The sequence below is a fragment of the Chlorocebus sabaeus genome, chromosome 8 (genome assembly GCF_047675955.1).
Source record: "Chlorocebus sabaeus isolate Y175 chromosome 8, mChlSab1.0.hap1, whole genome shotgun sequence".
NCBI classification, from domain to species: Eukaryota; Metazoa; Chordata; class Mammalia; order Primates; family Cercopithecidae; genus Chlorocebus; species Chlorocebus sabaeus.
Genome location: NC_132911.1, coordinates 147116601 through 147239166, shown reverse-complemented (window position 1 = coordinate 147239166; position 122566 = coordinate 147116601). Strand labels below are relative to the sequence as shown.

The 122566-nt window shown below is 57.8% G+C and overlaps 1 protein-coding gene across 2 annotated transcripts; it reads left to right on the top strand.

Moving 5' to 3' along the window:
* The first annotated feature begins 13052 nt into the window (after positions 1-13052).
* Positions 13053-117524, top strand: ZC3H3 (zinc finger CCCH-type containing 3). 2 transcript variants are annotated; one of them, XM_008001768.3, is made up of 12 exons: positions 13055-13193; positions 15345-16662; positions 18202-18398; positions 48104-48257; positions 78513-78700; positions 85669-85711; positions 85789-85947; positions 86044-86113; positions 88463-88594; positions 114283-114467; positions 115033-115361; positions 117090-117522. In XM_008001768.3, exons 1-12 carry the CDS (start codon positions 13106-13108, stop codon positions 117119-117121), a joined length of 2895 nt encoding a protein of 964 aa, XP_007999959.3. In that variant the 5' UTR covers positions 13055-13105; the 3' UTR covers positions 117122-117522. The 2 variants fall into 2 exon arrangements, with proteins under 2 accessions (XP_007999958.3, XP_007999959.3); XM_008001767.3 differs by having other exon boundaries at positions 13053-13193; positions 115033-117524.
* The last annotated feature ends 5042 nt before the right edge of the window (positions 117525-122566 follow it).

The window sequence follows — 122566 nt, the reverse complement described above, 5'->3', positions numbered from 1 at the left end:
CTGGGGCTCTGCACCCTCCACTCTTCACCACCACATTCTGCCTCTTGGCCTTTACCTCCAAGACCTCTAGGGCCACAGCAGCCCCCCACCCTGCCTGGCTGGCCTGGCCTGAGCCTCACCCCGAAGGCTCTGTCACGCTCCCTCATTCATCCAACAAATGTGTATTAGCACCTGCTGCTAGGTGATCTTCCGGCAAACAAGACAGGGCCCCTGCCCTGGTAGGTCTGAGGCCGGTACACTGAAGGGGATTTCTGATGGTGTGTGCATTGGGATCTGCAGCCACAGATAACTGGAAATTCAGATGCCAACAGAAGGAAACGTTATCTTGTGTAATCAGAAACCCAGAACTGCTGTGTACCCCAGGCTGGACACAGGCAGGCCTGAGAGCTTTGGCTGGTGGTGGGCACCTAAAGCAGGGGGTACCCAACTCTGCCTGGTGGGCTTCTAGCTCTGGTCCAGCTGGAGCCCATTAGCTGGGTATGGGCCCAGAATCCTTGCTCATAGTGGCAGGAGACTCCAGGAGCCTGAGTAGCGACTAATGAACGCGTTTGTGCGCGTTTGCATGCACGTGCGTGTTGTGTGGGCATTGTGCACGTGTATGCAGTGCGTGTTTGTGTGTGTGTGTATGCACGTGTGTGTTGTGTGCGTGCTTGTGTGCTTGTGCATGCATGTGTGTTTGTGCACACGTGTATGCATGTGCGTGTTGTGTGCGTTTGTGCGTATGTGCATGCACGTGCGTGTTGTGCGCATGTTGTGCATGTGTGCATGCACATGCGTGTTGTTTGCGTGTTTGTGCGCCTGTGCATGCAGTTGCATGTTGTGCACGTTTGTGTGTGTGGACGCACGTTCGCGTTGTGCGCGTTGTGCGCGTGTGCATGCGCGTACGTGTGCGCGTGTTTGTGCATGTGTGCACACACGTGCGTGTTGTGTCCATGGGGTTGTGCTCACGTAGTGCACGTACACGTGCATTCGCTCGTGTGCTCCAGTTCGTTGATGCAGGCACGCATCTGCATTTAGAAGCATGTAAGTGGGACTTTGTGTTCCTGTGTGTGACATGTTGCTGTGTGTGTTCATGTGCAGGTCAGGGTGCGCAGCAGGTTTCACGCCCGTGGCTGTCTGCTGCCGGAAGATGAGCCCCTCTGGGCCTCCTCCCTCCTCCCTTCTCCCCTCCTCCTGCTTTTCTCCTTTCCTTTGCAGCAAAATTCCTGGAAAGCCTGTGCTGCCTCTAGGTCTGTGGTGCGTCAGGCCCCTCCCAGACACCAGCGGGAGGTGGCGGCCTCCTGAGTGCAGGGCGGGCCTTGCCTCCAGCAGGGTTGTGAAGAGCCCAGGCTTATTTTCCGGGAAGGCCTCGCTGCCTTGTGGGGGAATGGGGTGGAGGCGGCAGACACGGCAGCCCCTGTGGGACTTGGTCTGAGGCCAAGCAGGCGCCGTCTGTGGGCAGGAGGGGCAGGTGAGGGCCCGGACGGCTGAGGGGGGTGTGGCCCACTGTGCCTGCAGGTCAACAGGCAGTGAAGTCACCTCAGCTTCCAGCTGGGCGCTGGCGAGGACAGGTGCAATGACAGCTCTGTCCACACTCAGTTCTTTAATAATGACCCTGAATAGGAAGTGCTCGAAGGAGGGCAGAGGTCAGCCTGGGAGGAATGAGGGAGGCCGGCCCTGCCCCATCGCTCCCAGCCACCATTCACCAGCGGGGCCAGAAGTCTTGAGGGCAGGAACTCTGCAGGGAGAGGGCAGCGCCTCCGTCGCCTGTGTCGGGGTTCATCTGTCCTCCCAGTTTACGGAAGTGGGCGAGGTGCCCTGAGCCAGGTCCACGCAGGTCCTGGGGGGCCAGAGCCTGGGGGACACCACGTCCCTTCTGCTGTGTGTGCAGAGTGAGCTCGGGCGGCGGGGAAAGGTGACCCTGGAGGTGGCTATCTCGGAGTGTGGCTGAGGGGCCAGCTCCTCAGAGGGGGCGCCTCTGCCCTGAGCAGCGTCCAGGCCCCTGGTCCTAGGAGCCGAGACAAGCGCTGGGGTGGAGGTGCGCAGAGCACAGAGGAGGGGACCAGCGAGAGAGGTGATCTCGGGGCAGGGAGGGGCACGAGGACCCCATGCCTGACGGCAACCCGGACAACCGGCCTCTGGAACCAGCCCCGTGCAGGGCAGGACTTCGGGTGCCTGCCAGACCTTGTCCTGGCCTGGCAGCACCTCCCGAGGGGGTCTGAGGTGCCAGGGAAGTCCCCACCATGTCCTGGCAGCCTCACCCCTCGCTGGCTTCTCTGCCCTGCCCTGACCCTCTCCCACCCTCTCCCTCCTCCCCCCTGCACCCGTCCCCCTGCCCCCTCCCCGTCCCCGCCTTTCCCACTCTGCCCCACCCTGCCTCTTCACGGCTTCACCTTTCCTGGTCCTCTTACCCCCTGCGCTACACACAACCCACCCCCCAGCCCCCACCTCCGCCTCTGGGGCTTTGGGCGTCTGAGCCCACGTGGGGCAGATTGTGGTGATGGGGCCTGGTGGGAGAGGGTGTTGGGTTCAGAGGCACCCCAAGAGTGAGGAGAGGCAGGTGGCAGGAGAGCCCTGCTAAGGCCAGCAGCTCCTGGGCACCCCACGGCTTACACCCTCCCCTGGGGCAGAGGGCGATGGGGTTAGGGGCCAGCCACTGCCTGCAGAGAACCCAGGCCTTGCCTCCCAGTGCTCTTCCCTGGCACGCACCCCCCATCCTGTCTCCTTCTGGGGTCCCTGCCCTGAGGCCTGTCCTTTCCTCCCCAGCTCCGGGAGGAGTGTCGCTGCCTGGGCAGGTTTGGGGTAGGCTTGAGGGAGGGTGACAGAAACGTGCCCCACCTGGCTTCTGGCTTTCTGGGCCTCTGCCTCTCTTCACTTTGCTAGAAGAAGCCGTGACTGCCGGGATCCAGGCGTTACTTTGGGGGTGGGGAGTGTTTTCCGTGCAGGCGGGGACCCCGCGCTTTGGCCAGTGCTTAATGCCCATGGAAGCCTGGCACAAAGAGATTCACACCCTCCACCCACCATGGTCCCAGAGAGCCTGATGGCAACACCTGACCTCAGGAATAGGAGACCAGCAAAATACACTTTCTTGGCTCGGTGCAGTGTCTCACGCCTGTCATCCCAGCACTTTGGGAGGCCGAGGCAGGCGGATCACATGAGGTCAGGAGTTGGAGACCAGCCTGGACAACGTGGTGATACCCCGTCTCTACTAAAAATACAAAAATTAGCTGGGCGTGGTGGCATGCACCTGTAATCTCAGCTACTTAGGAGGCTGAGGCAGGAGAATAGCTTGAACCTGGGAAGCAGAGGTTGCAGTGAGCCAAGATCATGACACTGCACTCCAGCTTGGGGGACAGAGCAAGAATCCATCTAAAATAAATTTTAAAAAATACACTTTCTCCCAAGGGTGCCAGCCCAGAGGGCCTGAGGGCCTTGCAGTGGAAGGTGGGTGTCACGCGCGTCTGTGACAGTGGAGAGAGTGGGATGCGGGGGACCCACCGGACCTCTAGGGCAGTTTTCTCCCACCATCACTTTCTCCCTCCACAATAGAGGGCACAGGGGGCATCATGGGGCACTGGCTGTGGCCGGCCAGACACCCGTTCCCACCTGAGTGATGCATGACGTTCCTCAATCACTTTTGCCAGCGGGAGCCACCCAGCCAGCGACACCCTTGCCCTGCCTCAGTCCTTGACTTCAGGGCTGGCTCAGGCCCAGCGCCGTTTCTGCCACAGAGGGCAGAGGGCCACAGTGTCGCAGCCTTCTCTGTATCACATTCGGTGGGCCCCATGCTCTTGTACTGCATCCAAGAAGAATGAGGATCTGTTGACAATCAGATAGTGAGGAGGGGCTGGGTGCAGTGGCTCAGGCCTGGGAGGCTGAGGTGGGAGGATCACTTGAGGTCAAGAGTTTGAGACCAGCCAGACCAACATGGTGAAACTCTGTCTCTACTAAAAAAAAAAAAAAAAAAAGCCAGATGTGGTGGCATGTACCTGTAATTCCAGCTACTCAGGAGGCTGAGGCAAGAGAATCACTTGAACCTGTGACATGGAGGTTGCAGTGAGCTGAGATCATGCTACTGCACTCCAACCTGGGTGACAGAGTGAGACTCCATCTCAAAAAATAAAATAAATTAAAATACAAATTAAAAAATAGCCAGGGGTGGCAGGCGCCTGTAGTCTCAGCTACTCGGAAGGCTGAAGTAGAATTGGTCGAACCCAGGAGGTGGTTATGGTGAGTCGAAATTGCGCCACTGCACTCCAGCCTCTGTGACAGAGTTAGACTCTGTCTCCAGACAAACAAGCCCAGAACACCCCAAAAAAGAGTGAGGAGGGTGGAGAACAATTTTATCGAGCAATGGAATAGCTGTCAGTGGAGGGGATGATGCTGAGGCAGTTTCTCTCCCAATGTGGCTGAGTCCTGGGCTTTCACGGACTCAGAACAGGGGAGGGCGTGCTGGTGGGTTTGTGGGCATGCAGAGAGAGGCTAAAGCAAAGGCACCACTGAAAGGCGGGCATAACGGTGTAGAAAGCCAATTATGTCAGGTAGGCATATGTAAAATAGGTGAAGGGTGGGGACAAATCAGAGGAAAGCGCGCCAGACAGGAAGACAGGTTCTCAAGCTGGACTGAGATTTAACTTGTAGCTTGGCTTTCAGGCTGTCTTTGGCTTGGAGGTGGGGCTCCACCAGGGACCCACTCCTATCTGCATAGGCGTTTGTCTGTCTCCTGCCGCTGTCGCGCTGTCACGAGGGCCTGGGGCCTGGCTGCTGGCAGAATCCCCACCTGGCAAGGAAGGCGGCTGGAGGGGTCAGGGCTCCAGGGCCACACCCCTGAGGTGGGAGTGGCTGGGTCACCGGATGGGAGAGGCAGGGACTTCTGCAGGGCAATGAGATGGGGTTGGGGCTGGGGTGGAGGGGTGGTGGGGTCCGGGGAGTGGTGTTGGGGGGTGTGGGGTGCATAACTAGCCCACAAAAGGCCTCACATTCTGCGCATGTCCCCTGATAAAAGTGCGTTTAGCATGGCTACCCTGCGTCTCATTAGTCCTCTCTCCCCCAACAGAGGCTAGTGCTCGCGGCAGCCTTCTGAGGTTGGGCTGGAGAGAAGTGGGGTGCTTTGGGGCCCAGGGCACACCTGGGGGAGTGCTGGGCAGGCGGAGAGCTGCCTGCGGATCCAGAGGGAAGAAGGCTGCTTAGGCTCTGGTGCAGAGAAAGCCTCTGCATAAGAAAAGAGCTGGAAGCTGGGTGTTGGGGAGGGGAGGAGAGCAGAGGGAGGTGGGATGGGGACGGAGAAAAATCTCCCATGGGGAAGGAGAGGGAGAGGTCCACCGCAACGGACCACAGGGATGGCTCACTCTCGGGGTTCATCTGTTTACTGGAGTCTGTGATGGGAATCCCACCCCACTCATGGGCAGCACTATGGGAAGAGAAGGAAGGAGATGCCGAGGGAGAGTGGGCGGCCAACACCTGCAGACGCCGGTGGGAGAGACAGCCACGAAGCAGCCGGCCCAGGATGTGCAGTGCACTGCCCTTCGGAACACCAGTGTGCACAGCAGGTGGTGTAGGTGACTCTGCTTCCCGCCAAGGTGCATTGTTTGCACGTTTGCTGGTTTCACACGTGCCAGAGCTTTCAGTGTAACTGCAGGGACCAGTTTCAGCAAGTTAACTCTGACAGTGCTCATATCCCATTTGCAGTTTCACAACCCCAGAAAAAAAAAACACACACCTTGCCCTGTCTCAGCAAGTGGCTGGGCCTCTCCCACCACCCTAGTACCCAAGAATACATCAGTTGTCGCTGTGTCACAAATCACCCTAAAATGCAGTGGCTTGAGACCATATCCACTGATTTGCTGATAATTATGGGAGTTGGTAATTTAGGCTGTGTTCAGCTGCGATGGCTCAACTCTGGTCCCTGTGGTGCCATCTGGGTTCACTGGCTGGCAAGAGACAGTCAGCTGGCTGACATGTTGGGCAGATAACTGTTGGCAGGAGGGTCAGTGGTAGGAAACTGGAGTCTCACTCAGCTTGAGCTGCTAAGCAAATCACCACAGAATCGGTGGCTTATGGCCGGGCACAGTGGCTCACGCCTGTACTACCAGCACTTGGGGAGGTCGAGGCAGGTGAATCACCTGAGGTCTGGAGTTCGAGACCAGCCTGGCCAACATGGTGAAACCCCATCTCTACTAAAAGTACAAAAATTAGCCAGGCATGGTGGCAGGTGCCTGTAGTCCCAGCTACTCAAGAGGCTGAGGCACGAGAATTGCTTGAACCGGAGGCAGAGGTTGAGTGAGCTGAGATCATGCCATTGCACTCCAGTCTCAATGATGAGAGCAAAACTCCATCTCAAAAAAAAAAAAAAAAAAAAAAAAAAAAAAAAAAAAATCAGTGCCTTAGATAGTGACTATTTCTCACAATTCTAAAGGCTGAAAGTCTGAGGCTGGGGTGTTGGTGAGAGTCCACTTCCTGGTTTCAATGGGATGGGAATTCAGCACAGCTTGTTTCTCAAGATACAGGTCACAAAGGGCCCACTGAGACAGCAGGCTGCGGGAAAGCAGCCAGCCCAAACCCACCAACACCGAGATGGTGATGAAAGTGACCTCTATTTGTCCTCACAGCTCACTGTGCCCTACTTGCAACACATTAGCATACTACAGGAGAGTCCCAGCAGCACCGTGATGGTTTACAAACGTCAGGGATCTTCTGCAAGTTACTGTATATGGTCTGAAAGCGGGAGGACAATCCGTTCCAGGAATTCCCCACCCCTTTCCTGGAAAACTCATGAGTAATCCACTGCTGGTTTGGCACATAATCAAGAAATAATCATAACAAAAGTCAGTCAAGCAGCCCAGGCTGCTACTCTGCAATGGATAGTCACCCATTTATTCCTTTTACTGTTTTTTGAGATGGAGTCTCACTCTGTTGCCAGGCTGTAGTGCAATGGCGTGATCTCGGCTCACTGCAACCTGTGCCTCCTGGGTTCAAGTGATTCTCCTGCCTCAGCCTCGGAAGTAACTAGGCCTACAGGCACCTGCCACCAAGCCCGGCTAATTTTTGTATGCTTAGTAGAGACGGTGTTTCACCATGTTGGCCAGGCTGGTCTCGATCTCTTGACCTTGTGATCTGCCCATTTTGGCCTCCCAAAGTGCTGGAATTACAGGTGTGAGCCACCTCACCTGGCCTTCCTTTACTTTCTTAATAAACTTGCTTTCATTTTCCTTTACAGGCTTGCTCTTAAATTCTTTCCTGTGGCCGGGTGCTGTGGCTCATGCCTGTAATCCCAGCACTTTGCGAGGCCAAGGCAGGCAGATCATAAGGTCAGGAGTTTGAAACCAGCCTGACCAACATGGTGAAACCCCATCTCTACTAAAAATACACAAACTAGCCAGGTGTGGTAGTGGGTGCCTGTAGTCCCAGCTACTCTGGAGGCTGAGGCAGGAGAATCACTTGAACCCAGGAAGCGGAGGTTGCAGTGAGCCAAGATTGTGCCACTGCGCTCCAGCCTGGGCAAAAAGGGCAAAACTCTGTCTCAAAAAAAAAGAAAATTCTTTCCTGTGTGAAGCCAAGAACCCGTGTGGCCTCCCGGGCTGAGCCCCGATTTGGGGATTTGCCCTGTGACATGCAGACACACAGTCAGCTGTCTTCTTTTCTTTTCTTTCTTTCTCTTTCTCTCTTGCTTTCTTTTTTTGCGACAGGATCTTGCTTGGTTACCCAGGCTGGAGTGCAGTGGTGCGATCATAGCTCATTGCAGCCTTAACCTCCTGAGCTCAACCAATCCCCCCACCTCTGCCTCACTAGTAGCTGGGACTAGAGGCACGCACCGCCATGCCCAGCTGACTTTTGGTATTTTTTTGTAGAGACGGGGTTTCACTAGGTTACCCAGGCTGGTCTTGAACTCCTGGGCTCAAGTGATCTGCCTGTCTGGATCTCCCAAAGTGCTGGGATTCCAGGCAGGAGCCACCGTTCCTGGCCCAGCTGTCATCTTGCTGTGTCATCACATGGTGGATGTTACATATAAAGTTTCGGTGATACAAAAGAAATAGCACTCGACGCAGTGGCTCAAGCCTGTAATCCCAGCACTTTGGGAGGCTGAGACGGGCAGATCATGAGGTCAGGAGATCGAGACCATCCTGGCTAACCCAGTGAAACCCCATCTCTACTAAAAAATAACAAAAAACTAGCTGGGCGAGGTGGTGGGCGCCTGTAGTCCCAGCTACTCGGGAGGCTGAGGCAGGAGAATGGCATGAACCCAGGAGGTGGAGCTTGCAGTGAGCTGAGATCCGGCCACTGCACTCCAGGCTGGGCCACAGAGCGAGACTCCGTCTCAAAAAAAAAAAAAGAAATAGCACTCAAATATAAAATTTTCTTTTTTAATTCTCAGCAAGGCAAGGTACTTCTATAGAAGGGCGCGCCCTTACAGATGGAGCAATGGTGAGCATACACCTAGACAAGGGAGGGGAAGGGGTTCTTATCCCTGAGGCATGTGGCCCCTGCTGCTGTGTCATTCCCCTGTTGGCTACAGTTAGACCACACAGGCTAAACTAATTCCAATGGGCTAATTTAAAGAGAGTGATGAGGTGAGTGGTTTGGCTGGAAAAACGGTTATGACAGAGCAGGTAATCGGAATGAGTCAGGGTGGAGCAGGTAATTAAAAAATGTTGCTTTATGAGGAAGTTAAGTTTAAAAGTAGAAGGCAAACAATTGAACACACTGACATATTGATTCTTTGAAAAGAAATTTAGCACCCATATCTAACAGCGGAGAAAAGAGAGAGGTAGTCTCTGGCTGCTTCTTTTTTGTTTGAGATAAAGATCAGCTCTGTCACCAGGCTGGAGTACAGTGGTATGATCTCGGCTCACTACAATCTTTGCCTCCCTGGTTCAAGCGATTCTCCTGCCTCAGCCTCATGAGTAGCTGGGATTACAGGTACCCGCCACCATGCCCAGCAATTTTTTTTTTTTTTTTTTGAGATGGAGTCTTGCTCTGTCACCCAGGCTGGAGTGCAATGGTGTGATCTCAGCTCACTGCAAGCTCCACTTCCTGGATTCAAGTGATTCTCTTGCCTCAGTCTCCCAAATAGCTGGGACTACAGGCATGTGCCACTATGCCTGGCTAATTTTTGTATTTTGAATAGAGATGGGGTTTCACCATGTTGGCCAGGCTGGTCTTGAACTCCTGACCTTAGGTGATCCACCTGCCTCTGGCCTCCCAAAGTGCTGAGATTACATACAGGCGTGAGCCACTGCGCCCGGCCACGCTGTCCGCTTTCTTTTCTTTTCTTTTTTTTTTGAAAGAGAGTCTTGCTCTGTCACCCAGGCTGGAGTGCAGTGACGCCATCTCAGCTCACTGCAACCTCCGCCTCCTGGGTCCAAGCGAGTCTCCTGCCTCAGTCTCTCGAGTAGCTGGGACTAAAGGTGCGTGCCACCATACTCGGCTAATTTTTGTATTTTTAGTAGAGAAAGGGTTTCACTATGTTGGCCAGGCTAGTCTCAAACTCCTGACCTTGACCTTGTGATCTGCCCACCTCGGCCTCCCAAAGTCCTGGGATTACAGGTGTGAGCCACTGTGCCCAGCCTTTGTAATTTTTTTTTTTTTTTTTTTTTGAGATGGAGTTTCGCTCCTGTTGCCCAGGCTGGAGTGCAATGACGTGATCTCGGCTCACTGCAACCTCTGCCTCCTGGGTTCAAGCGATTCTCCTGCCTCAGCCTCCTGAGTAGCTGGGATTACAGGTGTGTGCCACCACGCCCAGCTAATTTTTTTGTATTTTTAGTAGAGATGGGGTTTCACCATGTTGGTCAGGCCGGTCTTGAACTCCTGACCTCACGATCCACCTGCTTCGGCCTCCCAAAGTGCTGGGATTACAGGTGTGAGTCACTGCGCCCGTCCTATCTGCTTCTTATAGGGCACTAGTCCCATTCACGAGGGCTCCACTCTCATGACCTAACCACCTTCTAGAGGCCCCACTTCCTGATACTATCACACTGACAGTTTGGATTTCAACAGATGAAATTAGCATGTGGGGGCGCAAACATTTCATTCTCAATGCTCTGCATGTGCTGGGCACGGTCCGGCAGGCCACCCCCGGCTATCACAAGGTAGTGGTCACAAGAGTCTCAAGGGAGACAAGACAGGGCTAGTCCACTGCACAAGTGCTCATCAAGCCTCCTGGTGGGCAATTTCATCCCATTCATTCTCAGAGTCCTCTCATGGTCACCCATGTCCTCGCACACAGGTCACTCCAGAGTCACCCACGGGCTTGTCTCCAGGCCACTCGCAGTCTGCCTGGAGGGATAGAGGCAGAGACTCTAGCGAAATGATCAGCTGGGAGAGTTGCAGTGGGAGCGAAGGAAGAGGAGGGAGGAGGGAGGATAGACAGGACTGGGTGGTGCTCGGATGGAGTCTGCAAGGCAGCAGGAAGCAAAGACGGTTTCACATGGGTTCCGCCTCTCCTAGATCCATCTGGGCTAGGTGGGACTCCTGGCTGGGGCTCCCATGGCCTGAGTCGGCCTGTTCTACTGCCTTGACTTCCCAGCCTCCATTCATTTGCCCTTCTGCTTGGGGAGCCAGCCCTCTCCAGCCAGCAAGCTGCCTTTGCCACTGCCACTGCAGAAGCCCTCACAGTGCCCATCACTGTATGGGGGGTGGAGTCACACTAGCCTGGCTAGTGCTGGCCTTAGGAGCAGGACAGAGGCAGGCTGGGTGGAGGCCATGGATTGCGTCCTTACCTATGTGCACAGGTGTCTCTTCAGAGGCACCATGCACGGGAGTCCTCCGCATCACTGTTGCCCTGTGTTTCATGTCTACATATGTTAGAAACCTCAATATCTTATTTTTGCTGCAGCTCCTTGTGTTTTACAGAAAACAAAGAGAAAAAATTTTCATTTTCTAACACACTTCTCATTTCCTACACTCTTTCTTCTTATAGATCTGAGTCTCCATATTGTATCCTCTTCAGCCTGAAGAAATTTCTTCTTCTATTTTTATATTTTTGAGATAGAGTTTCACTCTTGTCGCCCAGGCTGGAGTGCAGTGGTGCCATCTTGGCTCACTGCAACCTCAGCTTCCCGGGTTCAAGTGATTCTCCTGCCTCAGCCTCCTGAGTAGCTGGGATTACAGGCGTCCCCCACCGCATCCAGCTAATTTTTGTATTTTTAATAGAGAAAGGGTTTCACCATGTTGGTCCGGCTCGTCTCAAACTCCTGACCTCAGGTGATCCACCCACCTCAGCCTCCCAAAGTGGTGGGATTACAGGTGTGAGCCACTGCAACCGGCCTGAAGAACTTTGTTTCTTTTCTTTTTCTGTTTTTTTTTTGGAGACGGCGTCTCACTCTGTTGCCCAGGCTGGAGTGCAGTGGCGCAATCTTGGCTCACTGCAACCTTCGCCTCCCGGGTTCAAGCGATTCTCCTGTCTCAGCCTCCCGAATGGCTGGGACTACAGGAATGTGCCACCACACCCAGCTAATTTTTTTGTATTTTTAGTAGATGGGGGTGTCACCATGTTGGTCAGGCTGGTCTTGAACTCCTTACCTCGTGATCCACCCGCCTTGGCCTCCCAAAGTGCTGGGATTACAGGTGTGAGCCACTGCGCCTGGTCCTGAAGAACTTTAACATTGCTTATTCCTTATTCATTGTTGTAAAATACATACAGCATAGAAGTTGTCATTTTAGCCTTTTTTTTTTTTTTTTTTTTTTTTGAGACGGAGTCTTGCTCTGTCTCCCAGGCTGGAGTGCAGTGGCAGGATCTTGGCTCACTGCAACCTCCGCCTGCTGGGTTCAAGTGATTCTTCTGCCTCAGCCTCCTGAGTAGCTGGGACTACAGGTGCGCACCACCATCCCCGGCTAATTTTTTGTATTTTTAGCAGAGACGCGGTTTCATCATGTTGACCACACTGGTCTCCAACTCCTGACCTCGTGATCCGCCCGCCTCAGCCTCCCAAAGTGCTAGGATTACAGGCGTGAGCCACCGCACCCGGCCGAATTTCCTTCCTTTTTAAGGCTGAAAAATATTTCATTGTTTGTATGGACCACATTTTGTTTATCATTTCATCCACCCATGGACACTTGAGTTGTTTCTGTCTTTTGGCTATTGCGAAAAATGCTGCAGTGAACATGGGGGCACAAATATGTTTGAGTCTCTGATTTACATTCTTTTGGGAATATAGCCAGAAGTAGGGTTGCTGAATCATACGGTAGTTCCGTTTTTGTTTTCTCCTAGAAAGGCAGATTGCCACATGCAGCGCCTCATTTGGATGTGTCTGGAATCTTGGAAGCTTGACTACCCCACATTCTCCTACAAATGGACCTTGAGAGCTTGTTTGGAGGTTCTAGCAGGGGAGCCCAACTCCTCTCTTGGGTACAGTCGTCCCCTTCGATTGAGCCGCAGCTTTGGGAGGGACGCACATGAAACAGTGAGGAAGGAAGGGGACACTGGCCTAGCCAGCCAGATCAGCCGAATCAACCCTGGCGATCAGTGGGATGGCAGGTGTCGCAGCCAGATCGCCCTCATATCCGGTAGTTCTACTTTTAACCTTTTGTGGAATCTCCATAGTTTTCTGCGGTGCTGCGCCATTTACATTCCCACCAACAGCGCACTTGTACATGTTTCCACTGACGAACCAAAAACTTTCATGTTTTCAGAGGTTCAACATGTCTATCCAGGGAAACTTGCTCTCCGATGTCTTCTCCTCTGGCCACAGTAAGAGGTTTCACAGACCCTCCTGGGTCAAGAGTAACTGTTAACTGGCCCTTCTCCCATGGGGTCCCCCCGTAGACCCCCAACTCTCAACTGGGGCGAAATGAAACGCAGGGACTGTGGGAAGGAACTGCGGTATGGGCTGGGAGGGCCCCAGGTCTCGCCCCACGCCCACTCTCCCAAGGGGACCCGATCCCGGACTGCACAAGCTGGGCCGCGCGGCCTCCCAGCACCCGAACGGCCCCTTCCCAGCGGCAACCAGGCTACTTCCCGTCGCTCACTAGTGACGTCCCCGCCTCGCTCTGCGCGTGCGCGGCTCCGCCTCCTCGCTGCCGTTGCCAGGGCGACGGCGGGTCGTCTGCGGCCGGCAGACATCCGGGCCTGCTCCCCGCGGCTCTGCCGCGGCCCGCTCCGCCCCGCCAGCGGCAAAAAGGTCGCGTAGCGATGACGTCGCGGGGGCTTGGCCGGGCGTCGCGGACTTGGGAGATGGAGGAAAAGGAGATATTACGGCGGCAGATCCGTCTCCTGCAGGGTAGGTCCGGCCGGGGCCGGGACGCGAGTCCCCTTCTTTCCCCCTCACCTCGCGGCCGGTCTCCGCCTCGTCGAAGGGGTCGCTCACCGCCCGCGTGTTCCTGGTGGCGGCTGGGGTGGGGAACGGTAGGGTCCGCCAGGACTTGTGGGCCGGCTCAGGGCCCGGGTCAGTCCCCGGCTCCAGCTTTGTGGAGGGAGCGGTGCCGGCCCTGCGTGGGCTGCAGAGGGTGGAGGCAGGGCCGTCGCTTAGTAACCCGTGGGAGGCGGCGGCCCTCCCCACCACCATGGTCTGTCGAGTCCCTCGGCGCCCACCCTCGCTCCCCGCGCCCCACTGCGGGACTGGGACTGGTTCATGGCTCATTTCGGCAGAGCAGGCTCCGGGCGCACGCGGGTTCCTTCCTTGACGCCCATTTTTTGTTTTTTGTTTTTTGTTTTTTTTGTTTTTTTGAGACAGAGTCTTGCTCTGTTACCCAGGCCGGGGTGCAGTGACGCTATCTAGGCTCACTGCAACCTCTGCATCCCGGGTTCAAGCGATTCTCCTGCCTCAGCCTCCCGAGTCGGTGGGACTACAGATATGCGCCACAACGCCCGGCTGATTTTTGTATTTTGAGTAGAGACGGGGTTTCACCATGTTGGCCAGGTTGGTCTCTAACTCGCGACCTCAAGTAATCCACCCACGTGGGCTTCCCAAACTGCTGGGATTACAGGCATGAGCCACCGCTCCCAGCCTCGACGCCCGGTTTTGATGCCCCTTTTCTCCAAACAGTCACACTTCCCTTGCATTTCAGGCGCAGACTCAACAGGCTTCAGCTTCCACACTTAAACATTAAAAAACCCAAATTGGTGTTTCTAAACTTAAAAAAAAAAAAATCCATGTACGGACTCAATGGCCTACGCCTGTAATCCCAGCACTTTGGAAGGCCATGGCAGGAGGATGGCTTGAACCCGGGAGTTTGAGACCATCCTGGGCAACGTGACGAGACCCCGTCTCTACAGAAAAATCTTTAAAAATGAAATGGGCGTGGTGGCTTGCGCCTGTAGTCCCAGCTACTCAGAGGTGGAAGTTTCGCTTGTGCCCAGGAGGTCCCGGCTGCACTGAGCTGTGATTGGGCCACTGCACTCCAGCCTGGGCAGCAGAGAAAAGCCAAATAAAATAAATAAATAAAAAAAGCCAAATAACATCTCAAATAAAAAGCCAAAACCAACCAAACAAAAAAAACTAACAAAAATTAAAACTCCTTTTTGCTTTTACTCTCACAAAGGGAAGACTTAAGGATTGGGAAAGTGTGTATGGATAAGAGGCCAGGCGGACTGCCTCCCACTTGGGGACACTTCTTGGGCTCCCATCACACCTGCTCTGGGGTGTCACCACGTCTGGACATGGCTTTCTGTGTCCCCAGGGGCAGGGCCTCTGGTGGGGGAATGCTGATGACTGGAGGCTGGCTGCTGCTCGTTTGCTGGTTGAGTCGGAGCACCCCTGGCTGCTGCTGCCCTTGCCTGTGTTCCTGGCCCTCCTGCACCGGGATAGCTATCCAGGGACTTATTTAGAAAGTCCTGTGATTGTGTCAGTTTACTGCAGTAGGACTCTAGCCCATTGCTCTCTCGTCTTCTGCAGGGAAGACTATGACGCCTGTCAGGGCAGTGGCCTCTGCTCCTAGTATTCTTTTTTCCTGTTGTCAGGCATGGCGTCCTCAGGAGTGTCAGTTCTGTTACCCTTAGTGGAGTGACTCCTTTCCATCTGTAGGCAAGCCAGAGGGCCTGTGCGGCCGACTTGTCCCCTCTGATTCAAACAGTGCAGAGGGGATCGTTGCGATTCTCTTGAGACTGAGTGATACTTCTCATCAAAGGACTGTGGACTCAGTAGACCAGCAAGTAAGGGTTGAACCACATGGTTCATTTTTGTGTTAAGCAGGTGGAAGTAGGATTGAAGTGGAGCTGTTGGAGAAAAGGCTCATAGAAGTGACAGGCCCATGTGACTCAGACTGAGTTGTCAGTGAGTCCCAGGTGCTGGGGGCTGTGCCTCCTGAAACCGGCAGGGGCTCAGAAGTGAGATGAGATCTGGGGGTATCTTGCCAGCTGATACCCTTCCAGGGTAGTCATGATTGTTAGGGTTACCCTCTGGCTAACTGAGCCTGTGGTTCTGTCTTCTCAGGTCTAATTGATGACTACAAAACCCTCCATGGCAATGCCCCAGACCCTGGTACCCCAACAGTTTCTGGGTGGCAGCCACCCACTTACCACAGTGGCAGGGCCTTCAGTGCTCGCTACCCTCGTCCAAGCCGGAGGGGCTACTCCTCACACCATGGGCCTTCGTGGCGCAAGAAATACTCCCTCGTGAATCGGCCCCCGGGACCCTCAGACCCACCTGCCGACCCTGCTGTGCGGCCGTTGCACGGGGCCCGGGGTGGCCAGGCTCCTGTCCCACAGCAGCACATCCTTGGGAGACAGGTCCAGCTCAGTCAAGGTCAGAACGTGGTCATCAAAGTTAAACCACCATCAAAGTCTGGCTCTGCCAGTGCTTCAGGGGCCCAGCGGGGCTCTTTGGAAGAATATGAGGACACCCCCTGGAGTGACCAAAGGCCCCGGGAAGGTGAAGGTGAGCCCCCTCGGGGACAGCTGCAGCCCTCGAGACCAGCAAGAATCAGGGGTACCTGCAGTGTGGAAGATCCTCTTCTGGTCTGCCAGAAGGAGGCCGGTAAGCCCAGGGTGGTGAAATCAGTGGGCAGTGTGGGCGACAGCCCCCGGGAGCCCCGCCGGACAGTCAATGAGAGCATGATTGCCATCAAGGCGAGCTTCCCATCCTCTGCTCTGCCCCCACGCACTGGCGTGGCCCCGGGCCGGAAGCTGGGTTCTCATTCCGTGGCCAGCTGTGCTCCACAGCTCCTTGGGGACAGGAGAGTAGATGCTGGCCACGCAGATCAGCCAGTTCCGTCGGGCTCAGTGGTGGGCCCAGCCAGACTGGCCTCAGGACCCAGGCAGGCCCGGGAGGCCTCACTGGTTGTGACCTGTCGAACTAACAAGTTCCGGAAAAACAACTACAAATGGGTGGCTGCCTCCGCAAAGAGTCCCCGGGCTGCTCGGAGGGCCCTCAGTCCCAGAGTGGCTGCAGAGAATGTGTGCAAGGTCCCTGCTGGCACGACAAACAAGGTGGAGAAGCCGCAGCTCATAGCTGACCCAGAGCCCAAGCCCAGGAAGCCAGCCATGTCCTCCAAGCCAGGATCTGCCCCCAGCAAGTACAAGTGGAAGGCCTCCAGCCCCTCGGCCTCCTCCTCTTCCTCCTTCCGTTGGCGGTCAGAGGCCGGCAGCAAGGACCATGCCTCCCAGCTCTCCCCAGTCCTGTCTAGGTCCCCGCCGGGGGACAGACCAGCCGTAGGACTCAGTGGCTTGAAGCCCGTCTCTGGGGAGACCCCGCTTTCGGCTTACAAAGTGAAGAGCCGCACCAAGATCATCCGGAGGCGGGGCAGTACAAGGTGGGCATCTTGGCCGGCTGCGGTGGAGTGTGAGGGGCTGTAAGGAGGGTTTGTTTGGCACCCCGATGGATCTGCTGAGCTCGGAGCTTTGCCTGCAGTTGGGTTCACATTTCCAGCAAGAAATGAGGCAGGAAGTGCTGCTGTGGTGGTTTGGGCTAGCCTGGGGCGCAGAGTTAGGGGGCAGGTTTCCCGCCCCTCATGCTGCTGGCAAGCCCATGTTTTCTCCTGCTGGTGAGAGACAGCAGCTTCCATTCCAGTTGCACAGGGTTCCCAGAGGGAAGGCTTTGTGCCAGGCCAGGCGCAGGGAGAGTAGCTCCCAGGGACCAGCCCAGGGTCCATGTGTCCCCAGGGGGATGGTGAGACAGAGCAGGTGTCTGCCCCTGGCCTGGAGCTGCCAGCCACAGGTGTGTGCTGGGAGGTGGACCAGGGCTCTGGGCCCTGCCAGGGGTGTCTGGTCTTTCCTTCCTGCCCTGTGTCTAGGGCTTGGGCTCCAGGAGACCTGGCCTTTGCTGGCCCCCAGGCTGAGGACTGCTCCAGCTGGGCTGATGGGCGGGGGCCAGGGGCTGCTGGTAGGCGGGAGCCTCCTTGGGCATTCCTGGCTTTGGGCTCTGTGGCCTGCCTTGCGGAGTGCTGAGGCTGCGGTTGGCCTCTGGTCCCAGGGCGAGCAGATTGGTGTTAGGTCCCAGCCCCCTTGGCCAGGCAGCCAGGCAGAGTCACTCACTTGCTTGGCACACTTCTCTCCCGGCCTCCACCCTTGCGGACTTGTGATGAGACTGAGAGATGGTGTCATGGCGCAGTGCTTGGTCTAGGCTCAGGGACTCCATCAGGTTGGCAGCTAAGGTGGCGGCTGCACCTGCTGGGCAGAGGGTGGAGGTCCTGCCTTCGTCATCAGACACAGCGGCGCGCACTGTCTGGGAAGGCACCTCCTTGCTGTGCACCCCTGCTGTCTGGTCCAGGTCGCTGGCTCGTGTAGCTCATTCTCTCTGGCCCTGCTTCCCGAGACAGGTGCTGTCTTGAGGCACATGGGCACCTGGCTCCCACTCCTGGCTGTTTCTCGGTGGCAGCTCTGCTCTAAACCATGCTGGCAGCTCCCTCTGTCCAGGAAGTGTGGAGAGGGAGTGTGGAGAAGCTGCCCCCTTACTGAGGGGCTCGGAAGGCCATGTGGACGCTCTCCTCAGGGCTGTTGGCCCTTCCCTTTGCCCCACGCAGGGACTCCTCTGGCCTGGGTAGATGGGGAAGGGGTGGACCTGTGTGTGGGGACAGAGTGCTGAGGCCCCTCTGTTCTCCCTGGGAGCATGGTAGCCTGCCCTAGTTCTGGGGTCATCTGGGATTGTGGATCCAAGCCTGCCGCCTCAGCCTGGCTGTGGAGGGTGGGCAGAGCTGCCATGGGTTGAGGGAGGCACGGTCCAGAAAGGACCCGATGTGGCCGGGTCCTGGCCTTCAGGAGCTGCTCCCATGCTCCTCGGGTCCTGGTGAGGAAGGGTAGGTGGGCAGAACCCCCAGGGCTTGTTGAGAGCTGCCTGTATTTTGTCTCCACAGCCTTCCTGGAGACAAGAAAAGCAGCCCCTCACCTGCCACCACCGCCAAGAGCCACCTCAGCCTCCGGCGGAGACTGGCCCTCCGGGGGAAGAGCAGCCCTGTCCTGAAGAAGACCCCCAACAAGGGCCTGGTACAGGTCACCACGCACCAACTGTGCCGCCTGCCACCGAGCCGGGCCCACCTCACCACCAAGGAAGGTATGCTGGGAGCAGGGGCGCTGGGTACTGGGGCTGGGCATGCCTGCACTGGATCTGCTGGCCTGTTAGGAGCCATGGGCACCTTCCCTGCCTTATGCTGTTAGAGGCCCTGGCTGGGTGGGCACTGCCTGGCAGACGGTGGTGGTGGGCTGGCGGGTAGAGAGGGCCCGGGTGCTGCGCCCTGCAATCTGGGTGTGGGATGTGCTGCTAGGCAGGCGCTGTGGCCTCTTCTGTGTGTCTCTTGGTATGGACCCAGCTGCATCACTCCTGAGGGAGGAGAGGGCGGCGGCTGCTGAGCCCTTAGGCAGGGGTAAAGCCCTCACTTGTGCTGTGCTGGGCACCCCCAGGCCTCTGCCCCCTCCAGGGCCCTTCTGTGCTCGGCTGGCTGGGGCTGCAAGTCTACCTGCCCTGCCCTTTCTGAGTGTCACATGGTGCTATGTGAGTGTCTCGTGGTGCTGTGTGAGTGTCTCGTGGTGCTATGTGTCGCGTGGTGCTGTGTGTCGCGTGGTGCTGTGTGTCGCGTGGTACTGTGTGTCGCGTGGTACTGTGTGTCGCGTGGTGCTGTGTGTCGCGTGGTACTGTGTGTCGCGTGGTGCTGTGTGTCACGTGGTACTGTGTGAGTGTTTTGAGTGGCCTGAAAGAATTGGTCTGGTCTCCCGCCGTACCACTCTGAGTGCACCCGGTCCCGCCTGGAGAGAAGTGGTCTGAGCTCCTGAGAGCCCCTGTGGTGGCCGGGGAAGGTCCCGACCTGCAGAGAAGTGGTCTGAGCCCCTATGGCGGCTGGGGAAGGCCCCGGCCTGGAGATTGTGGGGTGTAGCCCCTTTGAAGTTGACTCCCACTGTGGTGATGGTGCCGACACACTGGGGGAGCAGCCTCTAGGCGGGCACGTGGTTGGGGGTATGTGGTGAGAGTCTAGCCCTTGGGTGTGGCACCCCCCAGACACTGTGGGGGTCAGCGTGGAGCCACGTTTGTCTGTGTGCACCTGGTCCCGTGTGACTCTGTGGCTCCCCTGGGCGCCTTAGGGCAATGGCTTCCTGAGCTTGTGTCTGTGACATCTGGAGAAGGTGGGGTGTTGGGGATTGAGCAGGCTTGGACCTGGGCACTCCGACTGGGAACTGGTGCTTAGAAATCTAGCCAAGGCTGGCGTGGTTGCTCACGCCTGTAATCCCAGCTCCTTGGGAGGCCAAGGTAGGAGGATCACTTGAGGCCAGGAGTTTAAGACCAGCCTGGCCAACATGGCAAAACCCTGTCTCTACCAAAAATACAAAAATTAGCTGGGCGTGGTGGCACATGCCTGTAATTCCAGCTACTCGAGAGGCTGAGGCAGGAGAATTGCTCAAGCCTGGGAGGTTGCAGTGAGCTGAGATCGCGCCACTGCACTCCAGCCTGCAGCCTGGGCGACAGAACAAGACTCTCTCTAAAAAAAAAAAAAAGAAACCCATTCAGGCATACTGTCATCTAGGGAGGCTTCAGAAGACTGTGGAAGGAGCTGGGCCTGGGTAGAGCCAAGAGTCGTGTGGGGGCTGCCCGGGAGGGCAGGGCATGCGGTCCCAGGTGGAGGACTGAATGGGGCGATACAGCCGGGTGGTGCAGCACGGGGAAGGGGGGGCAGGCGAAAGTGAGGCTGGGGGCGCTGGTCGGCTGTCCCCTATTAGCAGACACCTGCTGCATGCCAGAACACGTGGATTTCATCCTGGTGACAGGGAGCAAGCAGAGACCCATGTGGTCCCTGGTGGCCACAGTGAGGTGGCCGGATGGGGGTTGGGTCATGGGCTTGTCTGGGAGTGGATAGTAGGGTTGGCTTGGACAGTTGGCAGTGTCCCCTGGTCACCTGGGGAGGAGGGGTTGAGGAGGCGTCCAGCTCTGGGAGGCCAGGAGGGGCTGCTGAGCCCTAGGACGCCGAGGCTTGCAGATGGCGTGGTGGTTGGGGTGAGAGGCTCCCCACTGGGTGCAGGGTCAGCCCTGTTCACCTGGCCTGCTCCCTCTTCGGGCCTCTAGTAGAGTGGGGCATAGGCAGGGGATGGGGGAGGCTGCTTCCGGCTGCTGGGGCCTTGCTTGGTGCCCCCTGGACTCCTGCCGGGAGGGGTGTGGGCTTGGGAGGCCCCCAGCTTCACCGGCTGACCACTGCGGAGTGCACAGCTGTGGGGCTGCTGCGGTCCTGCCGCACTAGGGGGAAGGGTGTAATTAATCTCATCTGTTTTTTTTAATGTTTTTAGAAACAGGGCCCTGCTTGCCTCCCAGGCTGGAGTACGGTGGTGCAGTCACAGCTCACTGCAGCCTCAACCTCCTGGGCTCAAGTGACCCTGCTGAATAGCTGGGACTGCAGGTACAGGTCACTGTGTCTGGCTGATTTTTACTTTTTTTGTAGGGACAGGGTCTTGCTTTATTGCCTAGGCTGGTCTTGAACTCCTGGGCTCATGGGATCCTCCTGCCTTAGTCTCTTAAAGTGCTGGGATTACAGGTGTGAGCCACTGTGCCCAGCCAAACTCATAAAGACCAATGTGAAGCTGGGTGTGGTGGCTCACACCTGTAATCCCAGCACATTGGGAGGCTGAGGTGGGCAGATCACCTGAGGTCAGGAGTTCAAGACCAGCCTTGGCAACATGGCAAAACCCATCTGTACTAAAAATACAAAAATTAGCTGGGCATGGTGGCAAGCGCCTTAATCCCAGCTACTTGGGAGGCTGAGGCAGGAGAATCACTTGAACCCAGGAGGCAGAGGTTGCAGTGAGCAGAGATCTCCAGCCTGGGTGACAGAGTGACATTTTATCTCAAAAAAAAAAAAAAAAAAAAAAGACCAGTGTGACAACTGCATGGAGTGAGAGGAGAGGGTCCTGTGTGAGGAAGGGGTGGGGGTGGGGAAGGCATCCCCCTGACTTGCCCACCACTGGCCCATCTGGCAAGCACGGTTGAGTCACTGTGCCTGGCAGCCTGCAGGCTCCTGGGGATCCTGCAGTGAAGGTGAAGAGATGATGAGGCTGGAGCCGCCTTCCAGTGGTGGAGACAGGCAGCCACCGGAGTGCTTGTACATCAGCCAGAAAGGTGCTTCTGGGTGGAAAATGCCTCTGAGGAACAGGCAGGGGGATAGCACAGGACCAGCTGCAGAGAGGTGGTCGGCGAGTGGGAGGGCTTCTCTGAGGAGGTGATCTGAGCAGAGAGGAGCAAATAGGGCTCAACTCTGTAGGCTGAGATGGAGGTGGGAATGAGCTTACTGCATTCTGGAGCACAAGGAGGCTGTGGGGCCGGTTCACCTTCTGGGAGTGTGACTTGGAGGGGGTGGAGCCAACGGAGCAGAGGAACCAGGTCCTGGGAAAGGGTCTTGTAGGCCACAGGAGGGAAAGGGGGTTGGTTCTGGTTACGTTGGGAAGCCAGGGAGGGACAGGGGAGGACCCTGGGAGGGGAAGGTCCAGGGCCCCAGGGTGTCTGGCAGGCCTGAGCAGGCAGTGAGTCAGGAGGGCCTGTGTGCGAGGCTGTGGACGCCAGGCCAAGGAGCAGAGTCCACACGCTCTCAAGCGGGCAAGGAGCCCATGAAGATGTGTGCAGAGGTGAGAGGCCGAGCCTGCATCTTGGCCTGGTCACTCAGGCAGCTGATCCCAGAGACAACCACTGCAAGACTCCAAGCTGGCTGCAGGGGAGATGGGCATGGCCGGGGCATCTGCTGAGGTGGGAGGCTGGGGCCCGGGAAGCTGGTGAGTGGCTCCCCAAGGCGCCCTCCCACAGGGCCCACCATCTCCCTCCCTGCCTGCCTAAGAACTGAGGCTTGCCTGTCCTCAGTCCTGGTCACGTGGGCTTCTGGGCAGGGCCCAGCTTTGTTTCGTTTAACACTGCAGTGCCCTGGTGAGCCAGTGAGCCCTCCCGCGTGGCCAAGGCCTCCATCGGCTGGGGCGTCCGTTCCTGGATGCCGGGGTTGTGTGGGCTGTGGATGGGGCCGCCAGGTGGGGCTGCTCCTTCGTTTGGCTGTTTGGAGTTTTCTTTCCCCATTTTCTGCCCAGCAAAAGCTTAGTTCCAGCTCCACCTCTCTTCAAGGAGAGGGCAGTGTCCCAGTGTCCAGATGGGGACGACTGCCCTGTGGGCTCCTGCACTAGGGACGGGCTTCTGAAAGCTGCCAGGCAACCCTGCTGCCCCTCCCTCCCCCGCCACACTTCAGCCTTGCCGTGTGGCCCAGTGGCCAGCAGAGGGCGTGCTTGCCCCTCCTATCCCCTCTGTCCGCCCTTTTTTGGTAATTGATGGCCTAATTTCCTCTTTATGTGAAAGAAAGCAGATATCAAGTAATTTGCAGCAATAACCTGCTAATGCTGGGCCAGTATCGAAACTCCCCTGTTCATTTCAAGTGGCAGATAAAACGCTAATACATAATTATCCTTGCAAATTGGATTATTTTAAATAACCAAAAGGCTACGGCCAGGAGAAAGCGATCCCATCTCCCCTGAGTTACTATTGCAGCGTAATTGCCGCGTTCAATCAATTTCCCTGGCATTAGAAATTCCATCACAATCAACATTAAGCTTTATTCATTGTGATGGCTAAGAGCCGGGCCATTTCTCCTCTTTTTCTTAACTGGCAAAATTAATCAGGGAAAAGATTTTAAACATTTACCCGTGCGAAAGAGGTCAGCCCTGCCACTATATTGCTCAGCAGATAAGGGGGCTAATAAAAAGAAAATTGAATTACTAATGATCACCAAGAACAGAGTATATAAAACCTGGCCATCGCCAGTTCAGGAAAAGGGAGAATCAATTTTCTTGGGACAAGGTGCGTTCATTTTTTATTTTGGCGCATATTATCAGCAATTTAATTTGAGAGGCATAAACAGGAGGAAACAGTTAGGGAATAATGAGCCTGGAGGTGTAAAGTGCCGCAGGATATATGCTGTACACAATTTATTTGGCACAACAGATAATCGCTTTAATTGAATTCAAAAGTGCATTGTTCAGCAGCAGCGTGGCGGCTCACGCCTCACGCCTGGGGACTGAGACTGTTAGGAAGGCTCCAGTCTGACTCCTCGGTGCCTTTTCTCCCCTCCCCTCTCCTGGCCCTGCGAAGTCCTCGGGGCCTGGAGTCAGACCTCGGCTGGGGTGGGGCAGGGGATTCCTGGGGGTCTCTCCCTCTGCCGTCAGTGTGCCCCTTGCCTTCCATTTCTTCCTTTCCTTTTCTCCTGGGGATGGGTCTGTTGGCAGCTGGGGGATGAGAATGTGAGACACTGGCCGGGCGCCGAGGCTCATGCCTGGAATCCCAACACTTCGGGAGGCTGAGGCGGCTGATTACTTGGACCCAGGAGCTCAAGACCCGCCTGGGCAAAGTGGCAAAACCCCATCTCTACAAAAAACGCAAGAATTACCTGGGCGTGGTGGCACATGCCTGGAGTCCTAGCTACTCGGGAGGCTGAGGTGAGAGGATCACTTAGGTCTGGGAGGTTGAGGCTCTAGTGAGCCATGATCGCACCACTGCACACTGCAGCCTGGGTGACAGAATGAGACCTTGTCTCAAAAAAAAAAAAAAAAGAAGCTATAAGACAGCCCCAGAAGGGCGGCCTGGGCGAGTAGCCTTTGCTGGAGGCTGCAGTAGAGACCTGCCTGGGTTGATCTGTCTCTGGTGGACCGGTGTTAGAGAGGGCATTTGGGCAGAAGAGATGAAAACCTTTTCAGAGTCTGAAAATGGTGTCCTGCTTGCCACTCATGTAACTGTGGCAATTAGTGCTCTTGGTGTGCAGTGTTTACAGAACACACAGCTGAGCCGTGTGGCCAGGCCCTCACTCTGGTGCGGGGGATGGGGGTCCAGCTTTGTGGTACGTCCTCCTGGGGCCCGTTGCTGTGCTCGGCCACTCTGGGATGACAGGCATGACTCCCTAAGCCTAGCTGGCCTGTGCAGAGGAACGCTGTCCAGGCTGTACACTCCAGGCCAGGCCAGAGTGAGGGCCAGCTCTCCCACCCACCCCAATGTGCCCAGGCTGAGGAGCTTCTTGGTGGCGGGAGGTGATGGAACTCCTACCAGCCACATGGAAGCATCTGCTCTATTATGCCAAGGAAAAGTCATGGTAGGTGGGTAGGCAGTGGTGTCGTCATCTGTTGGGGTGGGAGGGCCCCCTCTGCTTCACCCACCCAGGATGGTGGATGCATGCCATTGGCCTGCCCCCTTACCCCATGGCCTGGAATGAGCCCAAGGCCCTGCCTGGGAAGCAGCCACCTTCCCAGACTTGTTGCCAGTGTGCTGGGTGAGGGTGTGGGCCTGGCAGGTCCTGGGCACACCTGAGGTGGACAGAAAGGGCCTGGCTTACATGGTGGTGTCGTGTGGACAACCAGGCTGGGTCGAGGCCTGCTGGCTGCCCAGGCTTTGACAGGTGCCAGGCCAGGCATCTGCCTCTGGCCCAGAGCTTGCTGCACAAAAGGCGATTCCTACCCGTCCCTCAGTCCGCCGTGCCGGCCCCAGGGTGTGGAGGAACTGCTGTCAGCATTCGCAGACGAGAAGTGGAGTCTCCACTCACCCCAGGTCACTGGCAGAAAGGGCAGGCGTGGGTCTTGGACCCTCCTCTGGTGTCACCAGGTGCCAGGGCTGCCCCACCCGGGTGAGTCTTTAGGGGCCTGGATGCCTATTCCCTGAGTCCGAGTTTCTCTGAGGAAGTGCTTAGGGATACGCCGTGTGAGCTGTTGGCCCTCAGCCCCTCCCTGCCACCAGGTGGTTGTCGTGGCTTCCCTCAGCCCCAGAGCGGGACCCAGAGTGGGACCTGAGGAGCTGGGGTCCCTCAGGCACATGGGCTAGAGGGTGAGGATACTGGGTCTCACCCTCTAGCCCTGGCAAAGCCAAAGGCAGCCTCCCAGGAGCCCTGGCCGTCCGCCTAGTCCTTTGTGGGGTCTCCCCTGACTGTGGTGCGACATTTCCACGAGCACTGCCTCCTGACTGCTGGGTCTCGGAAGGGCCTGCCTTGGCGGCTGTTCATGGGACCCCTCTGAGTCCTGGGGCCCTCTTGTGTCCTTGGGTCCTCCCTGTGCACGTGGTCATTTCTGTGTTGCCTCCCGGTACCTTGGAGAGGGGGTGGTTTGCCAGGCAGCCCTGGCATCAGAGGCCCGGGTAGATTCTGCACCCAGCCCGTGCTATAGCTTTGCACTGTTTGGCCACAGATGCTTACGGGGATGTCACTGAGCGGGCACCAGCTTGGGAATGTGGTGGCCCCTCTGCTCCTCTGTCCCCAGCGGCTTCTCCCAGTGACCCCCGCAGCCTGTGGATTCCAGTGCATGGGAAAAACCCAACTGCTTTCTCTCGACTGGCCCTGCCCCCACCGAAGACCCTCTGTAGCTCCAACCAGGCCCAACCTCTGGCCAGACTCCTCCCCCACCCTTAGGGGTGCACAGTTTGCTCCCCTCATTCGGGAGTCTGTGAGGTGGGCCATGGTCCACCCTGCCAGGCCAGCTCCTCTAAGATTGCGTCCCAGCCGCCCCGCCACCGTGGGCATTCCTTCCTCCTGCCTCATGTTTTGTATTGCAGGAATTGCCGGATTATTGTCCGTCCTGTCCGTAGGAAGGTGCTGTGGGCAGCACCCTGGCTGCCCTGTGTGCACTTGAGCCTCAGGCTGTGGCAGCTCCTGGTGTGGGTGAGGCGCCCCCTCCCAGAGGACTGGGCCTGGGCAGAAGGGAGGGCCTCACTCCCTCAGGAGACCCCATGGGCAGGCCTTGAGCAGGAAGGCGGGGCAGTCACCATGCTTAGTGGGCAACCGAGGGGTGAGGGCCTGGCAAGAGGGCTGCCCACCAGGAGGAAAAGCCACAGGGCTCCCTACCCTGACACTGTCCTGCCCCCTTTGAGATGCACCGGGTGGTGGAAGTTGGCAGCAGCACTCGGAGGCTCAGTAAGCAAGTGGGCAGGGTGCCACCAGCCTCGAGCCCCGGCCTCCAGCGGAGGGGCTGGTTTCTGTGCCATCCGAGCTGTAACCTCCTGTGCCAGGCTGCTGGGAGGCCTTTCGGAGCCTGGCGGTCTCCCCAGGAGGCTGGCCGTGGATGGGACGTGAGGCATGGGTGGAGCCCTGACCTGCTGCACAGAACCTGAGAACAGAAGCTTGACCGTGGAGGGTGTCTGTCACTGCCTGGCCCAGGCGTGGGCGCTGGCCCCACAGCCCCTCGGCAGTGCCACCTGGCTTCTGTGGTGAGCTGGCTGGGTCTGGGTCCCAGCCTTGTGGGGAGCTGGAGCGCTGTGGTCAGGAACAAGATGACTCCCCTGCCCTGCGCAGAGATGAGTGGCGGCCCCTGAGGAGGCAGGAGTGCCCAGGGCCCGAGGCGCACCACAGGGTGGGTGCCAGGGTGGGCTTACTGTGTCTTGGCAGTGGGGGAGGGTGCCAGGGCAGAGGGGCCAGAGACTCTCCCATGGCCCCAGCGAGAGTGAGGGGCAGGCACCCTGCCCCATGCTGCTAGGTACGGGGGAGCAGCCCTGTGTCCGGTGCTGGAGGCTTGGATCTTTGCTGGATGCCAGGAGGCAGGGTTATGAGCCGCCAGGCGTGATGCGGGCATGGCCTGGCGGGAGACTTTGGCCCTGTCTGTCCGTTCTCCTTGCTGGTGCTCGGTTCCGTATCTGTGAATGGGGTTGAGAGTGTTTGCAGTGGGGCTGGGCATTTACCGTGGGGCTGGGCGTTTGCCGTGGGGCTGGGCGTTTGCCGTGGGGCTGGGCGTTTGTTGTGGGGCTGGGCGTTTGCCGTGGGGCTGGGCGTTTGCCGTGGGGCTGGGTGTTTGTTGTGGGGCTGGGCGTTTGCCGTGGGGCTGGGCGTTTGCCGTGGGGTTGGGTGTTTGCTGTGGGGCTGGGTGTTTGCCGTGGGGCTGGGCGGTGCTTTCGGGTGCTGTGGCCTGGTGTGGTGTTCCAGCTGGGCTGTGCTGGCAGCCAGCATTGCCCACCTGGGAGGCTCTGCCTGGCGCCTCTGGGGTATGTGATCCAGCATTGCTTGCTGTGTGCAGCGGGGCTGTTCGATTTTACTGTGGTGAACCCCGTGAAAGGGCATGAGAGCAGTTAGATCTGGAGTCCTGCTTTCATAAGGGAAAAAGAAAATGCTGAATTAGGCTTCAGGAAAGGCAGCCACAGCGATCCTTGAATCTTGCATAAATTATCAGGCATGCCGGAGGCCTCCAGTTTTGCGTGTGTTGTGGCTGTGCTAATTAATTACTCCACAGAACTGGCATGGGGTTGTGTGTGTGCCGTGGTGGTGCTGCACTGCACTGTGGGCGCAAAGCTGAAGATCTGGGCTGCCTGGGCAGGGTGGCGTTCTCAGGAGAGCCAGAACTCACACTGCCGTAGGACGCTGGGTCCCCAGACTGGGGACAGCTTGGGCTGGTCCTTTTGTTGAATGGATTGAGATAGTCCTCTTGTCCCTCTCCTCCCAGCCCAGGGCTGCCACGTCCCCCTAATCACATGTCTTGTCAGACTTTGAATCAAGTGCAGGACACCCCGGGTGGGTCCCTCACCCTGGTGGCCTCTCTCAGGAGTCCACCAGGCAGTGGGTGTTGGGGTGCAGGACACAGGCTCTCTCATCACCTGCCAACCCCCACCACGCAGCCAGGGACACGTTGCCGAGTGCTCGGGTGACTGGTGGGCATGGCACAGGGCTGTCCCAGTGGCCACCCCTGCTGGCCTGGTCCTCTTCCCATTCTGCCGGCGTGTACCCTTCCTGTGACCGGCCTCTGGGGTCTGTCTCCAGGCACAGCCAGCAGGGCTTATGCTGCTTGCCTCCTGCTTGCCTCCTGGCGGTGTCTTTTCACCAGCTCTTGGTTCTCCCACTGGAGTAACGGGGGCATGGCTCTGCCAGCCTCAGCTGGCCTCCTGTTGAGGGGCTGGGGAGTGGGTGTGGCTCTGGGCACTGAGGCAGCTTTCCAGCTGGGGACGAGTGTGGCCTGCGCCTTCTGGGATTTGGCCCCTTCTCTGCATGGGGTCAGGATGTTGCTGGGCCCCCGTGTAGGCCCCTGCTGGGGCTGCAGCCTTCTGCGCCCCATCTGCTGCCCATAAGTGGCCCCTGCCAGCCTCCTCTGTCTCTCCACCTTGACCCTTGCCTGAGGGCACCTGCTGTGGTCCCACAGGTGGGTCGTGGCAAAGCTGGGTGTGGTCAGAGTCCATGTGGACTTGGGCATCGTCTGGGAACCCTGTGATCCCACTGGTTGTTTCCCCCTGCACCAAGTCTGATCATGTTCTGGGCGGGGTCCTGTTGGGCCGGAAGTCCTGGTTCCCCAAGGGGTCTCCTGTTCGGCACCAGCAGCAGTACTGGGAGAGGAAGTAGCCCCAGCCCAGTGTTTCCTGCCCACAGGCACCTGGTCTTCCTGCCACTCATCCTCCAGAGTTGGCCCTGCCCTTGCTCACTGGGCCTCTGCTGAGCTCTGGGGCTATGTTGGGACCGTGACTGGTGGGCCAGCCCAGCGAGGCCCTGATGGCATGGGTGTGACTCTTGGTAGGAGGTGCTGGGCTTTTGGCTGATGGCAGACAGAGAATGTCCAGCCAGGGTCTCTCCAGGGCCTCTCCCACTGGACCCCCACTGAAGTCAGTGCCTTCTGTGGCCCCATTGGGGCAGCAGCCTGCATCCTAGCATGGGTTTCAGTGTGGCCCTCGGTGGACTTGAACTATAGTGGCTGTGAGGGTTCTCCAGGTCCCCCACATCTTCGGCACCAGTGCCAGCACCCTGGGCTCTGGGCCAGCTGCAGGCTGATGCCACTGAAGTGGGGACAGTGCCAGGCCCAGGCAGAACGTCAGGCTTGGGGTTGTGTGGCAGGCATGGCATCCAGATGGGTGGGGAGGCCTCCTGGGAGAGTGGTGCACAGGCACTGCCTGCCCCCGTGGCCTGGCCCATTTCCTGTCCTCCTGTCCCATCCTGTCCCTTGGTACAGATCTGCTGCAACCATTGGCCAGCTCTGGTCACTGCGTGTGTGCTGAGTGCTGAGTGGTGGAATCCCAGCTGGCCAAGCTGTGCTTCCCGTAGAGAGGTGCATGGGAAGGCATAGCAGGAAGACCAGGGCTGTCTGTGGCACCCTTGATTGGAGCCCCCTCTTTCCAGGGCTGAGTCCAGTGACCGCAGTCTCTGGTCTGTGTCCTCGTGGGAGCAGGGCGACATGCAAGGAGCCCGCTCAGGATGGGCCCCAGGGATGCTCCTTCCCGGCTCCCAGCTGAGACCTCTTCTCTCCGTGCTCTGGGGTCCCTTGGGTGGCTCTGTCTTGGGAGGGACACGGAGTCTCTGGACCCGGCTGTTCTGGAAAGGGCTGGGCCACGTGTCTCTCTTCAGGGCTTCTAGATGGCCACGGGAATCCTGAAGAGGAGACCGCGCCCATGCCCGTGCCTGCGCCACCTGCCACCCCTCAGGGCCCTCCTTTCTGGTCCGCCTGCCCGTGGCTGTCCAAGGCTGTGCCGACCCTGCTGTCAGGAGCTTTCACTCGGCAGGAGGCTGGCACTGTCACCAGCTCCTGGGGTAGCCTCAGGCCAGGCCAAGCGCTGCTGGGAGGTGCCACCCAGGCCAGAAGAAGCCAAGCACTTGCCACGGCTGCATCTGGCCCGGCTGGACGGCGAAGTGCGACTGTGCGTGGCCTGGGCCTCAGGGCTCGCAGAGAGAGCAGATGGAATTTCAGAGGATTCTGTAGCTGGGTATGATGACCGTAAACTTAGCAGCTTCTAGACGTTAAGTGTCAAGTTGTCTGTTGGTTTGCTTGAGTGTGTGTTATGGATCCCTGGTCTTGGAGATCAGCTCAGGGGCCCCAAGCTCCCTCTGGTGCCTTTGATCCGGGGGCTGGCAATGGTCTACACCCAGGCCAGGGACTGGCGTGGCACTTGGCGTGGCACATGTGTGGCTTCTGCCGCTGGCTGGTCTGCGCAGCATGGGCATGGAGCTTGGGCTCGGGGCAGAGTGTGGCCGGCAGGTCCCCTGCTGTGGGGTTTTGTGTGCAGAAGCATCAGCTGCCCTCCCTATTCCTCTCGTTCCCCCAGGGAGCTGAAGCCCAGGGCCAGGCAGCCACCAGTGCAGCACAGCGCAGCTCACTCCCCTTTGCCTCGAAGGTGCTGCCCAGTGCAGGTGTCAGGCGTGCGCCTGGAGCTCACAGGGGCCAGTCTCCTCCCCCAGGGCCAGGGACCAGCTGCTGTTGGCCCCTTCCTTGACCCACCTTTGTGTGGCTTGCCCGCTGCTAGTGTGATGGGTTGGGGGCCCGGCTCTGAGGCCGCGGCCTCATGGCCCAGCTGGGGTTTCTTTGAGGCAGACCGGCTGGTGGTGAGCTCTGGGCCCTTCAGCCAGGTGTGTCTGACCAGCGCAGTCAGGCATGAAGTACCTAGGCTGCCCTGCGCTTGCAGAGGCATGGCTCCTTGCAGAGCATGGCACATGTCAGGGGCTCTGGGAACCTTAGCCCAGACCCCCAGGGAGCTCTCCCCTAGGGCCTGGTGTCATAGACTGTTTGGTCTCAGTAACTGTGGACTCCGGGACTGTGTCCCCACCTGCTGGAGTTGTGGGAAGGGCTGAGAGAGAGTGGGGCTCAGAGCCCACCAGGGTCTGCTCTGTGCCAGCCATGTTGCTCCAGGGCCCATCCTAAAACAGGCTGTGGGCACCGCAGGGGCACTGTGCCCGGTGTCTCTCCCAGGCACACTTGCCCCTCCTGCCCATTGGGGGACGGGGAGGCTACCCTGGAGAGACAGGACCACCTGGGAACACGGACTTCTGTTCCAGGACTGCACCCTACCCCACTGGCTAGCTCTGTCTGGGAGACTCCTGGCATCCAGGCAGTCCTCCAGGCTGCCCTGGGCGCTTGGGTGGCCTTGGGTACCCCAACATGGCCCCGTGGGGCCTGTAGTGAGGCCCCGTCCTTCACCCACCCCAGCCCATGCCAGCTCGCTCTCCGTCGTCCTGCGGCCCCGCTCTGACTCAGTTGGCCCTGGAGTGTTGCTGCGTCTCAGTGCGCTCTGGCTCCAGCAGGTTAGTGGCGGGAGGCGGCAGCTCTTCTCCCGCCAATTGCCCTCTGCGTTATCTCGGGGTGATTCAGGGGTGGGGCAGCCTGCAGAGAACGCACTCCTGGTGGCATGAAGCCTGGCGGTGGCCACTTTCCTAGAACGCAGCAGAGGGTCTGCCTGCCCAAGTTGGGTGAGGACAGGGGCCCTCACACGGATATCCTGGAATTCTGAGCTGTGGTCTCCCACTGTCTCTGGGAGCTCACCAAGCTGGTGCTTGAGGAATGGTGACAGTTGTCCTGAGGTGGCCTCCATCTGTAGTGGGCAGTGTCTTCCAGGATGGCTGCAAACACCACCCTCCCTGAGATCACCTTGCAGACAGGGCATCGGGAAAGCATGAGCTGCAGGGGTATGGCAGGAGAGTTCTGAAGCCGCCTGCTCTTGTGGGACCCCTGTCCGGCTCTGAGCCACTGGTGCTGCAGGTGAGCTCGGTTTCATTGTGCGTCTGTCTTTGCTACAGCCCCCGGGGATGTGGAGCAAACCTGGAGGGTTGTGTGCAGTGGGAGGTGTGGGGGCCAGGTGGTCCAGCCATGGTCTGCCCACCAGAGTGCTGGTTGACGAGGGAGCGGTGGCCAACACAGCCGAAAGCACCTCCTCCAGGGAGAAGAGGCTTAGTCTGGGGCGCCTCTGGGCAGGGCGTGTGGCAGATTGCCCCGTCGCTAGCCCCTGTCACTAGCCCCTGCCCCTGAGGGGCCCTGGACTATGAGGATGAGGGGGCTTAGGTTCTGTGTATGTGAAGGGCTAGGCTGGATGGCTCCAAGTCACCCAGGACAGGGCTCTTGCTGAAATCAGAGGGCAATATATGTGTTTTTGAGACAGGGTCTTGCACTGTCACCGAGGCTGGAGTGCAGGGCACCATCTCACTGCAACCTCTGCCTCCCGGGCTCAAGTGATCCTCCCGCCTCAGCTTTCCAGGTAGCTGGGACTACAGGTGTGCGTCACCACGCCTGGCTAATTTTTGTGTTTCTTTTTTTTGTAGAGACGGGGTCTCACCATGTTGCCCAAGCTGGTCTCCAATTCCTGGGCTTAGGTGATCTGCTTAACTCGGCCTTCCAAAGTGCTGGGATTCCAGGTGTGAGCCACTGCACTCAGCCCAATACATTTGTGTGTGTGGTTCTTTTTTTTTTTTTTTTTTTTTTTTTGACGGAGTCTTGCTCTCTTCCCTAGGCTGGAGTGTGCAGTGGCACGATCTCAGCTCACTGCAACCTCCACCTCCTGGGTTCAGGAGATTCTCCCACCTCAGCCTCCTGAGTAGCTGGGATTACAGGCTCACGCCACCACATCCGGCTAATTTTTGTGTTTTTAGTAGAGATGGGGTTTCACCATGTTGGCCAAGCTCGTCTTGAACTCCTGATCCTCCAGCCTCGGCCTCCCAAAGTGCTGGGATTCCAGGCGTGAGCCCCTGTGCCCGGCTTCCAGTACAGTTTTAACGAGGCAAAGGAAATAGGCCTGTAGTCAGGTCAGGGCGTCTTCTGTGCTGTGCGGTGCTGCGGCCCACAGGGTTGTGTGTGGCCCATGCAGAGACCTGTCAGGAGCAGCGTGACGTCTGCAGTGAGCAGCCAGGCTCTGCTGAGGCCACAGGTCATCAGTTCTATTTCAGAGGTAAACTTGGATCCCGAGGGAAGGCTGGCAGAGGACCAGGTGTCAGGGGGCTCAGCACTGGGCTGCACGCTTACAGGGTAACTAGCAGCAGAGGGACCCCAGAGACACACCTGGGCAGGCACACCCCTTCTAGTCTGACCCCTCCATAGAGGGCACTTTGTGGGGATCCCCTGAGCCCCCAGCAGGGAGAACTCCCGTGACAGCCATGCCCATTGATGCTGGCTCTCCTTTCAATATGGGAGCCGCCTCTGTGGCCAGAGGCTGGGGCTGCATGGGTGGGGTGGGGGGTGGAGGACAGAAAAACCCTCCCTCCTATTCCAGCACCTCTGAAAGATGCATGGGTGCTCGAGTTACGTTCTTCATGGGGACCCCTTCTCGGGGCCTCAGGCTCTGAGAGCCCCAGACAGGTGCACTGGTGGGGGCGGGGCTGAGTCCTGGCCTCACGGCTGTGGGGTGGTGAGAATGAGGTAAGGCGGTGTGGGGATGCTGCTTGGATGGGCTGGGCTCCCAGGAAGTCCTCCGTGCCTGTCCCACCTCCTGCCTGCCCTGGCGGGTGCCACTGGACGGTTGCAGGTGGTGTGGCTTGTTTCTGGGCCCTTTGAAAACATAAGTAGCAGATGCCCCATGTACAGGAGGCCCGGAGCTGCTCCAACCTGGGCTTCCTGCCCACAGCCAGTCCCCCTCCCTGCTGGGAGCTCCCCAGAGGCGGACATAGTGCTGGGGGGCAGGGCCTGCCCAGTGGGGCACCAAGACTTGAGGAGCCCTCAAGGCCTGGGAGGGGGTCCCAGTGGGTGGAGGGTGGGGTCAGTGCCTTCAGACTTCTGAGGCTGTGCCCACATATCACCACTTTCACGACCTGGGTCTTGGTGTGCTCCGTAGCCTCGTGACCTTGGGCCATTGCCACCACCTGTGCCCCCGCCCTGTGTCTCCTTGCCTCGTCTCATTGAAGGCCTCTTGGGAGGAGCCAGGCTGCCCCTGGGGTGGCTGTGGTTTTCTTGTTGAGAACCCTCTGGGCTGGGCAGGGGCTGTGGCAGGGCCCGGCTTGCCCCTCCCAGGGTCTATTTCCCTGTCCCAGGCCAGCTGTTCGCAGTGAGAGCCCTATGGGCTGGGCGGGCCGTCTGCCTGTGTGGCTGTTAGTGTGTGTGGGAAACCTGCCGCGGTGAAGCCTGATCCCCTCTCTGGGTAGACGGGCCAGAAACCCAGCCATGGGGGGTGCTGCTGGGCAGAGATCACGGTTCCCAGCCAGCGAGGCTGGAGGATGAGGGCAGGGAGGGGGCAGTTCCTGGCCTAGCTCCTGGGCAGGGGTGGGCCCTGGTGGGTGCCATGAGCTGCCCTCAGTGGGAAATCAGATGTTCTGTCCCATGGGGCAGAAGGACGCTGTGAGATTCAGCCCCATAGCCCTGTTAGCAGGGCGGTTGGGATCTGGGCACATCCCTGACCTGCACCCCAGTGCTTCCCAGCTGGTTCCCACTGTGTGGGCCTGGGAGGATGAAGCAGCACTAGGGCTGTGTGGAGGCCCGGGGTGGGCAGCTGGCCATCGGCTCCACCCACCCAGGCCTTCCTGGTGGCCTGCAGCTGCCCCTCCCACCGCATGCAGGGCTGGAGTGGCCCGGGAGGGGTGCTTTTACCTCCTCCCAAGTCAGGGGAGCCTGCCCCCAACCTGCCCTCTCCCAGGAGATGTCAGTCCCCTGCCAAAGAGCTCTCAGCATCTTCTTTGTTCTGTTGAGGAGGAGACCCCACCTGCCTCTTCCTCATGGTGGCCCCTGGGAGCATTTTCATGATACTGGCCATGCATCCAGGACTGGGGCTGCCCAGAAGAGCTCTGGGCACCCCCACTGCTCTTGCCTTCTGCCAGGGCCCCTTCTTGGCCCCTTCGTGTGGGAAGGAGGTGGGTAGGGCGAGCAGTACTGTTCCAGTCCTGCCAGGCCTGGGGAGCGGCCCTAGGCAGGCTACGGAGTGGTTTGTGTCTGTTGGGATGGCATGGGGCTGGCAGTCTAGCTGCAGCTCCCCGGTGGCACCGTCAGGCTCAGAGGTGCTGGGCCGTGGCTTCCCACGGGGTAGGGCACCTCTGGACTGCGGCGGTGTTCTGCGTCCCCTGCAGTGCAGCCTTTGGGCCCATGATGAGTCCTGTGCATGGGATGGAGTGGTGGCCTTGGCTGCCCTGAGGTCTGGTTAGGCTGTTGTCCCCAGGTGGCCTGCTCGTGGGGCCTGCGGCTATGAAAGGTGAGGCGGGCTGTTTGCCCCGTGCTGCTGTGTGGGCCGCTGTGGCCCATGTGCACACACAGCATGGCACGCTCGCCTGTCCTTCCCATGGGTGCCAGTGTGAGCACACGTGCACACTGGTCAGATCTTGCCTGCCGCTTGGGGTTTGCCTCCGTGCACCCCGAGCCTCTGTTGCTGCAGCTGTGATGTGGGGTGCTCAGGACTGGGGTAACGAGGCATGTGAGGCTTAGTCATTCTTAACCTTTGCGCTTTCAAGACACATAAGCTCGTCTTACCAAAAGATGAGCTCCCAACCCCGGGTCCCGCCGACTGCACCATGGTCTGGGGCCCTGAAGGCCAGGGCTGGTGCTGGCCACAGTGGTTCTCACCCATCCTTCCCCGTGCTCTCCCTGAAGGCTGGAGCCCCAGGGCATTGGCCAGGAGTCTAGTTAGGGGGAATGGAGCTGGTCGGGGACCTGTCTGCAGCCTGCCTCCTCAGCTCCTACCCTAACCCAAATGCGGGGCCACTGCCTGCCTGGCCCTGTGCCCCACTGCCCCCGGTCAGCCGTCGCCCCACTGCCCCCATCAGCCGTCAGCACACTCACTGCTACCCCTCCCCTCCCCTCCTTCAGAGGGTCGGTGAGTCACCTTTCTGGGGAGGCTGGCATAGTGCTCGCTGCACCCTGGCCTGGCCTTAGCCCCCATAGGGTTCCTTGCTCACTGTGCACTGGGGAGGCATCGCTGGGAGGCAGGCATTGCCGCTGGGGCTGCACCCCGTGCTTGGGGATGGAGGATCCAGAGGAGAGGGGATGGGCTTCCCTCAAAGGCAATGGGCTGCTGGCCGGGCTGGTGCCACCCCAGTCAAGGCCAGGGGAGCCTGTGTCCCTTGCCCCTGTGGCCCCCGTTGGGTCGGCTGAGGGCAGCAGCCCCTTGCTTCCTTCTCAGGGTCCCCAGTTGCACGTTTGTGTGTCCCAGAGGGAGCACAAGCTGTCGAGCCAGTGTCCCTGAGACTGCGATTGTGGCTCCCACGCACCATCTCCAGCCTTGGGGGCCCTGACCCCGATGCTGTGGCTGGCAAGACCAGCCCTGGAGGAGGCCCTCAGGGCACACCTGGTGCCTGGCACCCACGACCTCCCCTCTGTGGCCTGCCCACTGTCCCACAGCCATAGGAAAGGCCAGGAGTGGCCCAGAGGAGAGTAGCATGTGGCCGGGGAGTCCTGACAGCCTGCAGTTTCTGAGTTGGACACGCGGTTTCTCTCAGGGGCTGCTGCTTTCTGTAGAGGGTGTTGCCAGGACTCTTTCCAAGAGTCTTTCTTGGGCTGTGCTCAGAGGAAGCAGAAGAGGATTCCTGAGAGAAGGCCGTGCCACATGGCAGAGCTGGGTCCTCGTGCCGCCCGGCAGCCACTTGGCCCCAGATCTGTTCCACTGACCTTGGGATCCAACCAGGCCCAGCCATGTGAAGGTCAAGGGTGGGCTGGGAGGGAAGGGCCCGGGGCTTCCTGGGTTAGGCTGAGGCCGTTTCCAGTCTGGGCTGCCCAGTAGAATCACCGGGGTCCCCCCAAACAGGAGTCTGACTCTGCACTAGGCATCCTGGCTCTGGAGCTGCCTGCTGGCCCACAGCACCAGCCCCTCTTGCAGCACCAGGGCCATGGCGTTCATGTGGAAGGGCTGGGTGCCCTGTGGACCAGGAGACCTGAGGCTCTGCTGAGTGGCCGCCTCCAGGTCCAGTACCCTGAAACGTGGTGGCCAGGGTTCGGGACTTGGCCGTGCCTCGCTCAGAGCCTGGAGCTGCTGTCCTGGCCCAGAGCAGGTCTGTCCTCTGGGGGCTGCTCTTCTGCCCTCGAGTGTCTGGGTGCCCCCAGTAACTATGTGTGCAGGTGGGGCAGGGAGCACAGGTGGGCCTGGAGATTTGGGGAGGGAGCTCAGGTGCAGGGCAGGTGGGAGCTGGGGATCAAAGCAGAAACAAGGTGAAGAGGCGTTCTCAATCCGGTCAGAGCTCCCAGCCTTGGGAAGGACCCGTCCCAGGTGCCTCTTATGGTGAGACGGGGAGCAGGTTGAGCTGCAGGCCTGGGGTTCTGGGCACACAGGCTCTCTCCAGGCTGGCCGGGGCTGCAGGCCGGTGGGGAGAGCTTGGGGAACATAGTTCACAAAGCACGTGCCCTAGACCCCAGTCCCCTTCTTTGTGAAGTGGGGACGGAGGCTGGGTGCACGCCTGGCGGCAGACACCTGGCCGGGCCCAAGCCCAGCTGTCTTTCGCTGCAGCCTGCATGCCCTGAGCCTACCCCACCAGCTTGGAGCGTGGCCTGGGGTACAGGCCCAGCTTGGTCCCGTTTCCTCCTGCTCCCCTGCACCCCTGCCCAAGGCGTGCGTTCACCCTTTTTGGGATCCCCCTTAGCTGCCTGCTGCACTGTCTCCTCCAGCCGTGAAGGGCAGGGAGGCCCCCTTTCTTCCCCTGCACCTGAGGCTGGGTAGAGCTATGGGGAAGAGGGGAGGAAGCCCCCCACCCTCCATAATCTATAGCGACTGTCACAGAGCAAACTATTCTCATTTCATACAGGCGGGTCAGGTGCCGGCGTGCGATCGATGGCTCGCGCACAATAATTACAGGAACTAGCAGCTTGTGTTGCTTGAGTGACTTTAAGAAGAGTAGGGTCTCAATCTTCCCTTTAATAGGGCTCTGACAGTCCGCAGCAGCGGCTTCGGTGGTGCTGCATCTCTGGCTGACAGTGTTGTCATTAAACACCAGGTAGTGTGGAACAACAGAGAGCATGGATCCCACACGGGGGGACAGGGCGGCTGACAGCGGCCATTTGTCATCACTGAGCTGCCCAAACTCAGACTGCACTGCGAACGGCTGCTTAGGGTGACTTATGGCCCTGTCGGGCTGCCGTTGTGATTTGATAATCCGTAAATGTTTGTCAAAGATGAATCCCCAGATCCCACGGGGCTTCGGCCCAGGGACGCGAGGCCAGGGCGTGAAAGCTGAGGGGCCATCCTCTCATGTGGCCGGCCACATGCTGCACCCACCTGGGAGGTGCTGGGGCCCAGCCTCCAAGACGGTCCTGGCAGGGCTCCCAGGAGGGGCCGGATGCGCCTGCTCCTCCTCTCTCAAGACTGGAGTCCTCTGCCGTCTCTGTTGTGGGGTGAGCATGTGCATGAGAGTGAGTGAGAGTGTGTGTGTGTGTGTGTGTGTGTGTGTGTGTGTATGATTGCAAAGTTTCCTTTCGTGCTGACGAGGCTTTGAGGCAAGTTTTTCTGCCAATGTGGGATTCTGGCAGGGAGGGCCTAATGGCGGCAGCGAGCAGGTCTCTGCGCTCCATCCTGCTGAGCAGCCTCAGGGCGTGGGGCCAGAGGATTTGAGGTTGCCCAGGAGGACCCCAGCAGCCCTGTGGCCCTGCTCCTGGCCACCACCACACACAGGAGCTCCTGCCCTCCGTCTGCAGCGTTTGAGGTCCTGGGAGCCATCATGCACAAGAAAAGTGAAGTGATTTATTAGACTCATAAAAATTCATACTTTGTGGTTCCAGTCATCCCACATCTGAGGCTTGTTAGAGTGCGGTCCTGGCAGCTCCCACCGCGCCAGCGTGGGGGCGGGGCACTCACCAGCCGCCCCCTGCCTCGGCTGCCATTGCGGCTCATTTAGAGAAGTGGACGGGCCTGAAGCACATGCAAGCATGCAAGGGGAGGCCCGGCAGCGGTGGAGGGCCCAGCCGTGTCACCAGCACACTCCTCGAACCTGCAGGGCCTGGGCTGGAACCAGCAGGGCTGGCTAGATGCTAGGGTGCTGAGTGTGGGCAACCCCTGGGGCTGGCTCCAGATAGGCAGTGAACTTGTGACAACACAGCCAGGGGTCTGCCCACATAGACGGTGGTCCGGGTGCGCAGGTGGAACGGCCAGTGTTTCCAGCCGTCTTGAGTGACACAGGTGGAGCACCTGTGCAGGGGCCGGTGTTTCCAGCTGTCTTGAGTGACACAGGTGGAGCGCCTGTGCAGGGGCCGGTGTTTCAGCCGTCTTGAGTGACACAGGTGGAGCGCTGGTGCAGGGGCCGGTGTTTCAGCCGTCTTGAGTGACACAGGTGGAGCGCTGGTGCAGGGGCCAGTGTTTCCAGCCGTCTTGAGTGACACAGGTGGAGCGCCTGTGCAGGGGCCGGTGTTTCAGCCGTCTTGAGTGACACAGGTGGAGCGCTGGTGCAGGGGCCGGTGTTTCAGCCGTCTTGAGTGACAGGTGGAGTGCCTGTACAGGGGCCGGTGTTTCCAGCCGTCTTGAGTGACACAGGTGGAGCGCTGGTGCAGGGGCCGGTGTTTCCAGCCATCGTAAGTGACACAGGTGGAGCGCCTGTGCAGGGGCCGGTGTTTCAGCCGTCTTGAGTGACAGGTGGAGCGCCTGTACAGGGGCCGGTGTTTCCAGCCATCTTGAGTGACACAGGTGGAGCGCCTGTGCAGGGGCCGGTGTTTCCAGCCGTCTTGAGTGACACAGGTGGAGCGCCGGTGCAGGGACCGGTGTTTCCAGCCGTCTTGAGTGACACAGGTGGAGCGCCGGTGCAGGCGGAGGGGGCTGGTGTTTCCAGCCATCGTGAGTGACACAGGTGGAGCGCCTGTGCAGGGGCCGGTGTTTCAGCCGTCTTGAGTGACACAGGTGGAGCGCTGGTGCAGGGGCCGGTGTTTCCAGCCATCGTAAGTGACACAGGTGGAGCGCCTGTGCAGGGGCCGGTGTTTCAGCCGTCTTGAGTGACAGGTGGAGCGCCTGTACAGGGGCCGGTGTTTCCAGCCGTCTTGAGTGACACAGGTGGAGCGCCGGTGCAGGGGCCGGTGTTTCCAGCCGTCTTGAGTGACACAGGTGGAACGCCTGTACAGGGGCCGGTGTTTCCAGCCGTCTTGAGTGACACAGGTGGAACGCCGGTGCAGGTGGAGGGGGCTGGTGTTTCCAGGCTCCATCCCTTCCAAAGGCACCCGCAAAGGCTCCTCGGCCCAGCACCTGCCTGACCCAGCTGTGCCATCTGTGGGCATCATGGGCTGGTGTCTTCCTCTAGGCCTTGGCCACATTCCCACTGCCCTCAGCTGATGTGGCTGGCATTGTGGGTTCTGTGTGGTGGCCAGGAGGGTCAGAGGTGCCTCCCTTCTCGTGATGGGGATGTTCTGCCTGACCTGACCAGAATCAGGCAGGAGCCCTACCTGGGTCTTTCCCTCCAAACAGTGGAGGAGCCTGGGAGGCCCGTTTGTGGGGAGAGGCTGAGCCTCCCGTGGTGCCCACTTTGATTCCACTTTTCCGCACAACTGCAGGGTCCCCACAGCCTACCAGTGCTGTCTGCGGGAAGCTGATGTCACGCATGACCAGCCGGGTTGTGTGCTCATCAGCACTAATCACTGCAGCCCCTCGCTGCGCCCCAGGGGCCCTGCCGATGACCCGCCTGGCTGGGGCGATGGAGGGCCAAGGCGTTGCAGGCCGGGGAGTGTGTGTGCGCCACAGGCTGGCTCCATCCTGCCCTTCTCGGTGTCTAGGTGAGAAAAGCAGCTGGGAACTGCCCATCTGTGGTCGGGGAAGAGAAGAGCAGAGGCTGGGCTTCTGGATCAGGGAGCGGGGCAGGAGCCCCATGGCAAGCCCGGGCCCCAGGGACTGGCCCTCATGTTTCTCAGAACCCAGCAGTGAGGACTGGTGAGTCCAGACAGGGGGTGCAGGGCATGGCAGGCTCCCTGAGCTCCCAGCGTTCACTGAGGGGTGTGTCTACAGGATGGTGGGGGCACTGCCCGGGCACAGGCCTCGTCCTGCGGGAGCAGACGCCCAGGACCACAGCAGTTGCGGCGGCCGGGCCTAGCTGCACATGGGCCAGACAGGGAGGGGACTGAGAAGGGCAGAGAGAAGAAACAGACAAAAAACCAAGGAGGCTTTCCTGTCCTGCCTCGGAGAGTGGCCTTGGAGAGTGGCCATGCAGCCCCTAACGTCACCAGGTGTCAGTAGAAATGAGGCTGTTGGTCCTGCAGATGGGTGCCCACAGGTGCACGTCCAGGTGGTGAGCCCAGCTCCTGGGTTGGGCCGCATTTGAGCTGCACAGCCTGGCTCAGCATGAAACTCGAGGGCCTGAGGGGGGAGCGAGAGCCGGTTACAGGTTTGTGGGGTGAGCAACCCGGCCCCGTCCTGGCTCCTAGCGGCGAGAACCATAGGATCGGGAATGACCAGGCACGTGTGCTCACGCCCTTGTGCATTCCCACCGCCCACCATGTGCGTGTCAGTCTCTGCACGTGTGCTCCTCAGTGCGCTTGTGTGTCCGGCAGGACCATGCTTGCTGTGTGGTGACACCAAGTGGACGCTGGCAGGCCTTGGGTGGGCCAGTGGCTCTAGGCCAGCTCCACTGTAGACACTGGGGAGACAAGGGCCCGAGCCAGGGTGGGGCCTGCAGTGGCAACCCAGGTGGGAGTGATGGGGACCCATGGCCTGAGGCTCCTGGGAGAGCAGGCAGTCTCCTGTGGACCTCATGGTGGCACTTGAGGGCCAGAGACCTCCTGTTTGACTTCACTGCCCCCTGCACATGGTGGACCTCGGGGAAGCCGCTCCTGATGGCCCCTGGGGTCTGCCACCCTTCCTTGGAGGCCAGAACCCATGTCACCCCCAGTGTAGCGTTGGCCTCGCCACCTTCAGGACCTAGCGTGTGGAAGTGCTGGGGGTGAGCACCAGGCTACCAAGGTGGTGACTGTGCGGCCCCAGGGGACAACTCAGACTGGGCCAAACTTCAGAAAGGGCCTGGTGGAGGGACCCTTGGTGGTCAGGCCCTGGCGAGCTTCGCTGATTTCAGCTGCTCCACAGCCCTTCACCTTGGCTGGGCCACCCTGTCCACCCCCACCAGCCTCAGCAAAGGCTATGAGGGGCTGCCAGGCCCAGGTGCCTTCCAGGAGGTGCCCCGGACTAGGCTTGGGCTGTGCAGAGAAGGGCCTCTGTGCTCGAGATGGGCAGAGCCTCCTGCCCCAGGAATAGTGAGAACTGTTACCTGAGCTGCCTTCAATGGGAGACAGTTCTGCGAACGCTACCTCTGATTGGCTGCAGTAGCAGGCGCTGTGCCCCCACCAGGCCCGGGCGTCTGTGCACCACTCAGACATACGTCACGGTCTGAAATGCAAGAGCCCGGGGCTCTCGGGAACATGGGCCACATGCTCTGTTGGAGTTTTCATGGTTGTTTCTCCAAGAGCGCGATCAGCCGCTGTCAGGGACGCTGCCTGACGGGACTCCATGAGCCTCCAGCGTGGGGCCTGGTGCTGGGTGTTCAGCAGCCTTGGTGGGGGCGGGATCACCTGCCAGCTGCAGCAGAGGAGATGGGGCCTCTGGGCTCACCTGCCCTGTCGGCTGGTCTGGAACTTGCCTGCCCTGTTCCCTGGGGCTCTCCCTACTCCCTTGCCTTTGCCCCTCAGCAGTCTCCTAGCCAAGTTGGGAGGGGTGGGGGTGTGAGGGGTCTTTGAGCTGGACCTGCAGGGGTGGAAGGTGGGGCCTGTGCTTGGCAGGTGCTTCCTGAGGGCGGCATGGTACCAGAGGCTGTGGAGCCAGCTGAGGCCGCGGGTGTGAGCATGGTGCCAGCCAGGCAGGAGCACAGGGTAGGCCTGGCCCTGACTCCCAGTGCCCCCAGCTCTCCTCCCACGCTCCCCGTCCCGACTTCCCCACAGTGCCTGGGCACCCCCCCACCCAGGCTGTCCCAGCCTCTTGCAGCCCCTACTCCTCTAGTCCTGTGCCTGTGCCCCGCTCTCTCCTCTCTCAGGAACCCTGGGCTCTGCTCCTTCCAGGCAGGCTCGGCTCTCCTGGAGGGGCACTTCCCGGTGTTCCGCCTGCCACGTGGACGTCCCCGCGCCACTGAGCACTCTCTGTTGTAATCACAGCTCTAATTAGGCGATTAATCGTGGGAACTCTGCTCTCTGGGAGACGTTGCCTCGTCCCTGGCGCCCTCTTGCGGCTGTGGGGCTGAAGGCGCAACCCCCGAGCTCTGGGTTGGTCAGTCAGTGCGGGAGGGAGAGAGGAAGAGGCCCGGCCAGTGAGTGGGGCGGGGAGTGTGACTGGAGCTGTGTCGGGGGGCCTCGTGAACTCAGGTTTCTGGGAACGGCGCAGGGCCTCCTGCCCTCTCTTTAGGCTGTGTCCTGCTTGCCTGCGGGACACTCACGGCCCTACTGGAAGGTGCCATCCCTAGTCTGTGCTGTTGCCAGGCCCCTCCTGCCTCGTGCTCAGGGCACCGGGGCCAGAGACCTGGGCTGGCACCGAGTTGGCACCACCTCAAAAACTACAACAGGACTGGAAAGACACAGAACTAGGTCACAGACACCAGGAGAAGTGGGTTTGCAGCGTTTAAGCTGCCATTAGTCAGAGAAGGGCATAGGCAGTGTGGAGGTGGTGAGGTGCCAGGGCAACTGTTGATAAAAAGATCAGGTAATGTACAGAGAAGGTGGAATTGTCAGGAATTAGGGATGGGGGGCCTGACTGGCTGGAATGTCCACGGCCCACAGCCATCCATCACCCTGGGCAGCGCTGCAGCAGCCCCGGGGGCTGCACCTGGACTGGCCCCTTCCCTGCTTGCTCTCCTTGCATGCAGGGTCTGGGCTGCCCCAGGCCTGTTCTGTGGGCCTGGCCCATTCTGGCTGCTCGCTGCTGCTACTTCTCTCAGGAATGTGGTGTGGCGCGAGGTGTCTGTTGGGCAAGTCAACATCATCCCTTCATGGGCCCAACACCGTCCTGTCTGCTGCTGTGGGGGTGGCTATGGCCGATTCCAGCAAATTCCATGCCAGTCTTTGGCCTCCTGCTCAGCTGTGCCCACTCCCCAGCTGGGATGAAGCCCGCGGAGGCTTGGGGAAGGGGCTTCTAGAACCAGGGCACTGTCTTGGGCCGGCAGCCCAGCAGTGACAGTTTTGCTGTCTTTGCACTGGGCCCATCTGCACCGGGCCCACTCTTGTGCCTGCTGTTTCTGGAGGCCTTGGTGCTCCCATCTCTGTAGCCCACTGTGCATGAGGCCCAGGGGCTGGTGGATACTGGCCTGGGGCCAGTCAGAGTCTTTCTGGGTCTCCACCTCAGTTAATGGGCGAGGCCCTCCCTGATGGAGTTGGTCCTGCTCCCATCGGCAGGCTGGGAGCTGGACAGACAGCTGGACAGCTCCCTGGGACACTCACTTTGGCCCTGGTGGGCTAGACAGTGGAGTGGTGGAGCCGCCTTCTCTCCTGCTTGGCAGCCTCAGACAGTTCTTTGCACAGAGTAGTAATTCTAGTTGCATCTTCTTATTCATTAACCAATTGTGAAATTGGCAACTCATTTTCTTCCTAGTTATTTCCCTTTGAAGTTCCATAAAAATCTGAACTCTCCCTCAACTCCTGCTCCGCGTAAAACAGAGAAAGGCTGCAACCTCCATCTGATCAGATCAGCCATCTGTGTTGCAATTGTCCGAGGAGAGTGAGCTGGGTGGGCAGGGCCAGGCTCTGCAGGAGCAGCTCATGCCGGGGGTGGGACCAGACTCCTGGACCCCTGATGGCCGGGCCCAGCCTCAGCTGCCGCCCTCCTGACGGTGCATCGTTTGGCATGTGGTGCTTGGTACACAGGAGGGCTCTTGGGGTGCCTGAGGGCTGCCCCACCTGGCCCCTGGCCTGAGGTGGTGCCGTGTGCAAGAGCTCAAACCCTGCTGATGGATGGGCTCATATCCCATTCACATATGATGCCAGCAGTTTTTTTGTAGTTTGTCTTCCATTGCGGTAGTAAAGTTTTTAATTAGGAAAGCTAATGAGATCGATTAGTCATTAGAAGTGACCTCTTGATGGCGGGCGGAGAGGGCTGTGTGTGCGAGGCTGATAACGCGGGCCGGGGCATTGCCGGCAATAAAGGCGCAAGGGGCTTGACGTGCGCCGAGTGTGCCACGGGAATGCGTCACGTGGAGAAAAAAATTACAGCCCTGGGAGTCTGTAATGAAGGGAATTAAACCAACATCCTATCTAAATAACATGATTATCTACACAAACCCCAGCCAGCCAGGAGGGATGGGCGCCTGGGCCTGTGTCCTCAGGGAGGAGGGCCGAGGCCTGTTTCTGCCTGGGTCCTGCTTGGCCACAGAGCAGCGACCTGCAGCCTCCCAAGCCTTGCCACCTGCCCACGCCGTCGCCGCACACCCTGGGGAACCGGGCCGGGGAGGGACGCTTCCTTCCCACAGCCCTGACTTTCTGGGTCTGTGTGCCCTTGCTCCTGCCAGCCGCTGGGGGCCCAGCTCAGAATTCATCTGCCACTACCCCTCTGTCCGGCTGTGCCCTGCCCATCCTGGGTTGTCATGAGCTTGTCCGAGCTGCCCATCTGGGAATGACAGGGACTGCCCGTGGTCTGCAGGGCCAGGCTGTGGGGGACATGACCCTGCTGTGGGAGTGGGTTGCAGGCTAGAGCTCAGCTTGGCCCCACACTGGCTGCCACCTTCCCACTGTGAGCCCCTCGAAGTGCCCCCACTCTGCTAGGGACTGTGGGAGGGGGGTCTGTTTAGGTGACATGTGCAGAACATACCTGCCCAGCCTGAGGAGGTTGTGACAAGAGGTTGGGGCCGCGTTATGACCGTGTGGTTTTCAGGAGGGGACGTAACACGCAGTAAGGCAGAGAAGCCTGACCCGACTGCTGCCAGCACCGCGCGGGAGCATGATCACGGTGCCGCCGCCTGCCAGGCCCTGCCTGCCCCAAGCTGCCCCTCCTGGGCAGAAGTGTTCCAGGGTGCAGAGTCTGGTCCTGTGTGCAGTGGGGGCTGGGACTCCCTAGAGGACTTGGCATGTGCTGGACCTGGGAGGGAGGGCGAGCTGTGGTCCCCAAGGTTAGAGGTGATTTTAGCCAAAGGGATGCTGTGCACTTGGCGATGGGGATGGAACTGGGCCAGGTCTGGGGGCTCCTGCGCTCAGAATTTGGGGAAAGAGGTTGATGAGGGGAACACAAACCCCCAGGGCCCGAGTGTGGCCCAGTGTCCCTCCTGCCTTGCTTGGCCCCACCTGGCCTCTGAGCAGGACTGCACCCTAGTTTTGTCGCACTGTGGCTCCAAGGGGGCCAGCATTGCCCCAGGCTCTACGTCCCAGAGCAGCAGGCATTGGGTGGCCTGGGAGGCTTGTGGGAAGCCGTGGTGGGAAGCAGGCTGCAGGCTGGCAAGTGGGTCACCTGGGCACTCTGGGGTTGGGGGTGGGCAGGTGGCAACCCCGAGCCCTGGCCCCACAGCTGGCGGTGCTCCAGTGGGTGCCCTGACTGCCCAGGTGCCGAGGCTGGCCCCCAGCTTGGCCCAGGTGGGGCAGGAGCAGCTGGGCAGCCCATTGCTCTCCTCAGGCAGAAGCAGGGAGCCTGCAGCAGGGCTGGAAGGTGGGGAGGTCACCTCAGGGTAATTGATAACTTAAGGACTTCTTATGTTCTCCAGCGCTTAGTTGAAACAAGCTATTATTGATTTTTTTGCTGGTCTCTCCTTGCTTGTAAGACCTTGAAAATTCAATTGGCAGACTCTCTGATGTGGACTCGGGGGGCTCTTGGGAAGGCTTTGATGCCGTGTTGGGGCCAAGTGTTCCTGAGTTGCCCCTGTGCAGGCTGACAGGTGCCTTGGTAGAGGCTGCAGCTTGGATGGTGCTGGGGAAACACCAGAGGGAGGGGCTCTTTGCCGACATCTGGACAGGGCAGTGCGGGCAGGAGAGTGAGCGAGCCTGTGGAGAGATGGGCCAGAAGCGAGACCTCCAGGAGGGACCCTGGCTGCTCAAGGTCCATTGTGTTTAGGGCTCTGGAAAAGAACTGGGGAAATGGTAACAGTTACTGGTCCTTTCCAAGGAACAGGGTGCCTCGAGGGCTATTTGGCTGTGGGGGCCAAGAGGGTGTGTCCTGGGGCTTGGGGGCAGTCAGGGGTCCAGGGCACAGGGGAAGCTGGGCACTGACTGGAAGGAGGTGAGGTCCCCTGGGCTGGGCTGGGCGGGGGCCTCCTGTGGGTGACCCTGAGTGGAGTGGAGGGGGGCGGGAGCCTCCTGTGGGCAATGCTGAGTGGGGTGGATGGGGGCGGGGGCCTCCTGTGGGTGACCCTGAGTGGGGTGGAGGGGGCGGGGGCCTCCTGTGGGCGACCCTGAGTGGGGTGGAGGGGGGCGGGAGCCTCCTGTGGGCAACGCTGAGTGGGGTGGAGGGGGCGGGGGCCTCTTGCAGCAGCCCCTGAGCCTTGGGCTTCGAGGGGAGCTGTTGGGAGGGTGGGCCTGCACCCACTGCTGGGTTAGCTTTAATGATCGGGGCAGCCAGAGCCGTACACGGCGACCTGGGCAGCCAGAGCTGTACATGATGCAAATTAGGCAATTAGATGCAACGCTCAAAGCTGTGGGTAAATTGCCAGCTATCAAGTGGAAGGGAATTCGGACAATAGATTACTATAAATTGTATGAAACGTTCAACAAGAAAAAAGCTGTTGTGTCTATCACCCTGCGAAATGTTATGAAAACAGTGATTAAGCACATAAATCTGTCTGGGCACGGAGGTGAGGAGGTGCCGCTTGAGGAGGTAAGTGCTCCAGCAACCCCTCCCGTGTGCAGGGCACAGGCCAGGAGCCTCTCAACCCCCACCTCTGGCCTGGGTGAGGTGGCCCATCTGCCTGCCTCACTGCCCTGCTGCGAGTCAGTCAGCCACCTCAAGTCCACCTGTGCGGATACTGTCTAGGGGACTCCAAGGCATCCCCAGCTGACAGGCCCCTGGCTTCTCCTGGTTTTCCTGTGGGCATTCCACTGCTTCTCCAGATGGCTAGAGGGTGTGAGGGGCTGGTGCCCACCTCTCCTAGAGGCTGCACTGGCTAGCTCCTGAAGCGTCGGCTGCCAGGCACCATGGGGATATGTGTGCCATATGGGTTGAGAGTTTTATCCACGGGGTGATGGAGAGTCTTCAAGCTCTGGCGGAGGCGGTGGGCGGAGCTGGCACTGTGGGCAGCCTCTCTGACCCTGCCCTTGCCGACCTTCCCTGACCCATGTCTGTGCCCTGGGTTTTCTCTGCAGCATCCAGCCTGCATGCCGTGCAGACTCCACCCACCAGCAAGGTGATCAAGACCCGGTACCGCATTGTCAAGAAGACACCGGCCTCGCCTCTCAGCGCCCCGCCCTTCCCCCTGTCTCTGCCCTCCTGGCGGGCCCGGCGGCTCTCACTGTCCAGGTAGGAAGGCTTCCTCTGGGCTCCTGCAGGCATGGGGACTGGGCTGTCTGGCCCTGCCCTGAGGGCTGCAGGGTAGAACCCGAGGGCCAGGGGGAGCTGAGTGCATCCCAGAACTGCCTGGCATTTGGCTCGTTGGCTGGGGACCAGCCTGATTTTTCTGTGTCTTTAGCAATTTCTGCACCAAATAGGAGGCCAGCCCGTGAATAGCACATACACATGAAGACGGACGGACACACACACGCACACATGCCCTGCTGTTCTCAGCATGCCTATTAGCTGGTGAGGGCTCTGTGCCATGGAAGCTTCCGCTGCCCGGACAGTCAGGGCCCACGCCATGTGCTGTCTGAGCATCTCTCAGGGAGTAGCTTCTGGTGGGAGAGGCTGGGCCTTCAGCGGCCTGTCTGGAAGCTGTCAATGTGTGATTGTCAAGGTGGTGATGTGAGCTCCTCCTTGCCCTGCTGCTGGCTGCCTGCCTGTGGTCTGGCCCCCACTCGCACTCTGACCTTGATGCAGGCTGGGAGGGCGGCTCTGTCAGTGGGGAACGGCTTTTGCCTTCCTGGGGCCCCCACCCCAGGAGGCTTTGCCACTTGCTCAGTGGAGGTTGCTCAGTCTCTGGGCCTCAGGAGGCCTGGCCCTAGGGGGTTGGCCCCTTCCTTTGCTGTGGTGGTGGTGCCCCATCTCCAGGATCGGGAGAGGGTGATAGCCCTGGCGGGAAGCAGACAGTGGCAGACCCCTCCGTCTATCTTCTGACCTCCCTGCGGGAGCCTGCTCCTGAGGGAGTGGCATGGGCCAGAGATGGTGGGCAGGGCCTTGGGGTGAGCAGCCATAGTCCAGGGAACGGCCACCCGCCATACCGTAGCTGTCTGGTGGTTCTCTGCTGCCAGCCAGAGGTTTCCAGGCCTGAGGCTAACTCCAGGGGATCCACCCACCAGTATGGGCAGCCCTATCCAGCTCTGGGGCCCTGTGGCAGGTCAGCCAGCTGGCGAGCCCACCAGGCGGTGTCCTGCTGCCTCCCGTATCACCCGGCCACACTCAGCTTGGCCCTGCTGCTGACTTTTATGGAGGCAATAGCTGGAGTATATTTTAAATTAATTTTACTGCACTTTTTGTAATATTTTTGTTTTAAATAGATTTATAAGCATCTCGGGGGCTATTTCTACAAATTTATGAAGATAATTTTTATTCTCTCGATAAGGTTAAATTTACACCTGCTATTTCCATATTAATTCACATTGCTAAGTGGATCTAATTTTCTTCCGTTCTTCTATCTGGTGAGCATGGCCTTTCCTAATGCAATTTCCCCCACACTAAATCACTGTGATCGGGAGTCATGATCGAGCTAAATTAACTTAAATTAATTTACTTAATAAGAGCCCCAGATCATCGGGAATGAGGTTCAGATTTATGGATTCTCCGCTCCTGCTCCCCGTCCTGTGGTCATCGTCAGCCCGACGTCGAGGGTCCATCTCTCCTAGGGGTGTGGCTGGGGGCTGAGTGATGATTTTCCTCACGGTGGACCCAGCAGGGCCTCTCCTTCAGGATTCTGAAGGCTGAGAAGGCCTCCGGTTTGGGTCCAGCTGGTCTGGGTCCTGTAGCTGGGCCTGCTCAGGAGGCCCTGACAGTGTTGTTGCACAGAAACGGGTGCCCGGGCCCTGGGGCTGAGGAGGCCGGGAGGAGGAGGAGGTGGCAGCTGGCCCAGCACCCAGGGCCTCCTGTCGGTGTCATGTAGCTGAGAACAGTGGGTCAGCTGAGAGGCTCCCTCCAAGCTCCCTGTTTTTCCAAAGCAAAGCCTGGCCAGCTCCCCTGCAGGGAGCGGCCGTTACTCTCTGAGTGCCCTGGTGTAGGGGCTGGACCACAGGCGTGGGTGGGTAGGAGGTAGAGTAGACCCTGCCTTTGATGGATCAAGACCCCCAGCACCAGGAGCCTGAATTCAGCCCACCCCTGGAGGCCCTGGCTGTGGTTGGTGGCCATGGGCTCCAGGCCTCAGTGTCTTCTCTACGTGTGAAGGCCAGGCTGAGCCCACCCCAGGATGCACATGTGGCTAAGGAGGTGTGTGAGGGGCCCTCCCCGCTTTCCTGACCACCTCACCCCAGTCCTGTTCCACCCCTTGCCAGGCGTCTGGAACCATTCGGGGCCTGAGCCCTGGGCTTGTGGGGGTGGGGGTGGGGTGGGAAGGGTGTTGAGCTGAGGGGCACGACTCTTAGGAGACCTTGGGAAGAATGGCCACCAGCGGGCTGGGCCTTCCTTGCCCGGGGTCACTTGCGTCCCAGCATGGCTGCCTGGCCTGCTGTTGGCTGTACACATGCCTGGGCTCCGGGTTGTTGAGGCAGAAAGGGCCTGTCTGGGCCAGCAGCTGGTCTGGCCTGGCCCATGCTCCGTCTCCCGTGCTCCATCAGAGCCAGGGCTGCCTGCATGTGACTGAACCCTCAGCCCTCCCTGGGCAGGCCCAGGCCACCACGGACTAAGGGCTGCATGGAGAGGAAGAAGGAGGCTGTCCTGCCAGTTGGCTGGCTGGAGCCTGAGACCAGGGCTCTCCTTGGGCCCCAGCTCCCTCACCCATCCCTGGAGGGGCTGGCGGGCAGGCCCCAGCAGTCCTGGAAGCACCGGTGGTCACAGTTGGCAGGGGCTGGTGGACACGCGGGAGGGGAGGGAGGCAGGGTGGCTAGCTGCTGAGGGATAGCGCTGTTGTGGTAGTGTGGGATGCCCCCGGCCGACCCCTCACTGTGATTGGAGATCTGGTCGCCCTGAGAGGAAGTCATGTGTATACGTGAGGCCTCTTCCCCTCAGCGCCTTGGCATCTTTCTCTGTTGTTGAAGCAGACCTGCGAGTTCCGAGCACGGAGCCGGGCCTGCTCTCCATGAAGCCCCCAGCTCCTGGGAGATGGACGAGGCCAACAGCGCGCGCTGCTCTGGGAGGAGAGGGAGCCGCTGGCAGAGACCCTGCAAAGGGACAGCAGTGGGGAGCACAGCGAGTCCCAGGGGGTTCTGAGTGTTGAGGGAAGGCCCTGGGATGTGTGTGAAGGCCAGGCTGACCCCGCCCCAGGATGCACACGAAGATCCCAGGGCTACTGCTGGGAGCGGCTGAGCATCCTGGGCAGGGTGTGGTTGGGGGCAGCACAGTGCAGTGCCAACCTGACATCCTGTCCCTGCCTGCTTGTGCCATGGGAAATGGGTAGGGTCTCTAGGCCCTGTCCTGAGCTGGAACCCCAAAGATGGAGGAGGGGGTAGGACCTCTGCCACCCCTGTCCTGAGAGGAATGGGACTGGGCCCTCCCCAAGGTGGGGACAAGAAGCAGTAACACAGGCTTCCACAGTGAAGCTTGCACAGCTCTGCTGCTGATAACAGCCCTCACCTTGTCCTGTCTCTGTCCCTGTCTCTGGGACCTCACCTCCCCTTTTTCCCCTCCCCTTAGCTGTGATGCTCATGGTGGGGACTGCACCGCCCTGAGGAGGTACCAGAGGGGGCCCCTCTTCTGGCCATGAGCCCCCAGGACCCCTCTGCAGCTCCTCTCAGCTTTCGGTTGGAGAGCCCCAGGCCCTGAGCTATTGGCCCTAGCTCTGCCCTGGGCAGTGGGGAGGGCTCAGTGTGATTAGGGCTCACTGTTCCCTCCTCTGGGAAGCTCTAGAAACTCCCCTTCCCTGCAGCCCGAGGGAGGGAGGGTGGGCAAGTGGGTGCCTGGCCTGAGCCTAGGCCTCTGCCCTGTCCCAGGGGGTGATTTGGCACACGCACCTTCTCTCTCCCTCTCCTAATTTAAGTAGAAAGTTACTGTCGGCCTGGTGGTCATGTTGGGCCCATGTGGACAGCATCGGGGCCCCAGATGGCTGGGTTTGTAAAAGGGGCCAGGGCCTCCCTGTCAGTGGCTTTCTCTGGGCCTGGACATGGAGGAGGCCATGGGGAGACGGCTGGGTGCTGGAGGAGGTGGTGGTGGGGAGATGGCTGGGTGCTGGAGGGAGGTGGTGGTGGGGAGACGGCTGGGTGCTGGAGGAGGCGGTGGTGGGGAGACGGCTGGGTGCTGGAGGAGGCGGTGGTGGGGAGACGGCTGGGTGCTGGAGGAGGTGGTGGTGGGGAGACGGCTGGGTGCTGGAGGAGGCGGTGGAGAGATGGCTGGGTGTTGGAGGAGGCGGTGGAGAGATGACTGGGTGCTGGAGGAGGCGGTGGGGAGATGGCTGGGTGTTGGAGGAGGCGGTGGAGAGATGGCTGGGTGTTGGAGGAGGCGGTGGGGAGATGGCTGGGTGCTGGAGGAGGCGGTGGGGAGATGGCTGGGTGTTGGAGGAGGCGGTGGGGAGATGGCTGGGTGCTGGAGGAGGCGGTAGGGAGATGGCTGGGTGTTGGAGGAGGCGGTGGGGAGATGGCTGGGTGTTGGAGGAGGCGGTGGGGAGATGGCTGGGTGCTGGAGGAGGCGGTGGAGAGATGGCTGGGTGCTGGAGGAGGCCATGGGGAGACGGCTGGGTGCTGGAGGAGGTGGTGGTGGGGAGATGGCTGGGTGCTGGAGGGAGGTGGTGGTGGGGAGACGGCTGGGTGCTGGAGGAGGTGGTGGTGGGGAGACGGCTGGGTGCTGGAGGAGGCGGTGTAGAGATGGCTGGGTGCTGGAGGAGGCGGTGGAGAGATGGCTGGGTGTTGGAGGAGGCGGTGGAGAGATGGCTGGGTGCTGGAAGAGGCGGTGGGGAGATGGCTGGGTGCTGGAAGAGGCGGTGGGGAGATGGCTGGGTGCTGGAGGAGGCGGTGGGGAGATGGCTGGGTGCTGGAGGAGGCGGTGGGGAGATGGCTGGGTGCTGGAGGAGGCGGTGGGGAGATGGCTGGGTGCTGGAGGAGGCGGTGGGGAGATGGCTGGGTGCTGGAGGAGGCGGTGGGGAGATGGCTGGGTGCTGGAGGAGGCGGTGGGGAGATGGCTGGGTGCTGGAGGAGGCGGTGGGGAGATGGCTGGGTGCTGGAGGAGGCGGTGGGGAGATGGCTGGGTGCTGGAGGAGGCGGTGGGGAGATGGCTGGGTGCTGGAGGAGGCGGTGGGGAGATGGCTGGGTGCTGGAGGAGGCGGTGGGGAGATGGCTGGGTGCTGGAGGAGGCGGTGGGGAGATGGCTGGGTGCTGGAGGAGGCGGTGGGGAGATGGCTGGGTGTTGGAGGAGGCGGTGGGGAGCTGACTGGGTGCTGGAGGAGGCGGTGGGGAGATGGCTGGGTGCTGGAGGAGGCGGTGGGGAGATGGCTGGGTGTTGGAGGAGGCGGTGGAGAGATGGCTGGGTGCTGGAGGAGGCGGTGGGGAGATGGCTGGGTGCTGGAGGAGGCGGTGGGGAGATGGCTAGGTGTTGGAGGAGGCGGTGGAGAGATGGCTGGGTGCTGGAGGAGGTGGTGGGGAGATGGCTGGGTGCTGGCTGGTGGCCTCCGGTTTGTGACCGGCCAGTGCTCGTCGTCAGACAGAAGGCAGAGGCTGCTGGGCAGCAGCTCCTGGGGCTTCTGTGTGCTGCTAGCCAGGTCTCTGAGGATGGACACACCATTGAGGCATGCTCCAGACATCATACGTAGAGGCTGGGGTGGGGCAGAGGGTGGGAGGAGAAAAGGAGCAGTGCCTGTGTGCCATGAGCAGGACGGGACTCCTGCCTCAAGGGGTGGCATCCACGGTGCCACCTCTGCTCCCATCAGAGGCCATATTGCCCTTGCCTCCAGATCCCCGACCATGTGGCTGCTTGGGGCGGGGCAACAGCTGGTGGGGTCATGCTGGCGGTGTGCTGGCCATGTGCCATCTCTCCCCAGAAGCTGAGGCATGGGACTGGGCTGTTTTGCTGAGTGTGGTGCCCGTCACATCTGCCCAATACACAGGAAGGGGCTGTTGCTCTGGCCCGGGGACGCTGGGAGCTTACTATACTGCTGCTTTACGCGCGCCTTGGCCCTGCCACGGTGGTCCCTGAGAGCCAGCCCTGGCCAGCCCGTCCCCGGGCCCCAGGACTGCTGCCTTGAAGTGAAGCCTGTCCCAGGGGTGCCAGGCCTGGAGCCAGCCCAGAGGCTCAGTGGGCCTGGGATGCAGGGGTGCGAGGCAGAAGGTCAGTGAAGGGTTTTGGAGGAGCCACCCTGAAGCCTCAGGCTCTACTGAGGGGATTTAATTTTTTTTTCTGAGATTTGTGGATTTGCTGGTGCCCTCACCAGCTCCAGCAAGTTCATTAATCTGAACTGAAGCTGAAATGTGACTTATATCCCTAACTGCCTGTCACCTTTTTTCTCTTTCCAAATTCATTTGACATGAAAGTGCGAAATAAACAGAAGCTGCTGCGCTTAAGCAGGTGAATTGGAGGCTTTTCCATCCTGACTACAAATGGCCCTGTCACGGGGCTGCCTCTCGCTGGGCTGCCTTATTTTATTTTATTTTATTTTGTGTCTGTGCGGTAAATCTTAAGTAATCTGTACAGTTTTGACGAGGGTTAGGCCAGGATTTTGAAGGGCTCTGAAACGCTTCTCCAAAGTGACGCCTCATTAAAGAGGAATTCAGCCCGGGGAAGGGAGGGGTCCCCACCACGATGCTGCGCTCCCCATGCGTGTCTCCTTAATGAGCAGGTGTGCCTGCACAGCCTCCTGGGACACCAGCCACCCTGCCCCGCCTCTTGCCAGTCTTCTAGTTTAGGCACTGTCTTTGTCGGCTGGGGCCGTGTCACACAGTAGCACAGACTGGGGCTTTAGCAGGCACTGACTTCTCACAGTCCTGGGCCGGACGTTCGAGACCAGGGTGCTGGGCAGACTTAGTGTCTGGCGAGGGACTTCCTCCGGGTTTACAGACAGCTGTCTTCCCACGCATCCTCACATGGCCCAGAGAGAGGCAGGGAGAGCGTGGTGAGTGCGTGTGCACCCCGGGGTCTCTTTTGAGGATGCTTGTCCCATCACGAGGGCCCCACCTCAGAACCATTTCACCTCATCACCTCTGAAGGCCCTGCATCCTCACACCATCCTGCTGGGGCCAGGGCTTCAGCATCGGGTTTTGAGGGACACAAACATTCAGTCCATAGCAGGGTTCTCGCCATCTTCTGATGTGCCCTGCAGGGTGTGCCAGTCAGAGGAACTTGGGATGAATCCTTATGTAAAACCAGCGCCCTGTGGCCGGGCATGATGGCTCACACCTGTAATCAGATGAACTTGGGATGAATCCTTATGTAAAACCAGCGCCCTGTGGCCGGGCATGATGGCTCACACCTGTAATCAGATGAACTTGGGATGAATCCTTATGTAAAACCAGTGCCCTGTGGCCAGGCATGGTGGCTCACACCCATAATCTCAGCACTTTGGGAGGCCGAGGCAGGCGGACTGCTTGAGCCCTGGAGTTCAAGACCAGCTCAGGCAACATGGTGAGACCCCATCTCTACAAAAAGTACTAAAGTTAGCTGGGCGTGATGGCTTGTGCCTGTGGGTTCAACTACATAGGAGGCTGAGGAGGCAGGAGGATCCCTTGAACCTAGGAGGTTGAGGCTGCAGTGAGCCATGATCATGCCACTGTACTCCAGTCTGGGCAACAGAGCAAGACCTTGTCTCAAAAACAAAAAACCCCAGCACTCCATCATGGCCCAACTCTGGGTACCCTGGTGTTGAGTGTCTCCTCCAAAGCTTATGTTGACGTCTAACAGACATGGCCGAGTGCACTGGCTCACCCCTGTAATCCCATCACTTTGGGAGGCCGAGGTAGACAGATCACTTGAGGTCAGGAGCTCAAGACCAGCCTGGCCAACATGGTGAAACTCCGTCTCTACTAAAAATACAAAAAAATTAGCTCCTGGGCTTCCCTCACAGCCAGGAGCCCCTGCGGGGTCCTTCGGCATTTGCCACCCTGGGCTTGGCAGTGATCCTGGCCTGCAAAGGGCCCGGAAATGCGGCTTTCGTGGTTTCGGCAGCTCTCAGCCCCTTCTTGGGGGAGGCTCACATTGGTGGCTTGTGTTTGAGCCATGGCTCTGCCTCTGCCCCGCCCTGTACCCCTCTGCCCCCGGTTCCCATCCCCCTTAGGCTACTTGGTCCACACAGCAGTGTGGGGGCCAGTAGGTCCAAGGTGGTGAGTGGGCAGAACACGGGGTGACCCCCTCCAGCCAGGGAGGACAGGACTGCGTGGGGCAGGAGGCTGGTTGGGAGCACTGCTGCCTACCCTGTATGTCCTAGCACAGCTCTGGGGGCGGCCTGGAGCCACTACTGCCTCCACGGCCTTTCCTCGCCTCCGTGGCAGGACAGCAGGCTGGCAAGGCAAGATGACTGGTGAGCGGGCCACACTCAGAGGCTGTGGGCTCAGGTCCGGGGGTCTGGGTGCAGGTGACCCTAAGTTCCGGGGTCTCCTGATTCCCCCCGAGCCAGGAGGGCAGAAGGCTCTAGCACTGCAGGTTCTGAGAGAACCTGGCCTGACAAGGCGTCACATAGAGGGGTGATGGTTTGGGTTGTGGTTTTTAACTGGGTAGGAGCCTTGAGTCTATTGGGTTTTGTGGGTGCTGTCACTCAGGCCAAGGTCTGGCTTCTTGACCTTCTTTCCAGGGTCCCCCAGGCAGGTGGCTGCAGCAGGCTGCATGACACAGCCCCTGCCTCGGTCCCCAGTGCGCGGCCCAGGCGGTTCCTGCCTTTCTCTGCCTTTCTCCTTGGCTCCTTCACTCGCATTTGCTCACCTGGTGTGTTGAGGGCCTGCCCTGTGTCTGGCCCTGCCTGCATGGAAGCTGTGGCCCCATGGGGACTTAGGGACAGGCTTTTTGGGGCCTCTTTGTAGCTGTGGTGCCTGCCAGGCAGAGAGGGGCTCTCTTGGGGAAGGAAGCAGCTGGCACAGCACTGGAGAGCCCAGAAAGCCCTGTGGGAGGCACAGCGTGTTCAAGTGCAGAGACTTGGCCAGGCCTTGAGCTGCTGGCAGCCCAGGTAACACACGTGAGACCCGGAGACCACGGAGGGAACCTGGACTTGGCCATACCAGACAGCCATGTAGTGATGGCCCTGGTTCAGCTTCTGTGTGGGGCTGCTGGTCAGCAGGTGTGAAATCTGTGTCCAGGCTTTCCCTGCCCCTGGCTACCCAGGGTCCTCCTGACCACAGCATTGCGTCTGTGCTCCGCCTTCTCCAGGATTCCACTAAGGCCTCGGCCTACAGATGGCTGCAGTCAGCACAAAAGACCACAGGTGCCAGGATGGGGCAGGGGCAGGCGGTGCTGGTCCTGGGCTGTTGCCTGTCGGAGGCGGGACTGCTCTGTAGCTCATGGCCCGTGTGGACCCCAGGATGCCCTCCTGGCTTTATGGCTACACCTTCGGGGGCAGCTTCCTGCTGCTGCCCACCCAGCTGCAGGGATGAAGTGGCCGTGACTGGTGGCGGGGTTGGGGGGGATTAGGAAGACGGTACTGCTTGATGGACAAGTGGGTGCAGAAGCCTTGGGGCTGGCCTGGGTGCTGAGTTTCCCTGTCCTGGCTGTTCTGGGAACCCCTGGGAGGGAGGAGAGTAGCTGTGTGGCTCCTGGGCTCTTTCCTCTTTCTTCTCCTAATTAGCTTCTTGCATTTAATTTTTTGGGATAACTTTTTATTTTGATATACTTTTACACTTACGGAAGTTGCAAAAATACCACCCAGGACTCCCTTACCGAAACTCAGCAGTTGTTTATATGATATTTCATCGCATTTGCAGTATTGCTTTCTCTTCCTTTGTAGACGAGCTTTTGCACAGAAGCAGGAGCCTTGGTGCCCCTGGAGCCTGGTGCTTTGGGATGTCTCTGTGACCACGTGCAATTCTCCAGTGCAGGAAGGGCTGGGAGTCTGGACAAGAGAGGCCAGCTATTTTGTGACCCTTCCACTGGGCTTATCTGACGTCTTTTTGTGGTAAGATGCAGATTTACCATTTTGGCGGGAAAGCCATGGCAGCACTGGTGTGGCCTCAGGCTGCCTGGCGCAGCAGTGTTGGCCTGACCACTGGGTTTATGTCATCCGGCAGTTTCTCTGCAGAGCAGGTTACTTTGGGCGATTGTTGGGGAGAAGCGTGAGGACTGAGGGAGCATCCTGTTTCTTACTGGACTTCTGTCCACTCATTCAAGATGTTGGGATCACTTTCCCACCTCTCCTTCCATGCTGTGAGCGGTGGCTTTCCCTGTCCCCTTTGCCGTGCATCATTGTTGATTGGTTTAGCGGTGTGGACTCAGGAGTCCTACTCCACTTGATAGGCTGTGATCTGCTCTGTGATTTTCCTCCCCTTGATGGGCTGTGATCTGCTTTGTGTGATTTTGGTTCTCACTTGGTCCCAGCCTTGGCTGGTGGAAGCCGCTTGAGGCTGGCCTACGTCCCTTTGATGCGTCCTCTCATTCCTGGGCACGTCCTCACGTTCTGCACGGCAGGTGCTCCAGGCTCACCCTGGAGTCAGCTGTTTCTCTGCAGAACCCCGGCTCCTTGGGGTGCAGTGGCTCTCGGCCCGCCTTGGCCAAGAATCGCGCAGCCACAGGTGTCAGTGGTGCTAAGGTCCTGGCCTGGGGGCGCACGCTGCTGCCCTCTTGAGTCAGAACAAGGGCATTGAGTGTCTGCTGCCACTCGCGTGCACACCCTCACCCTGACAGCATGAGTTCCACTCCACCTCTGCTGGCTTACTCAGCCTTCCCTCATTCCGTGCTCCTGACCTCTCCAGCCAGGAGGCAGCACTCAGCCTTCCCTCATTCCGTGCTCCTGACCTCTCCAGCCAGGAGGCAGCACTCAGCCTTCCCTCATTCCGTGCTCCTGACCTCTCCAGCCAGGAGGCAGCACTCAGCCTTCCCTCATTCCGTGCTCCTGACCTCTCCAGCCGGGAGGCAGCTGCCGCATCACTCTCTCAGTCTGTCTGCTCATTTGCTCAGGCCTAGCACACAAGTTCCAGTGCTATTAACAGATACCACGGAGCAAAGCAGGGCTACCAACTAGGGGTCCACATTTGTTCACAGTTCTTTTCTAGGTAGAATTTACATACAGTGGGAGGTATAAATCTAACAGTCTATGCGTTCTAACAAATGAATCACCAGGTGCATTACAGGCTTGCACCTGTAATCACAGCACTTTGGGAGGCTGAGATAGGAGGATAGCTGAGCCTGCGAGTTCAAGACCAGCTTGGGCGACGTAGTGAGACGGCTGTTTCTACAGTTTAAAAAATAAAAAAAGAAAGAAAAGAAAAATTAGCCAGGCTTGGTGGCATGCACTGGTACCCCAGCTACTCAGGAGGCTGAATCAGGAGGATTGCTTGAGCCCAGGAGGTCGAGGTTACAGTGAGCCATGATTGACAGTGCACTCCAGCCTAGGCGAAAAAGTGAGACTCTGTCTCAGAAACAACAACAGAAACCCCAAAACGCATGTACCTGTGCAACACATACCTCGTTGAGATAAAGAACATCGCCATTGCCCTTCTCTGTCCTCTTCCTGGTAGAGGCCTCCACCCCCAGAGGTAGCCCCAGCTCTGATCCTCTCACTGTGGATTATCTGCCTGTTCTGGAGCATCCTGTGGTCTGAGTCTCTCACTGTAGACTAACTGCCTGCTCTGGAGCTTCTGTAAATGGAGTCAGATGTTCTTGCGTTGCTTCCAGCTTGGCTCACTCGCTTGGCACCTGATTCAGGCTCGTGTCATTGCTGGCTTCACAGTGCACGTCCCGTCTTTGCCAGGGAGCCTTCCTTTCTTGTTCCACACTTTATTAATTTTACTTGAGTCACTTGCAGTTTGGGGTGATTGTGAATAAAGCCTGCTGAGTCCTCGTGCAGCTTTCTGTGCACCTGTGTTTCCATGACTGCTGCACGTGGGATCGCTGGGACGTAAGACATCTGCTGACTTGATGTGAAGTCACAAAACCGCCTTCCAGTGTGCCGCGACCCCTTCTGTTCCCCTCAGACGTGGTGATGTCGGCTTTTTCATCTGCATTCTCACGTGTGTGGCTTCTCACTGTGGTTTTAATTGGCTTTTCCCTGATGTCCAGTGATGTCCAGTTACGTTACTCGGGCTAACGTAAGGTCGTTGGTTGTCCTCCTGTCTGAAAGATCTGCTCAGGCCGTTTGCCTGTTTGTGACCCATATTCTGGCTCCTCATTCTTGACTGCAGGCGGCCCCCTTCCCCACCTTGCTGAGCCAGCCTCACCCTGTGGAATGAGGCCTTTGTTCCTGCCCAGGGTCTCAGAGTGAGTGCGGGGGCTCCTGGCCCTCTGGGGGCCGTGTTCCTGTGCTCCCACCCCCTTGTGTGTCTGCCCGCAGCACCCCCATCCCCCGACCTGCCGCTTCCCTGCTGTCCCGGCTGGCCCTCACTCTGGGCTCTGCCAGCGCTGCTGTGCTCGGAAGCCCTGACCTTCCCAGGCCTTGTGTGAGCCTGTTTGCAGGGGTGGTCACAGGCTCCTGCACTGTGGGGTGGGGTCCTGTGCTCACCCCTCAGGGGGTCATCTGCTGGAGCCCCGTTCTCCGTTCTCCACACTGGCAGGCGTTTGTGCTTTTCCCACCCAGAGCCTGGGGCCTGGTCAGAGGGAGGGCTGGCAGGCTGCCACCGATCCCGTTGCCTGAGCTTCTCATTCACGCTCTCTCAGATGCCTTGGAATTTGAGAAAACTGGTAAAGAAATCAAAGCAGGAAGTTCGGCCTGAGGGTGGCAGGGAGTCTCTGCTGGAGCTGGAGGGTCCAGGGTGTTCTGGGCCTCTGTGTGGGATGTGGGTGGGCACCAGGCATGGTCAGCCTGTGGGGTCTTGGGGCCCATCCTGGCCCTGGGGAGGCCTGTGGGGACGGCCCCCAGAGCTCCCCTTCCCCTCCCCTCCCCATGCTTTCCCACGTGCTGCTGAGGCAGGACTCCGGCAGGTTTTTTAGAATTTTATTTTATGGGAACAGGCGGTTACAGCTCCCCAAGTGCTGTAAAAGTTAATGTGATGGCCTCCCTGTGCCTATGCTCATTTTTATAATTTTTTATTTTATGAAACAGGACAGGGAGCTTAGTGACTTATTACTATTCATTTCGTTTCAATGCAGTAAATATTGATTCAGTTGGGGGTTTTCAATTTAAACCACTCGGCGATTATATAAAATATTACTGGCCTCTGAAATTATGCTTACCGATCCCTTCGGCTGCTCATTAAGGGAGGAGTGCAATTTTTAGATCCCTTTTGCCTTCATCATTCTAATAAATGGGCTGAGATACGGTTTTGCACGGAAGGTGCCACAGAAGCTGCTAGCAGGGGCTTGACAGCATGGATGCAACTCTTAATTTGGAAGTCGTCTCGAAGTGTGCTGTGGTTATTTATTTATTTCTCTGTTTGTTTGAGGCAGGCAGGCCTTTCGGCTTTGTGAGTGGAGTCCTTGGCAGTGCCTGTGGCAGCAGGGCTGAGCTGGCATCCCCCCGAGCCTGCATACCTGCCACCTTCTCTCCAGGTGTGGCTGAGACCCCTCTTGCAGCCTTGGCCTTGGTGGTTTGGGGCAGGGAAGAGGGAGGAGAGCCAGTCTTGCCAGGGCCTGAGCTAGCCTGCATCCACACCGAGGCTGAGATGTCCCTGAGGGACACCTCTGATCCTCTGGGACTTTTTCCGGACAAAGGGAGAGGGACTTTTTCCTGGAGATCTTAGACCCCAGGCAGGGCAGATCTGGGCCAGGACACAGGACCCTGAGGAGGGAGCCCCTGGGCCAGGACACAGGACACAGGACCCTGAGGAGGGAGCCCCTGGGCTAGGACACAGGACCCTGAGGAGGGAGCCCCTGGGCCAGGACACAGGACCCTGAGGAGGGAGCTCCTGGGTCAGGACACAGGACCCTGAGGAGGGAGCCCCTGGAACTGGGGTGCCTTCTTCCTTTGCTGTTCTGACCAGCAGGAAGTGCGTGCGGTCTGGTGCCCACACAGGTGTAGGTGCGAGGTGAGGCCCTCCCCAGGCCCCTCTGGCATCAGTCCCTTGGGAGCTGAGCATCAAGCCGGCAGTGGCTCTGGGTCCAGGTCTGTTTGCTGGCTCCGTTCCTGTCCCCACAGGTGGACAGCTCTTCACAGGGAGCTCAGGATGGTCCTGTGGTCAGTGCTGTAGAGGGTCAGGGCCAGTGTGTCCTGGACTGAGGGTCCAGATGGTGGGGTATAAGGCAGGCTGGGGCGCTGGGAATGGCCCGATGCTGAGGCCCCGGTGGGAGGAGGGAGGTGGCTGCCACCGGATCCCCCTCACTGGGCCAGTCCGTGGTATGTGTCCCCTGACTGTGGTGTTTTCAGTGGGTGGCTAGTGAGGAGGGGGCGCCTGGAGGCCACCAAGGCCAGCACACTCTTCCCCCACCCCAGGCTCTGCTACCTGACCTGGGCCTGCTGGTCCCTGCATCTCTGTGCCTCTTAGGCCTCCACCCTTTGGTCCCATGCATGTCTGTCTTTTCCTTATTGTTTCTCCTCTCCGTCCCGTTGGCACGCATGTGTCCGGCTCTCTGTAGTGTGCCCTCTTTCTGCTTTCACTCCTTCTCTGCCCTCCTCCCCTGGGGTAAAAGCCACGCTCAGGTGCTGCACCTGGTGCACCAGGTGGAGGCAACGCCCCATGGGGTGGGCTGTGAGAAACGGGGTGGCCGAGGGCTTCCCAGCAAAGTGGGAGGCCAAGAGGAGTAGGTGCTGTGAGTGAAGTCCAAGCCAGGCCCAGGGCCGAGGGTGTCCCGTGCCCACAGGACTGAGGGAGTCACGCCCTGTTTGCTCCTTCTCTAGGGCCCACCTTGCACCCGGCCCCACAGCCCTGCAAGGCCTCTGCCTCCCCTACGCCGGGAGCAGCTCCGCTCAGTCCACCCCATCCCTGCTGTGAGAGCATGGCCTGCTGGGCAATGGTGGCAGAGGGACCTGCGAGTCCAGGACAAGGGGGTCCTCTCTGTACCACTGTGACCAATGCATGGCTCCAGGCTGGGCTGGCCTGAGGAGCTGGTGATGGGGCATGTGCCCTGAGCCGTGTGTGGCACGCTGCCCTGGGGCTCAAGGTGCTGCTTTGCCCTTTCGGGCTGGCTCCTGTTGCGGTCATATGGGTGTGAGCCTTGCCCAGCCGTTGTGGGCAAACCCTTGGGGTAGGATGCAGGAGCTCCCTGGTGAGATGCTGCTGCCACCTCGGCGGAACTGCAGGCCACAGCATGGTTCCCTGTGGGCCAGCAGTTGCATCGAAGGGACGGGCTGCAGGGAGTGTCTGGTGACAAATCCGGAGGGAGCATTCCTTCAGTTTACACAAGGACCTTCTGGGAGGGAGCTCAAAGGCCCCCGGGGTTTCCTGTGGGATCCGTGGAATTCCCCTCAGCCTGTGGAGGGCAGAGCCCCCCGTGCCTGGGCCCTCCTGCCCCATGTGCCCAGCCGTGGACATGCGTGTCTCTACCAGTTGGTGCCTGGGCTCCCTGGAGGGAGGGGCAAGCGTGGGCATTCCTGGAAACTGAAAAACCACCTGACAGGAAGAAATAAAATGTCCTTTTCACCCGGCACTACCTGGGTGCCTTACACAGTTAAACGCCTTTTTTTTGTTTTTTGTTTTTTGTTTTTTGAGACGGAGTCTCGCTTTGTCGCCCAGGCTGGAGTGCAATGGCGCGATCTCGGCTTACTGCAACCTCCGCCTCCTGAGTTCACGCCATTCTCCTGCCTCAGCCTCCAAGTAGCTGGGACTACAGGTGGCCGCCACCTCGCCCGGCTAATTTTTTGTATTTTTTAGTAGAGACAGGGTTTCACTGTGTTAGCCAGGCTGGTTTCAAACTCCTGACCTCAAGTGATCCGCCGGCCTTGGCCTCCCGAAGTGCTGGGCTTACAGGCATGAGCCACTGCACTCAGCCGTCAGTATCTTATTTAATTCGTCAAATATATCAATCCTCCAGCCATATCTCCCCCAAAACATGATTAACCTCTCAGGGCTGGGCTGAGTATCTGGCAGATGGACAGGGGTGGCGCAGTGCACTCAGGACCTGGGGACCCTTCCAGAACAGGCGCTGTGGTAGCTGTGGCATCTGCCTACCTCGTCCCAGGGTCCCACTGGGGAGGAGGGTGGCAGCAGGTTCTCTGGACTGGGCCTGGGTGGCCACTGCAGTTGGCATGTGGACAGTGCCTGACAGAGGACTGAGGCCCCCACAGGGGACAGGAGTGCTCAGGAGAGCTGGGCCTGTTAGGGGTGGGAGTCCTCAGCCTGGCTGCCCCCAACCCTGGCCTCCCTACGTCCTTTCTATTGTATTGCCCTCAGAGATGTGGGCCCTCAGAGATGGGACTGTGGGTGAGACTCCCGCAGGGTCCAGGCCCCGGGGGGCCTTCCAGCTGCTGAGCACCGTGCAGCCCACCCACCTGCTGGGGAGGCTCCCACCTTCCTCATGGCCCCTTCCCCCACCACCTCCACGGTCCCCAGCACCTGCCAGGGCCCTGTGTGTCAGGTGCCTGCTGGGGAGGCTCCCACCTTCCTCATGGCCCCCTTCCTCCACCACCTCCACGGTCTCCAGCACCTGCCAGGGCCCTGTGTGTCAGGTGCCTGCTGGGCGTGGCTTAGGAGCCACGGGTGTCTAAGGGTGTTTCCCTGGAACCGTGTGGCCTGGAGTGTGGGTGGGGGCTGCAGTTCCAGAGACCCTTGGCTCAGGGACAGGCCCTGGGACCACGGCGGGTAGGATGCACCCGGCACTTTCCTGACTTTCCTGCAAGTCAGCAAGCGTCCCGCTGCCCCGCCCACTCCCCAGAGTCAGGCACGGTTTAATTTGCGGTTGGATGTCTGCTAAGATTGCGTCCACTTTCCAAGTCAGCACTTAATTGGCAAGGCGCTTGATTTAACAGCGTGGGAGCCTCCACCGGAAAAATGGCTTGAATAAATCACCGCCTGACGCCAGAAAATAGATATAATCTCAGCATTAACTACATTAATAGTAGCAGGAGCCGAATTAAGAAAGCCATAAAGCATTGGCGGGTGGACATAAATTATGGCCCAGCTCAGTACCCTCAGTGCTCTGGCTTGCGCGGGGTGGTCCTGGGGCGGGACAGGGGCGAGGCGCCCCCATGCCTGCGGAGGCTGCTTCCCGCCGGCCCCTTCCCTGATCCCTCCCCTGGCCGGGGCGGTGGGCGGGGCCAGGCAGTGGTGGGCGGGGCTCCGCGGCCGAGCCGCGGTGGGAGGGCACATCCCCCCAAAGGTTGGCTGAGGAGCCCCAGCTCCCTCCTTTCCACTGGCTGCGTGTTCTCCATGACTCCACCACCCCACCCTACCCAGCTTCTTGGAGCCAGGCCCTGGCTGAGCTCTTCCCACCTAGGGTGTCCCCTGCCCAGTGGGTACCAGCAGTCATGGGGAGTGGCAGAGCAAGGAGACGATTCAGTTAGGGCACAGATACCAGACCCAGCTCCAACCTTTCTCTGGTGTCTGCAGCCTAGAAGGCTCCCTGCAGGCAATGACATTTGACTTGCCAGGTAGTCACAAGCTGATCCCCACCCAGGCCCCACCTCGCTCCTCTCATTGCTAGTCTTAGGCCCTCCCCAGAGAAGCACCTTCATCCGGATAAACAGCGCTGGGGGTCAGCGCTGCCACCGGCTTGGGGGACAAAGGGGGTATGGACCGCTGGCCCTTCTGGGCCTCATCAGCGTCAGCAGCCATGGACAGAAACGTGGACAGCAGAGCAGACGAGGGTGCCATCCAGGCTTAACTTTAATTCTTGGTCAAGTTCAACATGGTTTGTGTTCCCTTGTTCACTTGTCTCCAGCTGGCTTGTTTCTTATGGATTCATGGAACTCCGAGTGTTCAGGAGGGTCGCCTTTGTCATTTTCCTCACTTTGAATTTCGTGAGGATGTTTGCAGAAGTTTTTACTTTTCTGTGCACTTAAATCTGTCAGTGTCTTGAGATTTCATGTGTTGATGTGCTTACAACAGCCTTTCCTGTCTAAGATGGCATGAGTTCTGGAAGCTTCCCTCCGGCCTTTCCCACTCATGTCTACCCCACGAGCACCTGCTCTTCTGCTCGCTGCCTACCTCATTTGGCTTTGCCTGTTCTGAGCTTCGTGGCGATGGGGCCGTGGAGCAGGTGCCGTTCTGTGTGTGAGCTTCGTGGCGATGGGGCCGTGGAGCAGGTGCCGTTCTGTGTGTGAGCTTCGTGGCGATGGGGTCGTGGAGCAGGTGCCGTTCTGTGTCTGAGCTTCGTGGCGATGGGGTCATGGAGCAGTGCTGTTCTGTGTGTGAGCTTTGTGATAGTGGGGTCATGTAGCGGATGCCGTTCTGTGTGTGAGCTTCGTGGCGATGGGGTCGTGGAGCAGTGCCGTTCTGTGTGTGAGCTTCGTGGCGATGGGGTCGTGGAGCAGTGCTGTTCTGTGTGTGAGCTTTGTGATAGTGGGGTCATGTAGCGGATGCCGTTCTGTGTCTGATTTCTTTTGTTCATCACTTTTCGTGGACTGAATTGTGTCCCCCACCAAATTCATAGATTGAAACCCTAACCCCCAGTGTGACTGCATTTGGGGATGGGGTCTTCAAACAGGTAATTGAGGTTAAATGGAATTATACATGTTTGGCCCTGAGCCACTAGGACTAATGTCTTTACAAGAATAAAAAGTGCCACCAGGGGCACATGCCCAGAGGAAAAGCCATGGGAGGACAGTGCAAGCCAGGAAGGGAGATCCCACCGGAAAGCAACCTTGCCAGCGCCTTGATGTGGCGCCCCAGCCTTGTGAGAAAGTGTGTTTCTGTTGTCGAAGCTCGAAGCTGCCCAGTGCCGAGCATTCCATGAAAGCAGCCAGGCAGTCGTAGGCGCCCACGTTTGTCACTCTGCGGCAGTGCCACGCATGGCGGGAACTCGTTCTTTTTCCCTGCCGTGTGGTGTTCTGTGATACGGATACACCATATGTGTCCATCTTGCGGTTGATGGGTGGGTATCTGGGGTCTCTCCCATCCTTGCCAGTTATGAAGCTGCTGTCTTAGGCATGTCTCTGGGTGCCTGGTAGCCCTTGTTTTTGTGGAGTTGCTGCCTCAGAGGGTGATGGACACTGAGCTTTGGAAGCTGAGGCCGGAGCATATCCCACATAGCTGTCCCAGCCTGCCAGCAGCAGCATGTGAACGTTGCGGCTGGCCCGTGGCCTTGCCAGGATTCGCAGTCCCGTGTCTCCTATTCTCACCTTGCTGGGGGGTGTGGGACCTCATGCCCATCCCGCTGGCTGGCATTGCTGGGCATCTTTTTCTTCACTCAGGTCTCGTGGTGGTGCCCTTCTGTAAAGGGCCTCTTTGGGTGTTGGCCTGTTTGTGTGTGATTTGCCTTTTGGCTGATCTGTGGGAGTTCGTTTTTGTGTGGATGTCTTCCGCCCCACACGTCTGCTTACAGCCGAGGGCCTGCTCTTCCACGGCGTCTGGTTTTCAGCCTTTTATGAGTAGTGCTCTTTGTGTCCTGTTTAAGAAATATTTGTCTACCCCACATTCATGTTTTCTTTTTTTTTTTTTTTTTTTTTTTTGAGATGGAGTCTCGCTCTGTCGCCCAGGCTGGAGTGCAGTGGCCAGATCTCAGCTCACTGCAAGCTCCGCCTCCCGGGTTCACACCATTCTCCTGCCTCAGCCTCCCAAGTAGCTGGGACTACAGGCGCCCGCCACCTCGCCCGGCTAGTTTTTTTTTTTTTTGTATTTTTTAGTAGAGACGGGGTTTCACCATGTTAGCCAGGATGGTCTCGATCTCCTGACTTCGTGATCCGCCCGTCTCGGCCTCCCAAAGTGCTGGGATTACAGGCTTGAGCCACCGCGCCCGGCCCATGTTTTCTTCTAGAAGCTTGGCTATTTTAGCTTTTACATTTTAAGCCTGAGGCTTCTTGTATTAATTTTTACTTGTGGTCTGAGGTAGGGGCCAAAGTCCTTTTGTCTCCCCATGGAGACACATGTATTGAAACGAGGCCCTGACCCACTCAGGTGCGGGGTGCCCACGTCACTTGGGTGAGCAGATGTATGGGCTGTTCCCAGACTCTCCATCCTCACTGTTGACCCACTTGTCTGTGCCCTTCATTATTCCGGAATGCTTACTCTTCCAGATCACCTTAGAAACACTGGATCGGGTGCTCAGCCTCACCAGGGAACCAGCCTCCAAATCATAGATTTGCATTTTCTTCTTCTTATGATTTCAGCTACACAAGCACCTCAGATCCCCGGCCCCGCCTGCCTCCCTCCTGTTCTCAGCACCCGGGAGACCCACGCTCCATAACTTCTACATGCTGGCCAGGCACACCTGCTGTAGAAGTTTTCCTAAGTTACTTTATAGTTTTTCTGGCTTTTCTTCTTTCTATGTTCCAACTGGTGTTTGCCGGTGTCTTGCAAGGCTTTTGGTTTTCACACATCTTTGCTTCATAATTGGTTCTGGTTACCCCTCTGAAGTGAGTGGGTTTTTATTGTGGGTTTTCCGTGGTTTTTGCAGATACCACTGTCCTTGGGAGTGCCGCACGAAGTTTGCTGAAGTTACCACCCCTTTCCAGGGAGCTGAGCCGGATTTGCTGTGTGGTCTTCAGAGGGGCTGTCCCAGGGTCTGGGAGTGGGGGGATGTCTGCTGTGGGTCTCTTTAGACAGCAGTGACCTGAGGGGTCCTTGAGGGCCTAGGCAGGATTCCTGGCCAGCCTGCCCCTCAGTAGCTGGCACAGGCAGAGTGGGTCCTGGGCCGATGACCCAGCTCAAAGGTTGGCACAGGTGCAAAGGGTCGTGGACCCGCCAAGGACGGCTGCACCTGGCCTCCCGGTGCCTCTGCCGGACGAGCTGAACTCGGCACTCCAGAGCGGGGCTGTGAAGTCCCACTAATACTTGTTTTTTGCAGCTGACATGCAAAACACCAGTAGCTTCAGCTGAAATGGATTTTTAAAAGTGTCATTTTATGGAGAATTTTACTTTCCATCTTGTTGTTTATTAGGCTTTTAAAGGGAAAGCTTGTAATGCATCCATTGATCGAAATATCAATTGCATAGATGTGAGCACATAAAATACATAAAATAGTCCCAGCCCCTCATAATAGACCACGGCGTTTGTAACGGAGGCAGTGTAATTAGTACTGCCCCCTGCCACCCAGCCAGGCTGCAGAGGCGCCCCTGAATCCTTCTTATTCATTACTGGAGTGAGACGGGGCAGGGGTGGCCCTTGGAAGGAGCAATGCCCAGTGAGGAGGTCCTCAGGTGGCAGGGGTGGCCCTCGGAAGGAGCAGTGCCCGGTGAGGAGGTCCTCAGGTGGCAGGGGTGGCCCTCGGAATGGAGCAGTGCCCGGTGAGGAGGTCCTCAGGTGTCACAGCAGAGCCTCCGCTCCACGAGTCAGCCTAGGGGCCCAGGGAGCCGGCTCTGCTCAGCCTCCCCTGGACCAGCCGTACTCAAGGCTGTCCCTGTCCTCATGGGGTCCCCAAACAAGGCTGCTCTCCCCAAGGCTACATGGCTCTTTCCCCTCATGGCGCCTCTGGCCTCTGGTGCGGGGGTCTTAGCTCCCACCCAGGCCTATAACCCTGCCTGCCTGCTGGAGGTGTATCCTGGAAAACTGAGCAGCTGGCCAGTCTCTGCAGGCCCCCGTACTGGGACGTAGATGCTGTGGGGGTGACAGAGGGAGACTGGAGAGCCCATCTGGCCATGGCCCCGGAGCCCCTGCTGAACAGCAGCTACTGCCCCAGGAGCTGGTGAGGGCCCCATGGTCTGGGTCCAGGGGTTTGGAGGACAGGGGGCCTGACTTGTGAGGAGTAAGTTAGAAGAGGGTCCTTTCTGTACGATCAGGTGGCCGTGAGATCAGATCGTGAGGTCTGCGTGGCCACCACGTAGTCAGATTTCAGCCCTGGCAGCCATGGGCCCTTGGACACTTAGCCCTGGCCCTGAGATCGAGGGGGCAGAGTCCAGGAGCCGGGAGCCCGCCTAGCACTGCTACTGCATGCCTCTGCTCTGGCCTGCTCTGGCCCCCTCCCTGCCGGCCCAGCTTGGGCCTCTCCTCTGAGGGACTCTTCCTCCTCCAGAACCCAGGACATTCTGTGAGTGCCTGTCCAGTAGACCCACCTCTCCTGCATTGCCCCAGCCTGACGGGGCTGGGCCTCTCCAGGCGAGGGCCCCATGTAGCCTGGTCAACCCACTTGGGGGCCACAGCGGCTCAGCACCAGGAGAAGCCAGGAGGGAGGCTTCCAGCCAGCCCCACATGCGCACACCCATGGGCGCACACGCATGCTCGCCTCCCGAGCCAGCACTGTGATGGGGGCGTCAGCGTTTCCAGTGGAAAGCCCCACTTAAGCAGTTTAGTGCCTGTCACGGCACGGCTCTGCCTGACCTACTTGGGGATTCGCTGCAGCGCCGCCTCCCCCGGCCGCTCCTCTTCTGCTGACTTTGCACTCCCCGCTCGGGCTCCAAGCTTCGAAAAATTGTGCTCCATTTCCTGAAAAATGCTTCCCCGGTTGTTTTCTTTGTGTCCCAGCTGGCCTGCCTGTCTACTGCGTGTCGCCACTGGCCTGGGCGACCTGGCCAGGGGCTGCTGGGTCCCCGGCCCACACACAGACACAACCCCAGCCGAGGAGGCCCTGAGGTTGTGTCCCCATGGCCCAGTGCCTGCTCCTGTGGTCCTGCCTCTTTAGGCTGCAAGGGCCAGGCCAAGACCTTGCTCAGCCCTTGACCTCTCTTGCCGTCATCATACTTGTGCCCCCGAGGGTCTTTCCGTGTCTGCATGTTGCACGTCCCCGTGTCCCCTCTGTAGCAGCCTGGTCATCCTGGGGAGACAGGGACAGCCTGGCCCTTTTCGGGGCTCTCAGGACATGTGTTCTGACCCTGCCTCCCTCCTTGAGCCCCACTTCTCCCTTGGTTCTCAGAGAACCCATCTCGCCCCAGCCCACATTCCCAGCGCCTGGCCCTTGCTGCCTGAGCCCACTCCCTGCATATGCTGACCAAGCCGTGGCAGCCACCTCCCTGCCACAGGTCTCCTTCCTGAGTGTAACTGACCAGGGCCTCCTGACCCTTCCCCACCCCACACTCCTCCTAAGAGGTCCTGGGAGCCCAGGGTGGCACACACTTGGGTGTGTTCTTGCAACACACATTTACAGAGCCCCCCGCGTGCCTGGCACATCCGCAGGGCCAGGGGCGCAGCAGTGGTCTCTGCAGATACAACCCCTGTGCTCAGCTTCCCCAGTAGTGTGACATCTGCACTTGGCCTCAGGCCTGCCCTGGGATCTGGACAGAGGGACAGCATGTGCAAAGACCTGGCGCCAGGAGGGAGCATGGTGCTTTCCAGAAACCAGAACTTCCCAGGGGAACAGGAGTTCTAGGCTGGAGGGAGGCTGCATGGGAGCTGTGGCCAGCAGGACCTGAGTGCCTGGCCCCGCAGGGCCTCTGACTTGGTCATCTTGAGAACAAGGGGACCCACTACAGGGTCTTGACAGGGACTTGATCAGATGTGCAGTGTTCAAACCAACCGGCAGGGTGGGGTGGGTGCAGCCCCCCTTTCAGCTGTGAACCAGCGTGGAGACCAGCTGGCTCAGTGTGGGCCTGGGGCTCTGTGTGGTGTGTGCAGGGCCTGGACATTGTCTCAAAGCGAGGCTTCTGTCAGTGGTGAGGCTGAGGGCCCTGGGCAGGGGGTCCGAGTGGAGGCTGATGAGGCCCCTCATGGGGAGAACTGCCGACCGACACTGGCTGTGGGGCCTGGCTGTGGGAGCAGGAAGGCCGGCTGGGGCTGGCTTGTGTTTAACAGACAAGACTGGAGCTGGATTGGCAGCAGCAGGCGGTGCGGGGTGACAACACGAGGGTCCTGGAGGGTCCCCACTGTCCCTCTCGGCCTTCAGTTTCCCTTCTAGGGTCTGATGTCCCCTTGCCAGCTCCACCCTGTGGTGGCACTTGGCAAGAAGAAAACTTCAGACCCCAGCCCTCCCTGCTGTGGAGCCGCTGGCAAGTCTGGAGGGTCTGGGAGTGACTCTCCCCGCTGCTGGCCTCGCCTCCCTGCCCCTGTTCCCCGGTCTTCTCCTCATCCCCCCTGCTGGCCTCGCCTCCCTGCCCCTGGTCACCTGTCTGTTCCCCGGTCTTCTCCTCATCCCCTCTGCTGGCCTCGCCTCCCTGCCCCTGGTCACGTGTCTGTTCCCTGGTCTTCTCCTCATCCCCTCTGCTGGCCTCGCCTCCCTGCCCCTGGTCACCTGTCTGTTCCCCGGTCTTCTCCTCATCCCCTCTGCTGGCCTCGCCTCCCTGCCCCTGGTCACGTGTCTGTTCCCTGGTCTTCTCCTCATCCCCTCTGCTGGCCTCGCCTCCCTGCCCCTGGTCACCTGTCTGTTCCCCGGTCTTCTCCTCATCCCCTCTGCTGGCCTTGCCTCCCTGCTTCTGGTCACCTGTCTGTTCCCCGGTCTTCTCCTCATCCCCTCTGCTGGCCTCGCCTGCCTGCCCCTGGTCACCTGTCTGTTCCCCGGTCTTCTCCTCAAGCACAGACACAACCTCATGGAGTTCTCAGGGGCTCATGTGGGGTGGGATGTCGCTGAGGCTGGCATGGGAACTTTGCGAGGGTGGGGAGGGAAGGATGCTGAGGGGCTGCTGTGGGGAAGGAGCCCCTGGTTCCTGTCAGCGGCTCTCCTCCTGATGAGGGTCTGTGGTCCCACTGTGGTCTGTGTCAGCCTTTGTGCAGCCACTGGTCACACCACTGGGCCCGGGAGCTGGCTTGGGAGGATGCTCCGGAGAGGCCCGGCCTTCCCAGGGCTGCCCGCAGTCTGGCCTAGGCCTTGAACCCCTGGCCACATGACCCGAGGCCTTGGAAGACCCCCTTGTTGAACCAGCCGCAGGGCCTCAGGGAGGGTGTCCTGGGCAGCATGTGTCTGAAGGTGCTCTGGCACCAAGCAATCGGAAGACACAGCTTCCGGGCTTAAAAGCTGCCTGGCTGTGGCCTGGACCCTTGGTGCCACCAGTGTGTGTCCAGCCAGGGCATCCTGGGGGCTGGGCTGCTTCCCGGGTCTCTAGGGTGGAGGAGGCCTCCCCCAGTCCCCTCACCACCTGTGCCTGAGTCCAGAGAGCAGGCCCCTCCCTCAGCCTTCCCACCATGCCAGTGTGCCAGTCACACTGCCAGGCCCAGCACTTTCTGATTGGTCTCGGAGCTGGGTCCCATGGCGTGGAGACACTGCAGGCAGCGCCCATGGCAGGGAGCAGGGCCTGAAAGGGCCCGGGTGCTCAGAGGGCTGGACTTGCCTGAGGAGCTGCATTGGTTTGTCAAATGTGTTTCTGCTGAGCTGGGGCTTCTGCTGGGAGTGCAAGTGCTGAGGCCATCACCCTGGGGGCAGGCAGTGCACAGGGTCTGCTTGATGTGCATGCACTGCCCTGACTGCGAGGCCACTGATCTGGTCCACGTGTGTGTGCACATCTGTGCCCAGGAGCAATGACGTGGCCTGGGGTGAGGCCCCTCTCAGCCTGCATGGCGCACGCAACATGGCAAGGGGGCTGCTCTGACCTGCCACGGGCAGTGCCCTCAGGAAGTGGGTAGAGCGTGGGTGTCCAGGGTTGGTCCTCAAAGTCCTTGTGTCGACCACTTGCCTGGAGGCCTGGCAACTGGCAGGCTGTGCGTGGGCATGCCTTGTGGATGCCAGCAGGGGATGCACCGGGTCTGCCTTGTGGATGCCGGCAGGGGATGCACCAGGTTTGCCCTTGGGTTTTCAGGAAAACCAGGACCTCAGAGCGAGCTTCTCTTCCATCTTGCCCAGGCCCCCAGCACCACTGAAGTCCGGGGGACAGGTGAGAGGAGTCCCTGAGGGTGGAGGGTCAGAGGTCCACCTGGCCCCCACTGTTGCTACCTGTGCCTAGCAGTGCTGGCAGCACTCAGCAAGACCGAGGGGCCCAGGCTGAGGCAGGACAGGGGCTTTCAGAGACAGAAGGGCCTGGACTCAGCCCTCTGGGTGCCCGTGGTGCCCCTCGCCAGCCTGGACAGCCTCTGGCCTGGAAGTTTCCGGCTACTCCTAAAGCAGTACTGCACAGACAGCCTCTTTATACACCTACTTTTGTGGTGTGTGTGTCTTTCTCCCCATTACCGCTGCTTTTCATTTAAAATGTTATCTCCCCCTCCTGGCCTTTGTGCCCCCCCAGGGGGGAGAGGGGAGGCCCAGCCTCGCCCTGGTGTAGTCAAGGTTATGGTGATAAATCCTGGGGCATTGTCACTTCTATTCGGAGTAAATTGGCTGGCCGCTTTCGGGCTGAAGGAAAGATAATTTGCTGTAGTATTTCAAATGGATTAGAAATGGATTTGAAGGGAAAGTTCATGCCTCCCATTACAAAGGCGAGAAAGAAGACTATCTTAAGGCACTGTTCCCTCCCTGGCCTTCATTATCCACGCTTAATACCTTTCCTATTTTCCAGCGTTAATGAAATTTCCTGGCGGCGTGGGCCTGCCGGACGGATGGGAGAGGCCTTTAGATCTGCAGCTCCCGTTGCAGAAAAGGAATTACAGAGCCTTGCCGTGAGGGCAGACGCGCACTCTGGGTCCTTGGCCCTGCTATTATCTCATTAATTTCATCCCCCTTCTCAATGCAGTTCGTTTCCAAAGGCCGTCCTCTCCATTAGGGTCACAATTTACTGGAGTGCTGTGACACCCAAGGCCATGAAAAGCTACAAGGCCCTCACCCCACACCCTCCTAGCACCCTCCTGCTGCAGGTTCCAAAGCCAGCCAGGCAGCCAGGGCGAGGGCAGGGGTGAGGGCAGGGGTGAGGGCAACCCCAGACAACTCTCCGTCACCCGCCAACCTGCGCAGGCCCGAGGTTCTGCCACAGCATCTTCCCAGGATTCAGCTTCTCGGAATGAGGCTGCTGGGCTAGGTGTGCTGATCACCAGGAAGCACCCTCCCCCATTCCCAGGAGGCCCTGGGCTCCGAGGCGGTGGTGGGCAGTGGGAGGCTGGAAACATTCTCAAGCATGAAGAGCGGGCACAGAGCCTGGGACGGCTCAGCAGGGGCTGCCGCATCTCCATTCCACCCAGATCACTAACGTTCTCTGGGTGCTCTCACACTCTAGTAAGTTGTTTTTTCTTTTAGGAGGGAGGAGAAGAGGACAAGCTAATTGTTCATGTTCATCCATAAGAATGAGCGGGGCGGCTGGGCGCAGTGGCTCACACCTGTAATCCCAGCACTTTGGGAGGCCAAGGCAGGTGGACCACCTGAGGTCAGGAGTTCAAGACCAGCTTGGCCAATGGGATGAAACCCCGTCTCTACTAAAAATACAAAAATTAGCCGGGCGTGTTGGCACATGCCTGTAAGCCCAGACACTCTGGAGGCTGAGGCAGGAGAATCTCTTGAACCCAGGAGGCGGAGGTTGCAGTGAGCCGAGATCGCACCATTGCACTCTAGCCTGGGCCACAAAAGCGAAACTCTGTCTCAAAAAATAAAAATTAAAAAAAAAATGAGCAGGGGCATGGCCAGACCAAGCTCCTGAGACAGAGCTGAGGGGCAGCCCTGATGGGTGGGGTGGTCCTGGAAGCTTCCAGTGCCTCCTGACCCCCAGAGGCCCTGCTGCCTCTGCCCCACTGGCCTTTCCTGGGCCTGGCCAGCTGTGGCTGCCCCTGGGGGAGGGGAGCACGTGCTGCAGGCCCGGGCCTCGCCCTCCCTCCAGGTACCTTTGGAGAGCCACACAGTCAGTGGGTAGTGGCCCGTCCCCATGTGAGCCTCAGTCAGGGGGACACTCCCGCAACCAAGTCCTCGCGTGCCTGGGTTCTGGGCCTCCCTCCCAGCCGTCCCCTCAGGGCATCCTGGCTGGACCCAGGCGGAGCTGGGTTGGCTCTGCTACCTGCGTGTCCCTCCTGCTTTGTGGCGGCCGGGGTTGAACCCATCCTGTGCTGTGGGTAGGGTCGGGCATGCAGGAGTGGGTGCTTCCCGCGAGAGTGCAGCCTTATTATCTATTCACTGGAGCCTGTGGGGCGGCAGGGAGCTGGGGGCTCCCGGGAGCAAGTCCAGGCTGGCCCTGAGCGGCCTTTCTGGGGCAAGGACCACAGTTAGCTCTGGCCCCAGTTGTATGATGGCCAGAGGCTCTGTGAGGGTCTGGTGCTGCAGTTGGGGGTGCACCCTGGCCACCATCCCCCTCACCCTCCCAATGCCGCTCCAGCCCTGGGCTGGCGTATGAAGGAGCAGCTGGCTGTGGGCGGTGAGACCCCTCCTCAGGCCTGTGGGTACTGTGAGGCTGGTGCAGGGCCCTGGGCTCAGCCTGACTGTGGGATTTGGGGTCAAGCTGAGTGTCCCCCAGGCAGTGGCTGTAGCTCCTGTGGAAGGTCAGAACCTGCCTGTGAGCCCCCGGGACTGACGGGGTTCTCCAACCGAGAGGCTGGTGCAGGAGGTTCCGCCTGGCCTGGCCCTCCCTCCAGGCCTTGTGCCAGGATAAGCCGAAGGTATGGGCCATGCACCTGCTGGGCCTGCAGGCACCCGGAGGCCAGGGCTGCACTGGGACCTCAGGGTCTGATGAGAGACTGGAGGTCTGAGTCTGGCTGGCAGGATGCCTACCCTCCACCCTTCTGGCCCAGACAGTGCCCGGCCGGGGGTTGGGGAGCAGCTGGAGTGTGCAGGGCGCAGACAGGATGGCTGGGAGGTGGAGACCAGCAGACCACTCAGCACTGCCAGGCCCCTTGGTGGGCTCTTTCCCGCCAAGATTGGTGTTTGTGAACTAGAATTTTAATTAAAGGAAACTGGGTTAAGTGCTCTGGCCGCAGTGCTTGTACTTACACTGCAGCTTCAATCCCCGGCGCCAGGCGCTCTCTGCTCCCATTCTCTCTCTAATGGGCCCTTGGAGGCCCCCGGCTGCTGAGAATTACCCCAGCTTGCAGGCAGAGGGACCGAGGCCCGGAGGGGTTGTGGGGCTGAGTGGTGGGGATGGCGGCTGAACCCGACAGCAGGGCTGCTCCATCCCCAGTGCCACCAGGTATGTTGGCTCCTCGTGGGTGGCTTTGACGGATATGCTGCCGTCTCCCTGCACCTGCCCCATCCAGCCAGACAAGTGAGCCCCACCTTCATGCTTGCTATAGGTCTGAGTCTAAGGGGCACCCCGCCCTGGCCCAGACCAGCTGGAAAAGGGTCTCCTGCAGCTGTGGCAGAGTTGGGGAGCTCGGGTACTCCACAGCAGAGGCCTGTGCAGCTGCAGGGCCATGGGGACCGATGTGGCATGGAGAGTGTAGAGCGGGGGCACAGCCCGGTGCCAGGCCTGAGCTGCCCGTCCTCGCCTCCCACTTGACTGGTCCCTCTGCCGCCTGTGTATCCATGGCTGCCCAAAAACGTCTTGCCCACATTTGCTGCCCAGATTTGCTGGGGGTGCGGTACCCACCTCAGGGGTCATGGCATCATAAGCAGAGTGTGAGCCCATGTGGAATGAAGCTGAATTTGCATGAGCTGATCACTGCTGAAATGCACCCTGGAAACCCTGTGCCCTGCAGAGGCCTATGCCAAGCCCTGAGCCCCCCACCTTGGGGGCTGCTTGCCCGCGGGTCTGCAGGGCTATGGGTGTGGCTGGCAGCTGCAGGGAGGTGCCTCTGGAGTGCAGCTCAGGCCCCTCCTGTCTTACTCTGCCTGTTGGCTTCCCGGAGGCTGTGGAGTATCTGGCAGGAGTGGGGGCTGCCAGGGCTCAGGGTCTGTTGGCCTAGGTCTCCTCCTCTAGCCAGGGTCATCGGCTCAGCTAACTCCAGGGGCTGTCGCGGCCTCTTCAGCCCTTGGACTTGCATTTCCCTCAACCTGCCTGGTCAGGGGCTGTGAGGCTGTTGCTGTACATTCTCAGTGCGGGGCTCTCTGAGCTGTGGATGAAGGGAAGACAGGACAGGGTGGAGCTGACCCTATCGTGTCTGTGGTCCTGAAGGCCAGGGTGGTGTGTGCCAGGGCCGCTTTGGTAGAAATAGCCCTAGCCTTGAAGCAGACTCAAGGGAGCCTCAGCCCAGGTACCAAGGGCCAGGTGTGCTTCTCACCAGCACGTGGACACCTTGCAGCCCCTCTGCCCTGCAGCCCCAGGGACCCTTACCCCGCAGTGCATAGCCAGTTGGCCAGGGCGGGGTGGTTATGTCCACAGGAGAGGTGTGCACTGGAAGACACTGCTCCCTCACCATGGCTCTTAGGGGCTCATGAGTTCCCAGCCTTGTGGGTGGGGTGAGGGGGCACCACTTCCTGGGACTCCTTGTCAGTGTTCCCTGATGACAGCCAAAGTGTCCCTGAGGTGGGGATCGGGGGCCAGAGGGGGACAGAAGTCTCTTGGCAGCTGGGCCAGTGGCCCGTGGTCACCGCAGCTGGAGTGTGTGCCCACCGCAGGTGCTGCTCCCTGTCCCCCTCGGGAGGCCAGGCCTGGGCTCGGCCCCTGGCACTGACCATCAGAGCTGTAGTCTGTCCCACCACAGGTGCTGCTCCCTGTCCGCCTCGAGAGGCCAGGCCTGGGCTCAGCCCCTGGCACTGACCATCAGAGCTGTAGTTTGTCCTGGGGCCAGGTTTGATGGGCATTTCCTGTCTCTGCAGGTCCCTGGTGCTGAACCGCCTGCGTCCAGTTACCAGCGGGGGTGGGAAAGCCCAACCGGGCTCCCCTCGGTGGCGGAGCAAAGGGTACCGCTGCATCGGAGGGGTCCTGTACAAAGTATCTGCCAACAAACTCTCCAAGACCTCCGGCCAGCCTGGCGACGCGGGCAGCAAGCCCCTTCTCCGCACAGGTGAGAGGTGAGGGCAGGGGCGCTGGGAGGTGACACCGTCCGGCCAGTGTGTGGTGGGCACTGCAGGCCCGACCCCCTAACCTCCAACATGCTGTGGCTACTCTGGGCCTTGGCTCAGGCCCGTCTTAGGGAGGAGGTCAGGGGCCTCATGCTCCTGGGGAGCCAGTCCAAACAAGCACTTCCCAAGTGGGTCACCTCCCAGCCTGGGAGTTAATTTCACTCTTCCATACACCCAGCGCCTTTGTAGCCATCCCTAGTGAGACTGACAGGGCAGCCGGAGAATGGAGGGTGCCAGGAGGCCGGCCTTTCGCTGGCATCCCCCGGGAAGGGCTCTGGAGTGGTGCCCGGTTCGTGTGACTGAGCGGCCCCTGATTTTCTGTGGGGTAGGGAAGAGTTGCTCGCAAGCACCGTGTTTCGCTTTTGGAAAAAGGATGAGGCCAGGTACGGTAAACACGCCCGGGCGAGCGCACACCTGGGGCCGCGGTGCCCGTAATCGCATTGGCGACGCCTCGACAACTGTGTCTGGAGGCAGCCGGCGCCGCCACCTCGCACCCTCCCAGCCCAGGGAAACAGGCTCAGGAGAAGGAAATGCTTTGGATTCGCTTATCCTACAAATTAACTAGAAAAATATTTTGGTTTCAGTCCAATTTTACCCCTTCTTGTCCATCAAAAAAAAAAAGGGTGGGGGAGATTGCAAGCGGTGTTGGGATTGCAGAGGCTGAGCCCTGCTGGCTCCCCGACCCGCCTGGGGCCTCGAGGGAGAACAGGTTCAGCCCTGGAGGAGGTGGACTCCGAGGGCAGGGTCTGCGGGGGTCAGAGGAGAGGCGGGAAGCATCCTTCCCTGGAAGCCAGCCTCACTGGCCACCCTGCCTGGCTGTGTTCCTAGTGTTCATCTCCAGGCTCCAGGGGCTTCCAGGCTGTTGCCCGGGCAGGGTCGCTGGGGGCAGCATGGGGGCCCTGGCACCTGCCTCGCAGGGCTCTGAGCCACACTGTGGCTGGCCAGTGCCCCTGACCATGCGTGCAGGCTGGTGGCTGGGGCCGGGGGGGCCTGGTGAACTGCGAGGGAATAAGTCCTCACTTGGTGAGGATCTGGTGAGAAGCCCTGAGTCCCTTCCTGGGCACTGTGTCACTCCTGTGTGTGCCTCCACTTCCCCACCCGTACCTTGAGGGACTGGGCAGTGTGATTTGTGTGTGTGGCCTCATCTCTGCTACACCCAGGGTGCTCAGTGCAGGAGCTGGCCGAGAACATGGGGGCCTTGGTGAGGCTCCGCCCCTGGGGGATGCTGCCGTGGATTGGGGGACAGGCCCTCCTGTCACCCAGCAGGGCCTTCTCTGGTTACCTCTGACCCTCTGACTCCGGAGCTTCGTGGCTTGTGGGGCCCTACACACAGCTGTTTGTATCATGGAGGGCAGGGGCCTCGGGCTCATCTCCAACAGTCATCCCATGAGTGAAGTATAAGCCCCTGGCCAATCTCTGGCACAGCAGGTCCCAGGTGCCTGCGGCCATCCACCTGCCACCAGCCATGTGGGCCAACAGGGAGCCTGAGCAGTGGAGCTCCCGGGGCCGGCAGCGGGCACTCTGAGGACATCGTGCTTGACCCCCCAGGGACAAAGCCATGAGGTGCCTCTGCTCATGCCGGCTGGTCCCACCTTTCCCCTGGGCCTCCTTGGCTGAGGCCAAGCCCCACGTTGGCTGGCACTGTCCTGAGAGCACTGACCCTGCAGGCACAGTCCTGGCGCTGGCTTTCCTCTCTGGTCCTGAAGGCAGTGGGCAGAGCATCCGGGCTGATCCCTCTGCCCAGGGAAGGGTGCCCGGAGCCCTCAGCTGCCTGCCTGGGTGGGAGGGTGCCCTGCACCTCCCACGGATGCTGCCTCTGACATCCCTAGTGCAGGGGGAGGCGCGGGCTGAACACGAGTGAAGATTCCTAGGGCCACAGGCGTAGATTCGTAGACTCATGTCCAGTCAGGCAGTCAGGGAGGCCTTTCTCATGAGCTGAAAACTGAGAGGAGCTCAGAAGGGACAGGAGCAGCAAGAGCATCCCTAGGTGACCATGCAGAGGCCTGGGTGGGAGTGTGCGGGGGTGTGAGACATTGCAGGACCCCGTGCACAGCCAGCAGGGAGATGAGATGGGTTGGGGGCAGGCGGGGTCTGCCTGGCACCACTGCACCCCCATTCAGAAAGCTCCCAGTAGTCATGATAATAGCATTGACTGAGGTTGATGGTTAAGTGGCCAAGACAGCAGCCATGGAGACCATGATGTCCCGACATCCCCGAGAGCCCCAGGCGGCCAGGATAGGCAGCTGAGGCTACTCCTGGCAGTCAGTCTGCAGGCCCTGCCCTGCTGTGCGGAAGCCGGAGCCAGGGAGGGGATGCCTGCTGCCCTTTCCAGAGCCAGAATCCATCCCAGGGACCCACCCACTCAGGGAGCGGCCCCCACTATAGCAGCTGCATCCCACTCCCTGCACAGTGCCAAGGCTGGCCCCACCTTTTCACCCCAGGTCGCGGTGTGTCCTTGGGACTCTCCCCATACTGTGCACCTGTGGGACCCACGGAGGGGCTTGTGGCTTGGGTCCGTCTCCCTGCACCGGGGTCCTTGGGTCGCCGGGATCCTGTGGTCCACTTATATTGGGCTGGGTGGGCCTGTTGGGGGAGGTGCACCTGCCACCCCGGCTCTTCCCATCCCTCAGTGTCCATGAGATGCCTGTGGCAGGCAGCAGGTTTGCACTTGGCCCTTTCAGACACGGTGCCCACCACCAAACGGCCCAGGGTCTGAGCTTTGGGGAGGAGGGAGTGTGTAGCCCTGGCCTGCTCAGCAGTGGGGAGGGGAGGGAGGGGCTGCCACACTCCTCCCTGGGAGGCTGCGGCGCTCCTGCGTCTCCCCCTCGGTGCCAAGTGCTGAGCTCCGCAGAAGCTTGCCTTCCCATTTACACACATGGCGGGCGCAGAGCCCCTGACATCACCACACTGTGAACAGTCTATCCCGGCCACCCTTGCTGACTGGCCCCTGCCTCTGCTGGCCCTTCCCTTGCCCCAGAGCCATCAGAGAGCCAGTCTGGTTCCCCCAGCCCTTCTGGGGCGCATCTCACCCCTGCACCAGCAGCAACTCAGAGCTCCCTCATTCGGCCTCAGCAACACAAGCAAGGAGGGTCTGGTGCACAGAGGCCAGTGGCAGGCAGGGGGCCTGGGGCCTCCTTCCTCCCACCCCTGCCCCTGGGGAGGCCCCGCCTTCCATCAAGTAGGGCTGCGGCCTCTGGTGTCCTGCTGGCCAGCCTTGGTGGCAACTGTGGCAGTCTTGGGGCTGTGCAGAGCCCAGTGAGGCCACACCCGCCCTTTGGGTCAACAGCCGAGGCCACAGCTCCAGCTGCCTGGGCCCCCACCGGCCCCGCCTCACCATGAGGAAGGTAGATGGCTCCCAGCTGTGGGATACCGCTGACCAGCCCACTTAAGAGGAATAATAATTAAAGAAATAAATTTCCTCTCCTGGTGTCAGCAGAAATTTGACTTCAACAAGAAAGTGCAGCCTTCTTGGAAGGGGTGGGGGTGGTTGTCCTGGCTGAGCCCCCCGGGCTCTGGGCCCATGACAGCAGAGGACAGTGTGGCTTCTACCCCCAGCTTCCCCACTCTGTGAAGCCGAGCCCTCCCTTCCCGGCCCACCTGCCACCTGAAGGGCTGAGCTCCAGGGCCCCTCCCCACATACTCCTGTGTAGGCCCCCAGTGAGCATGGCCCATATATGGCCACCAAGAGCCTGACGGTCCCTGTGATGGGGCAGAGGCCCCAGTCTCTGGCCACAAGGCTGGCCTTGGCTTGTTCTGTATCCCCCAAGCCCCCAGGCACCTGTGGTTGTGGCCCTCCCTGCTGCGGGCCAGCTGCTGCGTGTTCCTGGCATGTCCGGCCTCTGCACCTCCCCTGCTCGCCACCTGCCCTCCCTCCATGGGGTGACAAAGGCCCTGTCTGAGAGCCCCCGCCCCACATTGCCTCTCCTGGGGCGCCCTCTGCTGCTGGCCGCCTTCTCCCAAGGGTGCAGTTTCCATGTACCAGACGGACGTGCCCTGGAGGGCCTGGTGGGCACGCTGTGAGCAGACCAGGGCTTGGCGCGGCCCTGCCTGACTTCCTGGGAGAGGGCTGGCCAGGGAACTGGGGCTGCCTGCGTGCGCTGCTCATCATGGATGTTGTCGCTTGGGCCAGGCAGCAGTTGTCCAGTGGGTGCTGGCCGGAGCAGGGACTGGAGGTGCTGAGGAACCTCTGACTTCAGGGCCCCCACCCCGCTTGCCTTGCAGGGCCTGACATCCAGCAGTGCCCAGAGGAGCCTGGCCCAGAGCCGGCACTGGGGCACCGGGCAGGGGGTGGGGCTGGCGGGAGCCGTGTCTATTCTGGGAAGATCCCGGGGAAGTGAAAGTTCTCTGGAATGCACGGCGCCTTCTGCTGTTGAGTTGCTGGGGGTTATTCAGTTGAACTTTTTAGCACCTCTCAGGCAGCCCCTGCCTCTTTTCCAGCCAGCTATTTTATGTGCATTTTTTAACACTGCAAAGCATTTGAAAAAGTGCCTCCTCTTGTCAGAACTCCTGTCGTGAGCCTCACACTGGGAATTTTTTTTTTTTTGAGACGGAGTTTCGCTCTTGTAGCCCAGGCTGGAGTGCAATGGCGCAATCTCGGCTCACAGCAACCTCTGCCTCCCGGGTTCAAGCCATTCTCCTGCCTCAGCCTCCGGAGCAGCTGGGATTACAGACATGTGCCACCACACCCAGCTAATTTTGTATTTTCAGTAGAGACAGGATTTCTCCATGTTGGTCATGGCTGGTTTCGAACTCTGGACCTCAGGTGATCTGCCTGCCTCTTCCTCCCAAAGTGCTGGGATTACAGGCATGAGCCGCCGCGCCTGGCCGACACACTGGCATGTTTTTTAAATAGCACAAAGTGGAAAGGGAAGTAACCCCCCCCCGCTGCACCCCAGTCCTGCCAGGCGGGCATGTGATGCCGGCGTGTCCCTGGCTGGGAGCGGATGGCGTCACAGTGTCACTGGCAGCCTGGGCGAGAGCCTGGGAACCAGCAGTGTCGACAGGCCGCCGCATTGCCGCGTCCCTCACCACATAGTCTGGCAGGTGCGAGGGCATGCCCGTGCTGCCTGGATGGGACCCTGCCGCCCACCCGGGGACAAGGGTCCCAGCCTGAGAACAGGGGCTGCCCTGAGCTCCCCCCGCCACATTGGTCCCCCCCGCCCCAAGACCCTCATCACCCTCCCTTTGCCCTTGGCCTCCCCACACTCCCCAGGTTTCTACCTTCCTCAGTGCCTCCTTTCCTGCCCCCAGGCACCATTACTAGCTCCTGCTTCTGCACCCGCAGGGCTCACTTGCCACTCAGCTCTGGAGCTGCCCTTTTGAAACTTGAGATGGTCTGAGAGTGGGGACACTAGGCAGGGTCCCTGAGGGCGAAGGGCAGCAGCACCATTGACCCCAGCCAGGGAGCACCGGACTGGATGCAAAGCACAAAGCGAGGAGTGTGGGGGGCTCCAGCCTGAGGGTGCAAAGGAGCAGACGGCTTGGGTCCTCGGGTGGGAGCCTGCGGCTGCTGGGCCATCTGGGGAGTGAGGACAAGGCTGCTCCCCAGTGCTCAGAGTGGGGCAGGGCTGGCTATTTGGGGCTGGGCAGCTTTGGGACGTCCCTTTTTAAAGCAGGATGGCTTTGTCGCCACCTCAGGTCCCCAGAATTTCTGAGTGATGTCACCTCTGCCTCTTAACTGCAGTGTCCATTTCAGCATTTGCCCTGGAGGAAATTGGATCTGGTCTGGGCAGGATCATGCGCGTATTTGAGGAACCCGGGAAAGCCGCCCTCAGCAGGCTCGCCCTGCCCTGCCCACCCCATGATCCTGGGTGACCTCTGTCTGTAAAAGGCAGGCAGGACTGTGTCACCGGAGTAGACCCTCCTCCTCCAGGTGGCACCCCCTCCCCGCCTCATCCCCTTAGCTCTCAGGCCTCGCAGCACTCGGCCATGTCCAGTCCCAAAGTCCACTCCCTTCCTGCCACCACTGCCCTCTCAGGCAGGCCGTGGTGTGCAGTTTCAGAAAGGCTGGAGTGGTCCTTATGCTCAGGGTTTTAAGGAGTATCTGATGAGGCACCTCTAAAATTTAGAGTAACAGGCACTAGCCAGGATCTGCTAGGGCCAGCCCAGGGCCTCAGGGACAGGTGCCCTTCCCCCCAGGAGCCCACAGCTGCAGTAGGCAGCCAGGCAGATGCCTCCACCAAGTGGGCTTTGCCCCCACACCTTCTCTGCTGCATTTCTTCAGTTTTACAGTCCTCTAAAAATCAGAAACCGTTCTTGCTCCTAAAAGCCCAGACCATGTGCGCCCCATGGGCCATATTCACGCCCTGGTCTAAGTGACCCTGCAGGTCCCCCACAAGCCCCAGCCCAGGCTCTGGCAGAGGGAGGTGCTGCTGTTAACAGCTGTTCTGTTTACAGGGCAGCTTCCTGGGTAGCCGGGGCTGAGGAGAGAGCCAGGAGCAGTGTCCATTGGCCAGTCACTGCCTCGGCCCAGGATGGGCACCCAGGGACATGAGAAAGCCAGCAGAGGGGTTCCAGCCAGCAGAGTGTGGCCCTGGGGAGCCTGACCAGGGAGGCCGCAGGGACAGGCGGGCGGCTCCAGCCCACGTGGCCAGGCCCTCCGCGGGTACTGCCTGGCTTTGCTGGCTCTGAGGGCAGGGACAGGAGCCCTTCCTGGACCCTGCCCTGGAGAAGAGCCAGACACAGGGCCCAGCAGCTCCCCACTCTCAGGTGCTGTGTCCCCAGAGGGGCCTGGCAGGACCCAGGGCGTCTGAACCACTGTGTGGTGGGGAGCTCTGGGCAGTTTCCTGGAGGGGAGGCTGCCTGAGCTGAGGGCTGGGACCCCTGAGGGCCTTGACTAAGGGGGTTAGCAGGGAAAGGGCCTGTGGCCAAGGCTGTGGCCTGCTATGACCCGTGCCTCTCTCCCCAACAGGCCGGCTGGATCCTGCAGGCAACTGTAGCCGTTCCCTGGCCAGGTACTGCCTTCAGGCTGGGCAGTGGGTGGGGCTCCCTGCTTGCCTTCGGGCTCACGCACCTCTCTCCCTGTCTGCAGCCGGGCTGTGCAGCGCAGCCTGGCCATCATCCGGCAGGCACGGCAGCGGAGGGAGAAGAGGAAGGAGTACTGCATGTACTACAACCGCTTCGGCAGGTGCAACCGCGGCGAGCGCTGCCCTTACATCCATGACCCTGAGAAGGTGGCCGTGTGCACCAGGTGCCCTCCTCCCCTCGCCTGGGGGAGGTTCTGTGCTGGGCCCTGCCCGTGGTCCCCGCTGGCTCTTCCTCACACCCTTTTCTCCTGGTGCTGCAGGTTTGTCCGGGGCACCTGCAAGAAAACCGATGGGACCTGCCCCTTCTCCCACCATGTGTCCAAGGAGAAGGTGAGTGCGGCGCTGGTGGCCCTGTTCCTGTGCACCTTTCTCTGGGGCCTTGGCCGCCTGGCCTCTGGGCAGATGGTGCCCACAGCTTTCCCTGGGCTTGGGACATGCAGATCCCTGCCCTGGCGTCCTTAGAGTCTGCTGTACCGCCTCTACCTCACTGCAGATTTTGCACCTGGACTACACAGGAAAGCAGCACTGATGGGGTCCCCGCTCACCATGCACAGGGGTCTCTTTTCCCTTCTCCTGACAGCACCAGGCCTTACCAGATCCCCAGGCCCCCCTTACACATGCCCAGGGGAAGGTGGTCCCATAGGTGCCCCTGTGGACCCAGGGCTGAGGCCTCAGGGCCTCTTCAGACTGGGGTTGGCAGGAGCGGGGAAGCTGTATGTGAGGGGCTGGGTGGGGAGGCTGCCTGGGCAGAAGGCAGGAGGGAGGGGCTGGAGGGGAAACAGCTGGACTCCTGGCTTATGCGGTTGTCCCCGCCTAAAACCCCACAGACTTGCTTTGAGCCAAGGTGGGTCCCCTGCTGGGAAGAAGCAAGAGCGCCCCGGGGCTGGGGTCAGGGGTCAGTGCTGGCGGGGACACATGTAGCTCTTGTGCCCTGGACTCAGCCACGGTGTGACCACAGCATGAGAGTGGAGTGAGGGCTGCCTCGGATGAGGGAGGCGGTGTTGGGCAGGGGTGCTGCTGCTGCAACAGCTTTTCCCCTTGAGGAACTTGAAAAGAATCAGCATTTTTCTCCCTAATAGAGCTTCGGAACTCTGTTGTGAGCAATTTGGAAATTCACGTCGAGTTTCGGGTTCATTAGCTCCCAGCTTCAAAGCCAGAGCACATTCCAAGCTGTCTAATGTGGACGCCCCGCACCAGTGCCCTGAATTAATGTTATTGTTATTTGTGTGGACGTGGCGGGGTGCAAACAAGGTTAATTGAAATGAGAATGCAGTTTCCTCTTGATAACAGCCCCGCTCTGACAGCCAGGAGGAGCTCCGTTTGCTGTAGAGTTGGCTTTATCATCCCTTTTTATTAGAGCTAATTTGGGCTCTATATCAAAAACCACATTAAGGGAATTGTCTACAGCCCACCACCGCCAGCCCCAAACGGGCCCCCAGCCCCTCTCCCCTCTGTGACTGCAGTTAAAAGACAATTAGAAATAAACTCCCGCTCGTTAAATCACCCTTTGTTTCTTTGCCTTCTCCCTCCCTCCCTCTCAGCCCTGGCCGCTGGCTCTCTGGACCCCTTCTTCCCTCCTTGGCCTTAGACAAGTTCCTCTCCCATCCCCAACCTCGCCCCAGAAAAGTGACTTTTTAAAGCCTCTGGATCTGCCCAGATCCCCCAGGGCTGCTCAGGCCCCAGCAACTCTGAGCAGGCTGGAAAGGGGAGGGGGACGGGGGTAGTGGGAGCTGGGAGGGTAGTCTGACCCAGGAGGGAGCAAGGCCCTGGGAGGGGAGTGGGAATAGCCTGGGGCAAGGCTGGAGACCCCGGGGTGCTGGCAGGGGCTCTGTGGGGGCTCCATGCTGAGGCCAGACAGTGACATCTTTGTTCTGGACTCCCAGGCAGCCCAGGAGGAGCCTGTGGTGGCCCTCAAGGGGCAGGGAGATGTCTCCTGGAGACGGCAGGAGACCCCCTGCTTCCCTCCCTGGGTGGCCCTAGCTCAGCCATTGCTCCTCAGGCCTGAGGTTCCCCCAAATGGGAGGAAAGTTGCATTGCTTCCCTCTCCCAGCCCAGTGGTGATAACAAGCACTGACTGTGGCCAGTGGCCCTGTGCTGGGGAGGAGGACGCTGCTGGACCCCTCCTGCTGACAGCCTCGGCCTCCACGGTGCTGGCCTGCAGCCAGTGCCACGCCAGGCCTGCTTTCAGGTAGCTCCTGCCCACCTAGAGCCCAGGGACACTGCCTGTGGCCCACAGGTCAGGTGCCTGGAAAGCCCTCTGTTGGGTGCTGGCCTGTGGCTTATCCTCCCACCTAGACACTGGTCCCCATGACCTGAGAGGCTCCAAGGGCAGCCCTGACCACAGGCTAGTGGTTGGGAGCCCTGGCTGCCCTGGACGGTGGGCAGGCTCAGAACAGGTGAGGGACTCAGAGGAGGGTGCCCCTGAGGCTGAGCCACAGGGCTGCTCCATGCGTCCTCTGGACAGAGCAAGGGCAGGGGTGTGGCTCACCTGGGAAGGCGGGGGCCCACTTCTGAGCAGCAGCCTCCCTGCCCCGCGGGTCCTGGTGGCTGCCCTTCTGCCTGCTGGTGCCGTCGTGTCCATTTCTCCCTCGAGCGGGGCTGTAGGAGGGTCCCCAGCCACCATCTGTGGGCCCTGGAGGGTAGCCGCCTGCTGGCCCTCACTGCTGGCCCTCCCCGCAGATGCCGGTGTGCTCCTACTTCCTGAAGGGCATCTGCAGCAACAGCAACTGTCCCTACAGCCACGTGTACGTGTCCCGCAAGGCTGAGGTCTGCAGCGACTTCCTCAAAGGCTACTGCCCCCTGGGTGCAAAGGTGAGGGGTCCGTGGGGGCCCGAGTGGGTGGGGTTCCTGTGGTTTGGTCGTCCTCTGTTCACTCCTGGGTGCCTACCGTGGCTGGATGACCCTTCTGCAGCCCTGAGGTGGTCAGTGTCATCACGTCCACCTCACAGGTGACTGAGAGAGGTCCAGCAACTGTCCCGGGGTTGCACAGCACCAGCACAGGGCGGGGTTTGAACCGTGGGAAGGTGAGGCGCAGAGGACCTAGACTTCCAGGTGCAGCACGGGTAGCCTGGAAGCTGGCCCCCCATGGTAGGGGTGTGGCGGCTGGGCCAGAGCGGCTCCTGGAATGTTGCTGGGGATGGCAGTGTGGTGAAGGGGATATTGGAGGCCAGGGGGCCGGCAGGGCTATAGGTGGATGTGGGGCCAGCAGCCTCCAGAGGAAGGCAGCAGGTGGATGGGCACTCCCACCCAGCCTGGGGCAGAGGGGTGGGCCGGGCAGAGCCGAGGGGGCCGCCTGAGCCGTGGCTGGCGAGGCTGGGGTGAGCTGGCACTGGAGCTCATTGTGGGGCACCACTGCTGGGTGGGGAATTGGGGACCTGGGCTGCAAGGGTCACCTGCAGCTGATGGCTCCGGCTCCCCTCTCCCCGGGGGCGTGACTGACTCCTGCGTTGCGGAGGTGCTCACAGGCTCACCTGTCTGGGAAATTCCCGGCAGTGGAGCCAGCTCCTCCTGTCTGCCTCAGCCTGCCCTCTTGGCGTCACCAGGACTCCCCACCCCAAGCCATGTAGCCTCAGCATCCCCAGTGGGCCTGGCCTCAGGTACAGCCCCCCCTCCCCCAGCCTCTCATGCCTGTTTCTCTCCCTGCCTGGGGGCTCCTGCACCTGGCCTAGGGCTGGTGGCTGAGGTGGGGAGGGGCCAGAACTAAGGGACCTGGAGATGCTCCTTGTCCCTGGCATCTTGAGAGGAGCCCCGGGGCCTGCAGCCATGGCTCACTGCCACTGGGTCCTCACACTTCTGAGTGTTGGCACTGCCTCAGGGTCTGCAACCCCCGTGAAGCCAAGAACACCAGGCACCCCAAGAACCCTTTCCCCGCCCACCCGCAAGGACGCCAGACCCTAGGCTCTGTGGCTCTCCTGCCCTCCCTTGCTGGGTTCCCCTGTGGGGTGCTGTGGAAGCTGGCCACACACTCCTTCCTGTGCACAGCGATCTGTGGTGGCCCGGGCCCTTCCCAGCATCCTCTCCCTCATCCTCAGTCCTCACATCCACTTCCTGGGAGGAGCCAGCCCTCAGCTCCTCCTGCTGCCAGGCCAAGGGTTGGCCAGGCCGGGCTCCCCAACCTGAAACCTGGCAGGGAATCCCCTCCAGGGAGGTAGGGCCTGGCCACGGCAGCCCCAGACCCTGTGGGGGCAGTGGCAGGATCCCCATGGAGGCCATGGCTGATGATTGTAAAATGTTTCAATTTAAATGAAAATATCAAAGTGATATTTAGGTCCTGCTTCTATTAGTGGAAGTGCTTACTGCTGCCTTTCCGTTTGTCCGCGCCGCGGCGCCCGCATGATGGATAGCAGCTTGTAATTATATATGGGAAAGCGCTGAGCCGGCCAGATCCAGTGGGGACAGGCGGCAGCCCGGGCCTGCGAGGGTTAATTTTATTCTCTAAATAATGTGAAAAGTGCTGAATCGTCACCTTGCGCCTGAAGTAGAAGTCCTCAAGCGGGCCCCAGAGAGTTTATAATATTCCACTGAATCAAGTGGAATTGTTAACCTCGCTTCATAAAGCGACGGCTTGTTAAAGAGCCACACTCCCTTTCCTTGTGAATAATTTAGGCTGGGAGTAAATCTCCGCTCTTTCCCCTTTTGGGGGGCCACGGCTGTGGCTCAGGGGTCAGCCTCTGCCAGATGCTGCCTGTCCTGGATATCAGGACGGGGATGACTTCAGACTGCCTGTTTGTGCACACCTGCGGGGTCTGCCGCGTCCTGCCACATCCTTCCTGGTAGACGTCCCTGTCTGGGTGCAGCGCTGTTTTCCTCCCTTGCCTTGGGAGCTTGCTCCATCCTTGTCAAAGGGATCTCCCTGGCTGATAACGTTTTGCTGAGGGGAGACTTTGAGACTAGAAAACCTCACCTTCTCCCCTTAGTCTTAATAGCCAAACGTGTCTATCTGCTGTCAAATTCTGATCTGCTGCCTGCGTCCTTGAACGGAAGAGTTTTCCCTCCTCCGTGCTCACTGCTCGCCTGTTTGTCCACGGGTGTGTCCGGCTGGGTCCATTGCCATCCCCTTTCAATACTCACGCTGCCCTGCCAGGGCTCCTGCCCTTGTGATGCGCCTGACAACTTCTACAGCCTTCCTTGCTTTCTGGCACCCAGACGCTCCCAGCACCCGGCGGCTCTGGGACAGCCGCTCCTGGCTCCTTGTGGGTGTGCTTAAGTCTCAGGGTCTGGGCCAGGCGTAATGGTTCATGCTGTAACCCCAGCATTTTGGGAGGCTGAGGCAGGTGGATCACCTGAGGTCAGGAGTTTGAAACCAGCTTGGCCAACATGTTGAAACCCCATCTCCACTAAAAATACAACAAATTAGCTGGTTGTGGTGGCAAATGCCTGTAATCCCAGCTACTCGGGAGGCTGAGGCAGGAGAATTGCTGGAACCTGGGAGGTGGAGGTTGCAGTGAGCCGAGATTGCACTGTTGCACTCTAGCCTGGGCGACAAGAGTGAAACTCCGTCTCCAAAAAAAATAAAAAATAAAAATAAAAAAAAAAGATTCAGGGTCTGGGCACTGCTCCTGGTGGCTCTAGATGGGACAGCTGCTCCGGCAGGGCACCCTGGTTCCTTCTGGGTGTTTAGGACTCAGGATCTGGGTGCTGCGTGTGCTTGTTGCAGCTGGGGTGTTGGCTGCTGCCAGCGCCCCCAGTGCACAGGGCTGGGAAGCATCGTGTGCACATGTGCAGGGGTGACAGTGACTCCATCCCCACTTCCGCGTTGAGAGCTCCTGCACACCTTGGGCCTCCTGCATCTGCAGCGCCTGCTCCATGAGCCTCCATCCTGCCGTTTTCTCCATGCCCTGTGTGTGGCCGGTGCCTGTCTGCAGGGAGCTGCCGAGAGGGGGAGGACCCTGACTGAGTCTTGGGTTTCAGCTCCCCAGTGCGAGCTGAGAGTTGAGACACCTGGGATTCCCCTCACGCACACCCTGCCTTCATCCTCCAGGCTTGAGGGGCTCCTGTGTCCTCTGGACAGCGCCTGTCTTGATTTTGGTCACATACAGCGCTTCTCTGTTGGTCACCCTTGCTTTTGCCAGTGCTGCTTTGTTAGGCCGAATCCTCCGTCCTTTATGAGGCGGGGTCCTGACATCCTTTGCCCTGTGATTTGTGCTCGGGAGTCTTGTTTAGGACCAGTCTGCACCCACGGTCACAGAGTGCCTCCTGCATCGCCTGCTGCTGGCTCAAGAGGCACCTGTGCGTGTAGCTTGTCCCTGCGCAGTTACTTCCTCCTCTGGCCTCAATCTCCTTTTATATACAATCGGGATAACGGCACTGCCTATCTCAGAGGGGCATGGCGGCTCTTCAGGAAGTCACAGTGGGCCTGGCAGCATCCTGGGCGGCCCCTGGCATGGGGAGGCCTCCCTACAAGTCGGCTGCTGTTCGCTGTTCTTTATTTTCGTGTTGTGTGAGGTGGGGCCCCACTTAGTTTTTCTTCATGTCATGGGTGCTTCCCCCTCAACAGTGGTCTAACCCTTTGATTTGTGGTGTCAGCTTAAAAAAACAAACAAACAGCTTTATTGAAGTACAGTTTCCCTCCCACACAATTCCTCTGCTCTAGGTCTGTGGTTCTGTGGGTTTGAGTAAACTCAGAGTCGTACAGCCGCACCATAACGCAGCTTTCCATCGTTTTCATTGCTCCCCAGAATTCCCTCAGGTCTTTTCGTCATCAGTCCCAGCCCCGCCTTCCTCCCACCCCTGGCCCCTAACACTCATCCACTTCTGCCTCTGTAAGTTTCTTCTGTGGGCCTTTCGTGTAACTGGAATCGTACAGTACACGGTCGTTTGGCATCTTTGATTTTGCATCATGTTTGGAGGTCTGTCCTGCAGCACTTCAGCGCTGCACCCCTTTTTATTACAGAGGCAAGCCACTGCAGAGACTCGCCAAACTGCCCGTTCATGAGCCGGGGACATTGGAGTGGTTTCCAGTTGGGGACTATCGTGAATAATGCTGCCTCGTACGCAGAAGGCTGAACGTCTGCGTACGAGCCTTCGTGTGGCCGATGCTTTTGCTTCTTTTGGGTAGACACCTGGGAGTGAAATTGCAGGGTCATAGGGTCACTCTGGGTTAACAACCTCCTGTTTTCTAAAACGGCGTCACTGTTTGACACTCCTGCCAGCAGCGAGCGAGGCTTTCGTGTGTTTACTTCCTAGCTAGCTCTTGGTGTCTGCCTGTCTGGCACAGCCGTTCTGGTGGGCGTGGCCACATCCCTGGGGTTTCTGGCATATCCGTTCTGGTGGGCGTGGCCACATCCCTGGGGTTTCTGGCATATCCGTTCTGGTGGGCGTGGCCACATCCCTGGGGTTTCTGGCACAGCCGTTCTGGTGGGCGTGGCCACATCCCTGGGGTTTCTGGCACAGCCGTTCTGGTGGGCGTGGCCACATCCCTGGGGTTTCTGGCATATCCGTTCTGGTAGGCGTGGCCACATCCCTGGGGTTTCTGGCACAGCCGTTCTGGTGGGCGTGGCCACATCCCTGGGGTTTCTGGCATAGCCGTTCTGGTGGGCGTGGCCACATCCCTGGAGTTTTGGTTTGTATTTCCCCGATGGCCTGGACGCGCAGAGCACCTGGGTGCTTATGGGCCATTCCTGTCTTTTGTGAAAAACAGCTTTATTGAGCTATACTTCACATACCACGTAATTCACCCATTTTAGTGTACAATTCAGTGGCTTTTGGTATACTTTTTAATTGTGGTAAAATATATTTAACAAATTTTGACCATTTTTAAGTGTCAAAATGGCACTTAGTTAAATAGCGTTAACTACATTCACAACACTGTAGAAACATTCCAAAATGTTTTCCTCACCCCGACAGAAACACTGAGTATTCACTGAATATTCAGCAACGGCTTTCCACTCCCCGCTTCCCAAACCCTAGTTAGACACCTAGCTAGTTATCTCAGTGAAGTCGCCTCCTCTAGCTGTGTCCTCTGAGTGGATCGTACGTTCTGTCCTTTGGTGTCTGGCGTCTTTCACTCGGCGTAATGTTTCCAGGGTTCACAGGTGTGGCACCACCTCATTCCTTTCTTACAGCAGAGTAACCTTCCGTTGTGTGTGCGCTGCATTTTGTTAGTTCCGTCAGGTGTTGGTGGGTATGCGGCTGCTGTAACTAGTGCTGGAGTGATTCCTGACCGGCAGGGATCTGTTTGAATCCCTGCTTTCACTTCCTTTGGGTGTATATGGAGGAGTGGAATTGCTGGAGTCTGAGTAATTCTGTGTTTAGCTTTTTGAGGAGTCACCAAACTGTTTTCTGTTGTGGCTGCACCATTTTACATTGCCAGCAACAGTGCACAGGCTCCGGTTTCTGCATATCCTCCCCACCACTTGTTGTGGTTGAATTTGTTTATTCTTTCTTTTTTTTTTTTTTTTTTGTGTGTGGATTCTTTAGGATTTTCTTACAGGCATCAGCAAACAGATAATTTTACTTCCTCCTTTTCAATTTGAATGCCTTTTCTTTCTTTTTTTTTTTTTTTGAGACACAGTCTCACTCTGTCGCCTGGGCTGGAGTGCAATGGCACTATCTTGGCTCACTGCAACCTCTGCCTCCTAGGTTCAAGTGATTCTCCTGCCTCAGCCTCCCAAGTAGCTGGGACTACAGGTGCATGCGCCACTAAACCCAGCTACTTTTTGTATTTTTAGTAGAGACAGAGTTTCTCCATGGTCTCAAACTCCTGACCTCAGATGATCCGCCTGCCTTGGCCTCCCAAAGTGCTGGGATTATAGGTGTGAGCCACCACGCCTGGCCTCTGGCTAGAACTTTTAATACTGTGTTGAACTAAAATGGCAACTGTGGGCATCCTTGTCTTTTTCCTCATCTTAGAAGAAAAGCTTTCATTTTTCACCATTGAATATGACATTAGCTTTGGGCTTTTATGTGTAGTGTTTACCACACTGAGGAAGTTGCCTTCTGTCCTATTTATTGTGTTGTTTTTTTTTTAAATCATGAAATGGTGTTGAATTTTGTCAGGTCTTTTTCTACATTAATTGAAATGATCTTGTGGTCTTTTTCCTTTGTTCTGTTAAGGTGGCCAGCGCATGACTCTGACCATATTGAATCACAGTCAGTCACAGTCTCATTAATTGATTTTTGTGTATGAAACCATCCTTGCATCTGGGAATAAGTTCCACTTGGTTATGATGTGTAATCCTTTTATTGGTTTGTTTTTGAAATAGAGTTTTGCTCATGTTGCCCAGGCTGGAGTGCACTGGTGCGATCTTGGCTCGCTGCAGCCTCCGCCTCCTGGGTTGGAGCAATTCTTCTGCCTCAGCCTCATGAGTAGCTGGGATTTCAGGCGCACGCTGCCAGGCCCAGCTAATTTTTGTATTTTTAGTAGAGGTGAGGGTTTCGCCATGTTGGCGAGGCTAGTCTCAAACTCCTGACCTCAGGTGATCAGCCCGCCTCAGCCTCCCAAAGTGCTGGGATTATAGGTGTGAGCCACTGCACCAGGCCCTTGATGTGTAATCCTTTTAATGTGCTGCTGAATGTTTTGCTGAGGATTTTTGCATCAATATTCATAAAATATATTGATTGATAGGTTCCTTTTCTTTTAGTGTCTTTGTCTGGTTTTGTTATCAGGGTAATACTGGCCTCACAAAATGAATTAGGAGATGTTTCCTTCTCATAAACATTTTGTAAGAGTTTGAGAAGACTTGGTGTTGATTCTTCTTTTAATTGTTTTAGTAGAATTCACCAGTGAAGCCGTCTGGTCCTGTGCTTTTCTTTTTTCTTTTCTTTGTTTTCTTTCTTTTCTTCCTTTCTTCCTTTCTTTCTTCCTTTTCTTTCTTCCTTTCTTTCTTTTCCTTGAAGAACAAGGTCTCGCTATATTGCCCAGGCAGGTCTCGAACTCCTGGGCTCAAGTGATCCTCCCACCTCTGCCTCCTTAAATGCTGGGGTTACAGGCATAAGCCACTATACCCAGCTGTGTCCTGGGCTTTTCTTTGTTGGGAGACTTTTGATTACTGACTCAATCTCCTTGCTGCTCCTAGTTAGATTTTATACTCTTCAGTCAGTTTTGGTGGATTGTGTATTTCTAGGAACTGGTTCATTTCATCTAAGTTGTCAATTTTATGTGTGTATAATTGTTTGAAGTGTTTAATAATTGTCCTTTTGATGTCTAAAGAATCTGTAGTGATACTGGAAATTTCATTTCTGTTACTGGAAGTTCGTGACTTCTTTTTTTCATTGTCTGTTTTACTAGAGGCTTGTCAATTTATTGATCTTTTCAAAGTACCAGTTCTTTATTTTACTGATTTTTCTCTATTGGTTTTCTGTTTTCGATTTCACTGGGCTTTCTGCTCTTATTATTTCTTTCTTTGCTTACTTGTGGTTTATTTTGCTGTTTTTTTCCCTCTACATTCTTGAAATTGGAGCTTAGATTATTGATTTGAATAATTTGAATATTTTCCCTTTTTTCTGAGATAGGGTCTCACTCTCACGCAGGCTGGAGTGCAGTGTTGCAGTCATGGCTCACTACAGCCTCAACCCCCTGGGCTCAAGCAATCCTCCTGCCTCAGCCTCCTGAGTAGCTGGGACTACAGGTGCATATCACCATACCCGATTAATTTTTTAAATTTTTTGTAAGACAGGGTCTTGCTGTGTCACCCAGGCTGGTCTCAAACTCCTGGCCTCAAGCAATCTTCCCACCTCAGCCTCTCAAGTAGCGGGGACTACAGGTGCATGCCACCACACCTGGCTAATTTTTGTATTTTTTATAGGGATGAGGTCTCGCTATGTTGCCCAGGTTGGTCTCAAACCCCTGAGCTTAAGCAGTCCATCCACCTCAGCCTCCCAAAGTGCTGGGATTATAGGTATGAGCAACCAAGCACAGCTCTTGTGAGTTTTTTGTTTGTTTTATGTCCCTTAAGATTTTCTCTTTGCCCTATGGATTATTTGGTAAAAGGCAAAAGAGTCATATGATCTGAAGAGAAACCAGAGTATTGCCTGTAGATTATTTAGAAGTGTGTTATTAAGCTTCCAAGTGTTTTGAGATTTTCCTGTTACCTTTCTTTCATTGATTTCTAGTTTGATCTATGTTTATTAAAATCATACAGATTTTAATTCTAAGTTTCTCACGGTTTGTTTTATGGCTGAGGATATGGTCTGTCTTGGTATATCTTCTATAGGTACTTGAAAAAAAGTGCGTATTCCAGTTGTTGGTGCTCTATAAATGTCTAATAGGTCTTGCTAGTTAAAGGTGTTTTTGAGTTCTTCCTTGACGATTTTCGGTCTGGTGTTCAGTTGTTGAGAGAGGTGTTGAAGTCTCTAACTATAATTGTGGATTTGTCTAGTTCTCCTTTCATAGCTATCAGTTATTGCTTCATGTATTTTGCAGCTTTTCTGTTTGGTGCATATACATTAGAATTGCTGTGCATTCTTTTTGTTGTTGTTGTTTGTTTAGAGAGACCAGGTCTCGCTTTGTTGCCCAGGCTGGAGCTCAGCGGCGCAATTACAGTTCACTGCAACCTCAAACTCCTGAGCTCTGGCGATCCTCCCACCTCAGCCTACTGAGTAGCTAGGACTACAGGCATGCACCACCATGCCTGGCTACTTTTTAAATTTTTTTGTAGAAATGGGGTCTTGCTATGTTGCTCAGGCTAGTCTTGAACTCCTGGCCTCAAGTGGTCCTCGTTGGCCTCCCAGAGTGCTGGGATTACAGGTATGGCCCTACTATGCATTCTTGATAGATTTACTCTTTTATTTTTATATAATGTTTCTGTCTCTGGTGATTTTCTTTGCTTTGAAGTCATCTTTTTCTGATATTAATATCGCCACGCCTGTTTTCTTTGAATCAAGTTTTCGTAAGTCTTTTTTTCTCTTTTTACTTTAAATTTATCTATGTGTCATATTGAAGTGACTTTCTTGTAAACAGCAGATAGTTCAATCATGTTTTAAAATTCACTCTACCAATCTCTGTCTTTTAGTTGATATATTTAGGACATTTACATTTAATGTGGTTATTGCTGTATTAGGGCCTAAGTGTATCATTTGATTTATTTTGTTTTCTATTAGTTCTTTTTTTCCCTCTGGGTTTTTTTCTCTTGCCTTCCTATGGGTTACTTGAACACTTTTTAGAATTTTTATTTGATTTACTTATAGTGTTTTTCAGTATAGATCTTTATTCAGTAGTCTTCCCTTCTCTGTGGGGGATGCATTCCAAGATCCCTCATGGATACCTGAACCCATGGGTGTCATAGAACCCGATTCCATCATTTGGAACATGTTTCTATTACCTTCCACCCACAAATCAAATGGCTTTTTAAATCTTTTTTTTTTTTTTTTTTTGAGACAGAGTCTCGCTCTGTCGCCCAGACCGGAGTGCAGTAGTGCGATCTTGGCTCACTGCAACCTCCGCCTCCTGGATTCAAGCAATTCTTCTGCCTCAGCTTCCTGAGTAGCTGGGTTTATAGGCATGTACCACCACGCCTGAGTAATTTTTATGTTTTCAATAGAGATGAGGTTTCACCATGTTGGCCAGGCTGGTCTTGAACTCCTGACCTCAAATGATCCACCTACCTCGGTCTCCCAAAGTGCTGGGATTACAGGCATGAGCCACCATGCCCAGCCGCCTTTTTAAATAACTAAACGTTTATCACACACTGTAGCCCTAACTTTTGCAGTTTGCAGTTTGACAGCAAAATTAGCATTAATTTCTTTTTCTTTCTTCATAATTTCTTTTGTTTTTTTTTTGAGACGGAGTCTCGCTCTGTTGCCTAGGCTGGAGTGCTTTGGCCAGATCTCAGCTCACTGCAAGCTCCGCTTCCCCGGTTTATGCCATTCTCCTGCCTTAGCCTCCCAAGTAGCTGGGACTACAGGTGCCCGCCACCTTGCCCGGCTAGTTTTTTGTATTTTTTAGTAAAGACGGGGTTTCACCGGGTTAGCCAGGATGGTCTCGATCTCCTGACCTTGTGATCCGCCCATCTCGGCCTCCCAAAGTGCTGGGATTACAGGCTTGAGCCACCATGCCCAGCCTCTTTCTTCATAATTTCATGGGTGGAAGATTCATTCTTGCTGTAGATTTCAGCAACCTCAGAATATTATATTATTATTATTTATTATTATTATTTTTTTGAGGCAGAGTCTCACTCTGTTACCTAGGCTGGAGTGCAGTGCAGTGGCATGACCTCTGTCCACTGCAACCTCCACCTTCCATGTTCAAGCGATTCTCCTGCTTCAGCCTCCCAAGTGGCTGGGATTACAGGCACTTGCCACCATGCCTGGCTAATTTTTGTATTTTAATTTTTATTATATTTTTTAGATGAAATCTAGCTCTGTCACCCAGAGTGGAGTGCAGTGGGACGATCCTGGCTCACTGCACCCTCCATCTCCCGGGTTCAAGTGATTCTCCTTTTTCAGCCACCTGAGTGGCTGGGATTACAGATGCTTACCACCATGCCCAGCTAATTTTTGTATTTTTAGTAGAGATGGGGTTTTACTGTGTTGGCCAGGCTGGTCTCGAACTCCTGATCTCCTGATCTACCTGCCTTGGCCTTCCAAAGTGCAGGGATTATAGGCGTGAGCCACCATGCCCAGCCTATTTTTTTTTTCTTAAGTCGAGAACTTTCACCTTTTTACCTAAAGGAAGCATTTTACAGCTTCTCTTATCCAAATTGTTAGCATCACTACTGTTGCACTTTGGGGCCATTTCTTTGTGAAAATAAGGGTTACCTGGACACAAGTGCTGCAGCACCACAAGAGTCAGTGTGACGAGGGAGGCAGCCACTAAGTGACTAATGTTAGGTCGTGTATACAGTGTGGAAAAAGGAATGATTTGTGTCTTGGGCAGGACAGAGCATGACAGCACAAGATTTCATCACACTACTCAGAATAGCATGCACTTAAATATTTATGAATTGCTGGCCAGGCGTGGTGGCTCATGCCTGTAATCCCAGCATTTTGGGAGGCCAAGGTGGGTGGATCATGAGGTCAAGAGATCGAGACCATCCTGGCTAACACAGTGAAACCCTGTCTCTACTAAAAATACAAAAAAAATTAGCTGGGCGTGGTGGCAGGCACCTGTAGTCCCAGCTACTTGGAAGGCTGAGGCAGAAGAATGGCGTGAACCTGGCCTGGGTGACGGTGCAAGACTCCATCTAAAAAAAAAAAAAAAAATTATGAATTGTTGACTGGGCACGGTGGCTCACACCTGTAATCCCAGCACTTTGGAAGGCTGAGGAGGGCAAATCACCTATGATCGGAAGTTCAAGACCAGCCTGGTCAACATGGTGAAACCCTGTCTCTACTAAAGTTACAAAAAAAAAAAAAAAAAAAATTAGCTGGGTGTGGTGGTGGGCACCTGTAATCCCAGCTACTTGGGAGGCTGAGGAAGGAGAATTGCTTGAACCTGGGAGGTGGAGGTTGCAGCGAGCTGAGATCACACCACTATACTCCAGCCTGGGCAACAAGAGTGAAACTCCATCTGGAAAAAAAAAAAAAAAAAAACTTATGAATTGTTTACTTCTGGAGTTTTCCATTTAATATTTTTGGACCAACAGTTGACTTCAGGTAACTGAAACTGCAGAGTGAAACAGTGGAAAAGGGAGGCCCACCATATAGCTTTTGTAGTGCTTACCCTGGATATTATATTGTATTTGCATGACTGAGCCACGTCCACTGGTGGTGTTGTTTGCCAGTTTGAGTGAAGTGTGGAAACCCTACTTTCCCTCATCTCCCTTAACCTCCCCTTTTATAACCGTCTGGAATACTTCCTCTACAGAAGTTAGAACCACAACAGACACGGTTACGATTTTTACTTCAATCATCAAACATAATTTAGAAAACTGGGGAAGAGATGGAAAGTCTGGTATGTTTATCTGTGTTTTTGCTTATCTTGTTCTTTATTCCTTCCTTTTGTTCCAAGCCTTTTTCTTGTGTTTCCTTTTTGTTTGGAGAACTTTAACCACTTTTTAGGGTAAGACTGGTGGTGACATTGTTTTTCTTCATCAGAGAATGTCTTGAGCTCCCCTTTATTCCGGAAGAATAATTCACTGGATATGGGATTCTGTGTTGACAGTTCTTTCTGTTGAGCTTGAAAAATGTTATGCCTCTTCCTTATGTCCTCCATGGTGTCTGGTTAGAAATCCACTGTCGTTTGAATTTTTCCCCTGTAGGTAAAATGTAGTTTCTGTGGGGTGCCGTGACTCGTGCCTGTAATCCCAACATTTTGGGAGAACCAGGTGGGCAAATTGCTTGAGCCCAAGAGTTTGAGATTAGCCTGGTCAACATGGTAAAACTCCATCTCTTAAAAAACAACAACAACAACAACAACAAAAGTTTAGCCACACATGGTGGCATGTGCCTGTGGTTCCAGCTACTCAGGTGGCTGAGTTGGGAGGATTGCTTGAGCCCTGGAGGTTGAGGCTGCAGTGATCTATGATTGTACCACTAGGCAATAGAGTGAGACCCTGTCTCCAAAAAGCAAACGTAATGTAGTTTCTCTCTGGCTGCTTTGAAGGTTATTTCTTTGTCTTTAACTTCCACTGTCTGACTATAGTGTATTCTGGGGTAGATGTCTTTGGTCTGTCCTGTTTGAGGTTTGCTCAGCTTCCTGAATCTGTAGGCTTATGTGTTTTACCGAATTGGTAAAGTTTGTATTATTTCTTTGGGTTATTTTTCCTCTGTGTCTGCATCTCCAGTTCCATGAATGTTAGGTCTTCCGTTGTGGTCCCAAGGTCCCCAAGGCTCTGTTCATTTTTTAAACCTTTCTTTCTTTTGTTCAGATGGGTTAATTTCTGTTATTCTGTCTTCCAGTTCTCTGTCTCTTCCATTCAGCTGTTGAGCCATACACTGAGTTTTTTATTTCAGTTATTGTATTTTTTAGTTATAAAATTTTCATTTGGTTCTACTACATTTTCTTTTTCTCTATTGTTTCTTTCTATTTCTTCTTTTGTTTCCAGCATGTTTGTAGTGCATGTAGAAGTGTCTTTGTGATGCATTCTGTCTTTATGAAATAATTCTGACGCCCTGTCCGTCAGCATTGGCACCGCCCCTCTTCACCAAGCTTGGAGCCTCCCTTGTTCTTAGTGGGAGCCGCCACTTTCTGTGGGAGCCTAGTCGTGCTGGCTGTTTGGTGGAGGTGCTGCCTCCTTCTTGCCAGCTAGGAGTGGAAACCAGCTCCCTGCACTTGGCCTCATTGACACTGTGGAGGGTGGTGTGGAAAACAGACCTTCTATGAACCTTCCGTCCCTGCTTTGGGGGAAGGAGTTCCGCAGTGCCTCTCCCACGTGGCCTCCACTGACTCTGTGGGAGGGATGGAGAAGGGGTGAATGTCCTGGCTTTTCACCACCCTGGCCAGCAGGGGAGGGGTCTCCTGGCCAGGGTTGAGTCCGGTCTCCCTCCTCAGCCTTTGCTGGTCTGGCTGGGGATGCAGTGATTTCTGGGTGTTGGCTGAAATAGCATGGCTGTTGCCCGAGAGTTTCTGTCTTGCTGGGCTGCCCTTTGTCTGTACCTATGGGCGTTTCTGGGCTGTGGCTTCCTTGACTCTAAGTCTTGGATGGGGACAGGAAGCAGCCCAATGGAGCCTGCCACCAGTCGTACCCCGATCCCTAGCCATTATCCCTCTCCACAGCCAGAGGTGACTTGGGTTTGTTACGGTGGCACTTAGTGGGAAGTACAGGGATGGTAGGATGGTACTTTGGGTCTGTCTTCCCAACAATGCAAGCTCCTTTTTTCTTTCTTTTTTTTTCTTTTTTAGACAGAGTCTCACTCTGTCACCCAGGCTGGAGTGCAGTGGTGCGATCTCAGCTCACTGCAACCTCTGCCTCCTGGGTTCAGGCAATTCTTCCACCTCAGCCTCCCGAGTAGCTGGGATTACAGGCATGCACCACCATGCACAGCTAATTTTTGTATTTTTAGTAGAGACGGTGTGTCACCATGTTGGCCAGGCTGGTCTTGAACTCCTGGCCTCCCAAAGTGCTGGGATTACAGGGGTGAACCACTGTGCCCGGCCTACTTCTTTTTAATGCCAGTTTTGGCTTAATTTCCCCCAGAAATGGATCAGTTTTACTGAGTTTTTCAACGTATGGGTGCATGTCAGTGTGTCTACAGCATCCTTTGTTGCATCTAGAGTTTTTTTCGTCTGTATTTAATCTGCGTTTTCTCACTTGTTTCTGGGAACATCTTGCTAGGGGCATGTCTATCTTATTGCCCTGTTCAGATGACCAGCTTCTGGTTTTGCTAGTGTTCTTTATTGCTTGTTCCTTTTCTTTTTCTTTGACTTCTGTCATTGGTCTTTATCATTTCCCTCCTGCTTTAGGTTTTCCCCGGGCTCCTTTCCTCCTTCCTGCCTTCTGCTCTGGTAGCACCTGTTCCCGTGTCCGTAGGTTTTGGGTTCTGGCTGATGTACTTTGAGCTCTTGGCCTCCCTCTCAGGAGCCCCTCCCTGCTGTCCGTGTGGGCACCCGCAGTCCCCCACACCAGCCCCACAGGCCTTCTCTGGTGATTTGTTCACTGGTCAGGGTCTGGTAGAAAGCATCCAGTCACTTACTGTGTTTAATAAACTTGTTATTATTTTAGATTTACCAAAAGGTTGCAGACGTGTCACAGAGAGTTCCCATATACCCTCAGCCAGCCTCCCCTACCAGGAGCGTCCTGCAGATCCACAGCCAGCAGTGTGATGGGTCTGACCTATGTCCCTGCCCAAATCGCATGGCGAATTATCATCCCTGGTGTTGGAGTTGGGGCCTGGTGGGAGGTGATTGGATCATGGGGATGGTTTCTGACCGTTTAGCGCCATCCCCCAGTGCTATTCTTGTGATGGAGTGTTCACAAGATCTGGCTGTTTGAAAGTGTGGAGCACCTCCTCCCTCTCTCGACCTCCTGCTCCAGCCCCCTCTCTCGACCTGCTCGGCCACATGAAGTGCCTCGTCTCCCCTTCGCCTTCTGCCACTATTGGAAGCTCCCTGAGGCCTCCCCAGAAGCAGATGTTGCCATGCTTCCTGTGCAGCCTGTGAACTGTGAACCAGTTAAACCTCTTATCTTTATAAATTACCCAGTCTCGACTGGGTGCAGTGGCTCACACCTGTAATCCTAGCACTTTGGAAGGCCGAGGTAGGCAGATCACTTGAGGCCAGGAGTTCAAGAGCAGCCTGGTCAACATGGCCAAACCCCATCTCTACTGAAAATAGAAGAATTAGCTGGGCACAGTGGTACATGCCTGTAATCCCAGCTACTTGGGAGGCTGAGGCATGAGAATCAGTCAAACCTGGAGGTGGAGGTTGCAGGGAGCCGAGATTGGGCTATTGCACTCCAGCTTGGGCAGTAGAGTAAGACACTGTCTCAATGACGAAATAAATTACCCAGTCTGAGGTATTTATTTACAGCAATGCGAGAGTGGACTAATATAGAAAGTTGGTACTGAGGAGTGAGGCATTGCTATATAGATACCTGAAAATGTGGAAACAGCTTTGGAACTGGGTAACCCACAGAGGTTGGAAGAGTGTGGAGGGCTCAGAAGAAGACAGGAAGATGAGGAGAGTTTTGAACTTTCTAGAGACTTGTTAAATTGTTGTGACCAAAATGCTCTGAGTAATATGGACAGTGAAGTCCAGGCTGAGGAGGTCTCAGATGGAGATGAGGAACTTGTTGGGAACTGGAGCAAAGGTTACTTTTGTCATGCGCTAGCAAAGAGGTTGGCTGCACTGTGTTCCTGCCACGGGGATCTGTGGAACTTTGAACTGGAGAATGATTATTTAGGCTATCTGGTGGAAATTTCGTGGGTTTTGTTTTGTTTTGTTTTGTTTTTCTAAGACAGAGTGTTGCTCTGTCACCCGGGCTGGAGTGCAGTGGTGCGATCTCGGCTCACTGCAACCTCTGCCTCCCAGGTTCAACCAATTCTCCTGCTTCAGCCTCCCAAGTAGCTGGGTTACAGGCATGTACCACCACGCCCAGCTAATTTTTGTATTTTAGTAGAGACGGGGTTTCACCATGTTGACCAGGCTGGTCTTGAACCCCTGACCTTAGGTGATCTACCTGTTTTGGCCTCCCGAAGTGCTGGGATTACAGGCATGAGCCACCTGGGATTACATGCACAGCCAATCTGGTGGAAGTTTCTAAGCAGCAAAGTGGTCAAGGTGTAGCCTGGCTGCTTCTGACATTCTGAACTCATATGCATGAGCAAAGAAATGACCTCAAACTGGAACTTATATTTAAGAGGGAAATAGAGGCCGGGCGCGGTGGCTCAAGCCTGTAATCCCAGCACTTTGGGAGGCCGAGACGGGTGGATCACGAGGTCAGGAGATCGAGACCATCCTGGCTAACACAGTGAAACCCCGTCTCTACTAAAAAAAACCTAGCCGGGCGAGGTGGTGGGCGCCTGTAGTCCCAGCTACTCAGGAGGCTGAGACAGGAGAATGGCGTAAATCCGGGAGGCGGAGCTTGCAGTGAGCCGAGATCCGGCCACTGCACTCCAGCCTGGGCGACAGAGCGAGACTCTGCCTCAAAAAAAAAAAAAGAGGGAAATAGAGTTTGGAAATTTTGCAGCCTGGCCATGTAGTAGAAAAGAAAAGCCCATTTTCTGGGGAGGAATTCAGGCAGGCTATAGAAATTTGTGTGACTAAAAGGAAGGCGAGTGCTAATAGCCAAGGCAATGGGGAGAAAGCCTCAAAGGCATTTCAGAGACCTTCATGTCAGACCCTCCCATCACTGGCGTGAGGCCTAGGAGGACTAAATGGTTTCCTGGACCTGGCCCCACTGCCCTGCACAGCCCCAGGATCTGGCTCCCTGCGACCAGCCATTCCAGTCCCAGTTGTGGCTCAAAGGGGCCAAGGTACAGCTCTGGCCACTGCTTCAGGGAGTACAAGTGAGCCTCAGTAGCTTGCACGTGGCGGTGACCCTGGTGGCTTCCACGTAGTGGTCAGCCTGCAGGTGCTCAGAGTGCAAGAGCTGAGGTTTGGAAGCCTCTGCATAGATTTCAGAGGATACGTGGAAAAGCCTGTATATCCAGGCAGAAGCCTGCTGCAGGGGTTGAGCCCTCACAGAGAACCTCTGCTAGGGCAATTTGGAGGGGAAATGTGGGGTTGGAGCCCCCACACAGAGTCTCCACTGGGGCACTGTTTAGTGGAGCTGTGAGAAGAGGGCCACTGTCCTCCAGACCCTGGAATTGTAGATCCACTGACAGCTTGCACCATGCACCTGGAAAAGCTGCAGGCACTCAATGCTGGCCCTTGAAAGCAGTTGTGGGGGCTCAATCCTGCAGAGCCATGGTGGCAGAGCTGGCTGAGGCCTTGGGCGCCCACCCCTTGCATCACTGTGCCCTGGATGTGGAATGTGGAGTCAAAGGAGGTGATTTTGGAGCTTTAAGATTTAATGACTGCCCTGCCGGGTTTTGGTCTTGTATAAGGCCTGTAGCCCCTTTCTTTTGGCTGATTTCTCCCTTTTGAAATGGGAGTATTTACCCAATACCTATGCCTCCATTGTATCTTGGAAGTCACTAACTTGTTTTGATTTTATGGGCTCATAGGTAGAAAGGACTTGCCTTGTCTCTCTTTTTTTTTTAGACAGAGTTTCGGTCTTGTTGCCCAGGCTGGAGTGCATTGGCACAATCTTGGCTCACGGCAACCTCTGCCTCCCAGGTTCAAGCAATTCTCCTGCCTCAGCCTCCCTAGTAGCTGGGATTACAGGCATGCAACACCATACCTGGGTAATTTTTTTTTTTTTTTTTAAGATGGAGTTTCACTTTTGTTGCCCAGGCTGGAGCGCAATGGCACTATCTCAGCTCACTGCAACCCCCGCCTCCCGGGTTTGAGCAATTCTCCCGCTTCAGCCTCCCGAGTAGCTAGGATTACAGGCATGCACCACCACACCCGGGTAATTTTGTAGTTTTAGTAGAGACAGGGTTTCTCCATGTTGTCCAGACTGGTCTCAAACTCCTGACCTCAGGCAGTCCACCCACCTCGGCCTCCCAGAGTGTTGGGAGGCTTGAGCCACTGCGCCTGGCCATCTCTGCCGGTTTCTAATGGCTTAGCACCATCCTGCAGGTACTGTTCTTGTGATAGGGTTCTCATAACATCTGGTCAGTTAAAAGTCTGTAGCATCTCCCCACGCTGTCTCGTCCTCCTGCTTGGCCATGTGAAGTGCCTCGCTCCCACTTCGCCTTCTGCTACGACTGGAAGCTTCCTGGGGCCTCCCCAGAAGCAGATGCTGCCATGCTTCCTGTACAGCCTGTGAACTGTGAGCCAGTGCAACCTTTTTTCTTTATACATTGCCCAGTCTCGGGTATGTCTTTATAGCAGTGTGAGAATGGACTCACGTACCATCTCGCTGTCAGAACTAAGACATCCACTTTGTTGCGGTGTAACTTGTCAGCTCAACTCCAGACCTTATTTGGATTTCCTCAGTTTTCCCTGATGCTGTTTTCTGTTCCAAGACACTACATTCCATGGTCACTGATTTTGGAGTGCAGGGGAGAGTGAGAAAGACGGAGAGGGTGGATAAAAGTGTCTGGAATGCGTCCTCCATGGTGGCTGGTGGTGGTAGAGGGGGCCGCTTAGATTTTGGATAATGGGAAGGAAACTGGCAACTCTTCTGGGGACAAAGCGTGTGTCGCAGCCATCAGAGGTGCTGCTGGCCTTGGGGTTAGGGCCTTGCCCCCAGGATGTTGTGGTAGGGCCGCGGCCCCTCAGGCCCCGAGCTGAACCAGCACGAGTGGTGAGGGAGCTGCTGTGGCCAAGCCTGCTGGGAAAATCAGCCTGCTCTTGGTCAAGGAAGAGAGCGCCGTGGAGCCTGGCCCAGTCCCTGCGCCCCTCATGTCAGCTCCGCAAGCACAGGCTGGGAGAGTCTCCCTGTGGACCATGCTCCCGGGGCCAGGCTGGCTTGGGGAGGAGGTGACCTGGTGCCTGGGAGATTCACCCAAGGCTCTCCACTCTCTTGGTGCTGGTAGAAAAGGCAGATGACCAATTAGTTACCTGAAGACAGTTCTCCCAGTCCAGGCCCCAGAGGGCACCTCGTGGGAAACAGTGCCTCAGTGCGTGGCCAGGCAGTGTGGACACTGGCTTAGCTGGAAACATGAGCCTACCCAGGCCACCTGGCCTGTCACACTCGGCAGCTTGGACGGGCCTCCAAGCTTTCTGTGAAGGCTGGGTTCAACCTTTTTTTACTTTCCGACCATTTGAAGTATTAAAAGCTGTCTGATATTTTAAATTGGTATTTCTCTGATGTAAACTGAAGTGGAAGACCTTTTCCCGTGTTTCTGAGGCCTGTGTGCCTTCTCTTCTGGAAAATACCTGGAGTCTTTTTGGTGAGGGTTATCACAGGTGTTTTTCTATTGGGTCGTTTGATTCTTACTGACTCAGAGGGAATTTATAAACATAAACATAAAAATATATATAATGTCCTGGACTTTAATCTGTTAGTCACATGTCTTCTCCGTTTGTGGTTTATCTTTGCATTTCTTTGTGACGTGTTGAAAATCAGTTCTTGATTAGAACGGACATAGTTTTATCGTTTTCTTTACATTTTGCGCCCTTAGTGTCTTGAATAAGAAATTCTTCTCGGCTGGGCGCGGTGGCTCAAGCCTCTAATCCCAGCACTTTGGGAGGCCGAGATGGGCGGATCACAAGGTCAGAAGATCGAGACCATCCTGGCTAACACAGTGAAACCCCATCTCTACTAAAAAATACAAAAAACAAGCCGGGTGAGGTGGCGGGTGCCTGTAGTCCCAGCTCCTCGGTAGGCTGAGGCAGGAGAATGGCGTAAACCCGGGAGGCGGAGCTTGCAGTGAGCTGAGATCCAGCCACTGCACTCCAGCCTGGGCGACAAAGCGAGACTCCGCCTCAAAAAAAAAAAGAAATTCTTCCCTACACCAGATTGTGCTCAGTTGCCTCTAAATATTTTGTTGTCTTTACTTTTGACGTTGAGACTTTGATCCAGCTGGAGGTGATTTTCTTGTATGGTGTGTGTGGTGAGGTCCACTTCATTTTGCGCATTGAAAAGCCCGTTGTTTCCAGCGGGTGTGCGGTGCAGCCCTCCCCGCTGCAGTCAGGTCTGCGTGGATGCAGGCTCTGCTTCTGGCTCTCTGTCTGTTCATTGGTCAGTTTGTCCCTGAGCCAAACCATACTCTGAATTATTTGAGCTTCATAATAATAAAGCACGTTCTTTCACCTTGTTCTTTTTTAGAACCAGTTTCAGCTATTCTTGACCATTATTCTCCCAGAAATACCTTTTAGATTATTCTTGTCGGGTTAAAAAAAAAGGCCGGGCGCGGTGGCTCAAGCCTGTAATCCCAGCACTTTGGGAGGCCGAGACGGGCGGATCACGAGGTCAGGAGATCGAGACCATCCTGGCTAACCCGGTGAAACCCCGTCTCTACTAAAAAATACAAAAAACTAGCCGGGCGAGGTGGTGGGCGCCTGTAGTCCCAGCTACTCGGGAGGCTGAGGCAGGAGAATGGCGTGAACCCGGGAGGCGGAGCTTGCAGTGAGCTGAGATCCGGCCACTGCACTCCAGCCTGGGCGACAGAGCGAGACTCCGTCTCAAAAAAAAAAAAAAAAAAAAAAAGTTGGAATTTTGATTGAGATTGTCTTGAATCTGTAGCTCAGTTTGATGGAAATGGGCATCTGTTCCCAGAGCAGTGAGCCTCCAACCTGTGGGGATGGCGTCTGTATTTCTTCAGTTAGACGCTCCCTTTTAATGTCTTTTTTTTTTAAAGACTGGGTGTTACTGTGTCACCCAGGCTGGGTGCACTGTTGTGATGACAGGTCACTTTAGCCTCCAACTCCTGGGCTCAATCATCCTCCTGCCTCAGCCTCTCAAGTAGCAGGGATTATAGGCACATGCCATGACACCTGGCTAATTTTTTTTTTAATCTTTTGTAGAAACAAGGTCTTGTTCTGTTGCCCAGGCTGATTTCGAACTCCTGGCCTCAAGCAATCCCCCCACCCTCCCACCCTGGCCTCCTACCTTTAATGTGTTTTAATGAAGTTATCATCTTTTTTTTTTTTTTTTTTTAAGACAGAGTTTCACTCTTGTTGCCCAGGCTGGACTACAATGGTGCAGTTTCAGCTCACTGCAGCCTCCACCTCCCGGGTTCAAGCAATTCTTCTGCCTCAGTCTCCTGAGTAGCTGGGATTACAGGCCTGCGCCACTATGCCCGGCTAATTTTGTATTTTTAGTAGAGACAGGGTTTCTCCATGTTGGTCAGGCTGGTCTCGAACTCCCAACTTCAGGTGATCTGCCTGCCTCGGCCTCCCAAAGTGTTGGAATTACAGGCGTGAGCCACTGCGCTCAGCCCTTGATTAGGTTTTGTTAGATTTATTCTTAGTACTTTTATTACTATAAATAGTGTTTTTAAAATGTTTATTTTAAAATGTTCATTGGTGTGTAGAAATATAATTTTATGTGGATTTTCTGTCCAGCAACTTTGCTGAACTATATTAGTAATTAGTTTATAGATTCTCTTGCATTTTTCTGTATAAACAATTATGTCATTTGCAAATAATGACTTTTTTTTCCTTCTTCTTTTGAGTCCAAACAAGTTTTCTTTATTTTTCTTGTCTTCCTGCACTGGATAGGACCCTAGTACAAATATTGACTGGTGGGCTTCCAACCTTTCTGCTTGACATGTGATGCTTTCTGGGAGTTACCTTTTAAAAAACCCTGTATATCAGGCTAAGGAAGTTACCTTCAATCACTAATTTGCTAAATGTTTCTTTTTTAAAAACTGTGAATTGATGTTGAATTTTATTAAATACTTCTTTCATATCTATGAGGTGATCATATGATTCTTCTCTTTTAACCTGTTAATGTGCTAATTTTTGTTCACTGATTTTCTAATATTAAACCAACCTTGCATTCCTGAGATGAATCCAACTTGGTCCTTGATATATTCGTGTTTTTACACATTGCAAGACTCTTGTTTATAATTTGTGTAGGACTTTTGCATTCTTTTCATGAGTGATATTGGCCTAAATGTTTTTTTCTCATAGAGTCCTGGTCAGATTTGGTTTCAAGATTATTCTGGCCCCATAAGCTGAGCAGTGTTCTGTGTTTTTCTATATGGTGGACTTGCTCATGGAAGACTGGAATTGTACATCTGGAGTATTTGGTAGAACTACAAGTAAAGGCTGGGCGCGGTGGCTCACACCTGTAATCCCAGCACTTTGGGAGGCCGAGGCGGTCGGATCACGAGGTCAGGAGATCAAGACTGTCCTGGCCATCATGGTAAAACCCCATCTCTACTAAAAATACAAAAAAGTAGCCAGGCGTGGTGGTGGGCACCCGTAGTCCCAGCTACTGGGGAGGCTGAGGCAGGAGAATGGTGGGAACCCGGGAGGCAGAGCTTGCAGTGCAGTGAGCCGAGATCGCACTACTGCACTCCAGCCTGGGTGGCAGAGTGAGACTCCGTCTCAAAAAAAAAGAACTACAAGTAAAACCCTTTGGGTTGGAGCTTTACTTTTTAACTACTGATTCCAATTTCTGCATGGTTATAGAAATACTTGGATTTATTTTTCTTGTCAGTTTTTCTAGAATTTGTCAATTCACTGGTGTTTTGAAACGTACTGGCGTGGCGGTTGTCATCGCAGCATGCAGCGTTTTTCATCATCTGCAGCATCTTTAGTTACACGCTTGGTGTTCCCAACATTGTGTACATCTTCCTTCTCTTTGTTTCCTGATCAATCCTATTGGATAAACTGATTACTGTTTTCAAAGAACCAACTTTTAACTCTCTTGGTTTTAATTCCTGTTTTGTTTTTCTTTCCCTCTGCTTTCAGTTTATTTGCTGTTTTGCCCCTAACTTTTAAGCTAGATCTTCTATTGTGATATAAGCATTTAAGGCTATGTATTTTCCTTTAAGCCCTGCTTTTGCTGTTGCACAGATGCTGATACATTTCCAGATGCTGATACATTTCCAGATCTTTGGAGAGTTTTCTGGGGGTTTTGTTTGATTGGTTTGGGTTTTTCATTAGTGAACATTGAAGACTAAGTGAACATGAGATGAAAGTCTCAGGCCTTTGACATTTAAGATTCATTTCATGTCCAGTGTGTTTCCTTGTATATTTCCTTCCATCATTTTACTTTCTTCATCGCTCCTAGGTAATTTCAAAAAGTTCTTGTTTTTTTTTTTTTTTTTTTTTTTTGAGACAGGGTCTGGAGTGCAGTGGTGCAATCTTGGCTCACTGCAACCTCCACCACCCAGGTTCAAGCGATTCTCCTGCCTCAGCCTCCCAAGTATCTTGGACTACAGGTGCGTGCCACCACACCCAGCTAATTTTTATATTTTTAGTAGAGACAGGGTTTCTCCATGTTGGCCAGGCTGCTCTCGATTTCCTGACCTCAAGTGATCCACCTGCCTTGGCTCCCAAAGTGCTGGAATTACAGGCGTGAGCCACTGTGCCGGGCCTCAGAAAGTTCTTTTTGATCCTAGGTATTTGGTTGTGTTCTGCAGGAGGGTTCTGACCGGCGCTGTCCAGCACAAACATGTATGAGTCATATGTGATTTTCAGCTTTTCTAATAGCCACCTTTAAAAGGTTAAAAAAGAATACACCAAAGCAGATAAAATCATATGTTTTATTTAACCCATCCTATCAAAAATTTCAACATGTCATCAAGGAAAAAGAAACGTGTATTTTACATTATTTTGTTCCTACTAAGTCTGAGCCCTGGCACATGGTTTACACCAACACCCACACCTCAGCTCACACTGGCTGTGTGGCAGGTGCCCTCTGGCCATCTCAGCCGGGCACTCCGTGTCCAGTGTTGCCCACCAGCTGTTGATGGGGCTGTGGGTACATCTGATAAAATGCACCTGCAGCCTTGGTGACGCCTGCCGTCCTGCCCCTTTGTGAACCATGGACCCGCATGCCCCCATGCCTGTCCCAGTGCCGCATGGGATGTCTGTGCTGGTGGCAGAGCTTTCCTTGTCAGGCACAGCCCCTGCCCCCGCCCCCGCCCCCCAGGAGGCTTTGCTCCCCCGGGCCCCTGAAGCCTGCTCTGCTGCAGGACCAAGTATCCCTCCAGCCGCAGGCCCCTGAGGAGCCCCTGGGTCTCTGGGCCCCATAGCACTGCCAGGCCCTGTGTAGAGGGACTCAGACTCCGTGTCGTAGGAAGGAATGAGTGAGTGAGTGAGGGTGTGAGCAGTGACCTGAGCCTGGCTTCCACTTGGGGGTATGGCGGGGGCCACACCACAGGATCCAGGGAGGGTAGGGGGACAGTGCCGGGAGGGTAGGGGGGACAGTGCCGGGAGGGTAGGGGGGACAGTGCCGGGAGGGTAGGGGGGACAGTGCCGGGAGGGTAGGGGGGACAGTGCGGGGAGGGTAGGGGGGACAGTGCGGGGAGGGTAGGGGGGACAGTGCGGGGAGGGTAGGGGGACAGTGCCGGGAGGGTAGGGGGGACAGTGCGGGGAGGGTAGGGGGGACAGTGCGGGGAGGGTAGGGGGGACAGTGCGGGGAGGGTAGGGAGGACAGTGCGGGGAGGGTAGGGGGACAGTGCAGGGCCCGGTTCTGAGCAGGTACTCACGGCCAGCCCCAGGTACAGGAGCAGCACCTGGGATCCCAGATTCTTAGGTCAGGTGCCCGGCAAGGGACCGTGTGGCTGGGAGGATGTGGGTTCGAGGCTGTGGCGCCCCACAAGCTGGGCGCCTCCAGCCTCTCTGCTGCTGCCACAGGTTTGAGCTTCACTCTTGGTGGGTCAGGCAGGGAGCTTGTCACAGTTCGCATTGGGGACGCCTGTCGCCTAGTCCCATGAAGAACAGTTTGGGTGCCCCGTGCAGTGGGCTCTGCAGGGTGAGGGGGAGGGCATAGCCTCTCTGAAAGGCCTCGGGCACGAGAGAAGCAGGCAGCTGGGCTGCAGAGCAGAGCCCAGGAGGGGTGGGCAGAGGAAGGGCAGGCTGGGCGCCCTGCTCCACAGGCCGGACTGGGCCACTGGGGCCTTGGGCAGCCTCTTTGTGTTTCCCTGTGGGCCTGGTGGGAGAGCTGGGACCATGTTGCTGCCCAGAGCACCTGCTGGCTGGCACACCCCCTGCCCCGTGGGTATAATTAGCGCTATGACAGGTGCTAGGGATCGCGTGCCCAGCCCAGCCCTGACCCAGTGCGGCCTGGCCTTGGCTGACCTGCCGCACCCTCCCCTGGCCCAGCCCAAGACCCCCAGGTCTGTAGCCACACCCACCTTCCCGGGCTCCCTCTGTGCTGCCAGGATGGGCGGGCTGGGGTCTGGCAGAGGCAGCAGGTGGGCCGAGCCCTGAGCCGTGGCCTGGCTGCAGGTTCTGGGAGTCCGCAGGCTGGCCCAGCCCCGCCCTGCTCTCAGTCTGTGCCCAGGGCTTGCAGTTGCTGAGGGCCTCTTATGGGTGGGTGAGGGCCCAGGTGGAACCTCTCTGGCCTGGTGCCCTCAGCCTTCCAAGAGGAAGCCTTTGCCCCAAGACTTGGACAGAGCCTATGGGGCCTCGTGGTCACTCAGGGGGCCTGGCCTGGCCCTCCTTGCCCTCCCCGTGCAGCGCCACAGCCTCCAGCCGGCCCACCCACCCGCACCCCTTCTCTCTGCAGTGCAAGAAGAAACACACCCTGCTGTGCCCCGACTTCGCCCGCAGGGGGGCGTGTCCCCGCGGCGCCCAGTGCCAGCTGCTCCACCGCACCCAGAAACGCCACAGTCGGCGGGCAGCCACGGCCCCCGCCCCAGGGCCCAGCGACGCAGCTGCCAGGAGCAGGGCCTCGGCCAGCCACGGGCCCAGGTGATGGAGCGGTGGGCACTGTACATGTGAGCCTGGGGGGCCCTCCCTGTCCAGGGAGACGCTCAGGGCCCTCTGGTTGAGCCCCCCAACTCCAGTTCTTTGGGCCTCAGACCCAGAAATCCCAATCCAAGGCTGGGGATCACATGACCTCCAGAGATTCCCCTACCCCACTTTCAAGTCTGGACAGAGCCAAGGGCACTCCTGGCCGATGGAGGAAGGTGGGGCTTCCCAGAGACCTGCTCACTGGGAGAGGGTGGGAGGCCCAGCCCCGGGAGGAGTCTGGGGGCTCCCTCATCCAGCCCCCCTGCTATGTGGGTGTGAGAGCCCCATGGAGACCAGGAAGCCAAGGCCCTGGATGTGTGGGGCAGGCTTGTTGTGGAGCTGGGGCCTTCTCCACACCCAGCCTGTCCTTGCGGCCAAGGACCAGGCTTGACCTGTGCCTCCAGCTCACCCTGAGACCACGGGGGGCCACGGGAGCAGGAAGCAGCCAAGAGCATGGGCAGCCTGTCGCTGGGATCCCCACCTGTCACCCCACTTCATACGTCTGCCCCTTCCTTCCCTGCAGGAAGCCCTCAGCAGCCCAGCGCCCCACCAGGCAGACGCCCAGCTCCCCTGCCCTCACTGCAGCTGCGCTGGCTGCACCTCCCCGCTCCCCAGGGGGGTCAGCCTCTCCCTCATCCTTGAAGGCTTCCTCCTCCTCTTGTTCCTCCTCCTCCTCATCCCCTCCCGCTTCCTTGGACCACGAGGCACCATCTCTCCAGGAGGCTGCCTTAGCAGCGGCACGCTCCAACAGGCTCTGCAAGCTGCCTTCCTTCATCTCCCTGCAGTCCTCACCGAGCCCAGGAGCCCAACCCAGGGTCCGGGCCCCCAGGGCCCCCCTCACCAAGGACTCAGGTAGGCAGCGTGACCTGGCTCAAGCACAGGGGAGTTTTAAATGCCCACCTCAGACCACCACGTCAGAATCTCCAGGTGGGGCCTGGGTGAGTCCCGCAGGCGCCAGGGGTGCACCTGCCAGCCCTGGGGCAGGGCCAGCCACGGTGCGAGTGTAGCAGTGGCCGCTGCGCAATCCGCCCCGGCTGAGGGCTGATTTAATTAGAAAGCACCCATTTCTGTTAATTTGTTCTGGAAGATCACCACGCACTCCTGGAGAGAACAGATGTTCCCTCTCCCCTGATGAGCATTTGGGGCTTGGTAAATGGCTCCACTCAGCCTTGTTTAGGAGAGAAAAGAGGATTTTATGGCTGCAAACGACCCTTTCTGTAAACATTTTACAGCTCTCCGCGCGTTTGAGTGACGATAAACCCCACGCAGCTCGGCGGGCTGCAAATTTGCGACCATACGGCTATCATTTTATTGTCATATTTCACGGTCGTAACGTTAATGGAAGATGCTTGCTGCAGCCTTCTCCAACAGCTCCGCTGAGCACGCTCAAACGCCTGCCTCGGAGGGGCCGCCTCCTGTTCACAGCCTTCACATCAGGGGCATGGAACCGTGGCTAGACCCTCTGCCCCACGAGACCTGGGCACCCGCTCCCTCCATCTGGGTGGGCCTCTCTGGGTTGGAGCAGATGGGGCCCCGAGGCAGCCACTATTTTTTTTTTTTTTTAAAGATCAGGAACCTAGCAGCCAGTTCCAGAGCCAGTGGAGGTGGGCAGGGTGCTGAGGGGTCCAGTGTGCAGCTTGGGTGGGGCCCAGGAAAGGCTGCAGAAACCTCCCCTGCTTGGCCATGGCCAGGAGCTCCGGCAGGTGGAGGTGCCTGGGACAGTCTCTGGGCAGGAAGCTGGAGCTGCTATGGAGCGGCCACCGCAGGGGCAGGCTGACAGGGCAGAGCCTGTGTCGTCTGTAGCCTGGGCCCTGGCTGCTGGGCCCAACTCAACTGTGCGTGAGTGAGCAGGCTCATCAGCCCTGAAGAGGGGCACCTGGGCAGGGCCAGTCCTGTGGGCAGCTACACGGAGGCATCTCTATTCAGCGGGCTGCCGCAGTGCCTGTCAGGTGGTCTGGAGATCTGGGGAGGGAGGAGAGGCGCTGGCACCCAGTGAGTGAACATTCATGGGGCAGGAGCCCCTGGGCTTCCCCACTGTGGGAAACTGCTCCCTCCTACACTGCCTGCCTCCAGGCCCTGCCCGCCTCACCCTGGGGCCTCTGCTCTGCTCCTGCCCCTCCCCGCCACAGCTCATGTGCACCCCGACTTTCCACATGGAAGGTGTATCGTGGCCGCCTCACGTGTCTGGCAGCCTCACTGAGCGTGCGGGGTTGTCTGGTGCTGTGTGCGCCGGCGCTGATAGCTCACCCTGTAGACTTTGGGGCCGGGACTGCTGCCCGCCCAAGAGGACCTTGGACTGTAGGCAGAAGCCTCAGCTGACCTCAGAGACGGAGCCTGCACCATGGCTAGACAGCCATAGAGGCTCACCAGGACCCGCTGGCAGCAGGGGGCAGAAGCTGAAGCCTGTGGCCTGACTGTGCTCTTCTCTCTGGAACTCGGGGGGATGTCTCTGCAGAGCCTGCCCTGTGTGTTTAGGCTGACAGAACTCCCCCATCCTGAGCCCCTGACCAGGAGCTTTGCAGGCTGGGGAGGTTCTTCAGGGGTTTCCTGGCACCTATAACTTTCGCCCTCTCTACATAGGGAAGCCTCTGCACATCAAGCCTCGTCTGTGAGGACCCCAGGGACCGGCCTGCACCTACCTCAGACCCTCCTCCTTGGAGAGGAAAGAGGCTCTGTCTGCCACTCTGGCCCAGAGGAGGGCCGCCCGCCACCAAGCCTCACCTGGGGGCCACAGGGACACTGCCTGCCTGGCCCTCAACCTTCCATGACCAGCGTGTGCCCAGGGCCTGGTCTTCCTCCCCCAAGCCGGGCCCCTGTCCCCACCCCACCGCCCTCCAGGGTGCCAGGCAGGGCTGGCCTCCAGGCCTGTCCCCGACTGCCATTGGCAACAGTGGCCCTGCAGCACCCCAGCCCTCCCCACCCAGGTCTTCGGCCCAGTGAAGAGGCCACTGGCCGGGCCTCCCAGGCAGGTGTTTTATGTTCAGCAATAAAGGTTCTGTCCGTAACTGGTTGGCTTGTCCTGACTCTTGCCACTGCCAGGTGGAAAGCACCGCGCCTCTGGGCAGGACTATGGGGCCCTTTCCTACCTCCCAGGATGGTTCAGAAGTCAGAAGGAGCTTCTCCTTGGACCTGAGCAGCACCATCTGGGGTGGGGAAGGCCTAGGGGGCACTCTGGGGCCCCAGGTGCAACAGGCTGGAGCCATGGTGCGCGGGGCAGCTCAGCCAGCTCCCAGCTCCCCCACTCTTCACGGGTGCCCCTGCTGGAGGGGCCTGGCCGGAAGGCCTGGCTGAGGTTGTGTCAGGGACCCTGGATTGGGGGAGGCAAGTCTTGGAGGGGCACAGGCTCCTCTAGGCATCCGTTCCCACCTTCCCTCACCTCCAGAGAAATGGGGGGTTGCCCCGGGGGAGGCAGGCCAGCAGCGCCTTCAGGGGCCCCACAGTGCAGCCTGGAGTCAGATGCATGAGCCTTGTGCCCTTTGCCTGCCTGGGCTCCGGGTGGGTGGCACTGCCACTGCCCAGCCCACACCCTGCAGGGCCCCTTGGCCTGGTCCACACTTGGGCGGGGAGAATGCTCCGCCCCCTCGAGGTCCTGGACTCCACCCCGGAGTGGAGTGTCCTGACGTTGGCATCAGAGGGGACGAGGCACGAGGCTGGTGGGATGGTTCTACCAGGGCGCGTGCTGGGTGACACGGCGGCAGTTTCCAGTTCTCTCCATGGTGGTCGTTGCTGTGACCTCTACCCTGAGCCCCTGGGACCCAGCCTGTAGCCTTGGCCCTGTTGCAGCCAGATTGGGTGGGATGGCGGATTCTGGAAGCCAGAGCTGTGGGCGGGGTGTGCCCAGCTGGCTTCTGTCCCCTCCAGCACTGGCCCCGCTCACCCAGACCCAGGTGTTCACAGGAGCTCCTGTCCTTGTTCAGGACCCCAGATTTGAGGGTGGGCACCGGGTGGACATGAGGCAGCCAGATCCTCTAACTTCACTTCGTGCCACTGGCAAGTGTCTGCTGCAGGCCCAGTGGGCAGCTGGACCCACCCATGGGTGCCACTGCTTTCAGCCACCCTGGGGCTTGCACACGGCCCTGAAACATGAAATGTCCGTGGGTGGTGGGGGGTGGGGAATAGGTGCCCCGTCCACCCAGCACCTGTCTGGGACTGTGAGCGCTGCCATCTGACACACGGCATGGCCACTTGCAGGCCTGGAGCACTGCTCGTGGGCAAGGGGTGTGACGGCAGTTCAGCGCCAGGTCCACTGTCCCCAAATGCAGCCCCCGCCCCGGAGCAGCCAGCAGGAAGGCTCAGAAAAGGCTGGCCACTGCCTTCGGGGGGCACCATGGTGTCCCAGTACCCCACCTGGGGACCTTGTGCAGCCCGGGCTCTGCCTGGTCACAAGTCCCTGCGTTTCCCCTGCATGGAGTGTGCCCATTTGGTCACATGAGGCCCCTCATGCCAAGGGGCAGCTGGCAGCAGGCCAGTGACTGCCAGGGCACCTGGCCAAGGGACCCGGGAGGCTGGGACTAGGAGAGTCCCTGCCCCTGCATTGACCATGGCCCCAGCTGAGGACAGCCTGGTGGAATGTCCCCTGCTGGGGTGGTCAGACAGGGAGGGCTTCCTGAGGAGAGGGGTGTGTAACCCTGCACCCAAGCCCATGCGTGCAGCAGAGTGGTGTGTACTGGGGCAGCCGGAGGGAAACCCCACAGCGGAAGCACACGGCACCCTGGGGGGTCTTCAGAGCCCTGGTGGGGCATGGCCGGGTCCCAGGCAGGTGATGCCCCCACCCAGCGCCAAGCAGACGGGTTTTAGGGCTGTTGCCTCGTCTGAGGGAGATGTGATGGCCACAGAGGTGGGAGCCGTGGGCAGAGTCCAGGGCCACTGCGGGAGGTGGATGGGCGAGCGGGCGGGGGGGGCAGCAGTGACTTCAGAGTGTGGCCCTGTGCCCCGTGTGCCTGGAGGGGTGTCGACTGGGCAATCGGATGCTGGCCTGGAGTCCCCTGGGGGCTGGGAGGTGACCGAAGGGTGAGTGTCTGGGGGTCAGCCGGGAGCGCCCGCACCTTCCTGGGCTAAGCCTGTGCCCATCCTGCCTCTGGGCTGAGGGCTGACCCTGCGTCACTTAGCGCCCAGCAGCACAGGAGCTCAGAGGGCAGGGAGTTGGGCGTGTCGTGGCTGAGTGAGCGCCCTGACTGGCGCCTGGCATACAGTAGGCGCACCATCCGTGCTTGAGTAGGGGCACAAGGAAGGGGCGGAGCAGCGACAGGCTGAGAAGGGACTCAAGAGGCCCTGGGCTTGTTTTTTGGTTGTTTTGTTCTTAAATGCAAATGAGCCCCTGCATGGAGGAGGGGCACCCGGACAGCAGGAGCAGGGTGGGGGTGGAGGCAGCCCCAGCAGCCCCTATCCCAGAAGACACAGAGCCTCTGTCTGCGGGACAGAGAAGGTTCTGTCTCCTGTGATCACTTCCGCCCAGCAAACGCAGGCACCGGGGGTGTGGGGGTTCTCCCACCTAAATAAATGCCTCCAAAATGACACTCCAGACCCCACGCGAGGCTCGACGCAGTCCCGAGCACTCATTCTTGGGGTGGCAGGGTGAGGTTCAGGAGGCCCACGCATGGCCTGGCAGGGTCAGCTCAGCCCTCCTGTGCCCCGTGCTCTGGCAGGGGTGGAGGAGCTGTGCCGGGACAGTCCCCTCAGGCCCCTCCCTGCCGTCAAATGCATGAGCTCAGGGCCCCAGCAGACAGCAGACTGCGTGGGGTCCCATGGTGGACAGCAGACTGCGTGGGGTCCCGTGGTGGACAGCAGACTGCGTGGGGTCCCGTGGTGGACAGCAGACTGCGTGGGGTCCCGTGGTGGACAGCAGACTGCGTGGGGTCCCGTGGTGGACAGCAGACTGCGTGGGGGTCAGGTGGTGAGCACCCCAACCTCCCTGTCCCTCCTCGTACCACGATTCCCTTCACCCAGAGCCCTCTGGGGACCCACGATGACTTCCTGGACCCTACACCAGACCCCATGGGCTCTGATCTTGACCCAGCCACCCTGGGCCCTTCTGGCCCCTCCCAGGCAATGGCTCTGGGCTCCCTGCTCCCTGGCCTAAAGGGCTGGCCCCTCCATCTGCTCAGGTGTCCGTGAGGCCCCAACCCCACTAACCCAGAACTCCCCATCTAGCCAACCTTCTACCTTCTCACAAACGTGTGCGGCACAGGCCTTGAGGTGGCCTCATGACCCACCCACCCCCCCAGCATTCCCACCTTTGGGTGACCCCTTTCCTCCAACAGACTCGTGGAGGAAACTCGTCTGAGGCACGTGCATCCCTCCACCTTTCTCTCTTGGATGCACACACTGGGAACCAGCAGCCATGCTGTGAGGAAGCCCAACCAGCTGCAGGGAGCAGCCCTGTGGAGGTGTCATAAGTAGCTGTTTCGGCCGACAGCTGTCACCATCTGCCAGGCCTGGGTGTGAAGACCCTGCCCAATGGCACCATCCATCAGCTGACATGTCACCCCAACCCTCAAGTCCTCCCAGCTGTCAGGACCAGAGGAAAGCTGTGCCCCTATTCCCAGGACACATCTCCCCCTTACAGAGCCCATGGATAAAATAATGCTGCCTTGTGCCATCAAGCTCCAGGGGGCTTCTCAACAAGGGACCCTGGCCACCTTCCAGATGGGATGTGCCCCCTAGGCCGGTTGGCTGACATACACTAGGTGCTCAAGAGAAGCCTGCTGGGTGTATTGAGTTACCCAGCCACACAGACGGCCCCTGTGGAATTCTGTGAGGACCAAATACTGAAAGTTTGGAGGGTGTGAGAAGCCCTTGGGTGGGAGGCTGGCAGGAAGGGAGAGTGCTTCTGGGAGCCCAGGGAACAGCCGTGCACGGGTGAATTCTAGGGAGCCATCCTGGCTCGGTGGTGACAGCACCAAGCCTCGAGGAGGGCTTGGCAGGCTTGGGGTAGGTGGGTTAGGGCCGATCTTTGAGGCCACCCCAGCCTCCACCACCTTATCCCACCTCTCAGAGCAAGATGAGGCACTTAGGCTTCCTATGGGTGGTGGCAGGATGGGGGTGCCACCGAGTCCAAGCATGGCTGTGGGGTCAGCGTCCCTCAGCCTGCGGTCATAGCTGTGACCCCTGGGAGGGTTCCCATTGCAACAGCCTGGGGTCAGGCACCTCCTTCATTCCCACGGGTTTGGTCCCACGGGCTGGTGACCAAAAACCCTCCCCTGATCTACTTGGCCTGGCAGGAGTGCGACGGGTTGGGGGGTCGGGTGGGGTCAGTGAGGACACAGCACAATGCAAACACTCTCTCTTTTCAACTCCCTTTCCAGCGTGCCCCAGGGCCACCAGGGTGTGGTGCCCAGAAATGCTGCTAAACCCTTGGAGCGGCCGTGGAAGGGCCCTCTAGCCCCAAGGCGTCTTGCGGGGCTGCAGGTACAGACAACCTCGACTACCACCAGCTCTACTGCTCGGTAGCATCCTCCCTTCCCGGGCCTCCGTCTCGATGCAGGGTGCCATAAAGGAAACCCCACACCCCTGGCTGGTGGACCACTCATGTGGTCTCAAGTCCAGGTACCTGGTGTGGGGACTTGGCTGCTGCATGCCCACTTCATTTCTTCATCTATAGAAGGCTCATGATACTGGGAGAGTGGTTGTGAGGCCAACAACCTGCAACACTGGTTGCAGCATGGAGTCCTGAATGGGCTGAAACGGGTGGGGAGCTCAGAGTCCCCTCTGGGACAGGGTCGGGGGAGAGGGGTCCCTGCAGGTGGGTCCTCATGCTGTCCTTGGCCCTGCCTTGCAGGGAGGAAGGCCTGGTCTTCCCAAATCTGCAGTCCCAGCTCTGCCCAGAGGAGTGGGAGGGTCCAGGGGAGGGCCAGGGACACCCCAAGACACCTTAGGAAGCAGGTGTTCAGTCCTCACTGCATGACCCTCTTGCTACAAAACAATCGATCTTTGTAGAGGGAAGGAGGTGAGGGCCTGGCACTAAATCAGTGGCGCGGTGACCAGGCCTCCCCATGGCCTCTGTGCAACTTATTCCGGGTTATTTTCTCTACACAGGTGGTTACATTTTAGACTTATTT

What these genes read in the sequence shown, in the direction of transcription:
- ZC3H3 (XM_008001767.3), top strand. Translation starts at nt 13,106, where the DNA reads ATGACGTCGCGGGGGCTTGGCCGGGCGTCGCGGACTTGGGAGATGGAG. An exon ending in CAAGCCCCTTCTCCGCACAG is followed by an intron (nt 78,701 to 85,668) that starts GTGAGAGGTGAG and finishes TCTCCCCAACAG; the next exon opens with GCCGGCTGGATCCTGCAGGC. An exon ending in ACCATGTGTCCAAGGAGAAG is followed by an intron (nt 86,114 to 88,462) that starts GTGAGTGCGGCG and finishes CCCTCCCCGCAG; the next exon opens with ATGCCGGTGTGCTCCTACTT.